The following is a 108,498-nucleotide window of genomic DNA, read 5'->3' as shown; positions in this document are numbered from 1 at the left end:
CAGATTAGTGTCGACACAGTTAGATTATATGTAGAAAAAGCAGCTCTTGGTGTCAAAATGAGACGCTGTGTGCTGTTTGCATCTAATAATAAAGTGTTTTATTGTCCGAAGTCCGAAATCTTAGTATGCTAGTTATTGTTAAAGGGGACATATTATGTCCTATTAACTTTTATGAGCTTTGTTACAACAGAGTTTACAGAACAATGTTTTTTGATCCATATATATTTGATTTAATGTTTCTTTTGAATTAGAGTGGCTGATTTTTGTTTACTCGTTCAGATTATACATAGTAAAAGCATTTGGAGTCAAAATGAGACCGCTGTGTGCTGTTTGCTTCTAATGATAAAGCATTGTATTGTCTGCATGCTAGTTATTGTTAAAGGGGACATATTATGCTTAATCTATTTTAGCTTTCGCATCTTTTACATCAGTGTTTCCTCATCATTAGTTTACACAAAGTTGTGTTTTGATTGATTCCTGCATGTTTGAGTAAGGGTTAGGGTTGTAATGTCCTGCAACTGAAGCTTGAGTGAAAATTCCTGTTTTCACCTACACCCTATCTCTGCCCATAGCTCTGTACTTAGTTTACGATTATTTGGAAGATTAAGACACTGCACAACACATGTTTGGTTTAATTTCTGTTAAACCAATGGACCTGTTTCTATTATTAAACAGTTTTAGATTAATTTTGGGTTTTACAATTAACAAAATGTAAAATGATGATCTACTTATAGTTCAACACTGACAACAGCACCTGAAATATAATGCCTCCTTTACAATAAACATAATCTCTTTATGTACTACAAGTTCCCTTGCGGGTAAGCTAATAGATGCTAATAGATGCTAATAATGAGCAGTAGCAGTATTAAAAAGCAAAATTCTACAGAACAAGCTAGGTCTGGTCAAACTAGTTCTATATTTTTATGTCATCTTACTGGTGTTTGAACAATGGAAACTGTCACCAAAAAGCTACAAGATGTAATATTAAAACAAGTTATAAATTGTAAAATGCAACGCAAACTCTCTTGAAAGCGCTGTGTGTCGATGGTGAGCCAAGTGCGCTATCTGGTGGTTGGATAGCGCACTACATATTTATCCCTGTCCGGATATGTACAACAAAGGATGTCATTCAAGCATGTATAATAATAATAATAATAATAATAATAATAATAATAATAATATAAAGATGTTTAGAATCTTTTTTTGCTACAAATGGAGTCAGTTTTTATTTATTTATAGGAGATCTTCTACTGAAAGTGTTTTTCAGACTTCCTATAAGTGATCTGTTCTTCTGTCTCTACCTCTGTATCTACCTGCGTTGCACCAATGAAATTTCCCCATGTGGGACAATAAAGGAATATCTTATCTTATCTTATCTCCTCACGTTTGTTTAAACATTTTGAAAAAGGGCTCCATGTTCCCATATTTGAGGATATGTTTTAATAGTTAAGATTAGGACTTGGTGATATTAAGGCCTGATTTTGAGATGATGGTTAAGGTTAGGTCCAAGGTGAGGGTTGGGGGCAAGATTTACTTTCAAAATATGAAATGTGAGGAAACAGGGTTGTTGAAACTTAAAAGATGATGATACACTTTCTGTTTTTCAGTTTGAATTTGATGACGTCATAATCTCAGATGGTGGGCGGGTCCTGTGTAACAATGGGTGATTCATAGTTTTTGAAATTTAGAATCTTACCATTATATGTGGGATGGAGTCCACAAACCTGCAATATTCTTCTTATGGCTTAAAGTCCAAAATCTTGTTTTTGGAGATGAATAATGGCACAGTTTTCTGAGGCTATTGTGAAGACATATTTTCACTTTTGTTTATTTATTTGCCAGAGAAATCACTGAACTTGGATGGATGGATGTATCTTACCGTACATTTATAGTTGAATTTGGCCAGTGGTTCTCAAACAGTGGTACTTCTGGTCAATCTTCAAATTAAAGGGGACATATTACATAAAATCAACTTTTGAGCATTTTACTTTGTTACAATGGTGTTTCCTCATCATTAGTTTCCTCAGAGTTGTATCTTGATAGATTCCTTCACTTCTAGTCTATGTCATCCTCAGAAAACCTCTATTTTCACCGACCCCCTATCCCCGCCCACTTAGCTGCGATTATTTGAATAATTCAAACCCCAGAGTGACACATGTGCTGCTCGTTACAGTGAAATGTCACTATGAAGAGGCGGAGCTTATCAGTTCTGCAGTTTTGAACAGGAAGTCAATGGACCTGTTTCCATTACTAAGCCGTTTGGGATCAATATTGTGCTTTACATTGAACAAAATGTAAAATGATGATCTACTTATGTTGTAGTTCAATGCTAAACATCTGTGGGGGAAAGTATACGTCTCCTTTAACATCAGTTTTATTCATATTTGTGCCTTTCTTTGTGTTTAAATCATGTTTTAGTCCTGTTTTAAACCTGATTGCATCCCATTTTGCTCCTTCTCAGTCCTGTTAAAGACCTGGCTGGTTTAGATATGGTAATAGGTATTAGAAAACACCAGGATACGTAAGATGAAACTAAAAAGATTGAGAACAAGTGAAAAAAAAAAAAAATCCACACATATTACACAGATATTTCATTCATCTCCTCCTTTTATTCATTCTCTATTGCAGGCCTCTTTGAACAATACTTTGATGTGAGTGCGTTTGGTTTCGCGGTCCACTACCAGCGCGTCCCCAGAACCAACTATCTATGCACATCGCTCAGTAATATGCTGTACAATATCATCTCATATAAATATTCATGTATGCAGTCAAAATAAGTCATATCCAAATATAGGTATCGTATATGCGCATACAAGGCTACACAACAGGTGAGCTGGATGAAGGCAAGACACGGGAAGTACACTTTTGGATTGTCATGGAAACGAGGGACATATAACGTGATACAGTTTTTATAATTTCCGATAGTGTATCATCTATGCTGGCACCACGATTAGGGACATTTACCACAAACTGTGTTGGTTTACTTACGGGTCTACTCTCTTAAAATACCCATGCGTTAATATCGGTCCTCTAATAATAATAATAATAATATGGGAGAGCATTCGTGTGATCGCCATGCATTTCATATACAGCGGAGTGAGTTGGTCAAATGTATGATCAAAAACACAACATGGCAATAACAAAATGCAACGTTAAAATGGCTTTGGAGTGAATAATATCGTATAGCACCAGAATGAAAGATCAACAGAGGTTTAAGGGTTAAGGATATGTGCAGGAATGCCAAATGTAAAATTATAATTTATTTTAGAAATGTGTTTAAATGCTGATTGTTGATAAAATGTACATATTTCATTTTACTTTTTATATATATATATATATATATATATATATATATATATATATATTTGGGGTGATCAAATTCAATGTCAATCAATAGTTAATGAAAATATGTTGTTATTTTATATATATATATTTGCAATTGCTTAACCATATTGCCCCAGAATGTATTAGCTAGCTAGATTTATAATTAACTGATAACTACACTTTAATTATCCGTAATGAACCATGAATAAGTCTTAATTCATAATGGACAAATAGTAAAGAGGCTGTACCATATTTTTTTTATTTTTATGTAATAACTTAAAATCTGTCTTGCCCCAGCACAGATATATTAGTAAAAGCGTCTAATCGGGTTAAAATGAGACCAAACAACGCTTTCTATGTATCTAATTATTAATTATTAATTCTCCGGGAAGCAGGAAGTGCGCCGTTAGCATGCTAATGTTTGTTAGCTTTACCCGGGAGGACTCGTGAAAAGCGATTTTAAACTTATTGCTTCACTTATTGAATATTTAGGACGCTGGAAATGCATTAAGTAAGTGAGATAAACATGTGGAGCTGTAAAGAGTTTAACATGAACTATTTTACACATTTCAAAACGGTAAAAAATCAGGTACAGCGCTTTTAATAATGATTCAGTAACTAGTTTAGTAACTATTTAATCAAGTGGTAAGGTTTGGGCATTAATTAAATAGTTACTAAGTCTGAATCATTCATAATAAACAAGATGTTTGGTCATGCTTTATTAAGACTAATTAAAGTGTAGTTATTATAAAGTGTTTAAAAAAATAATTCACTTGTTCGACTTTAGAATTCAAACGATTTCAATTTTGGACCTGAAAATATTAAATGAGAAAAATGGAAAGTACATTTTACTTTTTGATCCATATTTTTTCAAAACCCATATTATGTAAACCTGACAATAATGTGCAATAATAACTGTTGAAATGACATTACACACCATGGACACATTGTACACTGTGTTTGTGTTGCCAGGTTGAGCCGGGGATTATTCTGGAAACCCGTAATCCAAATATGTCAAATATAAAAATGCTGAACACTCCACAACGGCTGTCGAAAGTGAAGACGTTGGAAACATGCCAGCTGCTTGCCAACGATTAAATAGATCAAGTTTCAGTCTTTTTTTAAAGTTGGTATGAGATTGCACGGAGCGAGAGCTTATACTGTATGATACGAGGGAAAGCCCAATACATTTGAATTGAAATGAGGCGAAGTTGTGACTAAAAATGAGCTTACGGGTGAAAACAACACACAGGAATGTAATTTAAAAGCGACATATTACGCATTGTAATTGAATTTGTATCATTTGTATGTTTAGGGGGGAAAAGAACACGCAATTTTAGCACCTTTGGGTTCAGAATGATGAGAAATCAGCACCGTTACCGTAGTATTTGAACATTTACAACAAAAACTACTATCGTTTGAATGGTGAACACATTGCCTATTTATGGATTTCAGCTTCTTGTGTTTGGTTTTGAACTGGTAATCGCTATGGCAACGGGATTTATTTTTCACCATTCCGAAACCCATAGATAACAGGACGTTGAAACCCATGGATTACTGCATTTTTTACTAAAATGTTCAAATTGCTGCATAATAGTCAGTTCAGAAATTAAAATCTGTTTAAGGAATAACATAGACAAAAGACTAATCAGTTTTTTGTTGTGCCTACGTCAAGTTAAATGATAATTCTGCATAATATGTCTCCTTTTCCAGCAGTCAAGACGCAAAAAAAAAAAAAACTTGGACGTACACAAAGAATGTATAGCACGTTTTCAGAGACCCGCCCTGATCCACTGCATAAGTCCTGTTGAGAGTTAGCCCTGATGCTAAACGCCTTCTTCTTCTTCTTCTTCTTCTTCCTCTTCTTCTTCTTCTTCTTCTTCTTCTTCTTCTTCTTCTTCTTCTTCTTCTTCTTCTTCTTCTTCTTCTTCTTCTTCTTAAGACTTCCTTCTTCTTCTTCTTCTTCTTCTTCTTCTTCTAAAAATACTGCGAGCCTGTTAGCATGGTTTTCAGTTCAAAGGATTCCCAAAACAGGGAAAATATGTTGTTTTTGCGGCGCTAAAATTGATTCAAGTGGTTCAAATATTCTCTTAACGCTGTTGGAAGCATGCTAAAATCTGCAAAAATGAGAGAATTTTTTAAAAAAGCAAGAAGAGATTTTGATGGTGGATGTCCAGAGTGTCCAGAGGTCTCTTGACTCGTCTGGATCGGCTGAGTATTGCACATGTGCTCTGTCCACTGGGAGTCTATGGGTCAGTGGTGGTACTGCGTTTTCTTCTGGGAGGACGAGGAGGACGAGGATGAGGAGGACGAGGAGGAGGACGAGGAGTGGTCCCTGAAGCCGATGTTTTTATGGAGGTTCACCAAAGAATCTCTGAGCTGGAGGAGACACAAACGAGAAGAGAAACATGGCACAACTTTACTTTACAAACTACTTTTTGGGGCATATTTTTGACGATGAGTCAGTAGTTTAATGATATTTCAAGTATCATTAAACTACTGCACTTTTACTCTATATCAAACTGAAGTGCCTGGAGCCATTTTGGAAAAGAAATGCATATTTGTTGTGATCCTTTGAGTTTTTATTGCGGACAACACAAACATTTTATTGTATTTTGAGTTTATGCTGGATGTTGAATGCCACAGAAGTCTAGTAGGATGGGGCGACAGCGCAAAACATAGAATTTTGTACTTTTGATTGATTCAAATTGTAATGGTCCAAAGTCACCAGGGGGCGCTCATAACATAAAACACATATTTATGAAGCATTTGCCTATTGGTTTAATTCTATAGGGCTGCAACAAGCTCAATATTAATCACAACTGATGGAATATCCTTGTGATATGTGAGAAAAACATCCTTATTTACTGTTCGCGCACATTTTTTGATTGCTTAAATCTGTCAACTCACTTCTATTTTGCCCCAAAACACTTGGATTGTGTTATTTAATAGTCATATGGAAATCACAGAGGTCGAGAAATAAACACACAAAATGGCCCATTTTCCGTATACATTGAGAATATCGGCTGAATTTGAGTTACGTTTTATTACAGTCTTGGACACGTCAAACAACACAACAACAAACAACACTGGAATTGATGATTTGAAAACATTGACTTCATCAGTTTGGATTACTGCACAGTGACACTATAAATATGGTGTTTTCATCCTTTTCAGAAGAGGTGAAATGTGTGATTTTTATAGTTCACACTGAAATTACTCCAGTAATTAAAAATCATCAACAGCTCGTCTTATTATGGGGATAAAAAACCTGATACATCTACAAACATGTTCTGAAAAGCATTTGTGCTACAGCCATAATGCACTGTACACATGCAGTTAAGTCCTCTTTTATTCAGTGCGGTAGAAGTTGGAAAAGCGTCTCAACCAAACTGGTGTATCGTCCAGAGCAGGGTTATGGTTGTGTGCAGTGTTATCGTTGTGTGGAGTGTTATGGTTGTGTGGAGTGTTATGGTTGTGTGGAGTGTTATGGTTGTGTGCAGTGTTATGGTTGTGTGCAGTGTTATCGTTGTGTGGAGTGTTATGGTTGTGTGGAGTGTTATGGTTGTGTGCAGTGTTATGGTTGTGTGCAGTGTTATCGTTGTGTGGAGTGTTATGGTTGTGTGGAGTGTTATGGTTGTGTGCAGTGTTATGGTTGTGTGCAGTGTTATGGTTGTGTGGAGTGTTATGGTTGTGTGCAGTGTTATCGTTGTGTGGAGTGTTATGGTTGTGTGCAGTGTTATGGTTGTGTGCAGTGTTATGGTTGTGTGGAGTGTTATGGTTGTGTGCAGTGTTATGGTTGTGTGCAGTGTTATGGTTGTGTGGAGTGTTATGGTTGTGTGCAGTGTTATCGTTGTGTGGAGTGTTATGGTTGTGTGCAGTGTTATGGTTGTGTGCAGTGTAATGGTTGTGTGCAGTATTATGGTTGTGTGCAGTATTATGGTTGTGTGCAGTGTTATGGTTGTGTGCAGTGTTATGGTTATGTGGAGTGTTATGGTTGTGTGCAGTGTTTTGGTTGTGTGCAGTGTTTTGGTTGTGTGCAGTATTATGGTTGTGTGGAGTATTATGGTTGTGTGCAGTGTTATGGTTGTGTGCAGTGTTTTGGTTGCGTGCAGTGTTTTGGTTGTGTGCAGTATTATGGTTGTGTGCAGTGTTTTGGTTGTGTGCAGTGTTATGGTTGTGTGGAGTGTTATGGTTGTGTGCAGTGTTATGGTTGTGTGGAGTGTTATGGTTGTGTGCAGTGTTATGGTTGTGTGCAGTGTTTTGGTTGTGTGCAGTGTTTTGGTTGTGTGCAGTATTATGGTTGTGTGCAGTGTTATGGTTGTGTGCAGTGTTTTGGTTGCGTGCAGTGTTTTGGTTGTGTGCAGTGTTTTGGTTGTGTGCAGTACTAAGGTTGTGTGCAGTATTATGGTTGTGTGGAGTATTATGGTTGTGTGCAGTGTTATGGTTGTGTGCAGTGTTTTGGTTGCGTGCAGTGTTTTGGTTGTGTGCAGTATTATGGTTGTGTGCAGTGTTTTGGTTGTGTGCAGTGTAATGGTTGTGTGCAGTGTTATGGTTGTGTGGAGTGTTATGGTTGTGTGGAGTGTTATGGTTGTGTGCAGTGTTTTGGTTGCGTGCAGTGTTTTGGTTGTGTGCAGTATTATGGTTGTGTGCAGTGTAATGGTTGTGTGCAGTGTAATGGTTGTGTGCAGTGTTATGGTTGTGTGCAGTGTTATGGTTGTGTGCAGTGTTATGGTTGTGTGCAGTGTTATGGTTGTGTGCAGTGTTATGGTTGTGTGGAGTGTTATGGTTGTGTGCAGTGTTATGGTTGTGTGGAGTGTTTTGGTTGTGTACAGTATTTTGGTTGTGTACAGTATTATGGTTGTGTACAGTATTATGGTTGTGTGCAGTATTTTGGTTGTGTGCAGTATTATGGTTGTGTGCAGTATTTTGGTTGTGTGCAGTGTAATGGTTGTGTGCAGTGTTTTGGTCGTGTGGAGTATTTTGGTTGTGTACAGTATTTTGGTTGTGTACAGTATTATGGTTGTGTACAGTATTATGGTTGTGTGCAGTATTTGGTTGTGTGCAGTATTATGGTTGTGTGCAGTATTTTGGTTGTGTGCAGTATTATGGTTGTGTGCAGTGTTATGGTTGTGTGCAGTATTATGGTTGTGTGGAGTGTTATGGTTGTGTGCAGTGTTATGGTTGTGTGCAGTATTTTGGTTGTGTACAGTATTTTGGTTGTGTACAGTATTATGGTTGTGTACAGTATTATGGTTGTGTGCAGTATTTGGTTGTGTGCAGTATTATGGTTGTGTGCAGTATTTTGGTTGTGTGCAGTGTAATGGTTGTGTGCAGTGTTTTGGTTGTGTGGAGTGTTATGGTTGTGTGCAGTATTTTGGTTGTGTGCAGTATTATGGTTGTGTGCAGTGTAATGGTTGTGTGCAGTGTTATGGTTGTGTGCAGTGTAATGGTTGTGTGCAGTGTTATGGTTGTGTGCAGTATTATGGTTGTGTGCAGTGTTATGGTTGTGTGCAGTGTTATGGTTGTGTGCAGTGTTATGGTTGTGTGGAGTGTTATGGTTGTGTGCAGTGTTATGGTTGTGTGCAGTGTTATGGTTGTGTGGAGTGTTATGGTTGTGTGCAGTGTTATCGTTGTGTGGAGTGTTATGGTTGTGTGCAGTGTTATGGTTGTGTGCAGTGTAATGGTTGTGTGCAGTATTATGGTTGTGTGCAGTATTATGGTTGTGTGCAGTGTTATGGTTGTGTGCAGTGTTATGGTTATGTGGAGTGTTATGGTTGTGTGCAGTGTTTTGGTTGTGTGCAGTGTTTTGGTTGTGTGCAGTATTATGGTTGTGTGGAGTATTATGGTTGTGTGCAGTGTTATGGTTGTGTGCAGTGTTTTGGTTGCGTGCAGTGTTTTGGTTGTGTGCAGTATTATGGTTGTGTGCAGTGTTTTGGTTGTGTGCAGTGTTATGGTTGTGTGGAGTGTTATGGTTGTGTGCAGTGTTATGGTTGTGTGGAGTGTTATGGTTGTGTGCAGTGTTATGGTTGTGTGCAGTGTTTTGGTTGTGTGCAGTGTTTTGGTTGTGTGCAGTATTATGGTTGTGTGCAGTGTTATGGTTGTGTGCAGTGTTTTGGTTGCGTGCAGTGTTTTGGTTGTGTGCAGTGTTTTGGTTGTGTGCAGTACTAAGGTTGTGTGCAGTATTATGGTTGTGTGGAGTATTATGGTTGTGTGCAGTGTTATGGTTGTGTGCAGTGTTTTGGTTGCGTGCAGTGTTTTGGTTGTGTGCAGTATTATGGTTGTGTGCAGTGTTTTGGTTGTGTGCAGTGTAATGGTTGTGTGCAGTGTTATGGTTGTGTGGAGTGTTATGGTTGTGTGGAGTGTTATGGTTGTGTGCAGTGTTTTGGTTGCGTGCAGTGTTTTGGTTGTGTGCAGTATTATGGTTGTGTGCAGTGTAATGGTTGTGTGCAGTGTAATGGTTGTGTGCAGTGTTATGGTTGTGTGCAGTGTTATGGTTGTGTGCAGTGTTATGGTTGTGTGCAGTGTTATGGTTGTGTGCAGTGTTATGGTTGTGTGGAGTGTTATGGTTGTGTGCAGTGTTATGGTTGTGTGGAGTGTTTTGGTTGTGTACAGTATTTTGGTTGTGTACAGTATTATGGTTGTGTACAGTATTATGGTTGTGTGCAGTATTTTGGTTGTGTGCAGTATTATGGTTGTGTGCAGTATTTTGGTTGTGTGCAGTGTAATGGTTGTGTGCAGTGTTTTGGTCGTGTGGAGTATTTTGGTTGTGTACAGTATTTTGGTTGTGTACAGTATTATGGTTGTGTACAGTATTATGGTTGTGTGCAGTATTTGGTTGTGTGCAGTATTATGGTTGTGTGCAGTATTTTGGTTGTGTGCAGTATTATGGTTGTGTGCAGTGTTATGGTTGTGTGCAGTATTATGGTTGTGTGGAGTGTTATGGTTGTGTGCAGTGTTATGGTTGTGTGCAGTATTTTGGTTGTGTACAGTATTTTGGTTGTGTACAGTATTATGGTTGTGTACAGTATTATGGTTGTGTGCAGTATTTGGTTGTGTGCAGTATTATGGTTGTGTGCAGTATTTTGGTTGTGTGCAGTGTAATGGTTGTGTGCAGTGTTTTGGTTGTGTGGAGTGTTATGGTTGTGTGCAGTATTTTGGTTGTGTGCAGTATTATGGTTGTGTGCAGTGTAATGGTTGTGTGCAGTGTTATGGTTGTGTGCAGTGTAATGGTTGTGTGCAGTGTTATGGTTGTGTGCAGTATTATGGTTGTGTGCAGTGTTATGGTTGTGTGCAGTGTAATGGTTGTGTGCAGTGTAATGGTTGTGTGCAGTGTTATGGTTGTGTGCAGTATTATGGTTGTGTGCAGTGTTATGGTTGTGTGCAGTATTATGGTTGTGTGCAGTGTTATGGTTGTGTGCAGTGTAATGGTTGTGTGCAGTGTAATGGTTGTGTGCAGTGTTATGGTTGTGTGCAGTATTATGGTTGTGTGCAGTGTTATGGTTGTGTGCAGTGTAATGGTTGTGTGCAGTGTTATGGTTGTGTGCAGTATTATGGTTGTGTGCAGTGTTATGGTTGTGTGCAGTGTAATGGTTGTGTGCAGTGTAATGGTTGTGTGCAGTGTTATGGTTGTGTGCAGTATTATGGTTGTGTGCAGTGTTATGGTTGTGTGCAGTGTAATGGTTGTGTGCAGTGTAATGGTTGTGTGCAGTGTTATGGTTGTGTGCAGTATTATGGTTGTGTGCAGTGTTATGGTTGTGTGCAGTATTATGGTTGTGTGCAGTGTTATGGTTGTGTGCAGTGTAATGGTTGTGTGCAGTGTAATGGTTGTGTGCAGTGTTATGGTTGTGTGCAGTGTAATGGTTGTGTGCAGCGTTTTGGTTGTGTGCAGTATTTTGGTTGTGTGCAGTATTTTGGTTGTGTGCAGTATTTTGGTTGTGTGCAGTATTTTGGTTGTGTGCAGTATTTTGATTGTGTGCAGCGTTTTGGTTGTGTGCAGCATCCTGGTGTGACCTCCCGTTGTGTGTCTGACTCCGAGCACACTTCCACCCAGTTGACAGTTGTATCACCACGTCACAGCCTCTCCATGTTTGCTTTAGGACCAGACCAGGCAGCTCCAACTCCATAAAAGCACAACTCAGGCTGCTCAGTCTGTTTGCACCAAAAGAGAGTTATGGGCCGTAAACTGCTCTGAGCGGGACAGCAACAAGCCAAACGACAGTGAAACATAGTGAGAGGTTCAGCCCGCACATGCTGCATCCTACTCAAAGTGTTTATAACTTTGATTTATTTATGTTGGGAGCACGGTGGACTTCTAGTATTAGTGGATACTGATGTTACAAAGGTATTGATCTTTTTTCAGTTGTCTTTATGTATCTGATCATGGGATATGTAATCATCTTTGTTTATTCTGCTGAAGTGAGCTCAGAACTAGGAGTGTCGCGGTTAAACAATTTCCCTCGCCATCATTGTTTTGGCTGAACTTGACGCAGACTCTGTTCAGCTGCATAATCTCACTGGATTTGAATCACTCTTCATTTACTTGTGTTTTATGCGTTTAGCTGGAGCGAGGAGGAGGATTATTACATTAAGTGTTGTTGTGACGCTATAAAGACAACTCTGCACCTTCAGTTCTTCTTAATCGGTATGTTAGAGTGAAAACATGAAATACCGTATTTTCCGGACTATAAGTTGCACCTTTTTTCATAGTTTTGGCCGGGGTGCAACTTATACTTATATTTATACTTATATGCGTATACTCCGGAGCGACTTACCGTATTTTCAGAACTATAAGTCGCACTGGAGTATAAGTCGCACCAGCCAAAAAATGCATAATAGAGAAGAAAAAAACATATATAAGCTGCACTGGAGAATGAAATGCGGTTGCAAGTGTGAAAATAACAAATAATATCACATATAAGTCGCTCCGGAGTATAAATATAAGTATAAGTCGCACCCCGGCCAAAACTATGAAAAAGGGTGCGACTTATAGTCCGGAAAATACGGTAGATTGTTATTTTCACACTTGCAACCGCATTTCATACTCCAGTGCAACTTATGTTTTTTTCTTCTCTATTATGCATTTTCTGGCTGGTGCGAATTATACTCTGGTGCGACTTATAGTCCGGAAAATACGACAGTTAATCATTAAACAGTTCAATTATGCCTGACATGTGCGCAGAACTTCATTCAAATGTAAAATGCCGTCACCTCAGTGATCATAGTGACCGCCCGACTCCTCACGTGAATAAAAACTCTTGAACTCGTGAACAATGAGAGCGATCACATGACGAGCTGAATCGTTACACCTCTGGCTGAGCGGCTATCGACCTTTTTACGTTTGACAAAGACATCTGCCTTTGACTCTCACCTGGTCCAGCAGTAACACAGAGGATTTGATGATCTCCTTCCACTTGTGCAGCTCGTTGTCGTGGAAACGCTGCTGAGAGTCCAGGAGCTGCACCCACTCCAGCTGAGTCTGAGGGGCTTTACTGAAGGGACACACAATACGACGGTTCAGTCACACAACACGGGATTAGACAAGTTAAGAACATTTTGGTTCCAGAGTTTAGCCTTTTACACTATTAAAAGCAATGGAAAAAATGTGTAATGTCTGTGTTTTCCTCTGAACGCACTTAATACTGCATTACACAGGTCTCTACGGACTTCTAATGGTGACCAAGGACTTGAGAGAGAGGTTTCAGTCAGTCATCAACAAACGTGACATCAAATTATTCAATAATCACAAAATGTATTTATGAAGCAATGAACTAAAGCCATGTATGGACTGGCCCTGGCCCCTCAGACCGGATCACGCTTTGGAGCGCTTCTGAGCAGCTGACATCACCCAAACAAATGTTCAATTATACTTTTTAATTCGGTAAATCTCAGCAATTCACAAAAAGAGTGTTTAAAAATTCAGAGTTTGTGGCGTACTCCAGGCGTGCTTATGTGCCACGACTTTTCAAATTCAGGTCAAAAATACCCGAGTTGTGGCAGAAAGAATAAAGTCTAAAGAATAAAGTCAAAAGAATGAAGTCAAAAGAATGAAGTCTAAAGAATAATAATTATAATGCTAATGCTAAGACCGCGGCACGAGAGGAAATGTCCCATCAAAATAAAAGTGGAAGAGGAAGTGAAGTGAAGGCATTCATTGCGTCCCTGCTGGCCAATTGTGAAAATACACAATATCTGTAATGCACTTTTTTTCATGGCGTCTCGAGGAGAATATAATCCATGAGTTTCAAACAAAGAAGACAATGTTGAGTTTTTCACACAATGGGTAGGGGGCGCTAGAGAGTCAATTTGTTACATGGGTATTTATTATTTACTCCAGGCGCCAAAAACAAGCAGGACCGATTTACTTAAATGTGCCACAACTTTTCAAATTCTGTTTGTATTTTTGATTTATTTTCTAACTTTCCATTACTTTTCTGATGGACGGTTCGCCACCTTCTTGTCACCAGGGAGATGAAAAATAGCTTTACCTAGAATGTTCCACAGTATGGCACTAAACGTATCCACAGACACAAGCAGGCAATGACACAGGGCCAAGGTACAGGTCAGATCTGTGGCGAAGCGAGCCCGGTTATGGCATTTTTTAATTGAAAAAAATACCTGCAATTGTTAGCATTGTTTTGTGGTTTTCATTTAATTTATTTCTTTATTTTTGCTGCATATATATTGCCTTTTTCTTTTTTTTTAGCACATAAAATGACAACAAAAACAACAACATAATAGAAATAATAAAAAGTAGTAGGACCAGGGAAAGGAATCAAATGAATTTAATTTAATTTAACCTCAGTCAATGTTTTTTTCAACTATATATATTCAGATATTCATCAAAGCGATTGAATATCATTTTTCATATTTATCCAGCTAAAATCTGAACAGTCCAAAAATATCCATCAAACTTTGTGTATTTTTCCAAGTTGTATCTTTATTTTACGTAGCGTTTTTTAACTGTTTGTAATGTGTTTTTAGCAAGTGGACCCCGGGAAGAAAGCGGATCCAAATAAGCAAACAAACAAACTAAAGTGTTGTCATGGTTACCTCTCCTGTGGCCTCAGCCCGTGAGACGCCGTGAGACTCGTGGTGGCGTACTCCAGCATCCACAGCTTATAGAACAGCATCAAGTTGAGAAATACCAGCAAAATTAAACTGCAACGCAAGAATAAAAGACATTATCTCCAGTATATATGTAGTATATTAAAGGTGTCGCAGAATCAGGAGCCAGGTTTTAGCAAAGTACCTTATACAGATCCTATTGGATGCATAAAAAATAAAGACAGGCCACATTAGACAGAAAAAAACAAAAATAAAAACAAAAAACAATAATAATACAAATATGAAAGGACACATATTATGCATGATTTTTTTATGTTTTATTGTTGATTCTTCATCAAAAACATGTCTTTAGTTTCCTTCACACTTTTCAGTGACCCTGTTTATGTGGCTGTCTCTCTCTGAGCCTCAGAAAACACTTGGTTTCATATTTCCCAGCATTATGACATCAAAAGAAGGGATGGACTGATTTATTATTTATTTTTGAGTCGATGCCGATATCCGATATTTGGCTTGCTGCTGTCACATATAGCCAAATGTTTTCCAATACCCATATCCAGATTATTAAATCCATAATTAAGTTGAAGTAAAGATCACAAATTAATTTTTCATTTATAAATAAATAATAACAATTACTAAAATAATAACAGAATGTATTAATCTGGAATATAAAAGTATGTGTTGCATGATTGTGTGAACATAAAACCATATTTTAGCTTAATTGCTCTTCAGCTGATATGATACTGGAAATGATACTGGAACAGATGTCACCCATCCCTTTTCCCCTTTTCCTCCCATGATAATTCCCTCTGCTGCCAGTAGATGGTGTGCTAACACCAGTCCTGATGAGAGGAAGTCATGCATGCTTTTGAATGCGTGCATTATTCTACGTTCTAAAGAGGATGTTAAAAGACAAATTAGAATATAAAGAAATTATGCTTAATAAATGCCCTTTAAGTCTCATGTAAACAATGTGAAACAGGGGTCTCCCACCTTTTTGCCTCCATGAGCTACTTTAACAAGAACAAAACAAGCCTGAGCCACTCATGTTCAGAAATATTTTATAGATTATTTTAGCCGGGAAAAACTGTAATCTCTACTTTCTAATAATATACAAACTAATCTAAAGGACATGGAAACACATTAAAGTTATTTGTTTATAGGCAGAGGCCTGGGGGTTTCCTGTGTTCTGGCCCCGGCGCTGTAACAAAGCTTTGCTGAGACAGCAGTGCAATCGTTTGATTAACTGCAATTTGACAAATAATATGTTTTGTACAGGAAGATGGCCAACAATTGATCTGTTATGCGTTTAGAAAGTGACAAATCACAGGAGACTGCTAAATTTAGCAGGGACGTGCATTCAGGGGAGGCAGGAGAGCCTTAGGGGGCCTCTCCTGGGGAGCCTCAGGGGGCCTCACTTGTCAATCTTAGGGGGATTTTTTTAAATATAAAATATCAAACATATTAATATTTGTCATCTGGTATGTATTATAAACCCCCTTTCCATTTGAATGGAACAATATGGACAATTACATTTCCAAGTTAAAACGTTTCGTAAATCTGGATTTTCAATCAAAGCACGAGGTTATAACTAAAGGAGTCTAGACCTACACCGGAGTTGAACGGGTGAGAGAGAGTTATATATCTAAAAACGCTAAAAGATCAATACCAAACTCTTGGCCTAGTGGTTAGCGACACAGTCTGGAGATCAAGAGATTGTGGTATCGACGCCCTGAACCTCACCGCACGTCACTGAAATTGAGGCATGTTTTGTAAATCCCTTAATGAACTACTCAAAATGGGGCCATCTCGCAAGCTATAGGTTGGAGACCAGACTGGATGTAAACCATACTTAAATCAAATGAATTCAAAAGTTCAAAGTTGCAATAAACTTCAATGTGATTGTTGCTCAAAATGTAGCAAAATTACAAATGATATATTCTACATAATGTTCTTATAAACACTGGTCTACTCGAACACTTGTGCCATAACGGGCAAAGCGCGTGAGGATTTCAATCTATCATTAACACGCTACATTTAGTGTTTGCATGCATGTAGACTTCTTATAATCAGACCCATTCATATATGGTGAGTGTGCTTTACTTACACAAGGCTTATAAAAAGTAAGATTTTGGAGAAGCTGTAAAGTGCGAGGCCTCCTGAAGCTTCTGAGAGATGTCTGGTCTGCGTGGAACCTGCCGAAGAACACATCATCAGAATGACCTTATGGCTTCAACTACTGATGTGAGTATACAGGCCAAATGTCATGAAACAAGACCAAAAAGGGCTGATTGTGACTAGTCAACCCTTACATTACATAATCTTATTTTGTCAGTGAAGACCCTCAGTTGTCCAGGTGGGTTCCATAGCAAAAAGAAAAGAAAAAACATATTTTGCCACTCATCCAATGATGCAAGTGCAATGCTCTGATCGTTCTGAACAACTCAAAGGGACTCGCTTTACTTAAACAGCTGATGCTAGGTGCGCTAGCTTTGTTAGCTCCCAACGTTTGACTCTACACCGCAGTCTTAGCACTCGGAGGAGAATGAGATTCAAACTCTTATATGATTCTCCTCCAGGCTGCACTTTTGTCACATGTTTATCAATCGTTTAAGACTCAAAAATCCTGCATTGTGTGTATTGAGAAGTTAGACGCACTGCATGAATCTCACAATGCACCAGAGCACCTCATGACAACACCACTTCCTACAGACCTGTTCCACTGGAATCGAGCCATGTACTGTATTTACTTGTCATAGACTATTTCTCTCGATACACTGAAGTTGCCAACCTTTACCTCTACTACTGCAACATCAGTTAGTAACAAGCCATGGGGTTCCGGATACCTTTGTGACAGACAATGGCCCGCAGTTTTTGGTAATGGAGTTAACAGCTTTTGCAAAATACTATAACTTCAACCACACAACCACAAGTCCCCACCACTCTCTTCAGCAATGGGGAGGGCTGTGTGATGCAGAGAGGGCTGGGAGGACAGTGAAGTCTCTCCAAACAAAGCTTCCATAGCCTTTAGAGCTTGATCCTTAGAGACTGTGCTCTTCACCTGCACAGCCTTTGCCCGTCAGTCAAGACCAACTCCAACCAAACAGGGCCAACTCTTCAAATGTGCCAGAATACAGACCAGGAACACAAACCAAAACAAGCTTCCTGGTTCAACAGGGGACACACAGCACGGACAAGACAAAAGCTCGATCAGCAGTCCAGCCAACACGCCGAGGTCATACAACATCGACATGTCATCTGGACGTCTGAGAAGGAACCGATCTCTGAGGGCTCCAGAGTCACGAGCTCGGGGCGGGTTGTGTGCACCCCCGCAAAGACTGAATTCATTCCAACAGTCACGACAGCTGTGGCCCACACGGCACAATGATCCCTACACAGCTTTGGGAACCTAGCTTGTCACACATGACTTCTAGTGAGGTTCCAGGTTTTATTGTTATAATGCTATGACGGTTCTGAAAACGTTAGCCTTAACCCAGGCATGTCCAAACAAAGGCCCGGGGGCCAAATGCGGCCCGCAGACCAATTTTTGTTGGCCCTCCGATTTCCTGCTAAGTTGGTCCAAACAACAAAAGTAGTACCGGTACTTTTTACTGTCAAATTGGAAAAATTCAAGCATTTTTATGTGATAACAACCTATTATTAATGTTCCAAGTATTATTAAAGGTGTGGATGTTCATCGAACAATGCCAAATGCAACATTTTTAAGTATTCACTTTCAAATTCAACATGTCGGGTTGTTTGTGGCCCTCTGCACCATATAAGGTTCAAAATGTGGCCCTCGGTGAAAAAAGTTTGGACACCAATGCCTTAACCGAACAAACCGCAGCAGTTATTATCCCCAAATATCAATCAAACATCTACGGTCATACACATTTTCACCAGCATCAAATCCACTGGTATCAAACATATCAATTCTTTGCTATTATTGCACAAAAGAGAAATAGAAAGAGTTGCTATGAGGAAACATCTCACACCTGCCACGTGTTTGATGAGATGCATGGTCTCGTCCTCTTCCTCCGGGGTGGTCACTGCACTCAAGGCTCCCACCACGCCGCCCGCCGGCCTCAGGTGGTGGGCGAAGGTGCGCCGCCTCCTCCGGCCGCCACTTATGCCTTTGCTCCGGGGCGACTGCGAGTGTGCGTCCAGCAGGAGCAGCTCCAGCTTGTTCAGTTCCAGCTCTGCACACAGCGGGAGGCAGGACTCAGCGCGTTGTTCTCATTCACTGGTTATGGAATGTTTAAAGGAGACATCGTGTGCATTATGTGGTACTTTGGAGCACCTTTGTATCAGTATTCCATGGTTTATTACGCAAAACGATGTGCATGAAGTAAATGCTATTTTACGGTGGTTGATCTTTCAAGTGGCTGTTAAGAGACAAATACAATGTGACAATTTGTGGGGCTTTATGGGGTCTTGACCAGGCCCCACGGGTGTTTCCATGGTGATGTATCATAAAGAGATAGACGGAAATCAGCACCCATGTTTTGAACTGGAAGCCACCAGACTTGTTTTATTAAGTAAGTTGTGTTTTTTTGATATTATAATTTATAACATTCAAAATGTATAAAAAATAGTACTTTCTAAATCCAATTTCTTTGTAGAGAGTTGAAACTGAACCGTTATATCTGTTCAGACAAAGAACAACCAAACAGAATTACTAAATGGACCTATATATGTGTGTATCCTGCGCTCCAAAAAGTACCTCATATGTATATATGTCACATGCTAGTTTTTTTTAGCTTTTAATTATTTATATACTCGTTTAAAGTAGTTTTTTGTTTCATTTGTGCACATTTAAGGAGTCTTATTTAGTATTTGAGTGAATTAGAATTAGATATAAATACCATTGTATTCTTCTCAATACTACGAAGAAAAGAAAAAACCCTCTTTGTACTTCACGGCAGATTTTCACAAAAATAATAGAATTTGAATGAAAATAAAATAATAGAACGGCTGACCCAAGTGTCTGAAGTACTCGTCCAGGCCGCTCCAGAAGCTTCTCTCGATGAAGGTCTTGACCAGGCCCCACGGGTGTTTCCTGTAGCGCAGCTCTGTGGACACCCTGGGGACACAGAGGGGACATGTGCACCGCCGGTTAGCATAGCAACCACAAATCTTAAGTTGAAGTAAAGATCATGAAGTCACTTTTTCACTTCAGTACAAATAATAACAGGATTTGTTGCATATTTTCAGCCTAATTGTTCTTCTATTTTCATTTGTACTCTGTTCAAAAGAGACAAATCTGAGGCATCAAGGACAATCTGGGAATATCGGATGCTTTTTCGATATTGGCCAATACCGATACTTGAACCGATAAATCACCCATCCCTAAAATAATGGTACAGCAAATACATGCAGTAATTTTACTATAAGCTATTGGGGTCATAACAATAACTATTGATGTAATATAATGTACTTTTATTTTAGAGGAACTATTGATGTATTATAATGTATTAGTATTTGTTTGTGATTCATGTTATAAAACCCCCTGAACATTAGACAAAGTGGCTTTGCTCCTGGTTTTGATAAACAGATCATTCAAAAGAGGGTTTGACAGATAGTTTGTCAAATTAAAAAAAAAATGTAATTGTTTGGAGCAATCATAGTAATAATCACCATCAAATTATGAGTAATTGCTCAATCCCAATTCATATACTATAGTAATTTAGCAACAAAGAAAAAGCCCCACCCACCACTCCTATTCAGGCTCTGAATACGAGATGGAAGAAGTAGTTTTGTTACTCAAGTAAAAGTACAGATATAGAATAAAATAAAACCTCAAAAAACTTCAGTAAAAGTATTGAAGTATCCATAAAAAAAACAAAAAACTTTTAGAGTAAAAAGGCACACTGATTTTGAGAACTATGAATGTAAAAGTATCGATAATAAGATAAGATAAGATAAGATAAGATATTCCTTTATTGTCCCACATGGGGAAATTTCATTGGTGCAACGCAGGTAGATACAGAGGTAGATACAGAAGAACAGATCACTTATAGGAAGTCTGAAAAACACTTTCAGTAGAAGATCTCCTATAAATAAATAAAAACTCCCATAGACAAATAAATACATAAATACCATTGCATGTGATCCCGACAGTAATTGCACATGAATATGTGTCACGACAGCACATAGATTGCACATGAATTTCACAGTAATTGCACATACGACAGAATTGCACATCAGTATTAGGTTAGGTCAGTATTGCGACGGGATAACGTGGCGATCTCCGGGTAAGACGACAGTTCTCCGCAGTTTCATGAGTTCCTCCTTTGTGTAAACGCGGTACGGCGCCGGGTAAACTCCTTAATTAACCTTAACCCTATATATTTTTATTTGCTCAAAGCCTTTAAGACTTTAACACAAACCTTCAGACAGGATGTCGCCGGGAACATGCTCAAAAAGAAACCCCTAAGTCATTCTAGACGGTCTAAGACTATAGTACAAAACACTTTCAGTCCAGTTCAAAACTATAATGCAGTAGAAAGTTCATACACCTGCTCTTAACTGTAGTGTATAAGTGAAGTTAAAGTATAAAGTATCCACTGAAGAATGTACTTTTACTTCATCACTTTCCTCCACTAGTGACAGGTGGATTGAGCATTCAGAATAGAAATATTGTTACCTCTTAGTCACAAAATAATACAAAGCTACTCGTTGGTGATAACATCATGGCAGATTATTCAATAAATAAACATATCTCTTTAAAAAAAACTCTTTTACGCTGTTTTCTTGCCAAGACAAACCAAGATCTACACAAACTCCTCAAAAGACAAGTTTTAACTGCAGCAAAAAGATCTATTCCCTTATCATCAGAAGAAAATCAGCCTGTAGCCTCCCGTTTGGACTGACCTGAGGCGACACTTGTTCTTGGCCACTCGCGTGAGGACGTAGCGGTTGACTGTGTAGAAGTAGTCGTGGTACGGGACGTCGTGAGCGTTCACCTCCGCGTCGATCACGTAGCACTCGTTCTCCTGGCTCGCTTTGTACAGCGTCTGGGAACGGCAAAACATTGTGTTCTGACTATAAACTGTGCAGCAAATGTGGAAAAGAGAAGGAGAAGTTCATTCTGTTTTGACAAATGAAGAATGGGAATATGTATATATAGTCTTGTAGTGCCTTTGTGTAGCTTGATTTCTAGCTGTGTTCAGTGTTTTCTGTTTTATTCATGGGTCCAAAGTGACACATCGTGCTACTGCCATCTTGAGGACTAAAGCCGCATGCTCACTGTGGGTTGTGCCAACAAAAAGTCTCAAAACAAAGGATTCCTCTTCTGTAACGTCCCCAAAGACCCTGTTTGTCCTGAAATGTGTTACTGTGGTCAGAAGGGACCAGTGGACTTACAGAGAACACTCCGGACTGAGCTGCTTGTTTCAGGTCGTTAGCAAATGGCTAATGCTACTTTACGTATTATTGGGTGGCTATGCTAATAAATGTTAGCCTACTTGCAGACAGTTTTAACCAGCATCATTTGCAACTGTCGAGTGTTATATTTTAGGATCAACTTTGAGGGCTCGTCCGGTGCAGAGGGTGAGTGGACGAGTGGACGAGGAAGAGCAGATGGAAATGTCTCCATAAGTGGCAAGTTGTCTCTGTTTTCCGTCTCATTGACTCATCGCTGTAGATAAGAATCAAAAGGCCAGAACTTCTGTCTTCTCGAAGTATCAACCCTTTTCATTTTCAATTGTATGCGTTTTGACTTTCTAACAGCGGAGAGGCCACAGCGTGTGGTGACGTCTTCAAAATGGCGGTGTCGACAAATTAGTCACGTGACTGAAACCCATGAATACATTTAAAAGCGGCTGAATGAATTCTTCCTGTATTTGAGCGTTCACCTGCGTCTCAGTGACTGTGGCTGCCTTTGGGGCCAGAGGGTTGTTCAGTGCGATGCTGTACATGAGCTCTCTGGTCTGGTTTCCATCTGGGTCTTTCCTCCACGGCCGGTGCACCACATCTGTGACACAAAGTCATTCATGTCAGTAAAATCCAATGAAATCATTCAATCGCAATGAAACAGTTATTGGAATAATTTTCAACTAATTTAATCTAATTTAATAACCGTTTTCTGAATTTTATATAGACTCCAAATCATGTTGTGTGGTGACAGAAGAGGTTTTATGACAAAAATAAGAATGGAGATATGACAAAAATGTGTAAAATGTGTCTTTATTGTACTAATGAAAATGTTCTAAAGCTCTTAAAACTAATCTAGGTCAAATAATCTAGGTCAAATTTCTCTTTTAAGACTAATCAAGGTCAAATTCAGTAAAAAAGTCATATTCACAACTACTCAATTAATGAAAAGAGTAATTGCTTACCAAAATAGTCATTAGTGTCAATTCAAATTCATTAAATATGTGTTAATTTGTACAGCACAACAAAAAAAAAAACATCCTTCTATTCACCTTATTGTGCCCCACCCACTTTTGCTTCTTTCTGCTACGGATCAGAACCTTGTTGTTTTGGCGTTTCTGGTTATGTGGTAATATTGTTCACGTAAATGGAGAACGAGGGAAAAAACTCTAGCCACCATTACATTAAAGGAGGTTGATTTGTGTAAAAATACCTGAAAACCTCCTGCGCTCCAAAAAGTCCCTCATGAAGTCGGACTCGGAGAAGAGCAGGTCGTACATCTTGTCCACTCCCAGTCGGTACACAGAGTTCAGGTACTGCCTCCCACACAGGTCCTCGTGGAAGGACTGCACTTCCCCTAAACACAGCGACCATCAAACACTAATGTTTGGACTGGCACAAGACAACGGAAATCTGGGTTCTGTTTGGTTTGGACATAGTTCACTCTGGGGCAGAAGTCTACTGGAATTTAATGATTTCAGTATTTAATATAAGCCTGCACTTGAAAATGTAAAATATCTCATCTTAACAAACCGGCTAACTGGAAGCGATAGCAAATAGTTCAATTGTTATGGAGACTTGTGTTTGTTCAAATGTGTCGACTCAAACTGAGCCAACAAACACTGGACTGACATAGTAAAAGACGTTAGACAAATGGAAAAACGTGACTTAATTTGAAAATTGACACATTAAATAGACTTTGGACTGAGTGGAACTTGACATGAAGGACATGATGTTCCCTAATTTTATTCAATTTAATGTTCTGTGCCATTTTTATTTTATTTTTTCAACTTCCTTGTTCAATTACTTCTGTGTCTTCATACGTTTATATTATTTAAAAATAGAAACATAATAAGAATAATAATGTGTACCCTATAGCCACGTTTCGACTGGCCCTAATTCCGAGGAGCTCTTGGGAACGGTTCTTTTAATGCCGGAGAGCATTTTTTGTGTTGGACAGAGGTCGTGAGCAGCAGACTTCACCCAAATATAACAAAGGATTTCTTAATAAATCAAATCTAAATCATGCTTGAATTAAACTCGATTCAGTGCCTGCATTTCCCTCAGCATTTAATCACGCTGTAACTGTGTTCAATCATATTTGAACACATATTTGAGTGACGTCTGTCCAGTTGTAACTCAAAACCGCAGCACAAACAAGTGAACGAGAGCCACACAACTGATTTACGCAGTTTCACTTTTGTTTTCTTCACATACGGCACGTGGGTCAAAGGCACAGTGCCTGCTTTTAATTCACATTTAGCCTTTAACATAGCACAGAATGCAGACTTTTGACACAAGGCTCTGTAGTATATATAGTATATTCCGTTGTTTCTTCCACTCTTCTAGTTACAGTTGATACACAGCTCTTTGTTTAAACTGGAGGACAACATTTAAAATGTGCTGTTTGTGCAGGGCACAGTCATGTGCACTCTCCGTACTCTTTCTGCAGTTTGTTGTTTGTGTTGTGTTCACTCATAAACCCGGATCTAAAGCCAAGGAACCGGAAGTTTTTTCTTCTGATCTTAATACTACTTATTTATCTAATACTACTTACACAACCTTTTCGCTAGGTTCTTATTTGGAACTGAATAAAGGGGCCCAGCCCAAGCTGTGAGTAAACCTGAAACAACTTCTGGTTTATATTCAGCTTTCTCTGCATTTATTTCACTTTTCTGCACCACATTAACGTCTCGTCATGTAATGCGTTGGGTTTGGATAATGGATGCATTATGCACTCTAAATATTATATTGTTATCTCGGCACGAGTGTTGTGCATTGGTAAAAAGGAAACCATTGATGCTAACATGTGCTTGCTTTATTTTACTAAGTCTGTTGGTTCTACAAATAGGTTTATGTCACTGGAAATGGTGGTTTGATAGTTTGTCACGGCAGCGTTTGGTGAGAAATAATTTTCTGTTTAGATCTGCTTTTTGCCATTTCATTTTCACCTGAGTCGGCATTCTCTCTTGTCCAATCATTTCGCTCAATAGAAGTTTGCGGAGCCAAAGTGAGCCAGACCTCACAGGATTTCTTTTTAATATTGCGAGAGAGAAAGGTGTGAAAAGACGCTAAAGTTGGGCGCTCGGTGTGCACGGCTGGACACAGCAAAGGTGACCTCCATTTTCACATCGTTGATTATTATTAAAGACCCGAATGAATCAAATCAATTAGATTTATCTCCCAGCCCTATATCTAACCTTCGTCGTGTGTCTCGGAGGAGTCACTGAGCTCGGTGGGCAGATCCTCGTTGTCGTTGAGGTCCAGAGAAAGCGGGGGAGTCAGGCTCCGCTGGTGAATGCGGATATCGGGGACAGAGAGGGTCAAGGGCTCAGCCTCTGGGACAGCGCTGGAGACATCGTCCACTGGAGGAGCCTCTAATTGCTGCAATGAAAGAAAGAAATGGAAAAACTGTTATTCTCTCTTATTATTATACTCTGTTATTAAGAAGTTTGGTGATGCACAGATTTGTCATTTTGCTCCAGTCTGTTTTGTTTTTCTTCTTGGTCAAGGATCCAGTTTAAACAATATACAAAAATGATGACTCTGTCTGCCATGTACGGCCAAATATGAACGTAAAGCAATGACTGAAGGACTTTTAGGCTAGACTTTTAGGCGACCTTTTTAGTCATGGAAATTGGCAAGGCTGCACAACGAGTAAATGAGTAACAAAAAGATCTTAAAAAACTTTAATGTCAAGTGAAAAAAAACACAATTTTACATTTTGTTCATTGTAAACTGCAAAACTGACCTAAAACGACTTGGTAATAGAAACAGGACAATTGACTTCCTGTTCAAAACTGCAGAACTGATAAGCCCCGCCTCCTCCTAGTGACACTTCACCATAACAAGCAAATGTAAATGTTTTTAAATTTTTGGCACTCGGGGTCTTAATTCGTCAAATAATCGCAACTAAGGATAGGGGGTAGGTGAAAAACTGAACTTTCTGAGCACTCGGGCCTCAGTTGCAGGATAATACAAGATTAACTCGAACATGCAGGAATCAACTATAACACAACTTTGAGCAAACAAATGATGAGAAACACTGTTGTAACAAGGTAAAAAGTTGCGTCTGCCTAAACCAAATCTCCTTTAATATGCATCCTTACTATTGAAACTATCTGTTTAGTGAAGTAAAGACTGTGTAAAGACTTAAACAATGTCAAACTTAAAAAATGTCCTGTTTACATTTCTGGAACCGTGGCAGTAGATAAAAGCAGGCGTGGGTGTCTTGCTTACAGGAGGCAGTGGCGACTCGTTGCTGGGCAGCTCTGGCGGCGCGCTGGTGCAGAGGCCTTTATGCTGCACGCTGGGGCTCACGTCGGCCTTGTTCTCGGCGTTCTTGTTGTTGTCGGCGGCGCTTTTGGCCGGAGTCTGGCTGCTCTCCTGGTTCTGCTCCGGGCTCTCCTCCACGGGCAGCTCCTCGCAGTACCTGCACCAGGGAGACGGACAGCAGCTGTAGGTCAAGGTTACAGGTTTGTGGCACGCTCCTGCACTGGGCTACTCCCATCTGTGGTTCAGGGAGAGGCGTAAATGGAGATGGCGAAGGAAGATCATTTGTTTCATCAGATTTCTCATTTTTAAACGCTGGTTAATTTCTCACTTTGAATTTTGTAACCCTGAAAAAACAAGTTAGATTTTTTTTTTCTAATTTGAATTTCAGTCGCTGCGTTTTGCAGTGAATTTTCATTGTGTTAAAAAAAAAAGTTTTTAAAAATCCAATCTAATTTTTTTTTTTTTTTAAATATTCAATGCACAGATTTTCAAGCCCTCATTTCACCAGCGTCAATTCAGAGTGTAAAATCCAATGTGAATTTAGCAAAGCAGGACAATAGCCATCAATCCAAGTGAGTGAATCTTTTCATATTCATTGTGAATTTGAACACTTGAAAATCAAAGCATTGAATGCTTGATAAGTTCATCTCTCAGACCTTTTCTATAGTTGATATGAGCAATTCACCCAGAAATATGAGCCTTAAGTGCAAATATCATTTAAATTGAATAATGTCGGTGAGTTAGGCTTGATTTTGCAACAACACAACATTGTTCAATCAGGGAGATAAACTACTGACGTTTTTGTGGCTCTTCACTTCTCGTTTTTTCCCTTGAATTGTGCCATATGTATAGAACAGTTTTTTCTCAGGGTGTCGTTTTTGTTCAACTGTATTTACTGTACATTTGAAAAGCTTTGGTTTGTACATTTATTCAGAGGATTGAGATGAGTCAGGGTTCTTTGTGAATGAAACTCTAAAACTCAAGGATGGAACGGCTAATTGCTTTAAATAAAGAAGTATATTCAGTGCAGGGAGATCGAGTGTTGAACAATGACACAATGACAAGGCTCTGGTCGTATTTCGCACTCACCCCATAGTGTTGAAGTCTTCATCTGGAGGAACATAGTCCTCATCATCACTGTTCAGACCCAGCTCGTTCCCGTAACACTGGTGGACAAAGTGCCACAGCTCCTTCGGACATAACGGCTGAAGGAGAAGAAACGCAGGTCATGTGACTGAGCTACTTCATATGTGAGCGAGTTTACTTCAAACGTTACCTTTTCCATGAGCGCGTTCTGCCACAGTCTGAACATCATCATGTACGTTCGGTCCCGGGCCCCGAATGAGGTGAAAAAGTGCTGTGAAGAGAGGAAAGAACTTACGATTAATTAGAATATCAGTAAATGCATGATTTGCTGACGTGTTATGTTCTTCTTCAATAGTGCACAAAACGTCCTTTACAAATCGCACAATAGTTAACGAATGAATGTGTCTTTCGTTTTTTTTTGTTGTTGTATTTTTAACAAAAAACTCTAAACTGTGCAAACGCTTTTCATGTTAGAAAGAGTCCTGTGCTGTGATGGCTTTATTTATGAAGAAAAGTACATTTGTCATTGTTAATATGCTTTAGTATGGGATAGTTAAGTCATGATTAAACTAAGCTTTATAGACATTTTAGGTCATTTGTAATATTGTTTGTGTGTGTCTAAAATTAAGCTTTTTATTATGTACTGCGTGAGAAAATCCTTCCTTGAACTGATTTTTTAAAATGTTTTTTGTCTTTTGCGACGAAGGTGCAAGACAAACTTCAAGTACCCAATATATCTACAAACTACATACAGTACAAATGAACACGAAGAATGTTATTCCCACTGAGATTCTGAGTGGACACACATCCTTCTGTTCATGTTTAAAGTGCCTATGACAGGTTCTTACGGTTTTCTAATGTTGACTTTATTTGGTGTATTTATACCTGTTGTACATATACATTATAGTTTTACACCAATCGAGTTGGTATTTGTGGAGAAAACGTTGAAAAATCTGTTGAAAAATGACAGGAAATGGCATCACACTAGGGACACTCATTCCAGTCAAGGTTTATGCATAATTTACACAAAGAAACAACTTTTTGACCCTTAAACATTAATTTAGCAAAATAAAGTCGCTCTCATATATTTTTATTTGTCACTTAAAAAAAAAAACGTGACATTAGATGAGTTTTTTGCCCAGTATTTGCTGCTGTGTATTTTCCTTGTGTGATGTCATCAATTACAAACAGGAAGTTAGCAATATTCAAAATACATTAAACTTCTCTGCATTTTAGTTCGAGAGTTCAAGTTCCGACCTGTCAGAGGCACTTTAAGATGAAGGGCAGACCTGAAGATTACTGCCCAAACTGCACTAATGAAGCCTGCGTGAATTCAGCCTGGAAGACCTAACTCCACCCATCTACGTCAAGGCCACCATGGAAGGACCCCTCTCCCCAGCGCCATCATCGCACTCAAGCGGGCGCCCGCCTGTCCGTCTGTGAGAGTCAGATCCCTCCTTCACCATGGACTCTCCCAGGTTTCTGCGCTTATCCCAAAGAGGTTATGCAGTTTTTCCCGGCCAAAGAAGTAGGGTGAAAGGTCAGGGGGCGTCTGTACCATGGCCCCTACACCTGCTCCTCATCCCCAATCAACGTTCTCAAGTGACTCCTCCCCGCTCCCAATCAGCACCAGGCAGTCGCATTTAAGCCCTCAGGCAGATGGCTCGGCCGCTCAAACCGTACTGCAACCCACCGCCTCCCCAGCTCCTCCTCTACATTCCCCTCATCCTCTACCTTCTCTTCACATCTACCACCACCAGTCTCCAGGCTCCGGGGGGGAGACATCTAATACAAATAGATCATGGAGTGCCCATGATTGCAACGTCTTCCGCCGGGGTCTGAGCGCCAAATAACTCACGAATAAAGCTTGCTAAACAGTCCATTCTCGTGGTCTCTTTGTCTCTCCAGGGTGAAATACAAAAAAGATTTAAAATAAAGAAACTAAACCTACTACTTCTAACATAACAATATGAAACAAGACATTTTCTGTTTCTTCCCAAACCTAACGGACCTTTTCGTTGTTGGTGCACAGCTGGATGGCGTTGGGAATGAGGCGGGCAGTTTTCTCCTTGGTCATGGTGCAGATGTCCTTCAGCTGGACCACGAGCTGCACTCAAACACACCTAATGTCAACTTCTTACCATGAGAACACGGCAGCCCTCGCTGGATTTTCCAGAGCCCTTACCAACGTTTCCCATCGGAAAATGTTGCTATAGAAACAAATCCAGTTTTCGGAGAGGTAGAGGCGTCCCTGGAGGAGGATGTCCCGCTGAAGGGCGCAGGAGTAGTCTGAGGGACAAACAACATGTAGTTTCAACACTTGTGAAAATATTTTGTATACCAAGGACAGCGACATTATTATCAAAATGTCAAAAGAACAAAAAACAAACTATATTCACTTTCTTTGTACATTTCTCTATCTAGCGGCATTCAGTCATCATATATCAACATTTAGTTAAAATGGTTAAAATGTATGTAATAGACAAAAATAACAGTTGAAGCCCTAATGTAGGCAGAATATAGTAATAACATGTTCAACATTAGTTTAGTATAATATAATGCTGCTGTGGTGTCCTTGAGCAAGACACGTCACCTGCCCTGCCTCTGGTGTCTGTGTACAATGTGTGTGTGTTTGTGTGTGTATGTGTGTGTGTGTGTGTGTGTGTCTGTGTATGTGTGTGTGTGTGTGTGTCTGTGTGTGTGTGTGTGCGCGTGTGTGTGTGTGTGTAAATACAGGACAGTCATTGGAAATTGGCCCGTGGCTGTTTACATCCTCATGACAGTTTGTATAACATGAATTGTACCAAACAAACAGTCTGTTATATTTATGTACATAAGTGGGATCTTGATACTTTTGTGGGGCGACAACTAACGACTATGTAATACGACACCATAAGGGAAGCGAGAGGAACCTTTATTTGTCCCACAAGGAAAAAGTCCAATGTTGCAACGCAGAAGAACAGCAGCAGAATCCTGACTCTTGACTATTTACTGCATGTCTTCCCTTCTCTCTCATCCCCATTTTCACACCACTTTCCTGTCAATAAAGCCTACGGGCACAAAATTATATATAAAAAAAAAGCTTATGAATCTGAAAATGTTATTTTATACATGTATCAAATTGATCAAAATACAAAATCTCTCACATGTTTCAGGTAAATGAACAGGACCAAACGGGTTTAGTGGGGTTCAAGGCCCTTCCTTGTCGCTTGCAGCAGTAACGGCCTCTTATGGTAAAAGACCTTCATTTTACTCATGGAGCGTACGTTGTTCTCAAGATTGTATAGTTCTGGAGCAATGCCAAACTGCTCTCCTACGCTTGGTGCTCGTAAACATCAGACACTGAGTGATCTGCGCTCGACGACGGGAGGACGGATGGATTTTATGTGCAACCATCATGGGCGGGTGCAGCGCGGTCAAATGGCCCCGCAGTTTCAGGAGCCGCGGCACTGCCGTATAGCCTCATGGCTAACCCTAACCCGAACTTTAACCCTAACCCTAACCTTAACCCCAACCCTAACCTTAACCCTAACCCTAACCCTAACCCTAACCTTAACCCTAACCCTAACCCTAACCTTAACCCTAACCCTAACCCTAACCCTAACCTTAACTCTAACCCTAACCTTAACCCTAACCTTAACCCTAACCCTAACCCTAACCTTAACCCTAACCCTAACCCTAACCTTAACTCTAACCCTAACCTTAACCCTAACCCTAACCTTAACCCTAACCCTAACCCTAACCCTAACCTTAACCCTAACCCTAACCTTAACCCTAACCCTAACCCTAACCCTAACCCTAACCCTAACCTTAACCCTAACCCTAACCCTAACCTTAACTCTAACCCTAACCTTAACCCTAACCCTAACCTTAACCCTAACCCTAACCCTAACCCTAACCTTAACCTTAACCCTAACCCTAACCTTAACCCGGCGCGGTCAAATAGCCCAGCAGTTTCAGGAGCCGCGGCACTGTAGACACTCCCTTTATTTTATATGCAACACATTTATGTTTTGGCTCTGTGGGAAAACAAACAACTGTTTTCAAATATATGTCAGATGAAGAAAAATTAAGATATATATTTAATGTCTTAAATATGATATCCTCCTCACCCACAATGAGGCGTTCAGTGTCGGGCAGCTGTTTGAAAAGCTTCCGGAAGTCTTCGTTCCGCTGCTTGTAGGTGGGACTCAGGACCTGCCAAGGACACACACAAACAACACCAGTTCAAATACAGAATCAGAATCCATCTTAATCCTAAAGTCCGTTTTGGCACCGCCATACCACGCAATCCTTCTCAATATTAGTGAACATAGGGCTGTCGACCTCCAGAAACAATACGTTCTTTACAGACTAAAAAGGCGTTTTCAGTGAATCGGTGCAGTGTTGACTTGTTGATATTTTACACAAATCAATCTACTTTTTTGTATATTTTATCGGCGAGACTTTTCCCTCGCTCTCCAGCCAAAAATGTTCCTGCTCGACCGGAAGTGCCATCACACCGGAAGTGCCAATCCGGGGGAAAAAAAAAAAAAAAGCCAAAAGTGGGCGTGGCGGAATAAGGTCAATAGCCGAGGAACACGCACTTGTAGCACAGTTTACACAGGCAGTCGAACCAGGTTGTAGAGTAAAGGCTCATGTATGTGCCGTTTTCTTACACAGCTCGGAGCGTAAGAAGCGTGGTTCCTGTAGCTTCATTTATACTTCCAACCATTTCTTACGTCAAAGTTGTGTTCTGGTAGATAACCACCAGAGGGCATTTAAAGTCAGCTCGAGAATTGACCAAAATAAATGAAAAATACAAGAAAAACAAACATGGAGGCTCCCACGATGGGCAGTGTTTACATTTAGATCTATTTTTCTGAACTAAAAACACGATTGTCAAGTTCTGAACAATTTGACAGTATTGTGTCTCTAGAGCAGGCGTGGAATTACGATAAATATTCCAGGTTCAGCCGCAATTGATAGTCTTTTGTCTTAAAATGTTCACAAAATTCTAATATAGAAGTATTTGTTATATCATCAGTTAGAGGAGGGCAATATATAAAAATGTAGATGTTACCATAAATGTTGTTTTTCAAGATATATCAAATTAATTTGACATGTCCTATTTGTCTGATTATTAAACAGTTTAAAGACATTTTTACACATTTCTGTTTGATTGACAGCATCATTTTTGTCACTACTCTCATCTGTATTGTAACTAGTGGATAAAAATCTGGCCCTCAGAAACATTTCGTTGAATATCCCAATCTAGAGTTTAGATTGTAAAAAGATCCAGGCAAATAGACTAATAATAAATAAAGCAAATGAGTGCAAAGGCAACACAAATGAAAATAACAACACTTTCTTTAACACGGATGCTTCGGGATATAATACCGTGGTAATTCCCTCTGCCAAATCTAGAAATAACTGTCAGCACTGGTCAAACCACTTTATGAGTCAGTTCTGAGTAAACAAAGAGATGGATTTCAATGACGCGGCAATGCTCATGTGATTTACTGCATGTACCATCCCATTTATAATTCTTTTTTGTTGTGGAATGAATTAAATTGGTAACAAATATATTAGTTTTCACTTCCAAATGCCACGAAAAGTGCAGAAATATCTTTTATACCCTTGTTTAGTTTTGAAATTACACAATTAGACGTTTATTTTATTTTTAGCTACCGTAGCTCTTTATCAATATACTCAAAAGAACAACAATTGCAATATTAAAACATGTTCTATATATTACATTCATCAAGTATAACTATTTCATGATGAGTGGCGTTGAGGATTTTACATATTTTTTAGATTCTCTCTATAACAACAATCAAATCATGTTTCTGTACGTTTCCTGTGAAGTGCCTAAGTTACTAATCTGTGGAGCCGCTCACAGTAAGAATGTATGTTTTCAAGATATGTACGGGAAATATTAACACAACAAATGATATAAGTGCTAAATCAATCTGTTTAGACTTTCCAGCAGATCTTCCACTGGAAAATGAACGCAGCACATCTTTAAATTGGACACTAATTCTGAAAGATCACACTATTCTATACATTTATCGCCCTATTTTTTATCTACTTTTTGGCCACTATCAACTCTAGAAATAATTGTAGTAATTTTTTGATAATCATAATAGTTATCTGGACTATACAGACTCTAAAAGACAAACACAAATACCTTTTATTGCTATAAAATGTCAAATAAAAAAATATCAAAATAATAATAATCCCTATCTATGGTAAAAGCATTTTAGTCCCCATATTTCAACCTTGATTTGGTTTAAAATGTATTTTAAATGTCTCGATGTTCCATACAAACAATAATTTGACTTATTGAACACATAATCACAGACTAGTCAACTACTAAAATACTTTGTCGCAGCCTCATTATGGACAATATATTTGATAAGCTAAATTATAAGCTAATTTTGCACAATAAATTGCCAAGAAGACCATTTGCAAACCCTATAGCAATATTCTGACAAGTCTTTTATGGCATCCTTTTAAGTGTTGCATGTTTAAGACCAACAAACACCCAGGGACTGTGACAGATTTACAACCAGGACATGCCTCAGGGTCCACAAATGCCCCCTCACCAAAACTATTAGAGCTTTAGCTTCAACAACACAACAAGGTACAGGGTTGGCTTAAGTTTAGCTTTCCCCAGGCAAACATTAGCACCAAACGTATCCAGTGACTTACAGCTGGTACTTGCTCGGCTCTCCATTCCTTCTGCAGCATTTCCTTTTTCTCCCCGCGCTCCAAGTCCAAGTCCCAGCTCAGTTCACTGTCAGAATCCATAGAACTCTCTGGTCCCATGATTGGATTCAGGTCGACTTGATCTTTCAAGAAATGTTCCTCTTCTCACATTCATTTATTTCCAGAAAGCCAGTACAATTATCGTAACTGGGAAAAAGTAAAAAAAAGTTAAAAATTAACTTGCATGGCTAAAAGTTGACTTATTAAATGGGATTTTTATTTGGATGATTAAAAAATGTAAAAAGAGCATTTCAAAAAGTCGTAAAACCAGATCATATCCATGTTCCTTGCTCAAATGTAGAGGCAAAGCAAGATTCAAAGGCACAAGAACTGTAACATTCTCTTAACAATTGCAAAGGTCCCCAAAAACTTTGTTATAGCTTAAGTTTTTTTTGCAAATGCTTGTCCGGGTCGTCAAAAAAATGCTCAAAGAAGAATCTCCTCCGATACGTCCACGCAAAACATTTCCCAAGAAGTTGTGCTCCTGGTCATACAATTCAGAAGATTCCTCCTCCTTCGTTGACAGTGTTGGGAATCATGTTGTGGTGGATAGGAGTGAGTGGGCGGGGCCTCTGTGTGTTTTTGAGCAAGAAGAGGGAGGTCCTTTGCAGAGCCCGGGTTCACTAGAGTTCACTTGGAAAGCTGTTGCGGTGCATTGACAATGTTTTTCCAACGTTTGCTTAAAAGTGTATCCTGGACGGCACGTGTTTCAAGGTACTGCCGACCCATCCACGTTCTTTTTATGGGTTTTTTAAGAGTAGTTTTAGCTGAGTTTAGTTTCTGAGCATAGAACTTGAGTTGTTCTTGGAATGAAGGCTACAGTTTGACCAGGAGTAACCCCCACATAACAGGAAGCAGGGGGAAACCAACCACTTCCAGGAGTTTCTGTCCGATTATGAGAACGGTGTCGGGAATGCTCTTGAAATGCCATGTCTTTTTGTATGTTTTGATCAGACAATAGACAAGTGAATGTAATATAGTTATACATATGTAATACAAACAAATGCTACTATTACTTTCTACTACGACTACTACAACTTTCTAACTCGATTTTTGGCTCGATACCACAATCACAAAAACCCTGTTGTTTGTAGACAACTGACTGCAATTTAAGGTGAGTTGGTCATATATATATATATATATATATATATATATATATATATATATATATATATATATATATATATATATATATATATATATATATATAAATGGGTGATATTGCAATTGCTTTTTTGGTGAAATGGAAAGTAGAATATTGAGTATATTAAAACTATTAAGAATTACCTTGAAAAGATCCAAAACTGCGGATAAAGCCATGTTTCTGCCCTTTTTTTATTCACTTCTGACAAGCCACAACTACTGCCATCCTAAGCACTACTACCATTAACTACTGGGCTGCTAATAGAATGTACATGTTACACTATAAAAATAGGCCTTATTTTAGAATATAGTAAAATGCGATATAAAGAAAGGCGAGGTAATTATATTTGGAGAGCACAATTTGTACACAAGGCAATTCAAAGTGCTTCACACAACAAGAAAACATGCATTCAAATCACAAAGACATGACAGAAATCACTAAACAGTTTAAGACATAAAAGAGAAGAGTTCAAAGAAAATACTTTCACTCATGCACAGCTAAACAAAACCTGTCTCACATCTTCAGGAAGACTGTTCCAGATTTTAGCTGCATAAAACTGAAACGCAGATTCCCCATGTTTAGTCTTGACTCTGGCACCAGCAGGAGGCCGGTCCATGCTTAGTCCTGACTCTGGCACCAGCAGGAGGCCGGTCCATGCTTAGTCCTGACTCTGGCACCAGCAGGAGGACGGTCCATGTTTAGTCCTGACTCTGGCACCAGCAGGATGCCGGTCCATGTTTAGTCTTGACTCTGGCACCAGCAGGAGGCCGGTCCATGTTTAGTCCTGACTCTGGCACCAGCAGGAGGCCGGTCCATGCTTAGTCCTGACTCTGGCACCAGCAGGAGGACGGTCCATGTTTAGTCCTGACTCTGGCACCAGCAGGAGGCCGGTCCATGTTTAGTCCTGACTCTGGCACCAGCAGGAGGCCGGTCCATGTTTAGTCCTGACTCTGGCACCAGCAGGAGGACGGTCCATGTTTAGTCCTGACTCTGGCACCAGCAGGAGGACGGCCCATGTTTAGTCCTGACTCTGGCACCAGCAGGAGGCCGGTCCATGTTTAGTCCTGACTCTGGCACCAGCAGGAGGCCGGTCCATGTTTAGTCCTGACTCTGGCACCAGCAGGAGGCCGGTCCATGTTTAGTCCTGACTGGCACCAGCAGGAGGCTGGTCCATGTTTAGTCCTGACTCTGGCACCAGCAGGAGGCCGGTCCATGTTTAGTCCTGACTCTGGCACCAGCAGGAGGCCGGTCCATGTTTAGTCCTGACTCTGGCACCAGCAGGAGGCCGGTCCATGTTTAGTCCTGACTCTGGCACCAGCAGGAGGCCGGTCCATGTTTAGTCCTGACTCTGGCACCAGCAGGAGGATGGTCCATGTTTAGTCCTGACTCTGGCACCAGCAGGAGGCCGGTCCATGTTTAGTCCTGACTCTGGCACCAGCAGGAGGCCGGTCCATGTTTAGTCCTGGCTCTGGGCACCAGCAGGAGGCCGGTCCATGTTTAGTCCTGACTCTGGCACCAGCAGGAGGATGGTCCATGTTTAGTCCTGACTCTGGCACCAGCAGGAGGCCGGTCCATGTTTAGTCCTGACTCTGGCACCAGCAGGAGGCCGGTCCATGTCTAGTCCTGACTCTGGCACCAGCAGGAGGATGGTCCATGTTTAGTCCTGACTCTGGCACCAGCAGGAGGATGGTCCATGTTTAGTCCTGACTCTGGCACCAGCAGGAGGCCGGTCCATGTTTAGTCCTGACTCTGGCACCAGCAGGAGGCCGGTCCATGTTTAGTCCTGACTCTGGCACCAGCAGGAGGACGGTCCCTGAGACTTGTACACAACCAGAGCTACTTTAAAGTCTCTTATCTGAGCCACAGGGAGCCAGTGCAGAGACCTGAGAACAGGACTAATGTGATCATACTTCCTGGTTCTAGTCAGGACCCGAGCAGCAGCGTTCTGGATGTACTGCAGCTGTTTTACAGCTGGTTTGGAGAGGTCAGTGAGCAGGCCGTTAAAGTAGTCTAATCTACTGGAGACAAACGCATGGATAAGTCTCTCTAAATCTGGTTTTGACACTATATTTTTGATTTTGGCATTGTTTTTTAGATGGTAAAAAAGCTGCTGATCTTCTTGATTTTGTTAAATTCAAGTCTGAGTCCATTATTACCCCCAGATTTATAACTTGGTTTGTAGGTTTTAGAGCAAGACTTGCCTGGTGCCTGTTTTCCCATCTGTGTGATGTAACTACAGAAATAGCACTAGGGGAGGCTGTTTTTACACAGGGCCCCGTGAAAAAGATTTTAAATAATAAATGAAGCTTAGCAGACTCAGCTAATTTTAGCAGTAGCCAAACAGCCTTTTGCTTTGATTCTTTATGGCCTCTTTGTGCTGGTGCCTTTCCTTGGGGATTCTAGTCCAGTGGATAAATGCACTTAAAGCTAATTTTGCACATTCTAAGTGTAATTTAATTTATTTCTCTTCTAATGGCCTAGCGAGCTAATTTGTATAGAAAGCATAGGAAAGGAAAATGGGGAGTGCAATAAATAATTATTTTAAACACATATCTGATTCTATATTTCATATAAGGGCTAAGGATGTCAAGAGTATTTGTTAATTAATAGTTATGATTAGTAATCAGGCTGTATCAACACAGAAGGAAAGGAGCACACAGCGCTGCGGATCATCATCTTAAAGTCACAAACCACTCTTTTGAAAACGGTGAGGTGAAGAATCAAAGCAGGAGAAGAGATGGTTTGAAAGAGGAGTTAAAGAGGCCGTTTTAGTAAAAAAAAAAAAAAAAAAAAAAAAAAAAAGGGTCCCTCTTCAACAAAACGAGCAGTCACATGCTAATCAGGTGCTCATCAGTGACGAGGGAGCTGCAGCCAGGAAACAATAGGATTGTTATGGCCCAACACAGGGCTGACATGGAAACAAAGAAGATCAGCTTCAGGTGAAACTAAAACAGATTAAACAAATAATAGAACAAGAGGAACAACTGTATTCTCCTCCCTGAGGGTAAGACTCACGCAGCTCAGAGTATCTGAAAAGCTCCCAGACCAGGGACTTGAGAATGACGGCAAAACATCTTGTTTTTCAAAACACGTCCAGATGAGTAAAACTGAACTTTTTTCTATGATGGAACACTGACTGGATGAATCAGGAATTACACCGACCATGATTATTATTAATGACACAATATAATCATTAAAAAAACAATCATGACTGTTTGAGAAGTTATGATCCAAAGGTAACCTGAAATGAAAAATACCTTTTATCTGACTATTTGAGACAAGACAACGCAGATTAATAGGAAAAAATCTGGTAAGGTATTTTATGTATGAAAATTGCCAAAATTGCATGTTTTTGGGACATGCAAATATGAAAACTGATGAAACTGAACCAGGTTTAAATTTTTTAGGACGTATTCGATTGCCCCATGTCACTTTTGAAGAGGTTTCGAGCTCAATGGGTTCTTACCTGGTTAAATAAAGTTTCATAATAATAATGGATGCAAAAAAATACACAGAGGGTACTAGTATTTTACATTTCTTAATCCTTTTTTAAGTAAACAAGATAATGGAAATAACTGGAATAAATGGCTTTGAATTTAATATTAACGAATCCTTCTGTACGTTCATTCAAATCTTGCTAAATAAAAGATGGTAAAGTTTGGTGTGTGTAGGTGCTTCTTTAAGGGCTGAGGTTTATGTCTCTCAAATGCATTTGAGAAAACACCTTTCAAGTAACAATCTTACATCTATAAATGCAGATTCAATGGAATTATTAAATATATTTTGGTGCAGAATGGACAACGTTTGGCCTGTAGTGTCTCAGCTTAAGTCACATTATCTTGACTTTATTAATCAGAAGGTTTGAGCTCGTCACATCCTACAGGAATATTGCGAAACAGTATTTTTAACAGTGAATGTGAATGAAACTTAATGACAGATTTCACGGTCAGTCATCGTCAATAATGTTTACTCTCACAATCGAAACACACACAAATTTAAATAAATATATATATATATATATATATATATATATATATATATATATATATATATATATCAAGGGTGCGTCACAAAAGGCTCTTTAAATGTATGTGTTTTCAGGCAGTCTGCGATAGATGAAATAACATAACCTCTTTAAGATAAGATAAGATATTCCTGTGTTACAACGCAGTAGATACAGAGGAAAAGGGCAGATAACTTATAGGAAGTTTGAAGAAAACAAACTCTTAATAGAAGAACTCTTATAAACAAAACAAAACTCCTCTCATATCTTAATAGGGAATGGAGGAAAATAAATAAAAAATAAATAAAAATAAATAAATAAATAAAATAAAATGATAAAGATAAAAATAAAAATAAATTAAAAATAATAATAAAATAAAGTAGAGTAAAAATAGCTAGTTTAAGACTAAATAATACTAATACTAATGGTAAGTAAACACTCTTATTTACATCAGTTGTATGCACATGAATATGGCCTTAACTGCTTGTGAGCATGACAGTAATTGCACATGAATATGACGGTATTGCACATGGTTAAGTCTTGTATACTTTGTGTTTCTCATGTAACATTCAGTTGGATGTTTGTTTTAACTTGACTTTCTAGGAACAATCCTCATGTCTTCAGTGGCTCTTCACAGAGGCGTTTGGCTTCACACTGGATCTGTTCAGACGCACACAGAGCTGTTCTGTGAGGATTGTGTATGAGGTGTAAACACTCTCTCAGTCAGTGCCAAACTCCACTCCTCCACATCTTCACCCCTTCACCTCTCTCAGTCCTTCCTTATTATGTCTTATCAGGCACTCTTCTATTCCCACATACTGTTTGGGGGATGGGAGGGTTCAGAGAGGGCAAATGAGGACCGTGTTCATCTGGGGTTACAGGAAAGCACAGCAAACGTCTGAACAAAGTGTGTAAGGTCATTCTCACATGTTAGTGGGCTCTGTGCAGCGGCATACCCACTAGATACTGTTTACTTCGCTCTGCATTCTCCCCAAACCCCGCACCATGAACCATGTCATTGGACCAATGTATTTCCATGACAACAATGAGCTTCAGGCAAACAGAGACACGTAAATGTGCAGGTATGCGCTGACTTCCCCGATGCTGGACGCGCTGGTCTTTTGCACCGTGATTAGACTCGTCTTTAAAGGCCCAGAAGGGAAATTTGTCCTCTGCATTTGACCCATCCTTCAATGTCGCTGGGGCGTCTCCTCAGGCGCAGTGACCCGGGACCATCTTCATCACCCCGCTCCAGAATGGGGGAGGAACAGCTCTGAGACCTCTTATTTTGAGCCTCAACTCCTTTACGTCGACCTAACTCGTGTGGACTCTCATCCCTAACACTCAACTAACAAGCACAACAGAATTAAACAAGAGAAAATGTGTTTGTATCTTTTGTATACAGCTTCTACTTTCTAGAGTGTAATACATGTAGTAAGTTGCAATATTTTCATTGGATTAAAGCTTTGCCTAATATTGTAAAATAAGGTTTTATCAATAAACATATTAGCGTTGTCCGATATCTCTATATTTGGCCAAACCTTCACACAAATGCCATGTATTGTTAATCAAATCTTTGGCATAAAAAAGTAATGTCTTTGAAAAAAATATTGTGTAACTAAATCACGCAGTTGCATTTAAAGTATTCTATGAAAAGCAGGGTCTAATTAAGTGGAATTTGTCCAAAGACAAAAAGTACAACTAAACAGACATCTACTTCATAAATGCTGATTAGTAACGACTCTGCGGGTCAATTCCTGCTACTGAACATTACAGGGATTCAACTGCAACTGGACCACAGAGTGTCTCCGACTCTGCCCTCGAGCAACACACTGCACACAGCACGATAGATCATCCCTCACTGCACAGATGAACAAAAGCTACTGTCAAAGGAGGTAAACAAACTGTAACAGGACAGACAACATCAGCTCTGTTTGCTCAAAGCCTTCTCACTCTGCCTGTCCACAAATATGAGAAAATACAACAGAGTCGAGCCTCCTACAGCACAGTATTTAAACCCGATTTCTGAAACAGCCATGTGGAAGGACAAATCCCGTGGTCATGGGAAAGTGTGTTTGAGAAGAGTTAAATCATTGGCAGCGAGCAGAAACTAACGTACCGTATTTTCCGGACTATAAGGCGCACTTAAAAGCCGTCAATTTTCCCCAAAAACGACTTTTTGTGCTTTATAATCCAGTGCACCTTAAATATGGATGAATTCATATTTCGCAGCAACTTCCAAGATTACGATGAAAAGCTGGCAACTTTCCGCGCATACTGCATTATTAAAGTTCAACTCACTGACTTATCCGACACTCAATGCGTCTTATATGCTTTATATATGAAAAATTATCAAAAAAAAGACCATTCATTGACGGTGCGCCTTATAATCCAGTGCGCCTTATAGTGTGGAAAATACGGTACTACAGATCTGACCCCCAGTGATGTCTCTGGGACGAGCTGGAGAAGACAGTGGTCACTCTCTCCCAGAACCATCTGTGGTGACTTTTCTTTCTTTTTTTGGACAGGAAGTGAATATCGAATTCATAATCGCTACAAACAATGGTTTCAAAATGTGGAAACGTTGGAAAGTTTCCATGTGAAATATTGTGAATTTAAGGGGCTTGTGGGACTATTAAACGTCCTTGAAAGTCCCTGTGATGCTTAAACGTGTATTTTCGGAGCATTGGAAGTGTCTGTCGTCGCCCCCTGCTGGCTCTGGGCGGGAAACCAGCTGTGCAACATTTGCCGACCCGCAGGCAACTCTCTCCTGGGAAACTCTGCCTTTGAAATAATTGAATATGTCATGTGATTATACTGTCTTGTATGTGGTACTATGGAGCTGAGAAAAGTATGAACCAAAATGAACCTATAGAGAAAGTATAGACATCATTTACGACTAATGTTTAGCTTATGTAGATTAGAAAAGTTTATTATTTTTTTGCTCTAGAGATAGACAGAAGGCAATTACACCATTTGTGCAACTGCATAGGGTAATTATTGACATCATGGTTTTAAATTTGACACACTTTTAGTTCCACAATGTTAACGGGACCTTGTCGGTAAAAGCGGTCACTTCTTGTAATAATGTCTTTTGACCATTTCCTATTTTTGAAATTTCTCACATTTTCTGAGGGCCACGACACGAACTGCTAAACAAATGCATTTTAGAATTTGTTTGTAGGATTGGATTGTTATTTTACAGCTGATAGAGTTTTGAGTGGCAGAGTAGGGATGCAACTACCGTATTTTCTGAACTATAAGTCGCACTGAACTATAAGTCGCACCAGTCAAAAAATGCATAATAGAGAAGAAATAAACATATATAAGTTGCCCTGGAGAATGAAATGTGGTTGCAAGTGTGAAAATAACAAATAATATCACATATAAGTCGCTCCGAAGTATAAGTATATTAGTATAAATATAAGTATAAGTCGCACCCCGGCCAAAACTATGAAAAAAATACGGTAACAATTATTTTGGTAATCAATTCAACTAGAAATTATTCTTTTGATTCATCGATGAGTTGTTTAGATGCCAAACTACTTATATAATGTATTTAACTTACTTTTACATGTTTGACTTTGCCCTTACATTTGAGCGTATAGCGTGCCATCTCGGGATATCTAATCTAATTGATCATTAGGGCCAGTTCCTGCTCTGTTTGAGTGATAAAACCTCGTCTCTCAGCTCATGGTCTGTTTTAAGAGTCAGAAAACAGTTCTTCAGTGACTACGTTAAGCACTTTCCGGTCGGCATTGGTGTTACTTCGGGGTGACTTTAAAATTGAACTGACCCGATGACTTAACGTATGTGCTTTTTTTGTCGTTTTTAAAGACTTAATTGCAGAAATGACGCACTGGCGAACACATTGAAATATGATATGAACCTTTTAATTCCTCCATGTTGCCAGTGTTTCCTCTATTTTCAACTATTTTAGGTATTCGTTACGACAATCAGATTATAACATTGGGCCTTTTCTTTTGTATTACATGAACATTTAAATAAACATATGTATTGGTCATTTATGGTATTGACTACTTAAGTGTTTCATTCTGTCACATTAGACCATTAGAAGGCAGTATTTTGTGTTCATTAGCAAAGGGTTTACCAGAATTATCTTGCTTTAAAGTTATTGTGACGGAAATTAAATCAAAATCACAATTTGAATCAACGCAATTTGCAAATGTCCTCAAAAAACAACAAAATACCCTGTCTTATTCTCCATAAAACATGCTCATGCTGTAGTTCAGCTCTGTACAAACATGTTCTTGTCCTGGAGGCGTTTAAATGATTAAATATATTCTACCTCTGTGTTTCTGTCATAAAAAAAAAAACAATAATACTGTGAAAATGCCCTGAATATTGATGATTCCCATGTTAAAATAATCATAATTTGAAGTTGACCAAAACCCTTAGTCCTGTACCAAATGGAACAAGTGAACCATTAGTGAATTTTGTGCAAATATGAAATTTAAATTCTTAGTCTTGACAGATAAAGAAACGTTCTCTCTTCATAAATAATTATCCTTTTATTAAAAACCTATTCTTATCTATCGAATTGCAATACTTGCCAGAAAAATTACAATTAGATTTGTTTTCCCAAATCACCCAGTCCTTATAAAGTAGTTTCAATATTATTATTTTTAGTACAATATTTTCATTTGCAATATAACGCTCTTACATTATTTTTAAGTCGATAGCTACATTTAGTCAGTCCTTCAGGTATTTAACAGGTTGATGGTGTCTTTCGACCACATTTTTAATCAGCCAACTAAATATTCTTCTGGGATTATGAGGTTTTAGCAAAGTTTAGCTCAAATTGTGGTGTTTAATTGTGAGTTTAATGCACAGGGCAAGTCTTATGTCAACAAAGAAGTTCATATTTAGTCAGGCTGTAGTCTTTAATCGACTACAGCCCGACTAAATATGACCCAAACGTATTGACAGGACCAATACATGTCTTATAAAAAGCACTTCAATATCAAATGAAAATATGGTTAAATGGGTTTGACCGTATTATCTTTTCTTGTTTTGCATTGTGCATTCGAATAAACCGGAAAAAACAAGCCGATTGTAAGACTCAACATTTAACAGTGGCTATGTTCACATGCACACCAAAATATGATTATTATGCAATTTCTTTAGCTTGACGCTTTTTTTAAATGCATGCAAATTGCAGAATCTGATGAGAATACTCAGAAAGTAATCCGACAATTCATTTAACTCCAAAAATCTGACCATTATCAATAATTGCAGCCTCTGTGACTTCATAAGAAAACAGATTTTTCTAAAGAATTACGTGTAGGGATAAATTATTCCTGCAAATAACTAAAGCCTTTACTTTTAGTTTGTGAATTCTGTTCTACTGACAATGGCAATAAACCCATTTCTGTTTCTGATTTCCAAAGGGAAACAGCGCCCTCTTCTTGTAGTTTACAGCATAACATTTTAATAAAACACTTTTTCTCAGAAGCTTCAGCCGCCACTAATTCCTTGTCTTTACAAAACAACAACAAACATAATAAATCACACATTGGAATGTTTATGACTCGACATGTTAGAAAAGAGAACTTACATTGTACCAGCTCTGACTCTTCTGTTGTCGGGGGAAGTGATGCGGCCGCAGCAGAGACCAGGCCAGAAATCAAAACAAGAAGACACAAAAAATATATACATTAGCGATAAATACATTTTAAATCATCAATATGATTTCCCCTCAAGCAGAGTACAGATAAAGATGTTTTTGTTTTGTTTTTTACACTAGTCCTATGTCACCAAAATGTCTGAAAATATGAAATGGAAGTCGACTTCTTTTATGCATTGTAATCATTTTTAAATCTTTTTATGTATGCATTTATTTATTTATTGCTAAACTAAATTTAGGTCTCTCAAAATAATAGTATGTGTTATAAATTATTTTTTTCATAATTTGTGTTCATCTAAAGACAGCTTGCCCTCATTGAACTTTCACGTAAAGTATTTCTTCTTTGATATAATACATTGCTTTATAACGTCAGATATAATTTACTCTGCCCTTCAACATCCTTTTGATGGGGATGGGGGATTATATCGGTTCCAATATCGGTATCGGCCGATATTGACTGATTTCGACACATTTACAGTGATATTGTATAGGCTGAAAACAGCAGATTTTTTTTTTTTTTTTTACAGATTAATGAGTCAAAATTGAAATATCAGCATATATAACCATAAGTTTATACAATCGTACTACCAATTATTATATTTCCCAGATACATCTTAGAAATCACAGTCACCAACCTTGGCGTTGAAAATTATTATTTTTAAAAATATATTTTAAGTCGTGCATGCTCTTATTTTGTCACGCCTGGACCACTGCAACATATTTGATTCTGACATCTTGCAAATTGTTTTTTGGTTAAACTTCACCGACTACAGTCCAGAACTCTGCGGCGCACGGCTCTTGTGGATATTGATCAAATTATTGTCACGTCTGTGTCTTCACTCATTTATCATGAGTCAAGACGATCTTGCTGCATATGGGTCACAATGAACTATTCTGTGTATTTTCTGATCATCTGTGGACTAGTCTAAACAATCTTAAAGCAGACGTCATAGCGAAGGTCAGGCCATGTTTATCAGACCCAAACAACAGCTTTATAAAACACAGCTAAATCTTGTGAAGAGTCGAATCTCAGCTGCAAGACGAACAACATGCTACTGTTTTAACTGTTTTTCCCTGTTTTCATCAAATAAAGAACTTGAGAACGATCTTCGCCTCTCGCAGTCTGTATAGACTAAACTTCGACAGAATTGGTGGAGGATGCGGGTCTCTCATCGTGCTTGGAAAGGAAACATCTGAATTTTGCTCTAAACGATTCCCTTCTGGATGTCGGCTGACGACGCATAGCGTCCAGTAACGGTTCAGCTGGGAATGATGGGAGAACAAGGACCGAGCCGAAAGAGAGACAAGAGGAGACGAGAGAGAGACAAGAGTTTATTTTTGACTTACAATTGTGACTGGGACATTCAACAAAAGTAAGGCAGAAACCTCTTGGATTTATTACGAAAATCTGCACATTGAAAATGCTAAATTGGTGAAGTTTGCCAAAACTTGACCTAAATTTTCCACATTGCACAAGTATGAATTTAGTGATTGTTAGCTCATTAGTTTAGACAATCAGTTGGACTGATTTAAAAGGGAGTTGGACCCCGGGAAAAAATGAATAAAAATAAAATAAAACATGGGACGTGTAGGTAACTAAAGGGAACAAAGAAAGTTATTACTTGGCTTAAAGCACTCTATTGACAAGATTAACTACCCTCTGTGGCTAGGTGGAATTTTTATTTATTTAATTAATTTAATTTTTTCAAGTTTGTATTCAATTAAAATTTTACAGTTTCTTCTTTTTTAATTTAATATTTTTTTTTATTAAATTAGTTTTTTTATTTGTATTTTAAATCTTTACATTTTAATTTTAATATATTTTTTTTCCCTAAACGTTTTTTATTTCATTATTATTGTTATAATTATTGTTCGAATTATAATAATAATAGTTATTATTATTAGTTTTATTGTTTTGTTTGTTTTTGAAATACCACTGACTGCCACACTTTTTTATTATCAAATAATAATAATAATCAAACATTTTAAATTAAGATATAAATTAAATAAAATGAACCTTATTCCATTCAAAATAAATACATTTTTGAAGGATCTCGAAAACACAATCCGTGCAAATGAACAAAACCCAAAGGAAGCAAAAAAGCAAACAACACACATGAAGAACCTCTTCCAAAAATATGCAGAGAAAAGATTGATTAATCACGGTGATGAAGCAGTGGCTCCCACAGAACAATAATGGAATTGTATTCATGAATATCATCAATCTAAGGTCCTGCATTACAAAACACATCAGATTTGGACAGTGAAAGGAAAAACTGTTGACAAAAAGAAACTGAAAGAACATGAAGAAAAATTATCATTTTCAAGTGAAACTACATAAAATGGCAAAAGACATTTTAATCAGAAAAGAGAGACTATTTCTGGCCCAATATTCAGGTGAAACCAGAAGAGCATCAAACAATCAGAAAAAACAAAATGAAACAGAAAAACAGAGCCGATAAGAGCATCTCTTTTGGAGTGAATAACAAAAACAAAGATGAAGACTCTAGAACAGATGAGGAGAGCGAGCAGACTGGGGTACAAGGTCGACGTCACAGCTATAGCGCCCCCCCTACCTCTGGCCAAAGGAGAACTGCAGTGCCCCTCCGCTGAAAACGAACATCATAGCGCATATGCACAACTGGCGAAAGAACTGAAGACAATTATGACAGAAACGGAACAAGAAAAAACAGTTCCCCACACTACTCCAGCGGCTCCTCCCCTGCAGGGCTCATCCATGGATTCATCTATGATAAGAGATACAACCAGAACCATACCACAGCTGCCATCAAAACATGCTGTAGTCTCGGGTACTCTGACTATGGTCCCGTCAGAACCCACTCAAGAACAAAGACAGATGCAGGATTTGAAGGAACAGGTGTTAGCTTTGACAACATTGGTTTCCAGCCAAAATCACATCTCCAAATTCATGCTCGAGCAAACAGTGGCTCAAAAAGATCAACTTGCCACCAATGCATGGTCACCACCTGGATTGGCTTCAGACACAGATGAAGAAAGAAGATTACAACAACTACTGGAAGAAAAGGAACGGGAAGTGGCGGCTGAGCTACGCAGGAAACAAGAAAAACAGCTTGGACGAAAGGGGGAACCAGTCACAGTCCTAGGAACTGGGCTAATAGAAGCTAAAAGTAAGAAGCAAGCACAGCAGAAACTCCACATTCAAAGAGGATTGGAGCAACAGAAGAAAACAGGTTCAGACCCATTTGTGTCAACACCAAATCAATATGTGGTGGGAGCATTCACAGGAATGGTGGATGAACATGGATACAACGACGCTTTCCTGAGTGGAGAACTTCACCCGCTCCCCGTCCACAAGGGTACCAAGGAAGAAGATGATGAGTTTTCTAGCACTGAAGAGGCTCCTCCTCTCGTTGCACCTCTCCGAATGACTGCAAGTAACCAAGAAGTGTACCAACCATTCGCATTGAAAGATCTAGAAGGGCTGATGTTAAAACTGCCCGAACTGACACAAGGTGCGCCGGCCTTCCTCAGAGCATTGACCACGAATACTGCAGGAGAAACACTTTGCTGGGGAGATGTGTCTGCAATTCTTATAAGAGCCACAGATGAGAATACGGCGGCCAGGATCCGTTCTGAAGTATCCAAACAGATTCATGCTCCAGTTAGAGCATCCACATCATTTGCCACCATAAAGCCTCAGTTAACTCAGGTACTTAAAGGAATGTATCCCACCTGCCTTCCTGACGCACTGTTGGCTCTGGAAATGAAAAATGATGAAGACTACTTTACAGATAAGTAAAGAGCTAAAGCACAGTTCCATGATGCAACTGGAGAGCCCATACAACCTGGTACTGGCAACACTCTCATGTTCTTTTCTACTCTGGTAAAAGGACTAGGATCTAAATGTGTCCAGGATCATTTGGCTGATGTTGTTGTTGTCTTTACTCAAAGACAGAAAAAGAGTTTGATGCCAACTGCCAACATCACGTTGCTAAGTACCTGAAGGGGAAAAAAGGACGAAATTAGGATATGGAAAAAATGAAAATGGCAACGATCAAATTACAACTCAAAAAGCTCCAAGAAGAGGTGAATGATAAAAAGAAGGAAAATAAGTCTGCCAAGGTAATGGCTGTGGCAACAGAAGAGACCCCAGTGTCAGACAGTACCCAACAGATTGCTATGGCGGTTAAAATGGTCCTGGGACAAGTACAACCCACTATGACACAACCACAGGCCGTCCCATCCGCCACAGGACCAAAGAACAACACACCTGCTTCAGAAATCATCTACAATCAAGGACGTGAACGTAATTCATTCTCTCGTGGAAGAGGACGTGGGGCAGGAGCTGGAAGAGGACAAAACAGGTTCAGCGTGACTCCTGATCAGTGCTTAAACTGCTTTGGAACTGGACATTGGGCTCGAGACTGCCCCATAGGGCAAACACAAAGAGGTCAACACCAAATGGCCCCAAACCAACCTGGCCAATTTCAAAGACCTCAAATGATGAATATGAGTCAATCCATGTCAAGCCAGAATCATCCACCACCCTTGCCCCTTGTGGTCTCCCTGGTTATACCACATCTTTGGGCCTTGGGCTGGCACTGTTTCTGTTTTTCACCAATATTATTGTTATTGCCTGTGTATTGATTATGATTGTATGCTGTGCTGTCTTAGATCACTTATAGTACGCTGGATTGCATCTGCTCTTACTAGACATCCTGCTTATCTTTTGACCCTGATTACACATGCTATTACTCAAACACGAATCTAACTCTGATAGTGACAAGACTTCTATACTTTTTCCAGAATCTGACTAATCTGATTAGTATATCCCACCATGTGTTTACACTAACTGGGGATACTCCTTGTCTCACACCGATTTTTACAAAATTATTTATTTTAAGGATTTGCTTGATTTTATCATGATTTAATTAGATTTTTAAACATTTTATATGTTTTTGGGGGGGTTATGTTCTGTTATTTTCTGAGGTTGCGTCTGGCGCCTCTTTAGTGTGATCACATGTGGATGTGATCAAAAGGGGGAATTGTGGATATTGATCAAATTATTGTCACGTCTGTGTCCTATTTATCATGAGTCAAGACGATCTTGCTGCATATGGGTCACAATTAACTATTATGTGTATTTTAACTATTCTGTGTATTTTCTGATTATCTGTGGACTAGTCTAAACAATCTTAAAGCGGACGTCATAGCAAAGGTCAGGCCATTTTTATCGGACCCAAGCAACAGCGATATAAAACACAGCTAAATCTTGTGGAGAGTCGAATCTCAGCTGCAAGACGAACAACATGCTACTGTTTTGACTGTTTTTCCCTGTTTTCATCAAATAAAGAACTTGAGAACGATCTTCGCCTCTCGCAGTCTGTATAGACTAAACTTCGACACTCTTTAACAGGAACAAAAGACACAATCATATCACGCCAATTTTTCCGACGCTGCACTGGTTTCCTTTCCTTTAGAATTGATTTTAAGATGTTATTTTATTTTATTTTTAAGCTTTGAATGGACTGGCCCCCTAAGGATATCTCGGACCTAATTCATATTTACGTCCCTTTGTATTTATTTACTGCTATTTTCTTTTGATTGGACCGGTTTCATCTTTTTTGAAGAGCAGCAAAATGAACTGTAAAAATGTACATGGAAATGAGCCAAAAATGGTCAACAAATAGCTCCAGGAATGAGGCAGGAGGTGATGTGAGCGAAATGTAATGAGAAGTGAGCAAATCTGAAGAGGTTAGAATGTAAATTTTTTTGTAAGAATTTCACGCAAAGTTTTATAGATGAGACCCCTGAGCATTTATTCATTTATTTTTAAAATGCGTGATGTGAAAAAAGTGGATTTGATTGTAAATACATTCTGGTATTATGTATTTATTATTATCTGGTATTATGTGTTTATTTATTATTTATGTATTATTTTTTATGTATGTATGTATTATTTATTCATGTTTTATTTATTTATGTACTTACTTATTCATTACTTATCTATTTTTTATTATTATTATTATTTTTACTGAAGTAAAAATTTGTTTGTGAACGTCACTTGAACTCAACATGGATTTATGGGCCTTGCTATGAAATTTCAAATCTTTAAAATTCCAATATTGGTATTTTCAAATATCGGATATTGGTATAGGCTCAATAAATAAATAAATAAATAGATAAATACATAAATAAATAAATAAATATATATAGATAAATAAATAAATACATTCCACATTGGCCCATCCCTGCTTTTTAGCCTGGGACAAGCTAACTCGCTTTAGCCAAACGAGTCAAACTGACGAAACAGCTGAGCCAGACGGTAAATCGATAACGGCGGTGATAGAATGAGATTAAATGCAGTCGGTGTCGCTTACTTTAAGCGGGTTTAGCTTGTCAGAAGACTTGGAGAGAGCATGCATAAAGAGAGAAACACAAGGGCCATGCGTGTGTCAACATGAGATCAGCCGAGAGAGAGCGTCGAGTCACGGCTGCGACCAAAAGATGTTCAAAATGAAAAGGAAAACGTGAAAAACAATCAGATACTTTTGGTCAATATTCACCAGTGTATAGGGATGTTAAGATTATATTGTGATTGTTCTGGTCACAGTAAAATCATAAGATCCATAGAAATGATAATTGTGACAGTTTTAGAAGCAAAATTAAGTGTTTTTTGTTCAAAATATAGCACAAAAATAGACCTGAATGTAAAGATTTTTATTTATCTGGCTTTTTTTGGGTCACATTTAACTTTATTTTGTGTTCAGATTTGTAAAGCCAAGTCACAAACTTGAGGAACAGTAACATGTTAGACCACGGGAATAAAAGAAAATTCAATATTTCACTGTTGTTTAATCACAGTCTTTAAATCGTGATGTCATCCCTATCAGTGTACGGACATTGACCTGTAATCAAATGTATATTTTACCATGTATTTTGGCCTGTCAGGATTTTCCATCCATCCATTTTCTACCGCTTGTTCCCTTTCGGGGTCGCGGGTGACTGGAGCCTATCCCAGTGACTTTGGGCCTTAGGCGGGGTACAACTTGTCGCAGAGATCCTGTCAGAATTTTAAAATTATATATTATTTGCTACAGAAAATCAGCCAAAACATATTAAAAATCAATACTATAGATTAAAATGCATGTCAAAATTAATTTTAATTAATTTGATTAAAAAAAATTGTGATGATGCAGGTCACAAAATGTAATTGTAGGAACAAAAAAACACATATTGTAGAAGCAAAAATAACAACATTTATACTCCAAAAGAGTAAACCTAAGTGTGAACTGAATTTCACTTTATTACACAGAACGTTTGAGTTTATAAAGCTGTTCACACACTATAGAAGTGGAAAATCATGTCTCTTTCCACAATAATGTTCAAATCTGACATTGCGACATGTTCTCTTCTTTCTATTGAGCAGTGCGTCGATCTGTAATTAGAGAGAGTAATCAATATAGTACTGATCGTGACGGGCCAACGCGTATTGTTACTTTGCGAAGGGTTGTGGATGTTCCCAGGCAAAAGCAAAGATGCGAAGAGAAGAATGGTGCTTACTTTAGTGTGCCGCTTGTGAGTCTATAGCATGCATGAGAAAGAAAAGCACAAAACACATTGAAAAGAACACACACAGAAGACTGAAGGATGAAATGTCATGTGGTGACGGGAAATCAAAGTACAACGCAGAGGTATGTTTGTGTTGAATGGGATACTAGGCTAAATCATTCATTTTGGGTGCATACGAGTGTGAAAAAAATGAAATAAAAGATAAACATAATAATGGCACGACTATAAAAACATCTGTGTGGGTAGATTCTTTTTTTTTTGCAAACAGTTAGAGCATTTAAATAGATGTGAGCAAGCAGGAATATTAATGCAGTAACTAATTAATTATCTCATATGTGCTTTATAATGAAAATAAATAGCTCTTTTTGCGTTTAGTTTACAGGATTAAACGTGACTATTGTTGATGGCTTTATGTTGCTGTTTAGTATACAGTCTATGGACAAATGTCATTATTTGTCACATTACATAGGCCCTTCCAGGCGTGACGTAGGCATTGTGCTTGGTCTTGTGTTTAAGTTTTATTCTATTAATTGATTAATGGAGCAGCAAATAAAAAAGATAATTTTGTCTGTTGTAGACAGCGCAGACGTGAGGTTGCTATTTTTATATCAAACTGTTTTCACCCGCTTGTTGCAGTTGCAGTAATTAAGAAATGTTAAGAGGTTGTTAGAATGTATGCTAATCCCGGAGCTAGCAATCTACTCAAAACGCTTTTACAAGTGGTAAAAACATATTTTGAACTCTGCTCTGGTGTTACTCACATGTGGTCGAGTGCTTTCAGTTGTCCTGGTTTTTCATAGTTTGTGATGTTTTGAGGCTCAAACTAATTCTCCCACTGAAAATGCATTAGCGCTGGCGTTAGCTAATATATGGAATCGTACCAGGCTCTGGAACGTGGTGTTTTACTGCTACATGCACTGGGAGGGTCTATAATATCAAACTGCAAAACACAAGCAGAAACTGCAAAAACGTTTGGGTGGCTTAAGTTAACTTAGTACTAAGGACAGGTGCTAACTAAAGCACTCCTTTTGATAGAAAAGCTAACGTTAGTTGCTTGTCCCATTATCTGTTAAATTCAATGTACGAGGTTTATTTCAATGTTGCTAATGTATTATTACAAAACCGTGTGTTACTACGTGCTAAGTAAAACAAGCTAATTAGCATCTCTCACTGCTGCTACAATAATCTGCCTAATCTCTGGATCTATTCAACCATCTCACCTTGGAGTTCTTGCCCCCGGTGCGGCCGCTGCTGTTGGTGTGGTTGGGGTGGAAGGGCTGTGAGTAGGAGCGCTGGTGGTGAGGCTGCGGGCCCTGCTGCTGCTCGGGGGACGTGGGGGAGCGGTCCGAGGCCTGGTCGGAGCCCTTCTCCACCATGGTGCTGCTGCGGTCGCCCGCGGGGATGTGCAGAGGCGTGGAGGAGCGGGAGCGTTTACGGAGGACAGGTGAGCAGGCTGGGGTGCTCCGGTGGGAGTTAGTGGCAGTACTGCAAACACACAGCACATAACACATGAACATCACTGTAGTACAGCACTATTCAACATACAGTTCCCAAGGGGCCAGAGTTTTGAGAAGGCCAAGGCCTCAGGGCCGGAGGTGCACAACACCCCACTATGTTAACAACATGATTGGTCGCACATTTCAATAAATTGAGTGAATGCAATAAAATAACTACTGATACATTTGATTTTTGTGTGAAATAACACACAATACTTTACCAACATTGCTTTGGAAAATTGCCCTTCCAGTACTGAACCAGAATTAAACTAGACTAGTACTAACCAGGTCTGAATCAGGTCTAAGGCAGACTTAAACAGGGACTAAATCAGACCAAACCAGGTCTAAACAAGTGCTAACCCAGAATTAAACCAGTAAACAAGGGGTCGTGGGCCAGATTGAATCGCTTGAATCGATTTAGCCCCAGGGCCTCATGTTGAACAGCCCTGCTGTAGTAGCAGCTGTCAAGGAAAGTTTCAGCAAGTTTACTGTGAATTAGCCCAGCTATATTTATCATATGGACCACATACACGCGTGGACCAGGAGCACAGAGACACTTTCCCAAACAAAGTGTGTTTATTGGTTTTATCTTTTGCCTATTTGTAATATAATTTTGCTTCCAGCTCTATCTTTGCTGTGCAACATTTGAACCAAAAGTCCCAATTTAAATAGCGGTCAGATCTGGACCAAAGCCAAAATGGTAAAGCCTCAAAGGGCATTGAAAAGGCCCATCCAATGAAGTAACGAGTCACAAATATTTTTGCGCACAATGAGCCAACTTCATTTGCTAAAATAAAGTGGGTCAAAGTGGCTCTTTTCAACTAAAAATGGTGTGTGCTGCGACTCAGTAAAGTTGGAAGAAGATTGGTGTAGAGGCTTTTCTTTAGTATTTGATCATGATTGTAGAGAATGCAGTTGTACTATCAGCCATACTTGAATTACATACACGCTGCAGTTGGATTCTGTATATAATATCCATACACATCTGAAAAACAAACTGTTATGTTGTGGCTATACAATACACTCAGGCTCATATTTCTATTATTGTTTTCATGTTGATTGAAAGGCAAATTCCCAGCACTGATTATCAGACACAGACGAGTGGCTACAATAGAATGAATATGCTTAGGAGCTGTAAGCTCTTTATGGAGACAGAGTGTGTTGTGCATTATGAGCTCACTCTCCTGATATAAAAGCTATAGTTAGAGCTTACATACTCCTATGGTCAGATTGAAGAGGCAGTAAATCGACCTCAGCTCTGAACAGTAAATGTGTTTCCGGGGTCAGTGAAAACAGTGTGTGCCTGTGTTCTATAGGAAAACATAGATATTATAAAACCTATTGTATGGAATGGTTTTGAAGCCTTGAATACAGTTTTACTGAACCTGCACAGGGTTGTACTTAATACTATTATCATCATCCTATTCTTGAATCAGAATTTAAAAATCAACATTTTATTTCTCAAGTATATTTTTATATTATTGTTAAGCAAATTGATTTTGGACAGCATATTTTGATTCCACTGCTGTCCTTGTCTTGCAACGTGGAATTTTCACTCTTATCTTATGTGAACATCCATGTGTTTTATGCAAGAAATGTTATGTTACAGTATTTGGATGCGTAGTACAAGAGGGTGAAATATGTGTCAGCGATGCCACAGTCTGTGGTTACACCTTGTATCTACCACCAGGGCCAATCTGAAATCACAACGTCTAAAAGTGTCTTACACCTAAACAATCAGGACAAAGCTCGATGTAAACAGCCGAAGAGCCACAGACGACAAAGCAGAACTGTCAAAGGTAAAAGGCTTAACTTGACACATTTACCAAAACATTTTTGTCTCGAAATCAGTTTATTTAGGACTCAGAGTAACATATCACACGTGACATTATTGATCCGTTACCATGGCACTGCTGAAAGAGTCATCCTGTCCTCGTGCGCTGCCTTTTCACTCCTTTCCAACCATTTCATGAGAAAGCTGTAATTCACTTTTCATTTTTTGGATCAACCCTACACTATTTTGTAACTACTCTCAGAAGAACTACTGCCTTGAGTCAAAGGTTACCACCACCACCAAAACAACAACAACAACACAGGGTGCAAAGGTCAACCTAAGCACTACCAGCTTCCATCGTTACGTCAACCGTGAGCACATTTAGCATCAGTAGCTTTGCATGGACATATTCTGGTGCCAGTATTGACACATGACAGCTGCTTCCTCTAACCAGATCAGCCTGACTGTAACAGAATCTGAAATGTTGCGTGAAAAGAACCCCAAACCCCCAAGAAAAACACAACGATCAACATGTTATACCTTTGCTTTTTCCGTTTTGTTTTCACGGACCTGACCATGCTAGATTTTGACGAGGGACCTGCAAAACTCTCTGATGTGGTTTCGGATTTTAAAATGGTGCAAGGTGACACATCCGATCACATTTTCTACATTCACAACAGACGCCACGGCAAAAAAAAGAAGAAGACAAAAACGCTAATGAGAAAGAGGGAGAATCGGACGATCGGTAAAAGCAGTGATTGTTAAAAGAGTCGCTAACCAACCTGGCAGCCATAGATAGACGCCCTCAGCCCATCGCATCAACCCGTGCCCGCTTCATTCAGCCATTCATTCAAGAGCGTGAAGAGGAGGAGACATGTGAGTGAGCAGGACAGAAGAAGAAGAAGAAGAAGAAGAAGAAGAAGAGGGGACATGCAATCCTAGCCTGCAAACGAAAACCTAGCTTCCCAAAAGAAATGCTAGCTAATCCATGGTACGCAGCGATTCTTCCCCCCGCTGTTTTCTGTGTCTTTTTAAAGGCGATCGGCTCGGCTGCTACGACGACGACGACCGCATAGCCCCCGCTACTCTCTCCTCTCCTCAGCACCACCCCCGCGAAGCCCACCCGCGCACCCGATTGGACGAGAGGGAAGTGTGCTAGCGGCTGCTCGGGGCATTGTCCGCGTTTAAGCCCCTCCCGACGCTGGCTAATTCACAAGCGGCATGAATGAAACGGGCTGACGCGCGTAAAGCCACACGGTCACACCACGCGAGACCCCTCCCCTTTAAAAAGACCCCCACGCACGCACACACACAGACAGACACACACAGACAGACACACACACACGCACACACACACAATGTTAAGGTTCAGACAGTCAGGTGTTTCTTTTGGATTATCGGAAAATCAGCGATGGGTAATGTGTCTGCACAGGCGTAATGGGGGTTCTAATGTGCTGAAATGCCAGTAAATTGAATCAGATTTTCCATTTTAACGCGATACAGGATGCGGGGGGGGGAAATAGTCGGCATATTTAGAGGCGTAATGTGTTCGTCAGCAGTCATTAGGGCAGGTAAATATGTGGATAAACAAGAGGCTTGAAGGGAATGTCTGGAGGTATATGTATGTTGTTGTTTTTTCCTGGAATTTAATATTAAACTGCAACATAAGTAGATCATCATTTTATCTTTTCTTCGTCGTATAATGCAATGTTGATCTGAAACGGCTTTGTAAAAGATACAGATTGATCGTCTTCCAGTTTATAAGATATAAGTTTTATAAGATATTACACAGTGGAAAATAGCACTTTTCTTTATTTTTAAATGATGGCAACTGAATATTTTTTAACCTTATATGTATGATTTATTCATTTCATGTTTTTTCAAATAATCTCTGAAGTATCAAATGCAGGTCAATGCAGGATTATTCAAACATGCACCAATCAATTAGAATACAACTTTGAGTGAGAATATGATGCTCATAAAAGGTTATTTTCCATAGCATGTCGCCTTAATTTGAGTAGTTTTGACCAGGTTAGATTATGTGGTGTAGAATAGATGAATTTCAAGTCAATTTTATTTTATTTATCTTTTTTCTTTTTGTTGTTGCTGCGAGTTCAAACACGGTTTTGCTTTGAGCTGCTCCAGTTTGTTATGTTCATTTAACTTGCTATTTCAGTCATACATACATGAGGCAACAATATATATCTATAAGTGAATAATAAAATATGGGTCTATGGTATTTAAAGAAAATAGACAAAAATGGGCGTGGCGGAATAATCAATAGGAAATACAATATTTTGCTGAGTTTTGTAGTGCTCTAAAAAAAACTCGAAACACTATACAGTTTAATTTTTTCAGTATCAATACTAATATCAAAAGAGTGTCTATGTGTATCTGTTATCTGTTATTTATATACATATATATATATATATATATATATATATATATATATATATATATATATATATATATATATTTTAATAATTTAATTTAATTATTTTTTTACAATCCTTTATAAAATACACTTTACACTTAAGTATTGTGTAAAGTTTATTGTTCTATTTTGTGTTCAGACCCTGACGATACAGAACCAATGCAGGGTACATTATGAGTATCGTTTTTTTTTTTGAGTGAGTCGATGTAGATCACAGGTGTCAAACTGGTGGCCTGTGGGCCGAATCTGTTCCCTAGATGTTTTAATCCGGCCCGCCAAACATTTCTCATTTATAATTAATCATTTCTGATAGATATATAGACTATAGACTATACAGACTTGAACAGAGGTTTGAGCAGGGAAAGAGACGTGTGGTTTTGTGAAACATGTGGAAGAAAGAAAGAAGACGGTTTTGTGGACGTTGGAGCTGTGCTAAAAGTGGCGCTAATGTGGAGCTAACAATAAGAAAACAAACTTCTGTGATGATGCTCTGTGAGGAAAACATCCAAATCAGAGCAAACCTGGACAGATCAGGAGCCACAGGTAAAAACACAGGTCAGTGTGTAATAAAGTATGAACATGACTGTGTCAACACTAACACAATGCACTCATTTGAGTCACTCTATGAATAATTAGTCAACTAGATAAGAAATAGTGAGCTCATATTGAGTCTGTGGTCTGTGACATCAACATTTCATATCAGAAATCATATCAAAAGTCCATGTTTCTGTTCCTGCTGCTGCATGAACATGAACTGAAATGAATATGATTTGTGTTCACCTTGAACTATGACTAGGCTATATAAAGCTATTTATTGTTTTATTTTCTATGTTATGTTCGGCCCGCGACCCAGCCTGAGCGTAGAAAATCAGCCCGTGGCCCAAATGAGTTTGATGTAGATGAAAAGTATCACAAGTCCATAATGATAAACAGAATTCGGAAAAAGTGACAGTTACTGACCAAATCTGCTGCTGCCCAAAATGTTTTTGAGATTCATTGGCCAAAACAACGTCAAAAAGTGAAAATACTTTAGACTAAACGAGATTGTAAGATGCTAACTTGAGCGTTTGTCATCTTAAAATGTCACATTTGATTAACAAAAATTCTGTTATTCTGTATCAGATTCAAAATGCTGATACATACAGTATTTATGCCGCCTTCATCCAATAGAATTATGTTTCTGGAGAGCAACAGATTTCTTTACATATAAGTCTTACATACACCACAGCATTCAGAGTGTGCTAATTGTAATTTATAGTGCATTATTATGTGTCTCTAACGCTGTTGTTGCCTCTTTCCTGACCTTTGACATCCAATGAGCTGCAGTGAATAAAAGCATGAAAAATAATGAATATAAATAATAGTTACAGAGCTTTTGTTTCCATTAGTTTTGGACCTGGAGGATCTGGTCGTAAAATTAGTTTGCAAAATGACTACTACTTTTTCATGTTTTAGTGTGTATAGTGTCAAACTTGTCATTTCATTATTGGGCTGCAAGTTATTTGAACAATTGCAAACACAAGGACTGCAATAATAATCATCTTCTTTTATAACATTATCACACTGCCAACCCTGTAGTTTGGACCTCTACAAAGATTAACACATTCTTAAATGCAAAGGATTCTTGGTTATTTTTTTATTTAAGCTGTTTATATTTTCGTCTTCTCTCAAATGCTTTAAAAAAAGATAAATTGTGAATCGAAACGTAATCCTACGATCAAAACCAAAACCGCAAAACAATACGCAATCACAATCAAATATTTGTGGAGCCCTATTTCTTTATAGTTTCAAGGTGTTACTTTTCTGCCACCTGCTTGTCGTCATGGAGATGTTATTGCGTATTTATATAACACAGCACGGCATTAAACGTACCTATTTGCCTGGAGACATTTATAGATGGCCCCGACAGGTCAAGTTACAGGTCAGATCTGTGGAAAAGCGAGCCTACTCACAATAACAATGCATCTTTTTCAAGATATTTTTGTTAAAAATTAATAAAAATACCAATAATTAATGGTTTAATATTGCCATACTGTGCAAATAGTAAATGTTTAGGCTACCCCAAATAAATTGTCTGTTTGCTGTAACCCGAGTCAACATTTTTCATCTGGGTCGGACGGTAGGCAAATTCTTATTTTTTTTACTTTGAAGGCAAAAAAAAAAGATCGAAATTTTGTCATTTTTTGAGTTGGAGTGACCACCAGGGGTCAGGCTTCAACAGTCAATGACGGAAATGTCTCTATCAACCCGATCGAGAGACTAAATCTCACAATTTTAAGATATTTCAATCGACCTTTTGTACGTCGTTATCCTTTAATGTGGTAGCGAAGGCGAGCAGGGGGAACATGCGGGGGACATGGGCGCCGCCATGTTTGTTGTGATGACGCTGATGGGCATGTTTCGATCCCAGAATGCATCTGCGTAAGTCAAATTTCACACCCTGACAGAGAAACACATGTCCTATGGAGACTGCAGTGGCGCCGACAGAGGTAAACCAATAAAGTCTGGCGGTAATGCAACAACTTGGATGCCAACCGCCATAAAACAACAACAACAACAACAGGTAAACCAATTAGTTAAAGGCAATATGACGACTCTTACGTGTATACTATTACAGACACATGTGGAGGACTGAAAATGTGGACGCGCACGTGTCACGTGATGCGATATCAGTCCTTTTGGATGAAAGACACGTTTATCAGCGTGATAAAAATATTCACCACGGGGGGTCAGGAAAGACCGGTCGGTGAGTCGGCGAAATAATTGAAAAATAAAAGATTTAGACGTTTTTTCAACAAAATGCTGATATTTTTTTTCAGTCGGCTAGTTTCAAAACAGGTCGGTCAGGTTACGGCAAACAGACATATTATTTTGCCTAGCCTTATTGTAATGTGTTTTAAAATCTCAGTATCAAGTTGAAAAGGGGGCAGATAGTTTAAGATTGCTCTTCTTTCTGCTCGTTTTCATTCCTTCTTTGTCACCAATAATGAACTTATATGAATATATGTTATGAAATAAATAAAGAAAGAAAACATATCCATCCAGACATTACAAACAGGCGGCGTACTCTCTCTCTAAATCTATATCTTACATGTTTTAGTCAGACAACCTCCTTGAGTATGATGTATTTCTGTCTGACTAAAAGTAAAGAAATGTGTAAATCATAACCGACAATATGACAATAAGACAATACAAACCGAAGTAAGTCTCTAAATCAGGGGTCTCCAATTCTATTTTCCAGGGGGCCAGATTTTTCAGACTTACTTTACGTCTGAGGAAACAAAATCGCACCAAAATGCTTACGTTTCATCTCTCTAAATCACAAAATAATCATGTATACAATAGTGTATCGTTACCATGTCTTCCTTAATACTACATTGTTTCTTTTTGGGAAGCATGATCCATTCGCCGCTGCGATCCAAACCGTGCTCACATTTTTGTCTGCTCCATCTCCTGCGCCCGCTCGATCCCATTCTGTCGACTAACCCAGATTTCCCCCCTCTCTCTCCACCTCCCTCCCCTGGGACAGTTCCCTCTCTCTCTCTCTCTCTCTCTCTCTCTCTCTCTCTTTCTCTCTCTACATACAATATGGCCTGAGATCACGGCAGCCAATCGCGACGCTCCAGCCGGCCCCCGCCAGCCTCCGCGTCGGCCAACGGCGCCCTGAGTCGAGGATGAAGTGCCGGGGATGCAGCCAATGAGGACGCGGCGGGTGGAACTGATGAGAGAGCGAGGTGACGTTATTGGACGGAGGCAGGAGCTAAAAATGCACTTAGAGACGCACACGCATTCATTACTAAGGCCGCTGTAAATACATAATGGCGCGTGGAGCGAAAAGTCTATTTCAACGTCGCTTAGTGTTTGGAAACGGTTGATTTTTGTCGTCGCAAAGGGTCATTAGTCTGGACTGCCAAGACTGTTGTAGACTCTCTGCCATGTTTTTGACTTTTAAAATATCAATGTTGCGCTCGATTGTGAAAAGAAGAATAAGGATTTTACCATTTTTCCCAGTGAAATCCACATTTCAACAGCATTTTCATTAGCATTGTCTTAATAAATCACTTTCCTTTTGTTAGTTTGTGACCAGTTTTATACAAATCAAAGTTTCTGAAAGTTACTATGACATAATCTGAATATAAAGTGCTCTATTTAGCTGGTTGTTTGACAGTTTTTGTAGTAATATTGACTGAAATTACTCATTTTAAACACATTTGTTTAGCTCTTCTGATTATATCGTCGCTTCAAGAACATATAACAAGGTTCTCATGTTTTTCTAATTATTATTTAAACCTGCGGTAAATATTAAGTCATTATCATTGAGGAAACATTCTAAACTGTTGAAAATGGCTAATTACTGACTAAAAAGAAGTTTGCGTTCAAGTTCTACAATCGATGATGTCATAATCTTAGATGGTGGGTGGAGCCTGTGTAACTCTATGGGAAATGTACTGTTTTTTGAAAGAAATCTCAAATACAAATCATACAAAACATTGAACCGTATCGTTATTTGTTTAAGATTGGCTCCACAAAGGCGTCGCATGAATCTCATGGTGTAATATCCTTTTAGCTGACGACAATGCTGTTTTTGGAGCCGAGTCGCACCACTTTCTGAGGCTGGCGTGAAAACATCATTTCACTTGTGTTTATTTCTGCAGACGGAGAAGACGCTGAACTTTGTGTCAGTTTGTTTCATGTGGATTGGCCCCGAGAGATGAACAGTAAACCAGGCAGTTAAACAGGGATTTTTACCATAGACTTCTTAACTTCCCCATCTCAACTTGAAACGATCCACCTCATTCAGCCCCGCCCACTTTTTCTTCTTATTGCCCCGGATCAGTTGCCTGACCCGCCAGCCCCGCCCACATTCTGTTCGAATGCATAAGGGTCTAGAATCGGAGTCAGAGCCAATGAAATCGTCGGTATTCCATTTACCGACCAATCCCAGGCGGAGGTTTTAATGCGTCACACTGAGATACGGAAGTTGCGCTTTCCACCCCGTTCCAAAACATTCAAGATGGTGGACCCGGCTCGTGACCCGGCTCGTGACCCGGCTCGTGACCGAGTGTTTACTTCTGCTCTCGCTTCGGTTTGAACAATCAGGAAAGTCCGCTCTACTCGCCGTGATGAACGTGCGTTAGATGCGATTATACGAAGGGCGTCATCACGATTCAGGAGACATTTTCTGCGTTCGGAGACGGATAACGCGGAACACGCCTTGTTGACATGGGCTACGTAATATCCGGTTAAGCGTGTCGTGTTTTTGCGTCACTTCTGGGTTTATGTGATTGGTTCTGTCTCTGCTCTAAACTCCGCCCTAGAAATTGAAACGCAGCAGTCGAGCCCCAGACCCACACACAGTTTTGATAAGTAGTTGCCAAAACGTGTTGGGAATGGCTGGTCAGGCAACCGGATCAGCACTTCCGTTGTAATCACACTTCCGGTCGAGCAAGAAGTTTGTTGGCTTGAATAAAGAGCCGCTAAAACATGCAATAAAGTCGATTGATTTGTGTAAAATGTCCAATGTTCACGTGACCAACAAGTCAACACTACACGATTCCCTGGGCCTGAAAACGGCTTTTTAGTCCGTGTAGAACTTATTTTCTCTGTTGTCGGCAGCTCTATGTTCACTAATACAATCGGAAGAAGGATGATGTCGGATGGACTTCTGGATTAAGATGAACAGCGATTCTAGAACAGTGTGACGTCGTTGTTGCTGTTGTGTTACTTTTAATGGCGGTTGGCAGCCAAATAAAAAGGGGCATTTACTGCAGTTGTACGGCTTCTGTAGTTGTACGTTTTCAAAGTATGTGTTTTACGCTGTATCGTAAAAAAGAAAGAAAGAAAGAGAGAAAGAGAGCGAGCATGTTGTGATGTCACGTGAACGCAAATCTATACCTATGTCTAGTCACATTCCTACAAACGTTTTTCTTACAATTTAAGCATATTTATTTAACAAAGTAAAGGTAGAATCCAAAATAAAGGTAGAATCGGGTATTATTGCCGTTGTAGTGGCGGCCCACAAGTCCGAAGGTTCATTAGTCCGAAGGTTCATTAGTCCAAAGGTTCATTAGTCCGAAGGTTCACAAGTCCGAAGGTTCATTAGTTCGAAGGTTCACAAGTCCGAAGGTTCACTAGTCCGAAGGTTCATTAGTCCAAAGGTTCACTAGTCCGAAAGTTCATTAGTCCAAAGGTTCATTAGTCCGAAGGTTCACAAGTCCGAAGGTTCACTGGTCCGAAGGTTCATTAGTCCAAAGGTTCATTAGTCCGAAGGTTCACAAGTCCGAAGGTTCACTAGTCCGAAGGTTCACAAGTCCGAAGGTTCACTAGTCCGAAGGTTCATTAGTCCAAAGGTTCATTAGTCCGAAGGTTCACTAGTCCGAAGGTTCACAAGTCAGAAGGTTCACTAGTCCGAAGGTTCATTAGTTCGAAGGTTCACAAGTCCGAAGGTTCATTACTTCGAAGGTTCACAAGTCCGAAGGTTCACTAGTCCGAAGGTTCACTAGTCCGAAGGTTCACAAGTCGGAAGGTTCACTAGTCCGAAGGTTCACTAGTCCGAAGGTTCACAAGTCCGAAAGGTTCACTAGTCCGAAGGTTCATTAGTCCAAAGGTTCATTAGTCCGAAGGTTCACTAGTCCGAAGGTTCACAAGTCAGAAGGTTCACTAGTCCGAAGGTTCATTAGTTCGAAGGTTCACAAGTCCGAAGGTTCATTACTTCGAAGGTTCACAAGTTGGAAGGTTCACTAGTCCGAAGGTTCACAAGTCCGAAGGTTCACAAGTCGGAAGGTTCACTAGTCCGAAGGTTCACAAGTCGGAAGGTTCACTAGTCCGAAGGTTCACAAGTCCGAAAGGTTCACAAGTCCGAAGGTTAGGGTTGGGTTAGGGTTCGGACTTGTGAACCTTCGGACTTGTGGGGTGGAACCATTGTTGTTGTGTTACTTTTAATGGCAGGGTGCAGCCAACTTTACCGCCACCTATTGTAGTTGTACAACTTTTGCGGTTGTACGTTTGAAAAAAAAAAAAGTTTTACTCTAAACTGTAAAGAAAAAAAAGAGATGAGAAGGACCTTCAGATATTATCATTTGTCAAATTATAGCTAGTGTTTTGGAAGGATTTTGGCTCTTGTTTACAGTCTGGTTGCCAGGTAATAGTTGCGTAATTATCTCGTCACATCAGCCTCAACATCGCGCTCAACCAGGAAGTCACGAAAAATTGTCAAACGGGGTGAAAATAGACACCTTTTTGGGTCAAATCTTAAGTATAATCATGTTCACTACATTTTTGTGAAATGTGATCTGTGATCTGGATTTTAAAACCTGTGATCTGGATTTTAAACAATTCATCCTAACACCCGCAGATGATAAAAATTACATTTATTTCTTTAAAACAAAACAAAAATTGAAACAAAACCAGTCCAAATGTGTTACGTGTTACGTTTTATCTCACAAGTAAGTACAGAACAGCTTCAAATTATGAAACCAGGATATCGGCTGAATCGATATTTTGGAGCCGATGACCGATCCAACCAATTTGCTGGATCATTATGAGTATGAGTATCTCCCTATGGAGCACATATGTGAGACAGTTACATTGGGAGCCTTAAAGTGATCGATCAGTGCTTCATTTGGACACTTGTCGTCCGTGCTCCACTGCTTGTATCGATTATGAACAAATCGATCACAAATACAGGATTGTGTTCCTTCTTTTTGAATGATAAGGCAGGATTCAGATCAACGCGGGTCGTTCTAGCCGTACCGTGACTCACTCCACATTCACTTTGTCCGAGTCTTTAAATCGAGCGTTCCTGGTCCCCGGGTGCCACGGCTCTTAATTCGCTTCTTATTCTTAGGGAAGTCAGCTCCACTTTGGTGCAGTGTTAATGAATGGTAGAGACCCAATGATGAGCAGCTGTCCCAAAAGAGAATCCTAATTAGACAGGACAGGAATGCACAGGGTCGAGAGTAGAGTTACGTGTTCTACTGCAGCTGTTGGCACTGCACAGAGGTTACACAAGTCTTCTGTCAAGGAAAGAAGAAGATATACGGATATTTTAATAAAGTTCTGGTAAAAATGTTGAAACGTAGAATTTATGGATTGAGATCAGACTTTCATCTCTCTAATGCAGGCATGTCCAAACTAGGGCCCGGGGGCCAAATGCGGCCCTCAGACCAATTTTTGTTGGCCCTCCAGCTTCCTGCTATGTCGGCCCAAACAACAAAAAGTAGTACTTTTTACTGTGAAATTGGGAAAATTCAGGCATATTGATGTTATACCAACCTAATATTAATGTTCTAGGTCTAATTAAAGGTGTGGAGGCTCATCGCAATTACGTCAAATGCAAAATTTCGAATGATTCACTTTGTCATTCAACACATTCAACATTGTCAATTTGTTTGTGGCCCTCTGCCCCGTATAAGTTTCAAAATGCTGGCCTTGGTGAAAAAAGTTTGGACACCCCTATTCTAATGCAATAGGTGGAGTCTGCGTTCTAGAATATTTCAGACGGAGGGCAAGGGCCTATGTATCGCTCTATTTCTCTGTTTTTGAACGAAGAATTCTAAATTGTGATCCGATAATGCTGAACCTTATGATTATTTATAATGCTTTCTAACCAATGGCTCATATGAATCTGCCAATATGTACATCCTACAATCTCGCCCACAAGCCTATTTTCCTGTACCAAACGGGAGGATCTGAGAGCAGTGTAGTCACGTTCTGTCCAAGTGTTCAAATAAAGCAACAAAATGTCAGTTTTTGTTTCATGTAATTACAAATATATGAGCCATAAAGCAGGTCAACAAATCTGCAATCTGAGCGGTAAACAGCCAAATTCAACTAGAGAATTCTGACCTGAGGTTCTAGAATGTTGTCTAGAAGTTTACATCATTCTGAAACCTATAGATTGGAAAGAAAACTAGCAAAATGTCGGGTTCCAAAATGATGCTATAGGCTAATGCTAGTAATGCAACAATATTACTACTGTATTTTATAAAGAAACACACGTAAAGAAGAGGCTATATTGTTGAAAAACACATTTCACTGCAGCTTCTATCTAAGTTGAAAAACAATGTATTTTGTATCCAGTCATTTTTCAAAAAACTTTCTTCTGGATGTAAAAATGTGTATCCAGTTTTGCCATATTTTGATTCCAAGTACAATGCGGGAAACTGAGTACTTTGAAGGCTGTTACAACTTTTCACTTTGAGAGAAATGCCAATGCCACAAGAATAAAATGTAGAGCAAAGATGATATGTTTGAATTAAGATTATACAAAGTTTTGCAATTATATTTGATACTTATGCTGTAATTTTTACTGAATGTCCTGAGAGCAGATTGTGAACAACCTCAGGAGCGTTCATATTTGCAAAAAGACTGAAAAATTCACTGATAGACGTATATGTATAATAAATAAGAAGAGGTAGAGGTCTGGACTATAGGTATAACTAGATTTTTCCAGAAAAAACAGGATATTTTTTTGTTCTTTGCCAGAGGACATTCTGTTATCTAAAATAATAAATGCAGCCTTTACGATTCGATCATTGTGCCAACTCAAATTGCGGTTTAAATTCACTTTCAATACATTGTGCAGCCCGCTTATATAATATAATCATTCTTAAAGGTGAAATATTATTCTTTTTTCAGATACTTAGTATTGAACTACAACAATTAGTCCATTATCAGTTTACATTTTGTTTGTTGAAAACCACAATATTGATCTAAAACGGTCCAGTAATAAAAATGGTCCTTTGGCATTTTCCCCGAAACTACAGTCATTTACATTTTTATACTTGAAAAGTTTCTACGGGACATTTTAGAACCTGACATGGATCATTCTGACTCACAAACAAAGTGCAGGGATGTGGGTGGAGATAGGGGGTAGGTGAAGGTAGGAAGGTAGGTTTCCGGATTACTCAAACATACATGAATCAATCAAAATGCAGCTTTGAGTACCCTATTTTCCGGACTATAAGACTAACATTTTTTCATAGTTTGGCCGGGGTACACCTATTCACCATGTTCAAGATAAAATGTCTGTTCTTAGTCCTGGATTTGATCAAATACATTTCCCCCCAAAAATGCGACTTATACTCCAGTGCGACTTATAGTCCGGAAAATACCATAAACTATTGACGAGGAAACGGTTGCAACACGGCTCTTTAACGTTGATTTGTCAGAATATGTCCCCTTTAAATGATCTCTGAACGTGACACACATTCGATGGAACGATGTAGAAACGCCTATTACAACTCGAGCGCTACAATTTCACGCCTTCGTCCCCAAAACATCCCGCCTGCCGCTTCCATCTTTTAAAGTTGCACCCTTACCAGCTAATCTTGAATCCCCTCATCAAGACGAACTGCGCTGTCCGATAGCCATTGTCGGGTCTGCCCTCTCAGCCTCTCACTCGCTCGCTGCCATGTCGCGCTCGTCTCGCTGCCGGCGGCTGGTCGTGATGCGCTAAACGGAGCTGAAGCTGGCAGACTGGCAGAAACCTCCATGGATAAAAGGCGAATGCTCGGGCGGGAGATGCGGTGGCGGAATGGGAACAACCTGCTCTGCCTCCTCCTACCTCTGCTGCTGCTGCTGCTCCCACAGTCAGCTGAGAGGGAGGGATGGAGGGATGGAGGAATGGAGGGAGAGTAGTGTGTGCGCATGTGTGAGAGGAGTGGAAGGTGAGCTATGAGGCTGTAGCAGACGGTTATGTGTGTACCTCCCTCGTACATGCAAATACACAAGCTGGCCCAAAAAAAACTATGATGTTGGACCGCCTTTAGCTTTGATCACAGCATTCATTCGCTGTGGCATAGTATAAGCATCTGCAATATTAAAAGATTCATTTCCATCCAGTGTTGCATTATTTTTCACAAAGATCTTGGGACCACTGCACAAAGCCTTCTCCAGCTCGTCCCAAACACTCTCACTTAGTCTTTGCTTCTCCTTAGATGTTTTCTCTGCTCGATGCCAATGATTTAACCCTTGGAAAACACATAGACATCTTTTCCATGATCGCGGAATGTGGCTTTCCACATGGTTGTTTCAGAAATAAGAAGCCACTCACTGCATCACTTGGGTTGATATACCGTGTTGCAGCTGAAAGATCAATACCCATGCAGCAGTTCTCCAGTAGGACGAGAGGACCTATTTGTTTAGTTGAATCAAGGTAGTGACTTTTTTTGGTCGGGCAGTGTAAACGCATAAAAGTTGTATTGTATGCCAAATTTAGATTTTTTTTTTTTTAACCATCTTCGAACCATTGTTCCCTCATCAAAACATACATGGAGTTGCATTTAGCTTATTTCACAGTGGTCAGATTAATCTTGTTTAGAGAGTCTACCTCTGAGCGTCAACAACACTCAATTCTGAATTTCCCCAATCTGTGATGTCATCTCCCTCTACAGCCAGCAGATGGGGCCAAGTCAATTCAAGTCATTCTGTTTTTTGTAAAATATAATATTTATCCTTTAAATGCTCAAGTCTGTGTACTGCCTTATTCATCCAGAAGTGTTCCATTGTAGAAAAATATTCGGTTGTAGTCATTTGGATTTTTTTAAAGAAGACTTTTCCAAGGGTCATTCTCAATCTGCAGATCTAGTCAGAGAACTCGGGTATTTATCCTACTCAGAATAAGCCTTGCCCACTGGGGCGGAGCCTCCTGATAATAGCCTGTCCTGTTTTATCTGTTTGTTGACACTGTTGTTAGGTTTCCCCTTAAACTAATCTTCTTTGTTACCTTAACAGCCCTGGGCATAGAAATCCTAATGTTACCTGGCTGCAGGGCCCTTTAAAGGATCCCAGATTTTGCCTTGAACACAGTGGCCTAGAAGTGCAAAATATTTTTTGCAAAAGTAGAATGTTTTGTTTAACAAAAGTGGAAAACATTTGCAGCCAATACCTTATCAATGACCAAGATCTCAAAAAGGGAATGTTCACAAAAAATGCACTTCTGGGCCACCGTAGCGAGGCTATTTGAAAGGAGACTTGTTAGATAGATGTGACCTAGTTTTGTAAAAGTCTTCTCACCTCATTCTGGAAGCAGGTTTGGGCGCCGCCATCATGGATCAATAGTTAACACAGGGCGGCCGACCTCCAGAAGAAATAACTTCTACACAGGCCGCCCAGAGAATGGTGTATTGTTGACATATTAATCACGAGAACATTGGACATTTTACACTCATCAATCTACTTTATAGCGTGTTTTAGCAGCGAGACTTTTCCCTTGCTCTCCATTTAAACCAATGGAGTTCCAGCTGGACCAGAAGTGCCATTACAACAGAAGTACCGATCATGTGGGGGGAAAGTGGGCGGGGCGGAATAAGGTCAATATTATACACATTTTACTTTTGCTTTTACTTAAGCTTATTACTTGGGTCACGCAATATTGGGGGGGGGAAGGAATATTCGATATGGCTGAAACTATATAGATATTATTGCGATAGCCAATAATTGTTCTAGACATTCTCTATGAAGCTCATTTTTGTTTTTTTTTCATTTCCAAATGTATGCCACACAGAGAGCCAATGAAAGCTTGTGCAGGTTTTATTTATGTTGGTTGTTAATATCAAGGTTTTACTACTTTATTCATGTCATTGTATATTTCAATGTTTCGTGTCACACAGAGACTCAACTTGTTGTTGTTGTTGTTGTTGTTGTTGTTGTTGATGATGATGAAGATGATGATGATGATGATGATTATTACATGATTTCAGGTACATTTTGAACAATTCTGAACACTACATTATTTTTGTGACAGTTATTATTTATATAAGTCACATTTGAAAAAGTGGTGCATGTTATCGTTGTGTGTAGAAATACTATACTATAAGATTATCAAATCCACTTTATTTATATTAGGTGTGGGCAATAGATCTAAATTTAGAGAATATTGTCATTGTTGTTTTGAAGATAAGCAACATTTGAAAATCACCGCTGCTGAATCACAAGCTCTGTCGTCATGTCATTATGTCACGACTGACCTCCTGTGAGCCCCGCCCCTGTGAGCCCCGCCCCTGTGAGTCCCGCCCCTGTGAGGGGAGGGGAGAACGGCGTGGACGCGCTAGCATTGTTATTAGCATCTTAGCATCGGGTGAATGTCTGCAGGCGCTGTCAATCAATCACTCACCGCCTCGTCACCACCCCCCCCAAATCTCTGTGTATTTTCCGGCTGAAGAAGGCTCTGCCACGAGTGTTTAGTGGCACTTTAAGTAGTTTGTCGTTGCTGTAATGGAGCTGGACCTCTTAATGACGAGATCTCCCAGGGCTCCACTGGTCAGAATAGTCTTCTACAATTACTCTCAACAAACGGCTCCGAATGCTCCTGCCATGCGGCCACGTACAAGGTCAAATGTCCACCTACAAGGTCAAATGTCCACGTACAAGGTCAAATGTCCACGTACAAGGTCAAATGTCCACGCACATGTCCCGTTTGCACTTCAAAGAGAATGGCATTTGATCAAATCGACGAGACGCCGGCGTGATGCGACGCAAGGCGGTTTCTCGTTTCAAAGCCGTGGCAGTTTGTGGTTCATCGGCTCGATATCGCTAAGGAAAAATAGAAATGGCTGTATTGATCGCAGAGCTGGGGTCAGTATCACAGGGGAGACACCAGAGCCGCAGTCATACACACTGCAATTAGTCTGTGCGATCCGGGTTTCACGCAAGCAAATCTGATGTAACTGTCTGGACGTTACATCAGATTTATAATGTGAAGTGAATGTGAAGGGGAAAAATCAAAGTACAAATATTATGCAGTATTTGTATTGTTATTGACTTTTGAAGTGTGTATGACGGATTTTTTTAATTTTGACTTCATATGGTGTGTTTATACCTGTTGTACACATATTTAATAGTTTTATATTAATTTTAGAATAATAAATTATATTCATTTTTAAAACGTCGGTAGTTCCATCATCCTCATTCCAGTCAAAGTTTATGCAGAATTTACACAAAGAAACCACTTTTAATTTAAACATTCTGTAAACTTATTAAAGTCGTTCTCATATATTTTTATTAATCCAATTTTTAAAAATGTGACATGATTTGAGTTTTTGCCCAGTTTTTGCTGGGTAATTTCCCACTGTGATGTCATCAATTACAAACAGGAAGTGAAATTATAAACCTATAAAATGAACTATTCTGGAAGAAAATTTTTTTTCAGCAAAATTCTAAATATATTTATCCTAACTGCATTTTAGATAAATGAGTCGTCCAACTTGTCAGAGGCACTTTGAACATGCTCTTGACTGGTTTTGCCTTGAATTTTCATGTTATACAACTTAAATTGGTCAACAAAAAAGCACACACATCATATCAATATCAGTCAGGCATTTCCCACGCGAGGAATTGAGTTGGAGCTGCACCTACTGGCTGCAGATGGAATGTTTTCTAGGGTGAATAAACAAAGCTAGATTGTCCGCTGACATGCTAATGCAGACAGACGTTTGTAATGAGTCTGGTGATGATTTATGGACAACACAGAAGATCTCGGAGCTCTAACTATGACATCACAAAACTTGGAAATTCAGAACAAAGTCTTTTTTGAGGCTCAGAAGGGAGAGGACTAACTAAAGGAAGCTAAGTACAACTCCAGGTATGTTTGTGATGATGGAACGGCGTTATAAAACATGGTTAAAAATTAAATGGACAGCATTTACTACATCCCCATGGTAACAGATCAGAGGTTGTCCCTTACCTCAGATGCATTGTGGGTAGTGTGACTTAGTGAGGTTTTGGGAGGACAGAAGGGAGCGGCGCAGACCTTCACTTGCACTTACCGGTTTACCCCTGTGCTCTTGTTTAGTCCGCACACATGCACACAGACACACACACACACACACACACACGCACGCACACACACACACGCGCGCACGCACGCACGCACGCACACGCACGCACACACACACGCACGCACGCACGCACACACACACACACACGCACGCACGCACGCACACAGACACACACACACACACACACACACGCACGCACACACACACACGCGCGCACGCACGCACGCACGCACGCACACGCACGCACACACACACGCACGCACGCACACACACACACACACGCACGCACGCACACAGACACAGAGACACACAGAGACACACACACACACACACGCACACACACACACGCACGCACACACACACACACGCACGCACGCACACAGACACAGAGACACACACACGCACGCACACGCGCGCGCGCACGCACGCACGCACACAGACACAGAGACACACAGAGACACACACACACACGCACGCACACACACACACGCACGCACACACACACACACACACGCACGCACGCACACAGACACAGAGACACACACACGCACGCACACGCGCGCGCGCACGCACGCACGCACACAGACACAGAGACACACAGAGACACACACACACACGCACGCACACACACACACACACACGCGCGCGCGCACGCACGCACGCACACAGACACAGAGACACACAGAGACACACACACACACACGCACGCACACGCACGCACGCACACAGACACAGAGACACACAGAGACACACACACGCACGCACACGCACACACACACACACACACACACACGTCTCACACACAGTAGTATGAGGAGATTAGGAGCACAGCTGCTCTGTACAGCACACTGTAATCCCCCCAGAGCCGGGGAATGTCCTCAAACACTGCCCCAAATCTTCTAACCCAACAATGGCCAATGTAGAGACTATTAACAACATCGTATTTCCATATCTTGACATTCAGGTTCACATAATCTTTTGATATTTTATTAGTTTTACCTTTTTTTAACTGTTATTCATTGTATTTAGTTACTATTTATTATTTTAAGGCTTGCCCTTTTACTTGGGTTATTTTGATAACCGTATTATTTGTATGGTAAATAACTAGTAACGTGCCTTAGATTTACATATAAAATAGAGGTGACATTGACTGTATGCTTAATACTCGAAATATATTATGCAAAGTGAATTTCAAACTCAATATTATCTTATGCTTGTTGGTTTGGACAACCTTTGGAAAGCTCCTGCAATGCCTCCTAAGGAGGCCCCTGACCCCACTTTAGGCAATTGTAGAGCACTGGGCTCTACAAAGCCATTATATAAGATTAACATTGTTATCATTTTAAATGATTTCAAATGGGTGAAGAAGAATGTATTAATCATCTTTTATCATGTGTAAAAAGATTACATTTAATTTACTCTCTTTTGACAGTGTTTTGGTGTTTTCCATCCTGTTGAAGATTGCGTTAGCATCTTAAATTGGTGTTGCTGTATCGCCGGGTGTACATCCACTCCAGTGCGGTTCAAGACCAGGACCAGCCCGGGTCACTTGCAGATTGCCTGTTACACTCACTCCTGTCTGTACCCAAAATGCACCTGTTTCAGTGTACATCCGGTGTAATGGGAATTAATGAGTGGTTTACTTCACCCTTAGACTTCCATTCCTGTTTAAAGAGGCATTCTCTAAACTAAAATTGCCTCCTGAACTCCTCTTTCAGACCATCTCTTCTCCTGCTTAGAATATTCACCTCACTGTCTACGATAGAGTGGTTTGTGGCTGTAAGATGAAGGGGCCCGGCTCTCTGGGGTCCTGAACTCAAGTGTCTTCTGTGCTGATAAAGCTTTTGTGAAGTGGCTGTTTAGTCTCACTATGTACCGCTCTTTGCAACTTTCTTCACCGCATTAGAAAGAATAAACTACATTGCTCAGTTTTTGGGCCTCTTTTTCAGCAACAGGGATTTTGCTATCTAAAAATCCTTTGTAGTTTCATAGACCATCCAGACACATAGGGGATAGAATCTCTATTACACATGTTTTTTGAGTTCTTACAGTTCTCACAGTTCTTCCCTCATCAAAAACATACCTGGGCTGGGCAATATTATATTATATTGATGTATTGATTTAGATTTTTGATTCAATTCTATTTAGTCTTTCCAAAAACAAATTAAAAATGGCTTTTAGTAAAGATTTTATGATCATAAACTATACAGACTTTTAATCTATGCCAAAGTCAGACCTTTGCTCAAAATCACATGCTTTTACTGACAAAGGATCAATTAAAAAACCCTCCCAAATAATTGATGACTTCAGATGACTTGATTTCGATCTGGAGTAGCCTTTAGCTGAAGTCATGCCAGTTTGATTATTGTGTCAGAAACTCTTCTCCCCTCCGAGCGTTAAAAAACTCTCCATTCTGAATTTCCCCAATTTGGGATGTCATAGGTCGAGCTCTGAGATCTTCTGCATTATTTTCAAGTCCATAAATCAATGGCAGACTCGTTCTGAGCATTTCTGCATCAAATCACGATCATTAAAGCTGTGTGGTGAAGATACACACATGGGGAAATTTCATTGTTGCAACGCAGGTAGATACAGAGGAAAAGAACAGATAACTTATAGGAAGTTTGAAAAACACTCTCAATAGAAGATCTCTCATAAACAAAATATAAACTTATAAACTCCTACAAAATATAAACTCCTACGTTACATTAGCATGTCAGAGGCTCACCAAATAATTGCATTTCCTCTGCAGCCAGTAGATGGAGCCAATACTCAAATCCTGGCGTGGAAAATATCTGATTAACATGTAAGTAATAGTAAGTAATTTTGGTTTTGGGAAACTTTTTTTTCTATTTCCAACACATGAGATCTCAAATAAAATGTCCCAAGAGCATGTTTAAATGCCAATAACAATACAAATGATGCACAATATTTGTCCTTTAAGATTTTACTAAACTATTTCCCATTTTTTCCCCACAACCTGATTGGACATGAGCAGTAGATGTGACATACAGTAGATCAAGTTTATTAACTGTTATTTAGCAACTATATTGTAAACGAGGGACAAAATCCATACAAATTACACAATAAATTTGAAATGTATTAATACCTGATACTACCTTTATAGCTTAAACTCGGAAAAAATGTGTCAGTCGTAAGTAACTTTGGATGGAATGTCACATATTGACGACTTGGACAGACAGATTCCACTTTAAGTCATAATTATAAAAACATGAACACGTCGTATGCTCTTTTAAGCTACACAGCCTATGTATCTTGTATAAATGTAGCACCTCATACATCGACATCACACTTATATTCACACTTCACCTCCATGTGTGTCTGTGATCCAGGTCTCACAGGAGAAGTCGAGCTGAGGAGAACCTGCAGATTCACAGCTCGAACAGGAGCCCGGGCCCGGAGAGGGATGTGGTGCCAGGGAAAGTGTGTCAGAGCATTTGTCACACACGGTAAGCCTGGGGATCAGTGGGACCAGAATGCGGCCAAAAAACACTGACTAAAGGGGACAGCGGCCTTCCAATGTTGTACCTTACTTTGCTATTCTGCTCATCCATAAATTAAACAAGAAAAGCCTAACAGTACTAGGCCATGTAAACAATGGACCGGAGGCTGCCAAAACTCTGGAAGTGGCTTTATTATATAAAATAGAACAGGTTTAGTTTTAAGTGAAAGTGATGCAGGTTTACTTATGCACGCTAACTTTAACAGTGATATTGTACGTTACCTTCTGGTGGTCTCTAAAAGTGCAGTAGGAGGTAGAGTGTTTAGATACCAAGCTCCTCAGTCTCAAGTCTCAGTCTCAAATCTCAGTCTGTTCATTTAAGACCAGGCTTAAAACGTTACTCGCTTATGTTCAGGCCAGTTAGGAACAGAAATACAAAAAGCTTTAGTTTCCCCAGCTACGCAGCCTTAGGAGCAACTATGCTGTGGAAGTGTGGCAGCTTGAACACTGTCCTCTGCTTCTGACTACTTTTCCTATAGATAGTATCAATATTTCAGTTGATGTTGTCTGTTCATTGCTGTTCACAGGTTGGTCCCTTTCTCCCACTGTGTCATTTGTAATCCTAAAATGTATTTGAATTGATTATTTTATTAGTGACGCTAAGATATATTTATTATATCAACACAAATTCTGCTAATAAAGATACAATTAGACTATTAAACTGCTAAACTCTTGGTAACCCTTGTTCTTTTGCAAGGCTTTTTTATTGTACGTTTATGAGTGGGCTCCACCATGTTTTTTAAATATATTTTTGTTTTATTGTGTGATTCTGCTCAAATGAATTGCTTCTGAGGGGATAAAGGGATAAAGATAAATAATCTGAATAGAACTATGTAATGCTGGCACTCGATCTACAGCTGCATCAACATTCATTATATTTAATGACTATGAATTTGACAGAATATAAACCCTAACACATGTGAAACATTCATTCTAAAAAAAAAAACAATATATTTGATTGAAAATGTGTCTCAAAGTACTGTTTTTTACTTTGATTTGTCATCTAATTAATCACATTATATGCCAGTTTGGGGGTCACTGCCCCGAGTTCTCTGATGGTCCACTTTCACCTTCACCTTCCACGTCTTCTCCAGCTCTTCTCTGAGCCAATGGCAGGCCAGTTTCTTGGGTTCCTTTTTCCTGACATCACTTGGTGTTGCCACATCAACCACAGTGGCTTTACTCTGCTGTTTATCCACCACCACAATGTCCAGTTGGTTTGCCATCTGTATCTGGAAGTCCCAGAGGATCTTGGCTCGGTCGTTCTCCACCTTTGGAGGTGTTTCCCACCTTGTCTTTGGGGTCTCCAGCCCGTACTCTGCACAGATGTTTCTGTACACTGCCAGCTCCTGGTTATGGTGCTCCATGTCTGCTGTCCCTGTCAGCATCTTACACCCTGCAGTTATGTGCTGGATTGGTAGATCTGGGCCTCTATTGCCCTGGTGCTCAGGGCCTGCTCCTGTGCTGCCATGATAAGTGCCTCTGTGCTATTCTTCAGTCCGGCCCACTCTATTGGCTATTGGTTGGATGTCTTTATATCAGTCACTTCAGTTATATTTTGGTGGTACATCCCATGTAGGGCCTTGTTCTCCTATGACATCTTCTGTTCCCAATTGCCTGAGACATTCACTGAGCTCGTCATCTGTTGGAGCCTTGTCCTTGATGTACTTGTGGATCTTGGACGTTTTGTCCTGGATAGTTGCTCTCACACAAACTAGTCCTCAGCCTCCTTCCCTACGGCTAGTGTACAGTCTCAGGGGGCTGGATTTTGGGTGGAACCCTCCATGCATGGTGATGAGCTTTCACGTCTTAACATCTGTGGTCTGTATCTCTTCCTTTGTCAGCTTTATTATTCCTGCAGGGTCTGATCACTGGCAGTAGCTGTTTATTGTCCAGGACTTGATCTTGCCTTTGAGCAGGCTTCTTAAGACTTACCTTACTCGTTGTAGGTATTTGGCCGATGCTGCTTTCCTTGTTATCTCTTTAAGGTTGCCATTGCCGTGGTACAAGGTACTTGTAACTTGTACTTGTAGGGAGGAGTGAGTAGGGAGTCTTGGCTTGACTTGGCTGTCCAGTTTGCCATTCTCAAATCTCGCATTTCCACCAGGGGCTGCATCTATCTTTGCATCTACTGCCTTTATAATCTTATCTCCGGCAAAGCCGCCATACTCACTGGGCCTTGCTCCTGGACACCTCCGCAGTGGGTGGGGAAGGGGCCCAGAGCAGCGGCGGAGGTAGCTAGCTTAGATGTAGCATTGCCTGGTTCTCTGTGCTGTTTTCTTCTTCGGTTTCAAAGAAAATGTTCCCAAAATAAGAGTCCAAGCTCATTACATTTCTGCTCTCACGTAAACATATTGTATCTGCCTAGGTGAATAATATAGACGGATATATCCAAAATATTCGACCGCAGCCCGACAGACACGGCCAAGCTAGGCTGCCATCATCCCGGAAGTACGAACACTAAATTGAGTCTAATCAAAATAATAAGAAAATGCAGTAAATGCAGTAATCATTATTTCCACATCATGGACAATTACAATTAAACATAAATAATTTGACAAATTTACACTGAAACAAGTGGCTCTCAGAGGCTTAGCAGGGATTGGCGTGGTTGGTACTACAATGGGGTGGTAGTGCATACTATCGTGTCCTTGGGCAAGACACTTCACCCACCTTCAGTATGTATATCATGTATGTTCATTACAATGTGATAAATGACCAAATCATTTTTTTTTTTATGTGCGTGCAGTGTTGTGTTGGAAAGTGCTGTTCCCTCATGTTAAACATTAACAGGCGAGGAGCTAGTTCTTTCACTAAGCTTTTCATGTACGGGTTTGGTTGAGTAACGCTGCCAACTCAAAGTACACAGAAATTGTAAGTATGTGCATTTTCTCATGTAAAGTTCACGTAGTTTTGGCCTGAAGTAGAATCAGCTTGTAGAATTTAGATAACGATTCTGAAATGGAATGTGTGCCAGACAGAAATGTGAACTCCAAGAGAAAATATGTATACTGGTCATATCAGAACAAATGTATTCCATGAGCCACATTTTTTGTCTGTGTTATATTATATTATATGCAAATGCAAGTTATATTTAGATGCACCAGCAGAGGGCAGTAAAGGAATTGTACTGTTCAAACTCAGGTCAGGCATTGTTACATTTTCTTTTATCTTTTATCAGAAATACACTAACATTGACAAATATTCTCAAACCTTTCAAACCAACCACTCTAGAAACATTACCAATTAGGAATAATATATTTTTTTAAAACCCCATCTAGAATGACCAAGTGACTGCTCAAAATTTGTATCTCAAAATATTTCTAAAATTTTAAACAATCAATGAGCGCTACACAAACACCTTTAAATTATAGACCAATAATGAGCTTATTTCTGACGGAAGAGGGATATTTTGGACTTTACAGAGAAAATTACTATTGGTGCGGCGCTATTCATGTGATTATCTTTTTAGTACATACTTCAAATGAGTCTATGTCAACTTTAAATATTGAGTAGTATCAGAATATAATTTTTTTTAAATCTAAACTTTACTCTCGAACTTTGACTGTTTCATTCTTGAGTGCACAAGCAGTATTTAGTGTTTAGTTTAATTTAGTTTATTTGTCAGTGGCAGAAAAAGCCCAAAGTGCACAAGACATCAAAAAAACAACCACACAAACGATGAATGGACATAAGTTACAAAACACTAAAAGTACAGTGAAAAAAGAATCAAATTAAAAGCTAGGATGATGATAATTATATCCTCTCTGAACAAAACACCCCCAAAACGACTCACGCGCACAAAAGCAGAGCGCAGCCGCATTCGATTCAACAAAGTGAAAGGGGCTGAACAAGTACCTTCATAAACGCAAACCAGCTGGATTTAGAAACGTCATGTCAGCGTTTGCACTCACCTCAGCCTGGTTCCACTGTCAGATCTGGAACACATAAGGACAAGGGACTGTGTTAAAGCTACGCAATCATACATTCACAAGCTTCATTACATTACAGTTGAATTATGTGGTGGGGGGGGGGGGGTATTTGAAAAGAATCCCTTGACTTGGAGAAACAGAACTTCTATACAGTAGGTACTTACAAATAAGGAGTTATTACAACCAGGAAATCAAACAAAACACTGGAGCTCAAATATATTTTTAAATTAAAGCATATGAATCAGAACTCTTCAGGGAAATAATCTCAAAACTATATAAATGTATTACTGATTTTATTAACAATTCAACAAACGGGGAACAAATGTATTGTTTTCTAACTGATGAAGAATGGGAACATGTAAGCACATCCCAATAGAGGACCACAAAATATCATGTTTGGATAGAATTCTGTTAAAAATATAAAACTGTTTCAAAGTGGCCATTATTCACAGGGAAATACTTATTGTTGGGGAAACTGTGGTTGCCAAGTGGCTTATCAATATCATGTGTTTGTCCTGTTGTTCATGAATAGACTGACTTATCATTTGACGTTATTATAAATTGTATCTCACATATAAAACTCCAGCAATAGAAGTGACGGATTGATACTCAGATCTCTGTCCGATACGATATGCACCTCGATAACTGTGATCTGATTCATTTAAGATCCATTTTTTTACAACCGACAATGCGATTCAAACACTGTAGATAATCTTTGGTTGATGTGGCTTTTTGGCTCCCGATACAGTTGTTTATAGTTTGTTGTCTCTGATACTCATCACAGTCACGATTAGTTACCGTGGATCTTTATTTTTCTATTTTATTTTAATTTTATACCAACTCGATTTTCGGCACATATCACAGGTCGCACCTGTTGTCCGATTTTTGTCATTCAAGTTCATTTTGTAGATAATCTTTGTCTAATTTTTTGCTATTGCTTTCAGTATCCCTCGGTCGTGTTTTTTTAATCTGTCATCAAATTTGCAATAATGTGCAACCTTAGTGTGCAATATCCTCATTATTCTATGCTTATATCAAGGCAGAGTATTGAACTTTCTGTAGGGGGAAAGCCATTTGCATGAGATCATGGAAAAAGAACGTTAAAACTATATTTCAAAATATTCTCCATTGAGTTAGATGTGTTTTATAACATATAGTGGAATAATATCGATAAAGGAACAACATTTCTATGGAAACAAGCACGAACCAAGTACAAGTAAGATTTATGGAGATGTAATAAGGACATTTTAGTTTTTTGTACATTTTAGTGCAATAAAGCAATCCGAAAACTATCTACAAAGAGCAGAATGATGCTTGACCATCCTTGTTAACCTCAACGTTAATGAAGCAGAAGTAACCGAGCCAACACTCACCTGACCCGGTGGAAGGGCAGCCTCTTGCGCAGAGAAGACACCCGCAGGTGACAGCTCTGGCCCTGCACCACCATGATGACCCGTCCACTTAACGGCTGCTGCACCAAGTCACTGCCAAACGACTCTCCAAAGAGTCTCGAAAAACACCAAGGCCGCCTTCCTCATCTTCATGCCCATCGACTCACACGTCCAGACCCCGGCTCCTCCGCAGTCTTACCTTTTCTCTGTCCGTCCCCTCGGCTCCTGGCCCCTACTCCTCCTCTGCCTCCGGCTCCTCCTCTGCCTCCGCCTCCTCTCTCTGTCACTGACCCATTTCTTTACTTGCACACCTGCACACTGGGAGCTGCAGGTATACGGGGGTTTGTGGCGTCACGGAGTGGCCCATAGGGACACAGTGCACTCCTGCATCGCATTAGTCACGAGCTGTCGTCTTTCCTCCGGTCCTCCGCTCTGTTCTGCTCCGCTCCGTACTGGGAGAGAAGTGCACACTCACATCTCACGTATGCAAATGAGGTAAGTATGTTGACCACAGCCCACTGATCACGGCCTGGTGACAGCGCTAAGAGAGCCACGGCAATATGAAGGAGTGGTGCAATGCAGCAGCAGGAATGCAACATCAGCCATATTGATAAAATACTACTTTCATCAGTTTTTATTGGATATAGTAAAACATCTTTGCATTAAGAAAACACAAACTACTTACCATGGACATGTCAAATTGTTTATATCCAATTCATACTTGATCTTACTCTTATACAGTCTTACGGACAGTTTTACAGCTGTTTGCAGAATTCTAGACAATCAAATTATCGATTTAAAAAAAGGAACTGGCCAAGTGGTCCAAACATGGTGGATCAAATGAACGATAAGGTCTGCAAGGTAACTTTTTATAGTGCATTAGTGCATTTTTATTTATTCATTAATTTAGAAGAGAGATAGTGTTTATTAATGAACATATGATTCATATGTAAATATGCCAGATTTTAGTGGCAGGCCAGTTTCCATCTGTTGTCCCTGGACAATGATTGTACCATTTATATTTACACAATATAAACCACACATTGGTGCAACACGTACAAACATGTACAATAGGCTCCTCCCCTCTGGGGCCAGGATTCCCCTGAAAAAGAGAATATATTCTCCACTGCGTTCCAAATTATTATGCAAATGAGATTTTTCTCTGATATTGCCACATAGTCAATTTATCCTAATTCACCAACCTTTAGAGTACAATTCGAATGTTAATGAAAAAACCTCCCAATAATAACATTATTTTTTTCAAAAATAAAAACTTAAAATGCACTGTTCCACATGATAATGCACAACAGAGTTTCAAATGATGTTATTGTTGTAAAGAACTGAACATGGTCATTTGTTAAATTCGTTTCAGTAAATATGATCTGCTAATGCTTCTATTTCAATCAAAACATGTTAACAGTTCAAGTTATATTTTAACATAAGAGCCATTATTTGATAGGAGCTTCACAAATGTTGCATCCATTGAACTTGTGAGTTTGTGCAGAGTTTCTGCTTGAAGTTCTTTGCAGGATGTGGCTGTTTGAACTGCCTCCTGCCCTTATAAATCTTTCACTTGAGGATGCTTCAAAGGTTCTCTGTAGGGTTGAGGTCAGGGTAGCATGAGTTTACCTTATGCCTATAGCAGCCAATGATGCAGAAGTATTCCTCTGTTACGGAAAGTAGCACTTAGAACCGGAGGAAAACATGTTTCCCAGGCTTCGTCATTGGCTTGAAAGACCTTAAACTGCACAGGTGCGTGGTAGGTCAGGGCCCACGGGTCCCTGAGAGGTGGACCTCAGTCTCATCCCAAGACAAGTCCACCTTTGTATTAGCCACGTTTAAATTCACACACTTCTAGGCTAATTTCTCTGTGAATATGCGTTGGATTATATTAAAACACACATAATTGTAAAGGTAAACACACAAAGAACAAGAAGATGAAAGAAATACTAAGTTGTTATTTTTAATGCACGTGAAATGGGTTGAAAAAATAGGCGTGGAGTATGGAGGACGCCACAAACATGCACGATACGGTGTGTATGGCTTACTGACTGTGGCAACCTGCAGACTAGCATAGCCGGTGAATTCCGGACATTAGTCTTTTCGTTACTATAGCACAATCCCTCTTTTTGGAGGTCCACATACCTTTGGGGGTTTATGATGTCTCTGGCACAAGAAGAGGTTTCATGCTTTGAAAGTTGGCATAAACCTTTCCGAAAATGCTTTTAATTTGAAACTCTCAGGAGCTCTTTGACGAGCTTTCAGTGGCCGGTCCTTCCCATGTGTCACTTCTTTCTGCTTTGTCTTTGTCACGCCGTCAAGTCTTTATTCACAACAAGTGGCTAAAAACCTCTGAAAGGATTAGTGCATGATGCGATGTCAAGGCTCAAAATAAAGCCGCCTGCTTTGACAAGCTGCACAAAAGTCTTATTGTGAAACGTTTTTAAAATGACGATGCCCTTACTACACAAAAGGCGATACGTGATGTTATAGACAAAAAATACTTTCACTTCTGACTACCGTACTACTGACTTAAACCAGGGTTGTCAAACTCATTTTGGGTCGGCTCAGGGTGGGCCGCAGGCCGAACATAACCTAAAATGTATATACAAAATTAAATCAGCTGCAGGTGAAAGACTGAGTCCATATTCATGCATCAGCAGCAGGAACAGGAACATGGACTTTTGATATGATTCCTGATAAGAAATATTCATACATGTTGGCTGCTGCTGCAAGAATTCAATAATGGGCTCACTATTGTAATAGTTTAAGCTGATCTAAGCGACAAATTATTCATGTAGTGAATCAAATGAGTTTTTCCCACAGATCTGTCCTCACAGAAGTTTGTTTTCTTGTTCTCAGCTCCACATTAGCGTCACTTTTAGCACAGTTCTAACGTCCACAAAAACGTCTACTTTCTTTCTTCTATGTGTTTCCCATAGCCACACGTCTCTTTTTCCGCTCTGCTCATGTCCAGTATGTAAAGTTTTGTGTGAGTTAGCAATCAGACCTCGGCACATCGCTCCAGCAGCACAGCAGCGCTTAGCAGCACGAGGGAGGGGCAGCAAAGGAGTGTGGGACTTGATCAGAAATTGATAGATATAAATTAGAGATGTTTTGCGGGCCAGATTAAAACGTCTAGGGGACCGGATACGACCCTTGGGCCATATGTGTGACACCCCTGACATAAACATTGTATTCACATTTAAAGAGTACCCTTTTGTCTAGACTTGGACTTGAACCACGTTCAGCTCAGTGTATTAAACTTCAGTCCTCTGGAGAACCAAGATAAGATTGTTTTTGTTCATTTTGGGCAAATATGTAAAGCCCTACCACAGATATAGTTGGTGTAAAATGACTGTGAATTTGTGACATTTGTTCCTTATTAAAACATTTGTGCTTTAGATTTTTAACACTTACAGGGTCAGGAACATTATAAAAGAACATAAAGGATTTCCTGCATTCTGGTGAATTCTAAGTAGTGTATTTTTAGTGAACAAATGTTGCACACAATATCCTAATATTTTCCTATATTCTATCTAATAACTAAAATTGTATGGTCCGTGTGCTTACCGGTGAAGAGTACTGCAGTAAAGTTCATGGGTTAATGTATTACACTGACCGCCGAGCACTGCAGTCACGGGTCCGGGAGCTGAGCAGGTCTGTGGAAAGACCGCAGAGGTATAGTGCGGCTTTCGGTCATTTGGTTTCGTGTAAATCTGCTTGGCGTTTGTCAAAAAAAACAACAGCACTGGAGTCTGTGTACATGAGGCGTAATTGTAGCCTAATGTACAATTCTCCACTAACATGAGCAAATCAAATGCATAAATAGAACGCATCTACAAGAAGATTCTAAAATCAGCGGACCTACCTATGTATTCATTATCAACATTATTATCATTAGTATCTTTTGCTTTAAATCATTGCCATCTAATAGTTTTAATCAGTTGAAACCTCTCATTGTAGTTGTAGAGGTGACATCTGTATTCTGGTGAATTTTAGAACTTGTACTTGTATTTTCAATTCTACTGCAAAAAATATACAAGCCACCGTGCCTTTTTGCTTCATAATTAAAGGTTCCAAGTAGTATTCAGTTGTTTGAGTAATCTTTATTCTCTTGTATTCAGGGCCTTTGTCCTGAAAATACCTGTTTTCACCGATCCCTGAAGTTCCTGAATGCAGCCAATTATTTTTTATGAATGAGACAATGGCATCTTGCAAGTATTCAAACCATTTGATATCTACAATGAAACCATGTGTTATCTACAATGCTAATATTTGTATTCACTGTGTGCATGAATGTGGTTTAAGAGCCTGTTATCACAACTTTAAAAGAATGTCAAAGAATGTGCAATTAAGGCAAGCAGTGATTGACCAATAAAATCTAAAATTACCATGTGTCTCAACTATATTTGGTCCATAATATATCCAAATGATCCAGTTTTTCCCTCACTTCTACTGCTGAAGTTGTGGTGTCTTTTAGTGGCCTCTACAGGCTCCTGAGCAGTACTGCAGGGGCCTGTGTTCAGAGGCTTTTAGAGCTTTTAGAACCAGAGCGGACAGCAGCTTCTTTTAGAGGTCTGAGGACCACACAGCCTCAAACCACGTTGAATAAACCTGTGTGGAAATCTTGGATGTTTGCATGTACAAATAAGCTAAGCATCAGCAGAGACAAGTTTCAACAAACCGACTTAAAAATCTTTTACACTGCGTTCCAAATTATTATGCAAATTGCGTTTAGGTGTCATAAAGGTTCTGCTTTGTTTGTTTTTTTCTCCAGTGAAATTCATGGATGGTACTGTGTCTCAGGGCTCTTAAGGTCTGTGAAAACGATCTCAGACACATTTGCAAATTAGTTTACCAGGTCCAAATAAAGGAAAAACTACTTAAGAAGGACGTTCTATGGCGAACCTGTATTATGTCTCACACACAAAATGTATTTTATTGTGAAAGGGTGAAGGAAGTAGTAGAGGGGTGAAGAAGTCAATACATGCGTTCGCGGTGACGTCATACAGCCGGGACTTCCCCATAGCGGCCATTTTAAAAGGGGCACGCGATAAGATAAGATAAGATATTCCTTTATTGTCCCACATGGGGAAATTTCATTGGTGCAACGCAGGAAGATACAGAGGTAGATCCAGATATATGAAAACCAACACGACTGCATCCTTTTCTACGGCATAATGAACTACGAATACTTTAATTCTTTAGACGATAACGGCAAACTAAGGAACACGACAAAGCTATAACTTCTTGGTCAGTCAACAGAGCAATGTCCTAACAGAACGCAGGTTTTTGGCATTTTGGCCTCATATTTCCTGGATTTTTTATGTAGTAGAAGTGCTGTTGTGACCCTTTCAAAATGGCGGACTCGGTTGCCACTGCACAAGTTCCTGGATGTGCGAACGCATGTATAAAGAAGAGACTAAAACGTACCTATCGTCTGCTTATTCAAACTTCCACAGTTCCACATTATTAAGCAAACCACCATTTCAAGCAATATGGGAAAGAAAAAAGATCTCTCTCGTGCAGAAAAAATATGAAATAGTTGAATGCCTTGGACAAGGTAGGAAAACCTTAGATATTTCACAAAAACGTAAGCGTGTTCATCGTATTATTAAGAGATTTGTAGCTGATTCATAGCACACAGATTCGTGTAGATAGATGTACCTGTGCTTTGTTATTACATTGGAAAAGCAGCAAAATCCCAGAATGACAATTTTGACACAAAATGTTGCTGTACAACACAGCTCGGGAACTCAGAAATTCATGACTACAAGGCCAGGTGGACCGGCTGGTGTCCTGGTGCAGTGGTAACAACCTGGAGTTCAACGCCCAGAAGTGGAGTCGACAGTGGAGACGATCGGGGACTTCAGGAAAGTCACAGCCCCCCAGCCCCCCCTCATCATGACAGACTCCCCCATCACCACCGTGGTCTCCCTTCACTTTCAAAGCACCACCATCACCCGGGACCTGAAGTGGGAGCCCACCATCAGCTCCCTCATCAAGAAGGCCCAGCAGAGGATGTACTTCCTGCGGCAGCTGAGGAAAGCAAAGCCGAGAGTGGAGATGATGGTGCAGTTCTACACGGCCATCATTGAGTCCATCCTCACCTCGTGTGGTACGCTGGAGCCACAGCCAGGGACAAACAGAGACTACAGCGCATTGTGCGCTCTGCTGAGAAGGTGATCGGCTGTGGACTTCCATCTCTGCAGGACCTGTTTGTCTCCAGGGCTCTGGGACGTGCAGGTCGGATCACAGCCGACCCTTCTCACCCTGGACACGGACTATTTGAGCTCCACTCCCCTCTATGGCTACGGTCCATCTGGACCAGAACCTCCCGCCACAAGAACAGTTTATTTCCCTCTGCCGTTGGACTCATGAACACTTCTTAAACACTGTCACTTTAACCATAATTTAATCACTCACTGCACTGTTCACTTCCTGCACTACACACATACATATTACATATTATGTAAACTCAACTGTCAATTTGTGTACATATTAAACACATTTTTTATTCTTATTTTTATTATTTTTTTATCCGATATCTTATTGTTATTTTTATCCCATAGTAGATTTATATTTTTTTCTCATTTGACCTATTCATTGTTCATTGTTTTATGTTGCACCTAATCACCAAGACAAGTTCTGTTCATGAATTCTTGAGAATTGTGAATTCTGTTCATTGACAATGGCAAGGCAAGTTTATTTGTTGAGCACATTTCATACACAGAGCAATTCAAAGTGCTTCACACAGCAGGAAAAATGCATTAAAATCACAAAGAAATTACAGAAACAGAAATACAATAAAATTAACTAAATAAAAAATTAAATAAAAAACACCTAGCCACAAAGGGTAAAGTGTTTTCAGAGTCAAACTCCTTTTTAAATCCTTTTTAAATCAGTCCAACTTATTGTACGTACTTTTACACGTCTAACGTGTTTTGGAGTCCAATTCCCTTTTAAATCAGTCCAACTGATTATCTAAACTAATGAAATCACAAACAAAAGAGAGGCAATAAACCCTTTCTGATTCTGATTCTGAAACCTATGCTATTGATGGTAAATTTCTACTAGTTAAAGGAACTATTTGTGTAACGGGGTATACTCTGTGTATTACAGATTGAGAAAATGCAGATTTTTGCTGTAACACAACAGAGTTCACTAAATGAAGATAAGTTTGTTATCTTAAGTTCGGGAGCAGGACCACGCCCCTTCCTGCGGCTACTCTATTTAAGCATCCAGATCACATACACCTGTGTTCGTGACGTCGTGAACCTCGGTCAGTGCGTTGCCACGTTCCGACACTTCATCCTCAGGCACCGCGTTGCCAGCTTCCAGTAATTTCTCCATGGGCAGTTGCCAGGTTCCACCCTATGTTACACTTCTCTTCAAGCCCGAGCTTCCAGGCTTGCCCACCAAGCACAGTTTTACGGTTCCACTCCAGCCTCACCAGATTGTCCTCTCGCTCCAACCCAGAAGGGCTTCCTCACCCACCGGTCTCCGCGCCAGAATAATATTATGTCCCGCTGAACCAAGTAAATCCCAGTTCAGCTACTTGCTGGCCACGTCCCAACTACTTTCGGCCCCAGATACCCCTTCAACTCCAGCTGAACTGTTCTTCTATCTCAAAGCATTGGTTCTCCTCCTGAGTGGTCCCAACTCGTCTAGCTGCAATTGAAGCATGTCCGCCTGTCCGTCCGAGAGAGTCACCGTGGAACACCTCAAGGTTTCTACTTTTTCCCAAAGAGGTTTTGTAGTTTTTCCTTGCCGAGAAGGAGGGTCTAAGGACAGGGGACCTGACTCATGCTAGCTTTGCCACGCAGACTCATGCTAAGCTACTTTCATCATACCTATTTATCAGTGGTGGGCCATCAGGGCAAGCAAGGCCTTCTCTGCTAGCCTAAACATAATCAGAATATAATTTAAAAAAGTATATATTTATTTTCCCACAAATATTTATTATATTATTCCCCAGAGAAAAAGTTATACTCTTCATTTCATGGCTTTCCTCTTGGTTGCACTGCTTCTGCCCCAGGTTAAGATTTGGAGGCTGGTCTTTATGTTAGATCTTTTATCCAATCATATTCAGCCGTCATGTGTTGCCAGGGTTCTAAAATCTGCCGAGGCCTTCAGACCTCAACAGAGCTGGTGCTTGTAGCTTAAAGTGAATGGAAATGAAAATGATGTGTCAACCAATCAGCTTCAGAGTTGGCTCTTGTGCGTCTGCTGGTGGTTACACAGGAGCCTCACGTGCACGTCTTTTGATTGGATCACCAATATTGAGAAGCAGGTCCTATGGGCGGGGCTATGCGGAACCTCAGAAACACTGATGGAGGAAACAGCATTTGACAGACACATTAATCCGTGTACTACTAAGCTGTTTTTTCAACCCACAACGGCGAAAGGAGGAAAATATATCGATTTGGTCGAGGATATAATTATAATGCCTTTCTCAAGACAAACTTTTCAAGAAAGGTTAGACATTGTAAGGAGAGGTCGTCCGACACCAACGCTGCAAAGCCTGTTACAGGCGGGTTTGTTCCCCACTTTCAAAGTTTGGACATCGGCACGTTGAAAACGAGCGGAGAACGGCGTGGAGAACGCGCGGACATCTGCTGGAAAACGCACGAAGCGGACACCGGCGTGAAGAACGCACGGAGCGGACACCGGCGTGAAGAACGCACGGAGCGGACACCGGCGTGAAGAACGCACGGAGCGGACACCGGCGTGAAGAACGCATGGACACTGGCGTGGAGAACGCATGGACACTGGCGTGGAGAACACGCGGACATCGGCACGGAGAAGGTGAGGAAACGCCTGTTTAAACTGCTTTCTGTCTAAATGTATAGTGTCTAGAGCCATGGCATCATAATGATGGTAATAAGAGGTGGATTCATTCGGGTGGGACTGTGTATGATCTCACTGAAGGCCCGCCACTGCTATTTATTCATCCACTTTTTAAGTTGTGGATGGTCAACACAGATTTGCTCATATTGGTCTTGTCGTAGTATCAGTTGCCATCTCCTAATCCATTCATTCCCCAGAGCCGCCTTCGGGCACCGGGATGCCGCCTCTTCGGGCACCGGGATGCCGGTCCTTCGATGTTCTGGGAGTTCCCAGGTACCAACTGGAAGTTAAACCGGAGCTTTCGTCTCAGGAACCTTCTCCTCATGCTCCAAACAGCAGCTTGTCCCCATTTGATCATCTCAACTTTGCAGTGCAGATCATCCCCTCGGGACAAGCCCTTAATCTCCCACCTCCCGACCCTAGCGTCTTCTGTTCATCACTCCAAAGTGTTTTGATTCTGAAACGGAATTTCTGCAAACAATCACCAAAAAGAGATGAAACAGAAAAGACTTTGTCTTTCTCAAAAGGTGGATCTTTATTTACTCGTGCACAGTAAATAATCACTTTCCCTGACAAAGATTTCTGTCCCTCCCCCCAGAACAATGACAATACACATGCTTTTAAAGGCAGTGACAAACATTGACACGCAAATCATCATAATCAAATCAGCTCCAAAAGAGATAAAACAACCATCACGGATGCAAAGATTTGAGCCATCTCATTTTGGAGGTGACTTGACCCTCAATCCATGTTCTGACGCAAGACTCCACGATACAGAGTATCCCGGACCACATTTATCAGTAACCCATATTCTTATATTCACATTTATCATCTGCACACAGAAAAACAACATGGATAGGGTGACATGACATGGCCTATTTTCCACTACAATTCTCATTCTGTCCATCAAGTCGCTGCTCCACTTTGATATGCCGTTCAATTGATACCGTCGGGATTGCTGACATTGACCCCAGTTCCTCCACCCTCAGCTATCACGTTCCACACCCGAGCCCTGCTCTGACCGAACAACAGTTCTACTCACCCTGGCATCAAGGATCTCCAACCAACGCTTAGTCTTCCCCTATAACAAGCAAGATCACAGTGGTAGTTCAAATACGATTGACTTTTTAAAGCTAAAATCTGTTTTGAGCTCCTTTCCAATCTTCCAGGACTTTGCCTACTGGTTGTCAGGTGGCGCTTCCCTTCAGGACTCATTCCTCACTACCAATCAAGGCCAGATTGTATCAGGTTCTGGTTCATCCCATAAAGTCGATCCTCGCCTGGTCCCCACATTTCCTACCAAACTTTTCCCGCATTGGCGCTGCCACGTCTGACTCCAGTCAAGGAGTCATTGACCGCCTCATATCATGGAGCACTGGTTCTCCATGACCTTCAAGGTCTTCACCCACCATAACCTGCCCGTTATCCAGTCTGCCAGTCCGGCACTGCCTCTGTTAAGCTTCTTTTGGGGGTATCGTGGCCTGGGAGCCTACAGCCCTCAGCGCAAGAGGCCCCAAAACGGCATCAATTTCTGTACATTTGTGTTCATGTTTCTCGCATGCCATTAATCACTTTGCATTGTAGCTGGAGGCATGGTCCTTGCTAGTGAAATGAAGATAAGTTTGTTATCTTATGTTCGGGAGCAAGACCACGCCCCTTCCTACGGCTACACTATTTAAGCATCTGGAATTTAGCTGGCATTTTGTCAGACACGTGTGAATAAAGCCAGAACTGAATTGTCTGCATTTTTAATTTTATCTTTTGTTGCTGTTGTGTTACTTTTAATCGCGGTTGGCAGCCAACTGAAAAGGTGCATGTACCGCCATCTACTCTAGTTGTGCGTCTTCAAAGTATAAAAAAGTGACGCGGGGAAAGCTTATGTGTCAATAAATCATGACAAAGTGATTATGACATCATCAAATTGTAGAATGTAAACTTAATGTTGTTGTTGTTGTTGTTGTTGTTGTTGGTGGTGGTGGTGGTGGTGGTGGTGGTGGTGGTTGGTAGCCAACTGAAAAGGTGCATTAACCGGCACCTACTAAAGTTGTACGTCTTCAAAGTTATCAAAGTGTAAAAAAAAAAAAAATATTACTGTTGTTTAGTAGAAAAAGCTTCAGTTGTAGTCATCTGGACTCAGTTTGAAAAAGTAGACGTTTCGACTCTCATCCAAGAGTCATTGTCAATAACAGAATTTAGGTCGAGAACTCCGATATTAATACTGTTCTGTGGTAAGACCCGCCCATTGGGAGGAGCCTTCCTGAAGTAGAAAGAGTTGTTAGTTTCAACAGAAACTCCCCCCTTGTATCTACCGAGCTAGCCTATTCAGAATCTTAATGGGCTGTTAAAACCTCTTTGTCTTAGTGAGACCCTGGCTCAACCACCCTGAGTACCTGATTAGCATTTGAATGTCCTGGTCCTTTACCTTTCCAGGGGTTCAGTAACCCATTATAGATAACAGGAAGATTAAACCTAAGCCCTCCATTTCTGTTTAAAGAAGGTCTTTCTTTTTTAACAAAAATAGCTTCCTTGACTCCTCTTTCAAACCATCTTTTCTCCCTGCTTAAAACCTTCACCTCACCGTCTTCAAACGAGTGATTAGAGGCTTCAAGATGGAGATGCACGGCACTCTGTGGACCTGAACTAGTATTTCTTCTGTGCTGATAAAGCCTCTTGTGTAGAGGCTGTTTCGTCTCACCTATGTAACGTTCTTTACAGCTTTCTTCACTGCATTGGATCGAATAAACTACATTGCTCTGTTTTTGAGTCGGCAATTTGTCCTTTGGGTGAACCAGTTTTTGTCTTAAAGTGTTGCCTGGTTTAAAATAAACAGGGACTTCGTGTTGTCTAAAAATTCTCTGCAGTTTTTCCGACAGGCCAGACACATAAGGGATAGAAACACCCTTGCTTCTCTGTTCCGTTTCCCTTTTCTCCTGCTTCTTGGTTCTCTTCACTCTGTTGAGAGCCCAAGCGGGGTAACCACAGGCTGAGAGGGCATTACGGACATGTTTTTCCTCTTTCTTCTTGCCCTCTGAGCTGGTGGGCACACCTTGAGCTCTGTGTTGTAAGGTTCTGATCACACCCAGCTTGTGCTGTAGTGGGTGGTTGGAACCAAAGAGCAGATACTGGTCCGTGTGTGTAGGTTTCCTATATACTTCTATTTGGAGTTTCCCGTCCTCTCCTCTGATCGTGGAACAATCAAGAAAGGCCAAGCGATTCTCCTTAGCGTCTTCTCTTGTAAACCTGATATGTGGGTCCACAGCATTGATGTGATCAGAGAAGGTTTCCAGCTCTTGTTTCTTGATTGTTACAAACGTATCATCGACATAGCGGAGCCACAGTTTTGGGGCTATGCCTGAGAATGAGGACAGTGCCTTCTTCTCAAAGTGCTCCATGTACAGGTTGGCCACTATGGGAGAGACGGGCGAGCCCATGGCACAGCCATGAATCTGTCTGTAAAATTGTCCCCGGAATTGAAAGTAAGTGGTGTTCAGACAGATGTCCAACAGTTTACATATGTGTTCAGGTGTCAGTTTGGTCCTTTCCTGTAGGGTGGTGTCTTCCTGCAGTCTGGTCCTCACTGCTGCTACTGCATCAGTGGTCGGGATGCAGGTGAACAGGGACACCACATCATATGAAACCATGAGGTCATCTGGGTCCAGTTGGAGATGTTTCACTTTATCCACAAAGTTGTGCGTGTTATCCGCTTGTGGGGAATTCGGTACATCATGTGGAAAACACGCACAACTTTGTGGATAAAGTGAAACATCTCCAACTGGACCCAGATGACCTCATGGTTTCATATGATGTGGTGTCCCTGTTCACCTGCATCCCGACCACTGATGCAGTAGCAGCAGTGAGGACCAGACTGCAGGAAGACACCACCCTACAGGAAAGGACCAAACTGACACCTGAACACATATGTAAACTGTTGGACATCTGTCTGAACACCACTTACTTTCAATTCCGGGGACAATTTTACAGACAGATTCATGGCTGTGCCATGGGCTCGCCCGTCTCTCCCATAGTGGCCAACCTGTACATGGAGCACTTTGAGAAGAAGGCACTGTCCTCATTCTCAGGCATAGCCCCAAAACTGTGGCTCCGCTATGTCGATGATACGTTTGTAACAATCAAGAAACAAGAGCTGGAAACCTTCTCTGATCACATCAATGCTGTGGACCCACATATCAGGTTTACAAGAGAAGACGCTAAGGAGAATCGCTTGGCCTTTCTTGATTGTTCCACGATCAGAGGAGAGGACGGGAAACTCCAAATAGAAGTGTATAGGAAACCTACACACACGGACCAGTATCTGCTCTTTGGTTCCAACCACCCACTACAGCACAAGCTGGGTGTGATCAGAACCTTACAACACAGAGCTCAAGGTGTGCCCACCAGCTCAGGGCAAGAAGAAAGAGGAAAAACATGTCCGTAATGCCCTCTCAGCCTGTGGTTACCCCGCTTGGGCTCTCAACAGAGTGAAGAGAACCAAGAAGCAGGAGAAAAGGGAAACGGAACAGAGAAGGAAGGGTGTTTCTATCCCTTATGTGTCTGGCCTGTCGGAAAAACTGCAGAGAATTTTTAGACAACACGAAGTCCCTGTTTATTTTAAACCAGGAAACACTTTAAGACAAAAACTGGTTCACCCAAAGGACAAATTGCCGACTCAAAAACAGAGCAATGTAGTTTATTCGATCCAATGCAGTGAAGAAAGCTGTAAAGAACGTTACATAGGTGAGACGAAACAGCCTCTACACAAGAGGCTTTATCAGCACAGAAGAAATACTAGTTCAGGTCCACTGAGTGCCGTGCATCTCCATCTTGAAGCCTCTAATCACTCGTTTGAAGACGGTGAGGTGAAGGTTTTAAGCAGGGAGAAAAGATGGTTTGAAAGAGGAGTCAAGGAAGCTATTTTTGTTAAAAAAGAAAGACCTTCTTTAAACAGAAATGGAGGGCTTAGGTTTAATCTTCCTGTTATCTATAATGGGTTACTGAACCCCTGGAAAGGTAAAGGACCAGGACATTCAAATGCTAATCAGGTACTCAGGGTGGTTGAGCCAGGGTCTCACTAAGACAAAGAGGTTTTAACAGCCCATTAAGATTCTGAATAGGCTAGCTCGGTAGATACAAGGGGGGAGTTTCTGTTGAAACTAACAACTCTTTCTACTTCAGATGACTACAACTGAAGCTTTTTCTACTATGGAACACGCCTGGACGAATGAGGGATTACACCGACATATTACTGTTGTTGTCATTGTGTTGCTTTTAATGATGGTGTGCAGCCAACTGAATAGCTGTATTTACCATCACCTACTGTAGTTATACGTCTTCTGTAGTTGTACGTCTTGTTGTGTTTTACGCTCTACAGCAAAAAAAAAAAAGGAGAAAGAGAAAGATAGTGAAAAAGAAAAAGAATATTCGTCTTTGATGTTTTATATTGTTGTTGTTGTTGTTGTTTTATGGCGGTTGGCATCCGAGTGTTGCATTACCGCCAGACTTTATTCCTCAGACGTTTCGTAGTCCTCAGACTCTTTTGGGGAGCGGTTGGTACCCAAGCTTTAAAAAATCTACATTATTCTGCATCATGCCATTACCGTGGCAACGGTCACAGCGATGACTCAAAGCCTTGATGGTGATGTCATAGACTCTGACTCATTAAAGCACATCCTTTGAAGACGTACAACTACTTGGATTCCAACAGGGTGAGGGGGGTAATAAAGTCTGAAGAAAAAAGTCTGAAATATAGGCAGTCTAAATGAAGTCCAAAGAAGAAAGTCTGAAGAAGAAAGTCTGGCGGTAATGTGACACTTGGATACCAGCCGCCATAAAACACCAACGAAGAAGAAGAACAACAACCAAAGAAGGAGAGTAAAGTCGGTGTGTGAAAGAATAAAGTCTAAAGAGTGAAGTCTAAAGCATAATTACCAAAGAAGAAGAAGAAGTAGGTGGCGGTAATGTAACACTTGGATACCAGCCGCCATAAAACACCAAAGAAGAAGAAGAAGAGTAAAGTCTAAGGAATAAAGTCTGGCGGTAATGTAACACTTGGATATCAACCGCCATAAAACAACAATAACAACAACAACAACAACAACAAGAGTGCCGAGGAGGAGGAGGAAGAAGAGGATCTCATGTGCTTTGAACTCGTGGGCTTTGAACTGAATAATTTAGTCTTAAAGAATAAAGTCTAAAGAATAAGTCTAAAGAATAAAGTCTATAGAATATAAAGAATAAATTTAAAGAATAAAGTCTTGCGGTAAAGTAACACTTGGATACCAACAGCCATAAAACACCAAAGAAGAAGAAGATAAAACAAGAAAAGGTCTAAAGTCTAAGACGTACAACTACAGTGGGTGGCGGTACTGTAACACTTGGATACTAACCGCCATAAAACACCAAAGAAGAAGAAGAAGCGGTAAATGCACTTTAAAGTCTAAAGTCTTAAGTCTAAAGTCCAACGTCCAATGTCCAGTGTCCAATGTCCAACGTCCAATGTCTAAAGTCTAAGATGTACAACTGCAGTAGGTGGCGGTATTGTAACATTTGGATACCAACCAAGCCATAAAACACCAAAGAAGAACTTCTTCACCACCTGAAAGTGGCAATTGCTGTTATTACAGTCCTCTCTGGCTCCCTCTCTCTTTTTTTTCCTTTTTCCCCCCTTTTTTACAGTGTAGCGTAAAAGACACTTTGAAGACGTACAGCTACAGAAGTCGTACAATTACAGTAGGTGGCGGTAATTGCACCTTTTCAGTTGGCTGCCATTAAAAGTAACTCAACGACAGTCACAGTGTGAAAACTCACGCAAATATTTCAAAACTGAATATGAACAAAATGGCACCAGACAAAGAAATTTGTTTAAGTGCAAAAGAAGTGATTTCTGGTGATTTCGGCTCATACCAGATAACAGAGCGGATAGGAGAAGGTTTCTATGGGCATGTAGCCCGGTGCATAGATTGTTGGACAAACCAAAGCGTGGCTATGAAAATATCTCGACTCAAGCACTCCAGCGCAACCAAAGACGAGGCAACTATTCTCCAGCGGCTGAGCAGTCTGGGTCAAGACAAAAATGTGGTGAGGTTTATAATATCTTTTCAACACCAGGACCATTACTGTTTGGTCATGGAGCATCTTGATCAAAGTTTGTATGATTTCATGAAAGGAAGACAGTTTAAACCGCTTCACCTTTCGGAAATTTGCTACATTACCAAGCAGCTGCTGGAAACATTTCAAGAACTTGAGAAGTACAAACTGGTTCATGGAGATCTCAAGCCAAACAATATCATGCTGGTTAACCACAAGGTTGAGCCACTTAAAATAAAGCTGATCGATTTTGGCTTTTCTACAACTGTGAGTAGCTTGGTTCCTGGTTCTGCCCTCCAGGCTATTGGATACCGTGCTCCAGAAGTGTCTTTAGGAACAAAATTGGATGAGGCAGTTGATATGTGGTCTCTTGGCTGTGTGATGGCATTTTTATTCATCGGCCAGAATCTCTTTCCTAGTAATTGTGAATATGAAATGATAAGAATTATTACACAGATCCAAGGCATGCCTGATGTCCAGCAACTCCAGGAAGGCCTATTTGTGAACCACTTCTTCAAGAAAATATGTGACAATTATAGTCTGATCTCGACCAAAGATTACACAAACACAACAGGAAATCCCTATGTACCCTGCAAAAATGTGTCCAAAAATTTCACCTGTTTGGAGAACATGTCAGCATATCACCCACAGCAAATCCTTGAAGAAGAAAAGGAGGAGACAGGGCAGTTTTTAACATTTTTGAATCAACTTTTGCAGGTAAATCCGGCGAAACGGATCACCCCAAAAAAGGCACTAACACACTTCTTTATCAAGCAGAAAGGAAAACCAATTAGCAGGTGCTTCACCAGTGGAGGTGGAGACGCAATGGAAAAAATCCGCACCAGGGAAATGAAAAAAACATTGACCTCGGGAAGGCCCAAAACTACAAGAAAAAATGAATGCACTCTGGAGACCAGAAATGTAAAGGAAGAAGCAACCGAGGACATAAGCTCATGCAAAACATTTAATGTGCATGTTGAACCTGTTATACAAAATGAACCAGGCAGAAAAGTAACTAGTACTGGTGTGGGCTTTTTTACGTGTACGCCCAAGCGTACTCAAAGTGGCAATAGAAGAAGCTCTGAAAGCACCAAAAAAACAAACAAAAGTACCCAACGTGGCAATAGAAGGATCCCTGAAAGCTGTAAGAAAACTGCCAGAGAAATTGAACATCGCTCAAACTCCAAAGATCAGAGCACTCTGGAAACCACCAACGTAAAAATACCATTGGTCAGTAGAAATGTGGTAAGTGAAAGAGTTTCCAAAAATGAAACAGGCAGAAATGTAGCAATTACAGATGTGGCCGGCTTTCTATCTATGCCCAAGCATACTCAAGATGGCAGTAGAATAGGCCCTGAAAGCATCAAAAAAACAAACAAATTTACTCTTGGTGGCAATAAAATAAGCCCTGAAAGCACCCAAAAACCAAACAAAAGTACCCAGCGTGGCAATAGAAGGATCCCTGAAAGCTGTAAGAAAACTGCCAGAGAAATTGAACATCGCTTCAACTTCAGAGATCAGAGCCCTCTGGAAACCACCAACGCAAAAATACCATTGGTCAGTAGAAATGTGGTAAGTGAAAGAGTTTCCAAAAATGAACCAGGCAGAAATGTAGCAATTGCAGATGTGGGCTGCTTTCTACCTATGCCCAAGCGTACTCAAGGTGGCATTAAGATAAACCCCAAAAGCACCAAAAAACCAAACAAACGTACTCGAGGTGGCAATAAAACAAACCCTAAAAGCACCAAAAAAACAAACAAATGTACTCAAGGTAGTGATAAAATAAGCCCTGAAAGCACCAAAAAACCCAAAATATAGACAGGCAGCTATTTAGGCAGAAAATATGAGAAAATGGAAAAGGCTAAAGATGACTGCCAATTTCCCTCTGACTTTTTGTCTCACAGTGGTAATACACCTACGATGAAAGTTTCAGACCCATCCCTTGCCACAAACTTCTCCATTCACACATTTTGGTAGTTTATTAGTCCATTGTGAGCAAATCAAAGCAGGTTCCTCTAAATGCAGCTCGTTTTCATCCGAAGTCCCATTGGCATTTTGATGGAAGACAAAAAAACATGTCACTAGTCCATACACACGACATGAGTACATTGAAGATCAGCGCCACAAAATATGGAGTGTAAATTTGATTAAATATCGATTGGCAAAATAAATGCAAAATGATTACATTATAGACAAGAAGTATCCAGTTACATGGATGAGCGGGGCATTTCCCGCACTTTTTGGGCAATACAATGCTCCGGAATAAACGCTGCTCCAACAAAACTTGCAAGGAAACAAGAAATTGTACATGCACGGGCAGCACCTGTCAAGCCGCAGGTGCCCACGCAATGAGATATTTACAAAAAATATATATCGCCGGTTGTTTTTTGAACTGGGGGTCTAATTAAACTAAGTCATCAGTGATTATGAGTGGGATTGTAATTAAAAAAAACAGGATGTTGAAGTTTAACAAATAGAAAACACATCTAAACTGTCCCTACTGTCCGTACTGTCCCCTCTATCCTTGATGACTCCTTGATGAGCTGATTTACCTCTGTGTTTTCACATCTGGTTTATCTGCTCCTGTGTTAGTACTTGAGCGTACTGAGCGTTACGTTTGTAATATGATATTTACACAGAAAGATGGTCAGGTCTGGCCAAGAAAATCTCATTTCAATGCGGCAGGTTCTAAACTGCAGACCGTCGTATATCTCATCTCAGCTCTCCACGTATGCGTTCAGAGATTCACTTCCTCATTGAACTAATTTCTCCGTAATTATTGGTCTGATTGTAATAAAACACAGCGTTTTGAAGCTTAAAATAAAGTGACCCTGTCCACTGACGTCTTCTACAGCGTGTCACTCATCCAGCTAGAGTGGTCCCGGTGGTAGCCAGTAAAAATCAATACATTACCAACACCAGCAGTGGAACCCATCATGTATGGAGGGATACAAACCTTCCTATGGAAAGAGTTGAGCTGTATTCCTGCATACTCAAGTTCAACTTTTGTGAATTTTCTTTTTGTATACGTCAACAAAGATTCAGTTGTAGTTATCTGGACACATCTGGACACAGAAAAAAAAGATGTTTCGACTTTCATCCAAGAGTCATTCTCCTGAGAATCATTCGGTCTTGTATGAGAGTAGAAACATCTTGTTTTTCTAAAAACGGTGTCCAGATATGTACAACTGAATCTTTTTTCTACAATGGAACACTCTTGGACGAATGAGGAATTACACTGACTTTTTGTATATGGTTCATTATGTGTGACGTCTTATGTTATCTTGTGTTTGTCATTTGTTAATAAATCCTGTCTGATCATTGTGAATTACATTTGTCAGTATTTGTTCATTTATTTTGAACATAATTAAGGTGTATACACCTTACACATTCAGAATTGGGATTGGTCTATCCTATCTCCCTCTGCTATCTCCTAATCCATTAATTCCCCAGATGTCTGACGAATTCTTCCACTTTATCTGCATGTATTTGGCTATCTTATTTTAGATCAATCCCATCGAAATTGCCGCCCTCTCGTCAGGCCATCCATGTTTTTGGCTATCCAGTCCGATAACCCTGCAGTCGTCAACATCAACAAATATGTTCAGAACATTGGTTCCCGAGGCAAAACTGTCATCGACCCCAGTTCCTCAATTCTCAGCTAACATGTTCCACAGAGCTCCGCTCTAGCTGACCTCCTCTTCCTACTAGACCACCTAGTACAGCCAGAATGGCTTCAACCTGCCTTACCCTGTGTTTGACCTACTCTCCCCAACCTATTACGTCCCATTCACCTTAGACTACCAGTCAATTTCGCAGTACTTAAAGCCTAACTGGCCTGCGTCAACATCTTTAGCTGCTCTAACCCTAACCCTAAGGCTAAGCAATCCCCTCTCTGGTCTGTAAAGAGACCAAACAATGATGGTCTTCAAAAGCTTCCATTGGCATGTTCCTTTTTGCCTTCTTCGGTTTCCTCCACCGCTCAGATGGTGCCCTGTAAACGTCCATTCTCCTCACCCCTGCATTAAGGACCTTCCACCAACTAGTCTAGTCTAGTCTTCCCCTCAAACGTGCAAGCTCAGTCACAGTGGTAGTTCAGAATCAGAATCAGAAAGGGGTTTATTGCCATTGTCGATTAACAAAATTCACAAACATGGGAACTGCATCATAAAACAATGACCAATGAATAAGTATGAACAATTTAAGTCTACTATGGGATAGAAATAACAATAAGCTATAAGATAAAAAATAAGAATAAAAAGAAAAATAAGTTTCATATGTACACAAATTTACAGTTGTACAGATATACATGTGTAGTGCAGGAAGTGAACAGTGCAGTGAGTGATTAAATCATGGTTAAAGTGACAGTGTTTTAGAAGTTCATGAGTCCAACAGCAGATGTAAAGAAACTGTTCTTGTGGCGGGAGGTTCTGGTCCGGATGGACCGTAGACTCCTGCCTGAGGGGAGTGGCTGAAATAGTCCATGTCCAGGATGAGAAGGGTCGGCTGTGATCCGACCTGCACAATTCATCCTGGTTCGACATAAACCTGATGAAGGTGGTGTCGTCCGCAAACTTGATCAGTTATATGGAGTCATGGCGGTGCAGCAGTTTGTGTACAAGGAGAAGAGCAGGGGAGAAAGTACATAGCCCTGTGGAACTCCTGTGCTCATAGTCCAAGTGTACCACCATTGCACCTTTCTCTCTTGCAGTGTCTCACACATTTAGCCAAAATAGCTATTTCTGCAGCAGATGCTAAAAAAAACTTGAACTAGGTCTGTAGGAGTTGTGGTTCTGATGGAAAAGAGCTCTTCACGGGTGTAAGAGCACGCGGACACACAATTTATGCACAACAGACACCAAACCGCGGAGGCAGCCTTCAGCGGTGCCATCTTGTATGATTTAGATTGAACAGTGAAGTATGGAGTCCATTTAAATGTGAAACATAATCATTTTGTCTTTGAGAATTGTTTTATCCAACTTCCCAATGGAAGGAGAACAAAGAGCTGTTTGGCTGACCCCTGCAGTTCACCGCAGGGGTCAGGCCATTTGGTGAGATAATTGTCTGTGTTCTTATCATAGAGGTGTTGACCTTGGGGGCATCATAAAATTATTGCTTTGGTCCCAATGTGATGGTTCACACTGCACTGTGACTTTTAAAAAAATATCTTTTGGGACGTACAGACACATGTTATTCACGTATGTTAGCAATAACCATTAGCCTGCTAACTGTAGCTTGTGGTAAATGAACCCACAGACATGCAGTTATAGTTAGACCCGAGGGCCACAAGCTGGCGAGAGGCCTATTAGTTCCATAAAGCCATGTGAAACACGGCTGTAAACGTCGCCGTCAGTGACCAGGGACACACAATTACTTTGGAAAGTGCAAGCTTTGTATAGTTTAAAAATATTTGACAAATGGGAAAACATTTTTTGCATCGGAATACTCTTCTTTCTTTTTTCTTATTTCTTCTTTTCAGGACCAATCCCCCTATTTTTCATCCAGTGAACAATGACGAAAAGTTTTTACACCTCAAAAAATCGTACCTCTCTTCAATCTGGCGATCTCGCTTTTTCTAAGATAAAAAAAATGGGGGTGTCAGCGCTCCCCAATGTACAAAAAAATGCACTGCAAGATAGGAAATGGCCAAAAACAAATCCATTCGTAGAATCATGAAATTTGGCCCAGCGGTAGATTCTGATTAGAGAAGTAAAAAATATTATTACGACAATGCGAGCTACCTAACCAGATGGCGGCCATATTGTATCAAAATTTGCTAAGCATGACCCTGGAGTTTTTCCAAATGTCGTACTTTTACAAACTCTTCCCAAAAAAGCTGAAATTTGGTGAAAATGCAGAAGTGGGGTATCAAAAGTTATCTAATGTGTTTTTCCTTTTTCATTCATGGCTTCTGTGCGGTGAAGCCGCAAACTGTAGCTACAATTTCCGAAATTTGCTGCCATTTGCACATACAAAATCCGAATGGCTGTTGTTGTTAACCCCTTGCCCTAAACCTACTTGAAGTGAAACAATTGAATTTGGTGCAATAATGCCCCATACAGAGTGAAATTGATTATCATATGGGAGGACCCATGACGGGAAGGACCCATGACGGGGAGGACCTACGACCAGCTGGCCCCTGTCCAGGGTGTTTCTTGCCTAAGGCAGGCAAATGTGAATTGTCTAAAGTAATACACAGTGATACATTCCTTTGCATTCCTTTTGTCTTTCGCTAGGCAATAGAAATCACTACATTTGTAGTTGGTAGTTTTTGGATGTTTATTTGAAGTTTATCACTGAGCCCATTCACTTCAGTGGATCCAGCCTTCGGTTTTCACCCAAAAGGGCCGTATGACCGCAGACATCTTTGGACTATTTGAGCCACGCCCCTCAGGCAGGAAGCTACGGTCCATCAGGACCAGAACCTCCCACAACAAGAACAGTTACTTTCTTTTGCCGTTGGACTCATGAACACTTAACACCTGCAACTTATTTAAATATAAAACTAGTAAAGCCACTAAATAAGATTTAGCAATTTACTGAGATTAACCTCGAGAAGAAAAAGAATGATTCAGGTACGATTTAGGGTTGATCTATTAAGAAAATACTAGTTATGTTTGGGTGACGTCAGCAGCTCACATTCCGAGCCAGGACCTAAACCGGACCTGAACCGGACCTGAACCGGACCTGAACCGGACCTGAACCGGTCTGAGGGATCAGGGCCAGCCGAAACGTGGCTATAGGTGTTCATTGCGTCCATAATATAAAATTTTGCTTTAATATTGTCAATAAAACCACCAAAACCAACACTGACTTGTTTTAAGAGCTTGTTTCTGTGTTACCTTCGCTTGCCCCCTGTAAACCTACCCATTAAAAGCGATTAAAACAATAAAACACTCCTCGTGCGTGTCCTGTGTCCCAGCAGTGCTCAGCTCACATCTAATGTGCTTAATGATCACCTATAACCACTAGCCCCCCTCTCAAAGCCCTTGTCACTGCACCACCATCCCCCACGCTCTGGCCCCACATGTTGCATTCAAGGCCTGTAGAATTGTATTATATCAAAAGTTAAGACTGCGGATGAGGGAAAATGCTATTGCTCAGCTCTAGGTTCAACATGTTTATTTCCTTTGGAGATTAAAAATACACACAGAGTTTCCCTCAGTATTAACTATCTCATTTTAGATAAAATCGTCAATCTTGTTTTGAAGATATGCAAAACCAAGTATATTGTTTATCATGAATACAATATATATAAACACAAAAAGAACTGACTCAAAATCAAAATGAAAAGTTTTGATTTGGAGTTGTAAAAAGTTGTACACTTTTGTAATTCATTTTAAAGACGTTTCTGCTTATTAAACCTCAACTAATATATTTAGGCATATTTAACACATTTTGTTGGATTGGTATGATATGAAAGACTATCGTTATTTGGATGACCAAGATATTTGTAATTAAGGCAATGGAAGAAAATACAAAAACACTTTGGGTCAGTTTTGCTTGATTTGGAAAAAAAATAATATTGTCTTTTTTTTTTTTTTTTTGGCTACTATAGAACAATTTTCACAATGCATCAGAAATTAGCTACAATTTGTCTGTAAATGTCTTGGTTGCGGTTCAATCATCACATAAAACATGAAAAAATGCAGAAATATAATTTTACCCTTGTTTGCAAAATTGTACTAGATGTTTATGTCTCTTTTTGGGGTTATTAGTAATCATTTTAACCATAGACGATGTGGAAAATGTAAGAATGAATATGTCTCCAAACCAACAACTAAACTGTATATACCTCGCACCTCTACTTAACAGCATTAGAATTTTAAGAGATTATGTGCTGCGCTTCACCTCATTTATAACATTTTATGACGTCTCGTGAATGCAACAAACACTGTAGTTCTTCCAAACCATCGACGTGAAAACAGAGTCACACGACGGTCCCCAGAGAAGTCGGTCGCAAATGTCAGAACGGTGACTGGAATTGATAACACGCTGACCTTTGAGTAATTAACCTTTATGAGCACTTTTACGTTCTCTCAGCACATTTACACTTCTGCACCCAAGCTCCTTCTGCCCAGGTAATGTTGATGGGTAAACGGCTTCAAATGTGTTTAGCGCTAGCAAAGGTTGGCAGTCGGATTCCCATAACCAACACTGTATACTGTGATAGGCAAGGCGCTTCATCACACCAGGGTATGTATTTATATATCTGTTATGTTTGTATTTGAGTGACAGTCTCGGGCCTCAAAGTCTAAAGAATTAAATCTAAAGAGTGAAGTCTAAAGAATGAAGTCCGAAGAATAAAGTCTAAAATCTAAGATGTACAACTACAGTGGGTGGCGGTAATCTAACACTTGGATAACAACAGCCATAAAACACTAGAAGAAGAAGAAAAAAAAGAAAAAAAAAAAAAGAAGAAAAATTCCTTCATATATTGAATGTAGAATAACAATATAAAAATGGGATACAGCATTTATAATATATTATTGAGTCTATCATTGATGGGCCAATATAGAGATTTTTAGTCCAATATCTGACATTTGGCTTGCTGCTTTTGCCAATACCGATATTTTGATTTTAAAATCCATAGTTACATTTTTGGTTATACATTTAAAAATTTACAAAAGTGATAACAGAATGTATTACCTGGGATATAAAACATGTTTTACATGATTGTGTATATACAGTATAAGAAACAAGAAATAGCAGTTAGTTTGCTAGAAAATGTTAAGCTTTAAAATGGGGTATGAGCTTCATTAGAGGATAATTTATGGTGAATTTTGTAGTACATTTGCAGATTAAAATGAAAAATTGTGAGGTCAACATTTGTCCAGTAAAAACGTAAAATCTGGATTTTGCCAAGTGTCTGTCATAATCTCCTATTTGTATCGGAGTGGTTTTCATTGGACAAAACCACCATGATTTTGGTGATGATTTAACCAAGATCCAGGCCGGTCCATGTTTAGTCCTGACTCTGGCACCAGCAGGAGGCCGGTCCATGTTTAGTCCTGACTCTGGCACCAGCAGGAGGCCGGTCCATGTTTAGTCCTGACTCTGGCACCAGCAGGAGGACGGTCCATGTTTAGTCCTGACTGGCACCAGCAGGAGGCTGGTCCATGTTTAGTCCTGACTCTGGCACCAGCAGGAGGATGGTCCATGTTTAGTCCTGACTGGCACCAGCAGGAGGCTGGTCCATGTTTAGTCCTGACTCTGGCACCAGCAGGAGGATGGTCCATGTTTAGTCCTGACTCTGGCACCAGCAGGAGGCCGGTCCATGTTTAGTCCTGACTCGGGCACCAGCAGGAGGCCGGTCCATGTTTAGTCCTGACTCTGGCACCAGCAGGAGGCCGGTCCATGTTTAGTCCTGACTCTGGCACCAGCAGGAGACCGGTCCATGTTTAGTCCTGACTCTGGCACCAGCAGGAGGCTGGTCCATATTTAGTCCTGACTCGGGCACCAGCAGGAGGCCGGTCCATGTTTAGTCCTGACTCTGGCACCAGCAGGAGGCCGGTCCATGTTTAGTCCTGACTGGCACCAGCAGGAGGCTGGTCCATGTTTAGTCCTGACTCGGGCACCAGCAGGAGGCCGGTCCATGTTTAGTCCTGACTCTGGCACCAGCAGGAGGCCAGTCCATGTTTAGTCCTGACTCTGGCACCAGCAGGAGGCCGGTCCATGTTTAGTCCTGACTCTGGAACCAGCAGGAGGCCTGTCCATGTTTAGTCCTGACTCTGGCACCAGCAGGAGGACGGTCCATGTTTAGTCCTGACTCTGGCACCAGCAAGAGGCTGGTTCCTGAGGTCCTCAGAGTCAGAGATGGTTCATATGGCACTAACATGTCTGAGATGTACTTTGGTGCTAGGCCATGGAGAGACTTGTACACAAGCAGAGCTGCTTTAAAGTCTCTTATCTGAGCCACAGGAGCCAGTGCAGAGACCTGAGAACAGGACTAATGTGATGGTACTTCCTGGTTCTAGTCAGGACCCGAGCAGCAGCGTTCTGGATGTACTGCAGCTGTTTTACAGCTCGTTTGGAGAGACCAGTGAGCGGCCGTTACAGTAGTCTAATCTACTGGAGACAAACGCATGGATAAGTCTCTCCAAGTCTGGTTTAGACACGATACTTTTGATTTTAGAATTATTATTACTATTTTTTTTTTTTAAATATATGTTTTTACAAACATTTAAAGGGTCTAAAGGGTTCTGCGGAAAAAAAATCTATACCTAGCTACTAATTGGTTTGGACTCTTTGAGTATTTAAATGACAAAAAACTTGACAAAATGTTAATACTACATGACTTGAACATTAGTATTTTTTTGCACTTTAACTTTAGATATGATGATAAGGAACTCTAGTTATTTATTTTTCTCTAATACTTTTTTTTACCAGTAATTTACCTGAACCCGAGCATCATTTTTATTTGTTGTTGTTGTTGTTGTTGTTTGTGGTGGTGGTGGTGGTGGTGGTGATGTAATGCCTCTACTTATTGATTGGCACAAAACAATAAACAGATGGAATGTTTGGCCTTGAATGTAGAAATATCAGCGTCTCTTTCTTTTGCTGTTGCTGTTTTGGATCAATGTATTTACTCTGAACTACTTATAGCTGGAGATTTGAACTGGGACTGGCAAATGCACGTTCTGAATCATTTAAAAGTTTTGTGACTCTCTTACCCTGTTAGCGTCCCACCGTGAGCGCTTCCTCCACCTGTCTTCAGAGGGTGGACAGGGTCTATCACGCTTCTCTGAGGTTCATCACTAACTTCAGAGCCTTGACACATCACTGTGACGTACTCACGAGTGGGACGGCCTTCTCTGGCCACGAGGACGCAAGGACATTAGTAAACATTTATTTACAAGGCGATGCTTTGATTACTGCCTTCATATATTTATACTTTGATCACAGAGCGAAGTGTTGACTCGTATTCCTTATGATGAACTGATCAGCTGTGGCTCTGCTCCTTTTGCCTGCACAGAGCTGGGGAAGAAAGCCTTTGAACACTCAGCTCCTT

At 40.2% G+C, this 108,498-nt stretch overlaps 1 protein-coding gene across 1 annotated transcript; it reads right to left on the bottom strand.

Annotated features, from left to right (window-relative positions):
* Positions 1-4,992: 4,992 nt before the first annotated feature.
* LOC140361187 (protein Aster-B-like) lies at positions 4,993-81,608 on the bottom strand. Its single transcript, XM_072446906.1, has 21 exons — positions 81,534-81,608; positions 80,143-80,166; positions 53,442-53,706; positions 44,599-44,619; positions 31,236-31,320; positions 29,309-29,412; positions 29,135-29,230; positions 27,314-27,394; positions 27,127-27,242; positions 26,002-26,194; positions 24,963-25,146; positions 22,976-23,119; positions 22,245-22,363; positions 21,262-21,404; positions 19,368-19,471; positions 18,384-18,587; positions 16,496-16,583; positions 14,377-14,484; positions 12,695-12,815; positions 5,312-5,703; positions 4,993-5,179 (listed from the first exon to the last, which is right to left on the bottom strand). Exons 1-20 carry the CDS (start codon positions 81,605-81,607, stop codon positions 5,578-5,580), a joined length of 2,400 nt encoding a protein of 799 aa, XP_072303007.1. The 5' UTR covers position 81,608; the 3' UTR covers positions 4,993-5,179; positions 5,312-5,577.
* Positions 81,609-108,498: the final 26,890 nt, after the last annotated feature.

Source organism: Eucyclogobius newberryi, unplaced genomic scaffold (genome assembly GCF_026437365.1).
Source record: "Eucyclogobius newberryi isolate DKJ021-1_F unplaced genomic scaffold, fEucNew1.0.hap1 SCAF_15, whole genome shotgun sequence".
NCBI classification, from domain to species: domain Eukaryota; kingdom Metazoa; phylum Chordata; class Actinopteri; order Gobiiformes; family Gobiidae; genus Eucyclogobius; species Eucyclogobius newberryi.
The sequence above is the reverse complement of the archived record's forward strand: the minus strand, read 5'-3'. Positions and strand labels throughout refer to the sequence as shown.

What these genes read in the sequence shown, in the direction of transcription:
- LOC140361187 (XM_072446906.1), bottom strand. Translation starts at nt 81,607, where the DNA reads ATGGTGGTGCAGGGCCAGAGCTGTCACCTGCGGGTGTCTTCTCTGCGC. An exon ending in GACAGTGGAACCAGGCTGAG is followed by an intron (nt 53,707 to 80,142) that starts GTGAGTGCAAAC and finishes GTGTGTTTGCAG; the next exon opens with TACTGCCACTAACTCCCACC. An exon ending in GGGCTGAGGCCACAGGAGAG is followed by an intron (nt 12,816 to 14,376) that starts GTAACCATGACA and finishes GTGTCCCTTCAG; the next exon opens with TAAAGCCCCTCAGACTCAGC.